The following is a 144,179-nucleotide window of genomic DNA, read 5'->3' as shown; positions in this document are numbered from 1 at the left end:
ACACTCAAATAAACAAATGAAAAGCTTTAGGGTTGTTTATTTTTGTATGTAACTGACATATCTACATAGTCTTCTAAGTGAAAATCTGAATTTGGAGAAGCAGAGGATATTCACTATATGGCATTACTATATGGACAGCTTAATACCACCTCTAGCCCACACCTGGCATTAGGTATGGTGCCAATACATTTCTGAATATCGGTTCCAGAACTCCTATCCTACTGGCAATACTTCTCTACAGGGACTAGACAAGCAGTGCGTGTGTGCGCATCTGCACATCTGTGTCAGCAATCGGTGAAACTTAAGGAGCTAAATGCATTTATTAGATGGGGTGTCCACAAACATTTGTCATCTGTTTGTCAGCAACAGTGAAATCAATAACTAAATGTGTATAAACTGTTGTTAGAGATAGTGTATTCCCAGTGTCTTGCAGTCCTTCCCCGAATCCCATCACATGGGAACGTGAACCCTTTGGAATTTGGTTTCCTGCATTAATTTGTCATAACATATGATCTGATCCTCATCCAAGTCAAGTGTATTGACAAAAACAAAACAAGCAATACAATTGCAGGTCTTTATTAAACAACATTAATTCAACATTCAAAGTGGTAGTGGAAAAAGCTTTCTGTAGCTATGGATCAGACCTGCATATCATTTAGGAGAAATTTTAGCCCATTCTTCCTGGCGGAAATGCCTTAGCTCCGTCAGGTTGCTTGGACGCCTCATATGTACAGCTCTCTTCAAGTTAATCCATAGCATTTCTATATGGTTGAAATCTGAGCTCTGACTTGGCCAATTTAAAATGCAGATTTTGTTTTTCATAAGCCATGCTGTTGTGGACTTGCTCCAGTGTTCTGGGTCATTGTCCTGTTGCATCACCCAACTTCAGAGTTTTAGCTGAAAAGCTGTGACACTCTCACATTATCCTGTAGAATGTTTTATACACTTGGGAATTCACCTTCCCCTCAATGATTATAAGCTGGCCAGGACCTGATGCAGCAAAGGAGGCCCAAATCATGATGTTTCCTCCACCATACTTTATAGATATTTTCATTGTGATGTGCAGTGTCTTTTTTTTCTTTCCATATAGTTCTTAGTTTCTTAGTTTCATCTGTCCACAAAACATTTTGCCAGTACCGTTGTGGGGTGTCAAAGCGCAAAGCGCAAACTTCAGGCGTGCAGCAATGTTCTTCTTAGTAAGCAGCGGCTTCCTTCATGGTTTCCTGTCATAGACACCCTGCTTGTTAAAGTTTTATGCTGTTGTGCTCTTGGGGTCATTTTGACTGGGTGCCCACTTTTTGGCAAAGTAGCCACAGTCCCAAATTGTCTCCATTTGTAGTTTGTTTGCCTTACTATAGACTGGTGAATTTCAAAAATTTTTGGAATCTTTCCAGCTTTATGAAAATCAAAAATGTTTTATTGTAGATCCTCTGAAAGCTCTTTTTGGCAAGGCATGGCTCATGTACCCGTATCTCTCTTGTGCAGAGCAAACTCAAGAAGTTTTAGTCATTTTTATAAGTCAAAGACAAGACTCCAGGTATGCTAATACCTGACTCCAATTAGCTTTTTTGAGATCATTAACTCAAGGGTTCACATACTTTATCCACTAGCACTATAAGGTTTTCATGGTTGTGACATAAATTATCATATTTTTTTTTTGCGTTGTAATTTCAAACACATTATATTTGTCCATATGCTTAACTTGGATGAGGATCAGATCACATTTTATGACAAATTAATGAAGAAAACCATAATTTTCCAAAAGGTTCACATACTTTTTCTTGCCACCTTTTTTTTTTTTTTTTTTGGTACAGCAAACACCAAACAGCCAGAAACATTGTGAATGACTGTGACAGCAAAAGTGCTAAAAGCCATTGGATTAGTTTGAATTACAAATGGAACTTTTGTGCGATTTGATATTTTATTTTAAAATGCAAATTGATGTTTTTTAAAGTTATATTGGTTCAATATAAAAACAAAACTGTGAGAAAATCTGTTTGCATAAATATTGAAGTCTCCAAGTTTGCACAAAGGAAAGATACTGCCCTAAGTAGGCACAGTAGGCTTACAGTTCATCTCATTCATCATTAAAAAGTTAATCTTTCCTGAATAAAGGACTTAATTCAAGTATCATGTATTACGGGAATCAGTATCATAGGAAAGCTGTAATATCTGAATATTTTAAAGAGTACTCTGAGGGAAATTAGAAGAGAGATGAAAATGTTGTGTATCCAAACATAAGCTTTTAGATATCCCGGTGAGAAAAAGGAAATGGAAGCCGCCTAGACAAGGCTGCCCCTCAAAACACAGCTTCATATCAAGAAAGACTTGTGGAGAAGCCATTACGGCCAATAATCACTTTGACATAGCCACAGAGTTCATTGTCTGAGATTGGACTGAAGGTGCAGGAACAATATCAAAAGCTCTGCAAACATCTGGCCTGTATGGGACGGTGGCTAAGAAGCCACTACTGAAGAAAAATCCATCAGAGCATGTCTGGAGTTGACCAGAAAGGATCAGAGTGACCCAGCTAAAATGTTGCCTATGGATGAAAAAAATTTAAAATTACCCCGAAACAGTGTGCAAAGCAGGTAGGAAAGAATATTTGTATCTTGTATCATTTGTAATCTACACAAATCTAATTATTATTTAAGAGGTTTGTACGGTTTTGTAAGGTACTGTTAATTCCTTGTTTATGTCATCCATTCCTACTTTGCAGGTGTAAAGCATAATGCTATGAAGGCATAATGCTATAATGAAAATTCAGTATAATTCCACAGAGGAAAACTCAAGTCCCTACATGAATAGGTTTGACTTCACAAGCCACAGCTTTAGATCAAAAATGATGCTTTGCCCTTTTGACCTGGGCCATAAACCAGGGCAGCGACATGAGCCTAACCCCGGAGTTGAGGCGCCTTTGGCAGCCTGAGTGACAAAACGTTTCACGATAAAGCCCTTTCCATTTCAGAGCTGGAGGAGCTGTCAGGACCCCGAGAAATATTCCACTCTGGATGAGGGTATCAGTGCAGGCGATCCCTGGCTTTTTTTAAAGCATGTTGCTGATACCTGCCCAAGCCTGGCCCTTCTATCTGCACGCACACACACAAAAACACACACACACACACACACAAAGATGTTTTATTTATGGCTTATGCTCGAGTCTTGGCGAGACAGACCCTTATCATTTAAATGAAGCCAAAATGTTTCCTCGCTTGTAATTTATTACATTATCACATGTTCTGTAATGCGCCCAGGCTGACTCAGCCCCGTCACGTGAAATATAACTGTCTGGAGGAGGAAGCCGCCAGTGCTCGGCTACTGATGCCGCCGAATCACCCTGGAGCCGGACCCTTCTCCTCAATGTCCGCCATTACACGGCGGAGGAGGCGGCTGACGAACAACCAATTTCCCCTTTATCACATTAGCGCAGCCATGAGAGAGAAACATTTGTTCTACTCAAGTACACTGAAGCTACAATTACCAATCTCACATATACATGTTTTATATCGGCCCTTCCCTTCTCCTGCGATGAGGGTGGCAACGATATATTAGGGCTAGCATGACAGTTTATTTAAGAAAAGAAAATTGTCTCAGTGGCGCGAGAGAAGGCGGAAATATATAAGGCAAAGTGTCAGTGCTTTTAATAAAGGTAATAACTCTTTGAAGGCTATGCTTTAAGCAAAAAGCATATCACAGATCTATTTTCCCCTCCCCTCCCTCCCTCACCGTGACCGAAAGGAACAGGAATCATTTTTGCTAACTAGCTTGTGAGGCTGGGCTTTGGCATCAGTTTTTTTTCTCTGCACGGTGCCATGTCTGTGACAAATGTCCTACTCTTATTAAAACAAGTGCTTTCATTATAATCCCCAAAGGTCCCTGGCCTATGAATCTGCCTCACACAGATTAGGCATATCCTAGGTTTTAAAGTGAGATGATGATGATGCTAAACGATGTACAAAATATTGTTTAGTTTAAGGTTTGTACATCTTTGGTTGAGTGGCAAGTTTTTTAAAGATTTAAAAAATCTTATAATTGTTTAATGATAACCACCGTTGGACTTTTGTACAGACAATGATAGCCTTACAAAAATCTCACAACCAGGATGAACTACAAAATATCTAAAGGATCAGAAAAACCCAAAACGCTAATACAAAACTATACATGAATAGCGACTAGTCCGGGCCATCATCCCACATATATAAAGAAAAATAAAAATGCCAAGTTAGTGTTTTTAATTTTCAGTTCTGATCCTTAGTTTTGTTGTAGCGGCACGCTATCTAGCATCTGCTAGGTATCATTATAATTCTCAGCTGCCACATTACGGAACTAACATTTTTTTCTAAAACGGTTAATTTGTGACTCTATTCCTGTGAACAAACCAAAAAAAGAGTTTTATTTGAACTAATGAGTGTGTGGTGACGTTACCAGCAAGTAACCAAAACCAAACCAAAACAAGAAGGTTGGTTAGCTGTTCATCTTCAAACCCTGAGTACACTTCCTCATAGATCAAGCTATTCTGAACACTAGTTTCAAATGGTAAGTAGTCTCACCACATTATATGAGCCAAAACATTATGTACACTCACAGATGAATTGAACGTATTCATTATCTCACAACAGTGGTGCATGTCAATGACTGGGATAAATATTAAACAGTCACTTTTCGTAGTCAGCGTTTCAGATGTCAGACAGCAAGACCTAAGCAATTTTTACAAAGTCATATAATTATTGGTGATTGGGCATCTCCAATATACAGGGGCTTGAGGGGTGCTCCCAGTCAGCAGCAGAATCTAACAACAATGGTCCAGGTTAGAAAAACCATGAACGAGTGACAAGATGTTTTGGCAACAAAAGCTATGCTATCTAACTGACAGAAAGGCTACTGTGACACAGATATTTGTAATAATGGTTACAGGATATATACTGCTGTGAATATGCTGTCACTGCTAACCACTGTCCACTTAGCAGCCATAATGAGAAAGTGAGCAATGGAAGTAGTTTACCAGGTTCAATGAGTCAGTTTTCTTTTAAAACACATTAGGGTACGTGTTTGCCATTTACCTGTGGGATGTGCAAGAATACTAAAGTACCAAGGAGGCTCCATCTCACTACTTACAGGATTTCAAGGACCTGCTGCTAATGCTTTTGTATCTAATACAAGAAAGAAAAACCTACAATGGCCAGTATCCTCTGAAAGTAGTGGAATGGCCATTTATTTTATATATGATATAAACTGAAGACATCTGAGTTTATTTACATTATTTAACAGTTCATCTCAAGAAAAAAAGCAACATGGAATAAGCAAGCAGCAATCAGTACAAATATAAGTTATTCACAATTAGTGTCCCTTAATATTTAATTTTGGTGAGGAATTATCAGTGTAGATACCTTCATCTCAATGCTTCATTCTAAGATACTGACTTATGAGACAGCATAGGCAGCAAGGCATCAAGGCAGAGCCTTCCATTTTGGACATCCAAGACTGAGAAACACTGGCTTAGAGTAATTAATCAATGAATAAAATAACCAATAGGTCAAATCACTTACTGAATAACCACTGACAATATAAGTAACAAAAGATTGCATTGTAATGTTTTACATTGAATTGCGATGAATTGCTGTCTATGTAGGAGTGCTGAAATGTACAGCAATGTTTCCAGCAACTGACTTACTGCCAACCAACTGCTCTTATTTATGTAGTGCGCTGAGAACTGCTTGTGTTCATATGACTTTGCTGTACACTTTACAGATTGCAGACACAGGGCCAGAGTGCCATGCTCAGCCCATCCATCTCCTGACAGGCCTTAGATTGAGGACAGTGCCTGACACACTGCACGCTTCATTTTGCCCATCCCTACACCACCACCCCCCTCTGTCCCACAACCAGCACCACCAGACGCCCCGTCTACATCTTTCACTAACAATAAACACATGCTAACCAGGTGAATGGCAGCACGACAGCTAAAACGAGACGACGTAATCAGCTCCGCACCGCATCTGCAAAAGCCCATGGCCCCCCGCAGCTACAACTGGTCATGCAAGTTGTCTGCCGCCGCCTTCAATCTGTCCGGTCAGTGCGGGCCGATTCCGGGACGCCTCGGACCCCACAGCCACATGCCCGTCTGTCACAGTTACTCACGCCCGGCCAGAGAGACGTAATACGCCTTGAAATTCCTCATATCAACTTATGGCCATTACCAGTTTCGCAGGGCCCCCCCCTCACCACTCAGCACTGCCCGCTCTGATTTATGTCCAGCTATCGCTGATTCCCGCTGACTTTAATCTGAAGAAAGACTCTTGAGAAAACTTGCCAAGAAACGCCTGTCCCTGGGTGGACATTTAATTCCGCCTGACATTGATGGGCTGAAACGCACAATAAATGCCCCTCCTGTACCGATTAAACAATGCTCCACACTTCATCACTGGTGTGGTAAAACAAGCTACTGCACTGCCTTGCTGTAATTGAAATATTTCAAACTCCTTAAAAAGGAAAACTATACCAACACTGATGTTGATAATGATGAACAAGGACTAGCAGGAGATAATATGAGTTCATACAAAACGGCCTTCCTATTCAGGGCTAGCCAGTGCAGGTGTCTGTGAACCAATATAACCAAATTAGAAGTTAGCCCTCCCCACTACTATTACACATAGGCAGCAGTAGGTTTTCTCAGGTGTCTAAAACAAAGCACGTACTAGCCTTCATCTTCCCAGCACAGGTATCGTTGCATGATAAGCAGAATCCAAGCTAGTGAAGTGGGAATGACGCAGTTGAAAAGGTAAAGTCTCTTTGTCAGTATGCAACCTGTGTTACACGGGGAGCTTGTATGGTTGCACTAGACTCAATCCTATGGAGAAAAAAAAAGGCAGTCAGTGAATTTTTTCTCTTGTGGAAATTTTACGCTCTAGCTTAAGCTGGAAAAGTTATTTAGCTTGATGTTGCTCACTCAAAGGACAAATAGGCAAACAACTCCGGAAGATGTCTAGAGAACGAGGTCCAGAAATTATCTGGATATGCCCTTTCACACACATCTTGCGCAACCAGAAATTTTTCATGTCACATACGATCTCACTACAGGAAAATGTTCCACATGGTTAAGACAATTGGTGGCGCCTGTGTAGCGCATGCAGAGAGCACTGGATGATGCAAAAAGTACCCTGTGGGAATAGCACAGGATCATAGGGTTTTGCGCCAGTAGCATAAAACATCATCCACATGCACCCTGTGAAATCACACTCACTGTGAGCATTCAGAGTCTCTTGATTCTAAATGCTCCTCCTATATGCCATGGTATTTAAAATACCATGAATACCGCCAAACCCTAGGTCTTCTGGGTAGTGTTACTGTGCGTGTCTATAAGGGGCTTTAGGGAAAAAAAAGTGGGTAATAGTTGGCCCTCCCAGTGACAGGCTAGGGTTTGGATCCCCCAGCAAAGCATCCTCCAAATGCTATCACCAACAAGACCCCTTGTAACATGATTCAAATGTAAGTCACTCTGAATAAGAGCATCAATCAAATCTCATTAATGTAAATCATTGACTCAAAACAAACGTATATTAGGAGCCAAACTGCCAGTCACTTCAGCTCAAGTAAATCTGGATAATGCATTTTTTATTCTTGTTTGTTTTAATAACCAAAACACATGCTTCCCAAGTCCTGTTAAACTTAGTACTCGGAACACTCTGCAGTACACACTAATTTGCTGTCAACTTTTCGGGGTGATTTATACAGGGCCCATGGCCTCTCAGCTCCAGGGGCCTGTCGAGAGAGTGCCGGGGAAAGGTGGGAGCTCTTTTTTTGCCTTCGTTCACCTTGCTTCACCTTCATGGTCGCTGCCAATCAGTCTCCATCACTCTGGGTGGCACGAACTGCTCGGAGAGGTCAGCTGACCCACCGCCGGAGCCGGACAAAGCAGGCCGACACTGGCGCCGATGATGTCTCCTCTGCTGGACAAGCAGTCTCCAACTTCACAAAAACTTTACTTACAGAACACTGAACGCTGGACTGGAGTTACTTTTTTTCTTTTGCTTTGGTATTCGTGTTTTGCATTGGGTTCAGTAGCAATATGTGATCAGCAACTTCTGACTAAATGTGTGCTGTAATTATCAGCAATAATTAAACTAAAGAAAGAAAAATAGCACTGTATCACAAACCCAGCCATTTCCTTTTTAATGCAGCCTGACAACAGGTAGTGTGGGGTTACTGTCTCCCTGGTTAGGTTTGCATTACTAAATGCTATTTCATTCTCTATGGCTGCATGAACAGACTGCTTCAAGGCCTTTCTAACACTGCATGCTCTTTTCTTTCCCCCACCGACTAGACTTGAGACAGAGCACAGCCAACACACCCCTCACGCTCCCCCACACTCTGTTCAGTGGTGCTCTGGCTAGAGGGGCCTGGGCCACAGGCTTGCTGGCCTACATTTCTCTGGGTGGGGGGAGAAGTTCACGCAGGGTGATGAGCCATGTGCACATTCGGGTTAAGAGCTCGAGACTCAGCAGCTCCTGGCCAAAACAAAAACGTCCCCTGAGAATGTGTGTCCGCCACAGTGCACGTTTGCCAGATCGAAATGCCGTGGCCGAGGCCTAGGCCCTGGTGGAAGCTCTAATTGTGCGTGAAAATGTTCATTAACTTGTCGAATTCTCCCCAAGTTCGGGCAGCCAAAGACAATGCAGCAACAGCTGCAGGAGAATTGCTCCATTGATACATTGTGAAAGAACCTTGCTCTTTTCTTCATAGGGATATGGACTGTGATGTCCCTTATGCATTTACTGAATTAGAACAAGCTATGCTAAGATTAGCTTGTAAGACAGTGGTTTGAAACCACATGAGGGAACCATTATTTAGTATGATTACTAAGGGCATATATTACAATATACATTGTTCCACACTGTATTTGAATGAATGTCAGTTGTTGAGCTCTGTCAATATGGTGTACATTAACAATCCAGTGGCCTACAGATAATTTTGCCAATTAATTCCATAATCAGATTTTAAATAAAGGACAAACACTGACCATTAGCTTTTTAACTATACCATCACAATTAAAATGCAATATTTTATTTAGGTATCATATACAAAAAGCCATTAAAGAATTTGTAGTCATTTTACATAGTCCCTCCACTTTCATAGACTTTCAAATGCTATTGGACAACTGCCTGATTCAATTGCGGTTTCATGGCCAGGTTTGATTTGTTCCCTCATTATTTTATGACCAATTAAGACGATTAAAAGGTCTTGATTCTGAATGTTATATGCCCAATAAGTAGCTGTGCATTGGGCTTTTTTTTTACGTCCAATTATTAAAATAATCCTTATATTTTTATGTGTTAGTGTTTGTCCAATTACTATTGAGCCTAAATAATTAATGTAATACTCTTGTTAAACACTTTGAATTAAAGCACAAAGACTACACTTTAATCTACACAACAACATGACTGATTTATTATCAATTCACTGTGGTGGTGTATTTTGGAATCAAATTTAAAAAGCATCTCACTATTCAAATACTTATGGCTTATAGTAAGTAAAAATATGTATCAACAATAATCATCATGCACTAATCACTGGCAATTTCAATAACAATATAATATTTCAATCCATTTCATAGATTTTAGTTTAATCTATTAATTCCGACAGCCCTACTTTGAACTGCCACAAGTCAGGTAACTCCAGCTTTCAGCGCTCAGCATTACAGCGTGTTTTTACATCGTAACCAAACCCATGGACTGAAAAGTGAGAGCAGACATAACAATGTCTGGCAAACGGATACAACAAAACGAACAAGGTGCTGGCTGGTGATGATGATGACTTTACTAGTACCTTATCAAGGAGCTCTGTTACATCAAAAGATCAAACGAGCCCTGACCTCTTACAGTGCTAGAACATTTCCGTGAGCAGGTTCCATTACAACAAGCTAGAGGCTGCCCTTGTGACACATATTGATATGATAATGCTGGTTTACCAACTCGGCCCTCCAGGGTCCGTCTATTCACAAAGCCTCCTCAGCATTTACACGCCATTTCTATACTTTCCTTTTCTTTTCAGGTGATGAGCGCTGCCACTGCTCGTCAACTAACTTGTCAAGTGATGAGAGCTAACTGACATACTGTTGAGGGCAATGGTGGGGGAGGGCAATTCCCAATTCCTATATGCTATACTTATTTCCCAGTGTAAAATCCCAAGCCATTCATGACTTGCTTGATCTCAATTACAGCCCACATCCACATAGGGCCTGATGGCCAACAATGAGCGATGCTCCAAAACAATTGGCAGGAGCCCACCGTCACTTTTCATTGTTGGCTGAAAGGGCCACATGAAAGGGATATCATTCTTCTTCTCTACTTGCTGTACTCCCGTTCTCATTATAATGACTAGGGACAAGCACCTGCAGATCAGCTCCTCAGTTCTTCCTCCTTCCCCGGAGCCCTTCTAAACACTATAATGTTATATTCCTTTTGAGCAGTTTCCCCCAAGCTCTCTGCTACGCCTTTGAGTTTCCTCAGACTACAGAGACTTTGAGAAGAACCTTCCAGGTAGACAGTGGCCTGACAGGCAGCTCAAGTATTTGGCTGCTTGATTTTCACCAAACCTGAACTGGTAGAGAAGAAGCATGACTATAAATCAAACCAAAACCAAAAGAACAGCTTGACACCAAAGAAGGGGGAATATATCGCTGTCCATTCCAGGAGGAAGTGATAAAAAGGTGCAAATATTACATTCAAGCCAAATGATTAGTAGAGCACTGTTTAATGAACTACAGTTACATAATAAACAAGGCCAATCAAACAGTAAAAGCCCAAAAATACCCTTTAAATATATATAAAATATTTCTCATATATGTTTCTCATCATAAGATGATTGTTATTAGGTCATTCAACTTATTTCTAGACATTATTTATTGCTTTTTAAGTTGATCTAAATTGTCTCATTCTGTGACAGATGATTTCACGTTTTGAGAAATAATAATTTGCCATAATAAAATGAATGATTCCCCCAAAAATAACACAGTAATAATAACTAGAACCTTTTACATATCATATTGAAACAAGCAAATACAAGTATCTACAATTAAGTTAATAAATAATTTAATAATATACAACAATTATCTCATTATGGGAAATATAAGGTATATATACTTCAAACACATTTATTGGCTATACAGTGTTTAAGAAATGTCTTGGCCTGGGGCTGTGACTGTTTAGTCTACGAACCAATTCCCTGTGTAACATAAGCCACCATATATGGTAATAGTCTAATTTCGTCTCCCTGTTGAAGTCTAGTTATGCTGCAGATGAAAGTCCAACTGGGCAGCCAAGATGGGTCTATGAGCTCAAGACACGGCTGTCACCAACAAGGAACTTATTACCTATGAATTGCGGGTAGGATCTCATTATCATAATAATGTTTTCTGTCCCAGAAGTCAACCTGCTATTCGTGATCGGAACGACTGCAATTTAAAGCCATGATAATCACTGCCATTGAAAGATAATACTCTCCACAGACAGACCTCTCTGTTCGCCTACAATACCAATGATGGCCCGAACTCTCCTCTCCCCTTTCTCTCGATTCATTTACCAACACAGAGATACTGCCAGTCATTTACAATGCCGAACAGCGCGAGGGCGCCAAGACTCATGGGCCTGGCGGTGTAAAGAAAGGCACTAGGCATGAAAAGGTTTCTGAAGCTGATAAAGAAGCTGTCGGGGAGCATATCAATCGTTTCTTCACTGTCAATGACCTGTATTTGCATCAGAATAACATCAACGGAAATTACCCTCACGCAAAAACAAAAACCGTTATCACGGGCCACGTGCTCCGACACATTTTAACATGACTGCTTGTACAGCACGTCCGTGGGCTTCTTTATGAAACGATCGGCTGGGCTGCAGTAATATGTATGCAGGAAAGGGTGTGGAAGAAGACAGCCCTTTCTCTCCCTCCCCTCTCTGCCCCCACAGCTGTGGGAAAGCAGATGTTTACCCTGTAATTAACGCCTTCCGTTCATGCATCTTGTCCGTGCCGGATATCTGTTGTGACACGGGTTCAGCGTGAACCTGCTGCAGGTTTTCCGACACAATATTAATATCAATATTTTCCACTGGCTAATTACCGGGAATATGGATGGACAAGGATTAGCGCCCGCTGCAGTCGCCTTGTAGATGAGGTCTGATCAAACAGATTAGACCGTTTGATAGCTTTTGGGCCTGTGTCGAAAGCGATTAATCACCCCTGTCGCAGACAGTGCGATACATTTCAGTATATGGTGGCTTGATCAAAAAGCTTCTAAATTCACTGTGTAAGTTTGGTGACCTCCTGGCACCACGCCAACTGAAAAAGTGTCAGGAACACACTTCTTACCTGCAGTGCCATGTGTGTCCACTGGCCTAGGCTGATATGCCCTGCAGTCCTCATGGATACAGAGAAGTTCTGGCCAGTCTGACTGCTGTAGTAGAACTGGATCTGGGTCTCTGAGATGGTCAGTAGAAGCACCAACCTGTCCAAGGCACTCTTCTCAAACATAGTCCTGTACAAGGGGAAATTAGCATTTAGCCAAATGAAGAAAAAAAAGGTTAAGACACCGATTCTAATACAGACACTGTGAATTCCTTGTTCTTAAAAACTTGATACAGTCCATGAAGGTTTTTAGCATTATTTAATGATGACATTTAAGATGATAAAAGCCTTTTTGTTTTCATTAAAAACATAGTTTCATTTTCTTCAGAGTCTTGGATGTCGGCTCTATTAGGTTTCCAAACATAACTGCTCAATTATTTTAGACCACACATTAGCTTAATTTATTATTTATAAGGACCTTTAATCTTTATATTTTTGTTATAATAAATAACAAAAATGAACAACCCACTTCTTGATCACTGACTTTTGATTCCGGAATTGTGTTGTCAATCTTTGTACATACGAATTCTATGTTATGTTGTTTATGTTAATTCATACATACACACCCCAGTAAGCCCACTTAATGCCCAGGTCAAATATCTGGTGTTTTGAAATTGCATATTTAATAGCCAGGTAGGCTCTATACCAGATAGCCCGAGATCCTCAAGGATGTCTGGTCACCAGAATCATTGAAGTTGAGTATCTCGCCAAGAGATACCCAAGCCATCCTCAAGCCTCAATGGTAAGTTGTGGTAGATAGAGAAATATATTTTGCTGGCTTTAAATGGAAATTCCTAAAAATGATGTTGTATGCACAATCCATACAGTGAATCAATCATACTGTTTTACAAACTAATGTCACAGAACAACACAATTTACATATGTTTGCCTATGCAGCCTAAAGCAGTCTCATCCATGTACACTGATGCTTTAAGTGAGAGTGTGGTAATGCTTTCTGAATAAGGAACAATGCAAGGCAGCCAACAGCAGCAGAGGTCATTTGTATACATCAGTCTTACACATTAACAAAAGCAGCCTGTTAAATTCCAAAAGACGAAGAGAAGAAAAAAGCCGGATTTTACCAGATGTAATTGGATCTGGTGCATTTGAATTCCAGTCTCTTTTTAAATGCTCTTTGTAAAATGACAGACGCCCCTCAAGAAGGAGGTCTAATACCACAGGAGTGACTGTGAATGAATTGAAACACTGTGTGTCAAGGCCTCAGTGTGTATTATTACACCCCTGAAATCCAGGGTGTACAGCCGGGGTCAAGAATCTTATCCACAAAGGACAGGTTTTCAGTTCAACCAAGCAGAAGCAGGCACCTAGGGCCTGTTTACACCTGGCACCTGGTTTTGTATCTGGATAGTATCTGGATCTACTCTGACTAGATTCTCTTCACACTTTATCATTAAAATGCATCTCCAGCGTGACCAGGTGAGATCTGACTTTAGCACACTCACACTAATACAGGTATACAAGCACAAGCACAAGCGCAAGCACACACACAGCAAGATAAAGAAGCTAAGATCCACAGTAATAATTACCTGTATTAACCTTTTTTTCCGACAGACATATTTCTGCTTGCCTGATGGAATTTGAACACAGAATTTATTTTACACTTGTAGTAAATGCGTATGAAATCCGTCCCTGACCACCTCAGAATGTAGTTTGAGTGATCCGATCGTTATCCCATCACAAGTCTTAGAGGTGTTTACATCTGCCGTCTCATGCAGACAAGTGAAATCTGAGTGTGATCCGATCACCAAAAACGCATGTTAATGCCAGGTGTAAACAGGCTCCTATTGTCACTAATCAGTAGTTTGCAGACTGAAACCAACTGATTACATAAGTAGAGTCAGATTGAAATGAAAACCTAAAGCCAGCCCTTTGTGGATAAGACTGGTGACCACTGGTATACAGTGTTATACAGATGAAGGCCACAGCTGAACCTCAGTGCTCGACATGAAAAGATGAGGCTTTGCATGTGGCATTAGTAAACAATCAATATGCCCTTGAAGGCCAGTGATGAAGATCCAGCCACACCGTTTTTACAGGGCTACGCCTCGACGTCTAAAACGGGCGCCACTCTGACATTTATGCACCTTGTATCAATACTTTCCATTTGCCACTTCTTGTTACTCGAAAACCTCCTCATCTACTGTCAAATGAAACCCCATTACTGCTATTTTATGGGGAAATGGGAACGTTTACGAACATAGGCCACCACATCCAATAAATCATAAAGCAACGTGTTTGCGTCCAAGTCAGAGCCAGCACCTAAGTCTCCCTCACCTTACCTACAAGCCACCCCTTCCTGCGTGCTCTACTTGCAATTAGGCCGAGCTCTTCTGTCAGGGAAATGTCTGTGTTTTAGTATTCAATAGACAAGTGCTCCCAAAGCAAGTCGGCATGTGCATATTTTTATGTCGTATTACAAAGGGCGGGGTGTGGAGGGGGGTATTAATTCACTAAGAGAAGAATTAATCAACACATAGACTCGTTGTCACAACCACCTCCGCCACTTCAGCTAGAGAATTCTGCGCTTTCTCTTGTGTCTGTTGAACCACCGTGACCACGCTGACTCAATTATTTATTTTTCCAATGCTGCACGCCAGTGGCTTGTCTCTCTTTTCATCCTCTACACTTGATATAAAATGCCGAACGGGTTGTTGTTGTTCTTTTGCGAGTCTCTCTCGCCCCGTCCTTTCATCCTATCACCCACTTTCAACTATATCATTTTCTGTGCCGTGGAAAAACAAAGTGGCCTTTGAGATGATGCTCTTTTTTTCCCCTCCCCTTTTGCCAGAGCTCAGGAAACACTGTGGCAATTTCATTTCATTGATCTAAAACTGGACACAGCTGGTCTTGTTTGGGGCAGAGTGGGAGAAAAAAAGGACAGGGAGCTTTTTTCCCCCTCAACATGACAAGACAGCGTATTACAAATTAATTTCAAACCAACTCCTCACGAAGTGACTTACAAGCACCAGCATGTGGTGCACGGTTTTGAGGTACACATATAAAGCAATATCATATAAAGTGAGGACAACCTAGTTGTTCTTTGTCAATACTTTTAGGTTCACATTCTTAAGGGACAGTCTGAATAACAGCTTCTCTGCTGGTGAGGCAAATGGCTCAGCTTGTGCATATCTGGCTCAGTACATACTCTCAGAACACATTGTCCTTTCGCATATTTTGGAAGGCCAGGATGAGAAAGTGATCTGCCTGATTAAGTAAGATATTAGCTCTCTAAGTGACAGCAAACACTTGCATGGAGTGTCTGATCTTCTTAAGGGAAAGTTCTGGCAGCGGAGCTACTTACATTACAGAGGCTTCCTCGAGTTTCAGCCAAACTGTTAGGGTAAATGAGCCTGCTGGGCCCAGGTTCGGAGTGGAGGGGGAAGCCAAGCAGCCGCTCTGGTTTCGAAACACGAAGCTGGTGGATCCAGCCTCTGCCCCTGGCCGAAGATCCTGGCTGTCGCCTGCCGGGCACCCATCCGGGTGGACAGCGAGCAGGTCAGTGTAGCGTGGTGTGGAGGAGCGGTACGGGCACTCCTGGACACAGAACTGCTGGGAACAGGTGAGGAAATCCTCCTCTGCTCGGCCAGCCTGGCAGAAGGCGCTGCGCTCCGGGACACCGCACATGGCCCCAGCTGGCACCACACTGACAGATTTGTAGGCCCCAATATTCTCCAGCCTGGGGAAAGAACCCTGAGGGGCCACAGAGCCAAGGGTGATGAAAAAGCCCAGGGTGTACAGTAATAACACAGTACCTTTGTGCCTGTGGAGCCAATACATCCTTGGCAGCGAAGAGGCCTCCTGATGTAGCGATGTTAAATAAGTAATGATGGTCATGCCGGAGGTGACATTTTTTCCTACTTTTTTTTTTTCTTTTTTCTATTTAAGCAGTCCAGCGCCTTGGGTAAGGCAGCACAGCTTAATGGCACGATGTCCAAGAGGAGGTCAAAGCCTTCACATGATAGCTAGGATTTGGGCCTGCTGTGGTCCACGGGAGAACTACAGGGGAAAAGGAAAAGAGAAATCAGATGTGAGGCATAACTTTTTCAAATATAAAATTCCAAAATCCTGCCCCTCGCTGTTAGGATTCCATCGGATGCAAGCAAATAATCACAGATGCCTGTGAATTGGAATTGCACTGAGCATGACCAGAATGAAGGGCTTCACTTGCGATGCTGCACAAGTGGCAAGACTAGAGTAGTGGCAAGACTAGGAGTTAAAGTTATTTATAGGGATACCTGGCAAATAATGTAACATATCAGTATCAACAGATAATTGGCAGATTTAAAGAAGTATCGCCATTGGATCTGAGTGGTATTCAATTCTGTATTTACTGTAGCTAGTTCAGGAGAGCAGAACAAATAGGTGATGCTGGGTTACTAAGACATCAAATTACATTTCTACATTAAATAAACATCGCTGCATTTATCAGCATTGTCAGATACTGTATGACCAAACATGTATATCAACTTCAGCCCAGAATTATACTGAAATAAAGAGGTAAATAAATAATACACATAAATACCTTAGCACCCACAATTAGTCCGTCAAGCTAAGAAGCTTCGCATGCGCAACAACGTCGTTCAGATTACGGTTCACACACACACACACACACACACACACACACAGCCACAGCCACGACCACCACACTCCACAGGTTGCCAGAAGTGTCTGTTAGGGTCCTTGCAACCTTTCTGAGGACAGATTTGCAGAATTGCAGGGCCGTAACAGAAACCCTGAGCCTCCGTCCACACGAAAATCTGGCTACGTGTTGCTGAGGTTGACAGGTCGTCTCTACGTCACGACGTAAAGATTACCGATGAAATCACTGATAAACACGAATTATTATTGTTAATATTTGCAATACCGTCAATACATCTTCGTGTTTTTAATCTTAATAGTGTATTTGTAGTGAAATAACAAACACAAATATCGGCTTCTTACCTTAGCTCTATTCAAGCACATGGCCCTTGAGAGGAAAGCAGATTATGGGAGTTTGCCATCTGCTCGGCGCTCGCGCTTCAGACACAGTAAGCAAAACTTAAGCAGAAACACAGTAAGAGAGAGAAAACACACAAGACAAGACACAAGAGCCTCTACTTGGATTCTGAAAAGTGGCAAAGACAACGCGTGTGTCTTAGCGGTTTACCTTCCACGGGTAAATCCAGCGCAGAGCGCCTGTTGCCATCTCTGACAGCGCCGCTGAAGCCCCATGTTGCTCTCGGCTCGCTTTAAGTGCCTCTTCTTTGGCTCGGGAACGCCGCTCTGCGTCGCTAAGCAACCAGCGGCTGGACCCAGTCCCGCATTCAGGTGTTGAACTCCGGGAGGGGAGAAGAGGACAAAGGATTAAAGGAGGAGGGGGAGGGGGGGGTTGAATGAATGCACAATACGAGTATATCCACTAGGACAGGAGTGTGAGACTCCTGGAGGGCCACTGCACCGCAGAGTTTAGTGATCTACCTCATTTAACTTACTGGACATCATCAGCAAATGACTGACCTTCCTGAGTTCAAATGGGTGTTAGAATCTGAGAGAAAGCGATCGTCTCAGTGGCAGTCCTGGACCTGATCTGACTCTCTCTGTATAGGACAAAACATGTAGTCTTCAACTCACTGACCACTTTATTAGACTGACCTACCTTGTACTTCCACTCACCTGACACTTTGACACTTCATGGCCACTTTATTGGAAATGCTTACCTGTTCTGCTTACTGACCACTTTATTAGAAACACCTACCTGTACTTCCTCTCGCTGACCACTTTTTTAGATAAACATACCTGTACTTCCTCTCGCTGACCACTTTATTAGAAACACCTACCTGTACTTCCTCTCGCTGACCACTTTAGTAGATAAACATACATGTACTTCCTCTCGCTGACCACTTTATTAGAGACACCTGCCTGTACTTCCTCTCGCTGACCACTTTATTAGATAAACATACCTGTACTTCTTCTCGCTGACCACTTTATTAGAAACACCTGCCTGTACTTCCTCTCGCTGACCACTTTATTAGAAACACCTACCTGTACTTCCTCTCGCTGACCACTTTATTAGATAAACATACCTGTACTTCCTCTCGCTGACCACTTTATTAGAAACACCTACCTGTACTTCCTCTCGCTGACCACTTTATTAGAAACATCTACCTGTACTTCCTCTCGCTGACCACTTTATTAGAAACATCTACCTGTACTTCCTCTCGCTGACCACTTTATTAGAAACACCTACCTGTACTTCCTCTCGCTGACCACTTTATTAGAAACATCTACCTGTACTTCCTCTCGCTGACCACTTTATTAGAAACATCTACCTGTACTTCCTCTCGCTGACCACTTTATTAGATAAACATACCTGTACTTCCTCTCGCTGACCACTTTATTAGAGACACCTGCCTGTACTTCCTTTCGCTGACCACTTTATTAGATAAACATACCTGTACTTCCTCTCGCTGACCACTTTATTAGAAACACCTACCTGTACTTCCTCTCGCTGACCACTTTATTAGATAAACATACCTGTACTTCCTCTCGCTGACCACTTTATTAGAAACACCTACCTGTACTTCCTCTCGCTGACCACTTTATTAGAAACACCTACCTGTACTTTCTCTCGCTGACCACTTTATTAGAAACATCTACCTGTACTTCCTCTCGCTGACCACTTTATTAGAAACACCTACCTGTACTTCCTCTCGCTGACCACTTTATTAGAAACACCTACCTGTACTTCCTCTCGCTGACCACTTTATTAGAAACATCTACCTGTACTTCCTCTCGCTGACCACTTTATTAGAAACACCTACCTGTACTTCCTCTCGCTGACCACTTTATTAGATAAACATACCTGTACTTCCTCTCGCTGACCACTTCATTAGATAAACATACCTGTACTTCCTCTCGCTGACCACTTTATTAGATAAACATACCTGTACTTCCTCTCGCTGACCACTTTATTAGAAACACCTACCTGTACTTCCTCTGGCTGACCACTTTATTAGATAAACATACCTGTACTTCCTCTCGCTGACCACTTTATTAGAAACACCTACCTGTACTTCCTTTCGCTGACCACTTTATTAGATAAACATACCTGTACTTCCTCTCGCTGACCACTTTATTAGATAAACATACCTGTACTTCCTCTCGCTGACCACTTTATTAGAAACACCTACCTGTACTTCCTCTCGCTGACCACTTTATTAGAAACACCTACCTGTACTTCCTCTCGCTGACCACTTTATTAGAAACACCTACCTGTACTTCCTCTGGCTGACCACTTTATTAGATAAACATACCTGTACTTCCTCTCGCTGACCACTTTATTAGAAACACCTACCTGTACTTCCTTTCGCTGACCACTTTATTAGATAAACATACCTGTACTTCCTCTGGCTGACCACTTTATTAGAAACACCTACCTGTACTTCCTCTCGCTGACCACTTTATTAGAAACACCTACCTGTACTTCCTCTGGCTGACCACTTTATTAGATAAACATACCTGTACTTCCTCTCGCTGACCACTTTATTAGAAACACCTACCTGTACTTCCTTTCGCTGACCACTTTATTAGATAAACATACCTGTACTTCCTCTGGCTGACCACTTTATTAGAAACACCTACCTGTACTTCCTCTCGCTGACCACTTTATTAGAAACACCTACCTGTACTTCCTCTCGCTGACCACTTTATTAGAAACACCTGCCTGTACTTCCTCTTTTACTGACCCCTTTATGAGAAAGAGTATGTTTTTTTTAGATAAAATGAATTAACAAATACATTTAGAAATTAAAGGTAAAGGTGCATGCATTTTTCACTGTACACTGTACAGAGAAATGTGTCCTCTGCATTTAACACATCTGTGGTAGTGAACACACACTCACACACTAGTGAGCTAGGGGCAGTGAGTACACACACACCCAGAGCGGTGGGCAGCCAACTCCAGCGCCCGGGGAGCAGAGAGGGTAAAGGGCCTTGCTCAAGGGCCCCACAGTGGCAGCTTACCACTCATGACATATCATATATTTTAATTCATGAATTTTATTATTTCATTATATATCAATTCTATGTTATACTGTGTATGCATTTTGGTGGGAGGAGATGTGGAAATGTAGCATTGGCAATAAATATTGATTAGATTACAGTAAACTATAAACAAACTTTTTGTAGGCTAAAGATCTAAATGCACATTGCCTAAAGAACCTGTAGCTAATAAAGGCAGGTTTTCAAAACTCTCTAAACTCTGTGTATTTGATGGGATAAACAGTTTGAAAACGCTCCATATTTTAAACATTTATTTTTTTTGTTTAAAACAAAGTCTGTAAACAAAATATGCAAACTACTATCAATGAACATGATAGGCATATTCATCAAAATACAGGAAAAAAATGGGGGTAAAAAAATAATATGTGTATCTTAATTGTTTTTTGGAGGTAAATGGACCTCTCCTGTTGTTGTTTTTTTGTCTATGTTCATTTTGAGTTGTAAACCTAAAACCTGCCATCTGGTATATTTATAATATTGGAAAAAAAATATATTATACAATGTTTAAAAAAAAACAGGAATTATTACCATGATACTTAAATACACACTAAAATGTATTTTTGTTTTTGTATTTCATTATTTTACTTAAAAAGTAAATAATGTAGCAACATTTTACTATTTTCACTAATTATTACTAATTACTATAAATGAAAGAGTCATTCCCATGCCGACCCCCTGAGGACAATGTTGCACATGTTCAGAAACAGAGACATTTCCAATATAGTTGGACTCCAATATAGTTAATACACTTAAGATGTATGTCCTGTTACTGTGGAAATGTACCGATTGTGTTGTAATGAGAATACAAGAAGAGGACCAAAAGCATGTTCAACCTGAACTATATAGGGTATTCATGTTACATTTTGTAGACTTGTGTACTATAACATATTAAGGTAATAATCAATACCTGCTAACTGGCTTATTCTCACCTAACCTGGGTCTTCTTCTGGCCAGTTGAGACCTTGCCCAGCCTCTGTCTGTGAGGCATACTGCTTGATTACAAACAAGTCACATACCTGCTATAGGCATTTAAGCTCACTTGATTTTAGTCCATATAGAAACAACAGTATGAAAATAGTCTGATGACCTACACATTTTAAATAAACAGTATGTGCAGGGTTAGACTGGTTTAAATGGGCTAGGAGGACTAAGCCCACCGTCTTTTCCAAAGAGACAAGTGTCCCCAAAATAAGGTTCCATTGTTGGCCCACCCATTGTCTTATTTGCAGTTAACAAATGACATAAATCTGATTACTATAGATCCACAAACTATCAAAAGACAGCTCAGAAGACAATATAGGAAGGCCTCGATCACTGTGGAGTTAGGTCTAGACTTCTCGCACTACATTGTGTAGTGTATTTTCAGCATGAGACTACTCCAAGAATATGCTAGTAAATGTCTGATACAAATGTTAAATGTCTGTGTTTAAGTGGAGTTGGCCAAATTAGTATTAAACCATGTGCAGGAAGCAGTGCTGGTCCTAGGCTTACCGGGGCCCTAAGCAAAAACCTGCCCCCCGCTCATTTAAACCACATTTACATCCTCCACCTTAGTAAAATTTACATTTCTCAAATACACACACCTTAATTCCCAGTACAATCATCTGCTGTAAATCATGTTAACCCAGTAGCGTTTTGTCATGATAACTTACTTAAATTACATTACTGATGGAAAATAGAACTTTTCTTCATTGTCTTGAGGGAATGTCATGTTGTCAGTGATATCATCTAATTAAAGCTTACAGAGAACCTCCTGATTAATGCTCATGATGGTAAGTCCACTGGGACACAGGCCTATTGCCTAGGCCCAGTGATGTATACTGTGTTTCTGACCAATGTTGATGACCTAATAATACCTGCAAGAGGAGGGCTGCCCCTTGGGGGGGCACACAGCTTCACACAGCTTCCATAGTTTGCATATAGGAAGATCCAGCGATGTTAGGAAGTCAATGTAAACTAACACTAAAGTTCTCCTCTAGAAAAGATTGCACGATGAATCTGTAGATGACTTCATTACTAATGTAATCGATAGTAACAGCTCTACAAATGATGGAATTCTAAAAATGATAAAATCCCTGTGATACAAAGGTACTTTATCTGTGGATCACATTTGAACAGCTGCTATTACTTTAGCGAACAAAGACAGTCTAACCACTTTTTAATTAAGTGCTCCTAATGACCTTAAGCAGCTTAGAGCACTAGCCTAATAATCAATAAACTACAGCACGCCCGACACCTCCGCAGCCGAACAGAGGCTTTCACTTGAAATGTGTCAGGGCCAGAGAAACTGCAGGCCTACTCCGCCTCTTTTCTACTGGTGTTAAAACACACACCAGCGCTGTTCATCTACTCCGGCAGATCAATACTGAGTGGGCTTATTTAGTGAGCCAGGTTCAGATGATGGAATATTTCTCAAGGCAGCAGTTTGATGTAGTAGTTTGAACTCCTTTCAATTCTGAAAAGGATTTACACAACACACAACTGTGAGTACATCACATATATCATATCATGAGATATCTCCTTCACTGATCTCTTTTTTCCCTCCAAATTTGCCATTATCTATACACTCAAGAAATATGATTGAATAGCGGATACGCCACTTATGCTACATTTGGCCACGTAGCATGTGTTCAGAATGACACAGCACATTTGTCACTCTTTTTCAAAGCACTTCCCAACATCCTGCCCACTTTATTAGCTTCCCTGCTTCCGCTGCTCTGAAGTAGACATCAGGTTTGGATTTTAGCAGTATTGATTTTCCTTAAGCCCTCTGTCTTGCAGCATCGGCTGCACTCAAATGCTGAGGGTGTCGAAAAGAAGACTGGTATTAGAATTAGCATTATCTTAGCTTTCGTCCGCTGAGATAGCATGCAAATGAGCCCCGCCGTTCCGCTCTCCTCTGCATTCCGGTTACTCTGGAGACGAACCCTGGCTGTTTAACCCAGCCGCGTGGACCAGACGCCTCTGCTAATTAATGAAGCTGGCCATCTACAAACAGAAATTTGATTCCTCCCCCCCTCCTAACTGCAAGCTTCATTATTTACAGCAATGTTAAACATGTAGCAGGTTTATGGACAAGCACCCCAACCAGTCAAATGAGTAAAATCAACTAACAATATTAGAGCCATACCAGGCCAGACGTGGACAGGAAGGGATGAAGTCATGTTGCCATGCCAATGTACATCTTATAAAGCTTTCAATCAGACATTTTCACTTGTTAAATACTTAACAGAAGCGGTCCCACATTTTTAGATAAAGATAGTGCCTCCACATTGCAAACATCTGTGGCAGTGAACACACATGCACACTGTTTACTAGGGGCAGTCAGCACACACACACGGGCAGCGTTGGGCAGCCACCTCAGCACCAAGGGAGCAACTAGGGGGTTGGGTGCCTTACTCAAGGTCACTTTAGCCGTGAATGTCAGGGGAGGAATAAGCACTGTTTCTTTGCTCCCACTGCTCCCACTGCTCCCACTTCGGGCTGGCCTGAAATGGCAACCCTCCGGTTCGAAGCCCACAGTTGGTAAAACTAATGTTATATATACTTGCTGTTCTGCTCTATTGATGTCCTTCACGATGAGATCTTGTCTACTTGCTTTATAGATCAGACAAAAACATCAGGAAAAATAACAAGGGTGGAATGTCTCAGTACCTAAGAACACAAACCAGGCCGCAGCATCCTAACCACAGCAGACACCAGTGTGAACCCAGTGTCCTCTTTTCTGAAAACCAAAATATCACTGTACCATAAAGTGTATTACCTGCAAAATAAAGGTTCACCTGGCTCCTAAAGTATGGACTCAAGGTTTCTTTGGGGGTCAGAATGTAAACAAGGGAAGTATCAGCACTTTTGCCCACAATATTCAACTAACAAAATATCCCAAGGAAAAAAAAAAAACTTGCTGTGTTAGGTTTGCCAGACTAACCGCTAAGCTTGACCTGAATATGATGTTTTATTATCACTAAATAACAACAGCATCACAACAGCAATTTGTGCCATACTTACAATTGTTTTTAAATGTCCTACTAACCGTACCGTTAAGGGCCACGTGGGGGCTGTTATGATGTAAATGTCTTGGCTAGAGTCCTTCTACGATCATCAAATCATCAAGTTAATGTCATGTGTTGGTGTTTATCTTTCCATGTGTGTAGAATGTACGCCAATGCGCACCAAAGCTCTTGGTCTATTGAGGGTTGTAGGGGTCAAGCATTCAAGCAGCACCAAGCTTTCTCTTGGTGTATGCCACACATGCAACTGCTTGAGTTGTGGAGAATATTGTGAAGGACGGCTGTGACCACATCTTTGTAGGCAAGTGTCTGTGGTCTCAACTGTGCTGTCATCTTTGTTATAAGGTGTTTAGGGGCTGCAACCCTACAATAATATCACTCTCTGTGCAGCTGTGGACAACAAATCGCACAAATGCATGAGCATCAACTTCAATTTGCAAATTTGCAAACCTGTTTACTGATGTCACCGTTCCTTTTGAAACAATGACCAGTTGAGAAGTCTTTGTGACCGAAGCTCCTGCCATCCATTACCCCATTAAGAACCCCCTTCTCAAAGCACTTAGATCTTCTCCTCCTGTCATCTTGATCCAAAATCGAGGTCAGCTGGGTCTGCTCAGCATTTTTATACTTGTCACAGAGCGCAGAAGGATGTTAAAATGCTTAACTGCAACATGTAGTTTCTCCACTTATTTGTTCAGGGTCTTTTTCCTTTCATCTGTCACATACCTGTATGACCTACATCTGATATTTTTATGTTTGTTTTTACAGAAGAATATAGTCTGCTTCAGTGTCTATAAACTGCTACTGAAAGGATAGTCCTAATAGCCCTGTCTTCAGCATTATTCCGCCGTGCAGCAGTGTGGACGGAGTCCCCAGGGTTACACTGAGAAATCCCTCCTCTGCTGAGGATACATACCATCATATTAACCTCCTGGACCTGCTGGAGAAAAAAACCTACGACAGTCCACCAGAGCTGTACAGATAGGCCTCAAGAATTTCAACGGCGGTCAGCATTTTACCAACCAACTGAAAGGTTATGATGTGGCTTCCCTAAATTTTTAAAAGCTCTTTTGCTCAATGCTCACAGTCCTTATAGTCCTGGAATCCACAGTATTGGTTACATTGTTGTTGTTGTTTTTAATAAATAAGCTTAACTTGAACAGGATTCCGACTTCTTTTTAGTCATTTCTATTGGTCCAATTGGCATAGCTTCATACAATGTGCTATTAAATGGAAAATTGTATTTACCATGACATGAGAGTTGATTACTGTGAACCATGTCAAAGACTTGTCTCCTAATGGTAGAGAAAATCTGGCATTGCCCAAAACAGGCTATGTTATAGTCTCTGATTATTTTTGGGCATAAATGGTGTTTTTGTTAGTCATAGTTAGTTTTCTGAGACTATGGTTCCCATGATTGTGCATCAGTAACACTGGTGATCTTGTAATTTATTGACAGACTCTTCTACATAACAGAAAATGGGTTGTTACGTGAACCAGGCCTTGTGACCGGGGAGGCCTGATCCAGGGAGAGTGGAGTCAAAAACAGGGAGTGAGGTAGCAAAAGCCAAGGAAGGGAGCAAGTATCCATTCTAAGCTAACGCTAACCTCAATCAATCAATCAATCAATCAAAATGATTTATATGGCACTTTTTACAACAAACGTTGTCACAAGGCAGCTTTACAGAGATCCGGGTCCAAGCCACTTTATAGCAAGCTAGTGGCAACAGTAGCAAGGAAAAACTCCCTCAGGTCGAGAGAAAGAAACCTTGAGAGGAACCAAGACTCAAAAGAGGAACCATTCCTCCTCTGTCTTCTGGTGTTGTTAAGCGATTGCTAAGTAATTGCTAGATGTATGCTACAATAAAGTGGTTGGTAGGTGGTTGCTATGACATCCCAGGCAGCTATTATTGACAATTTGTTTGCGAGGTGGCAGCTATGGTATCTCAGATGGTTGCTATGGGGTTGCTAAATGGTGGCTAGATGGTGATTGTTATAGCATTTTAGGCGTTTGACATGTTGTTCCTTAGTGGTTGCTATGCTTTGCAATGTGCAACCACACTGACTATTTTTGTGTTGTAGATCTCACAACCCCTGGATCATAGGTGAATTAGAAATTAGAGTTGGCAAGTTGGTCTACAATGAACAATTTGTGGTGGCAGAAAGGTGGAGCTGCCACCAGAGCCAAGTGCACAAGTGCTGGGCTCCTCCCCTAACAAGGGACAGCGTTGTGGAAATAGGAGTGGAGTGTCTGGCCTATGAGAGCGGGAGTTTGGATCAGCCCTTCTTCAGGCTGTCACACTTTATAAACCAAACGATGCACCAAAATATGAATTATGTTGTTCATATTTCAACAACTCAATCTCCATATCTGTGGAAATCCTCTTTAATGGGATTACAAAATTATTATTATTGTGTTTTTCAATTATACGGTTTTGATATTTCAGAAATAATGTTTTCCTAAGAGTGTGCAGATTTTTTTTTGTTATTATTATTTTCATCTAAACCGTGGGTGGTACTTTCTTTTAGATTACTGCAGGAGCTGCTGTTCCTCAAGCCTCAAGAATGAATAGAGTGGCTGTGCGGCCGCATCTTCTCTCAGATTGCCCCTCTCTCCGCCATGAGGTGGTCGGATATTGAGTTGTCAGATGTGACACTCCATAGGCCCTGCGCTGGCTCAGAGTTTCAGCAGAAGATCACTAGGAAGCAGACCACACAATGGGCTCTGGAGTGTACAGTCACCACACACACCCACACACATACGGAAAAAAATCCAGCAGCTCAGCTCGGTACACCACAGGGGGGAGAGATTTTTCAGCAGAGACCAATGCACACATATATCGCTCCGGTTTAGAGCCAAACAGAAACACAGAGCTAAGAACAGTGATAGATAGTGATAGATATAAGTATATTATATAAATGTAATGAGATTTTATAATTTTATAAAGATGTTTTGGACCATTTCTTTTGGTCCATTCATCTAAAAATAGATTACTGGTGTCTTCAAATGATGTAAAAACGTATACACTGAAAAAAAGAACGTCTAAAATGTTTATATGACAAGACAACACATAGTATGTTTACCAAAAAAAATGTCCAGAGCGGTTCAACTGTGTTATTTTTGAGTAACACATTATATGGGCAGAAATATTTAGACACCTGCTCATTCATTATCTCTTCCAAACTCAAGGGTATTAAAAAAGTTGGAGTCTCTGCTGTCCAAAGAAGGCTTTCTACTAGATTTTGAAGCATTGCTGTGAGGATTTGATTACATTCTGCGACAAGAACTTAAAGTCAGCTCTCATCACCCCATCTTATCCACCAATTCCCAAGCTCACCCTAAAAATATTGGATGGAGTGGATCTTCATTCTAGAGAAAACATTTCCACTGCACCACATTAAATGCTGGGTGGCTTTATACCCATCTAGCCCATGCCTGGCAATAGGTTTGGTGCCAGTAGCTATGTGTGTTATTTTTGCACATATGTGTCAGCAATGGGTACAATTTAAAGTAGCTGAATGCATTCATTAAAAGGGGTGTCCACAAACATTTGGACATATAGTGAACCTTTACTAAACTTGAAAACTTGCATTTTTACTCAGTTACCATTGGCTGGCAATTGTGACATTTTAAGGGCCAAAAAATATATATTTGTGAAAATTGTGGCTTGCCTACACAGGCAAGAGTGTGTATACACTGCCTTTGGGCTGGGACCACATCAATTATAATCTAGCTCACCGATTTAATTTAGAGTTCATGTTCTCAACCTCTTCTTACCAACTTCTTGATTGAGTTCAGGTAGTTTATGAAAATGAAATTACCATAAATTTGAGCCAAGACACTGATGCTGAATGCTAATCCAATGATTACCCCTGCTGAAAAAAACAGCATGGTCAGCTTAAACTCGTCAACATGGTTAAGCTAGTTGACCAGCTTAGATCTTGACAATCGTAGGTTATGTTTTGGTTTGCGTTTGGTGGTTTAGCTGGTCTACAAGCATGATCAACCTGACCAAGCTAGACAACCAGTATGATCATGATTGACCATCTGAAATGTGGCAATGTGACCATCGCTGGTTGACCAGCATGACCAAGCTGGTTAATTAGCATGACCAAAATCAAATGCAACTTACACTAAGCTGGTCAAGAGCTGGTTAACCAGCTAGCTTACCAGCAGAAGGTATATTTTTACCTGGATGACCAGCTTTTCAACCACCTTGACCATCATAGACCAACTTAGAAACCAGCTGGATTTTGTTCATCAGCAGGTACTGCAATGAACAAACTAACATTTATGCACCTGGTCACTGTTCTGAATGCAGAATCCCTGGACATTTCTCTCTGACAGAAGTCTATGTAGTGCTATCAGGTAGCCAGCCAGTCAGCAAAAGAATAAAACAAGCTGAAGGAGTGAAAAGAGAATCAGAATAGGGAGGTTAATTAAGGTTCTGGAAAAGACCTGACAACTAGAGATGTGTCCCCAAAGCAAACAAGAAAGTCTTCAGCACTTAACCTGGCCACCGCACAGCTTACTGTCAATGGATGCAATGTTAAGTTCTGGGCTGAGTCCAACCATTACTTATTTCACACAGCTTTAGCTGCTGTATTCCTGCCTTTGGTGAAAGGGTTCTGAAGTGCTACTAAGTCATGTCCACATGACATGCCAAAGTATTTGTAAAAGTGCACTAACTGAATTAATGGTTCATCGAATGTAGACTAAAGCGTTTTAAGTGCAAATAAACATGTAAGTGCGACCCTCTGATGCCTCCGCATAGCGAACAGCCATCTTATCCATTTCATCCTGCATGAAGGAGACGGTGCACCCGCCTTTTACATGGATGGCAATTAATCGCCTTCTAGGGATCTGGTTACATTTTAGCACTAAGTACTTTCAGAAATGGAAAGGGATTCTGCTGAGGAGAAGTCATTAGCTGCTTCTGAATGGCTGTGACATATAGAATGTTAACAGATGTGTAAAACAGCATGTGTTTCGGGGGGGGGGCTATCAGATTCAGTATGACTAAGACATGGATTTGGAAATTTTCTTCTGTTCAGATTCATTTGCACAGATTCTGTTACTTTTACATGAGAAATAATGGTGTGTACAGTCATATTGTACAATTGATATGAGCTATGTTTAAAATTCTGTGTATGATTTGCTTGAGTCCACATAAACATGAGATGTCGAGTATGCAGTGCACCCTGTTGCACTAGGAGGAATTATAAATAATGCTTCAGCAATGCTTGTGTTGGTTAAGCCTGTGCTCACTGCAGCCTCAGCTTTCTGTTCTTGACAGACAGAAGTGGAACCTGAAGTGGCCTTCTGCTGTTGTATCCGCCCATCTGCCTCTAGATTAGGTGTGTTCTGACATGCTGCCCTGCTCACCACAATTGTGCAGAGTAGTTATCAGAGTTAGCATAGTCTGTAACCAGTACCCAGCCTGGATACTCTCTTGTGGGCTCTTATCCACTCTAGAGAGTGTAAAAAGACTAAACCTAGTGAAGGTACAAATGAGCAAGACAATTTCTAATGCAGTCAAACCGTTCTGTCAGTTCATTTTCAAATGTAGGGGCTCAGAGTGGTCTAGCTCTGAGTGGACAACGGAGCTGCTGCTAGGACCTGAGGATCACTGGTTTGAATCACAGGTCATGCTGCCTGCCATGCCATCGGCAGCCGGAGCCCAAAAGGGCACAATTGATATGAAATTTGATAGAGTTCTAACAATTGGCTAAAATTGGGGGGATCCTTCATAACCCCTTTAAAATCACATAGACAAGTTTATACACATTATGCACAAGCAGATATGTACTATTACTGCTGTTTAATCTCCTAACCACTGTTTGTTGTGATTTGTTACTATAATGACGGCCCAAAGATTCTCTTCACAGGATTTAGCAAAATACAACAAAAAAAGGACAAGCACTTTTCTCCATGACTCATACTTGCAGAACAGTGTTTCCTTAAGCTCTACATTGCTCCAGTCCAACCAGTCCATGTTTCTTGCCCTACTTAATTTTCACAAAAGGCTGAGAAGAACAGAGAGGGCACCGTCGTTTGCCTGGCCCTTGCCTAACAGGGGCAGGCGAGGTCTCAGGAGAGGCCAGTCCGGAGTCGTCGTCTTTGCACGTTGTCAGGATTCGGGTCTACATACTTGCCTCTCTGACTCTACACGAACATATTTGGCCCCAGAAGTGTCTCCTTCAGTGGCAGGAGCGGCGCCGGGGGAGCAGCAGACCTGCGAAAGGCCATTACCACGACGCGGTCTGGGCCATCAGCAAGGCCGGGCCCAGGAGAGGCACCCCGCACTGACACTGAAGAATAAATTGGGTGGATTCGGTGACAAAACGCCATCAGGGCGAAACTGCACACATTAGCACTTCACAGATGATGGCGCACACATGCTTGTGGCACCGGTAGAACCTAAACCCCCATGGCATTGCTGGGACACACACCCGCACGTACGAGAAATACGGTAGTTTGGAATAGGACGCAGGCCTTGAGCAATTCACAAACGCACTGCATACTGCAGAGCATCTGGGAAGTAGAATTAATATGCCTTTGATTAGAACTAGAGCGACAGCTGGAGGCAATATAGTACAATCTGGACACTTAAAAAATGATTGTGTAGCACCTACCTTTATTTCAGTGACCAACAGCCACTAAAAGGCACTGACAAATAAGAGTCGGTAGATGTACTCACTCAGGCTTCTGGCAAAATCTCAAAAACTCAAAGGTGCCCTAAAATGTAATACTGTATTTACCTTGAAGAGGGGGTTCGCCCTGGCGCCGTACATACTAGAACCGCCACTGCATACAGAAGAGGGTCTACCATCCAGTGTGATACAGACCCCACCTGTAGGGCTCTCCAATGCTGCAGGTGTCTCCTCTGCAGCCTGCAGGGTGCAAGTAAACACTGAACACTAACACCGCTCATGAAACCATTTATTGGGATTGTTATACAGTACTATAGCTCTGATAGAAGTCGGGTTTAGAGCTAAAAGTTAGCTGAAAGTGAATCAGATTTCAAACAGAAGTGAATTTGCCACCCTTGGGTGTTGTACCTATGTCCAGGTAAGCTTATTTCAGGTGCTCTGGTTTCCAACCACCTCCCAAAAACACATGGTAGGCCAAAAAAGCTATACGATACTGCCCCTAGTTGTGAATTTATGTAACCCTGTGATGGACTGGTGGTTTGTCCAGAGGGTATTCCTGCCAATGTTTCTGGGTAGGCTCCAGAAGCTGGATAAGAAAATGAATTAATTAATAAAAAAACAATAAATGGTTTAAATAGTGTTATAATAGTGGAGATTCAGGAACATTATTTTTTACAGAGGCTGTGCTTAAAAGTAGTAAACACAGCCTCTGTAGTTAAAAATATATAAAACCCCATTTTTGGGGGGATTTCTGGAAATTTGGAAACCCTACATAGTCAGTACTCAGAGTCAGGTATCAAGCTGTAACCCATTCATCCTCTCACCTTTGCTACTGGCACACAGATCTACTGTAAAGCTTCACAGCTGGCGTGGCACTTCTATTAAGATTATGTTTGTGCAAGCAGTGCTGCACAGTAGAACAGTGCACCCCTCTCTTGACTCAGCTTAACTTTCAAGCAGGTTTCTTGGCAGTCATATGGGGGTTTAATATGCTTGTGTTAGCAGCAGACAACCAGTTCTCTTTCATGGTCTTTCATGATCTTCCTGATCTCCTCTCAAACCTTCACAGATCCCCTGAACTGCCATTTCTTAATAACAGCCGGCACCATAGAAACTGAACGCTAAAACGGCTTCATTATCGTCACATAGCCTCCCTTTACAGATGCATGTAGACAGTTGCTTAAAAGACCCAATGTTTAAGAGTGGCTTGTAACAAGGTTTGAAGACTTAAACCTTGGAATTTTTAATCAGCTAACAATTTCAATTGATGACATGGCCCAGGCCTGATTTGCTAATCAAGGTCTGTGAACCTTTTGCGACTGAGGTGCCCAAAATATGAAAAAAATGAATCCAATATAGTGAACATCTAGGAGTACCCATGAATCTGAATTTCTTATACTAGTTGGCTTAAATAATATCCCGATTAAGCAAATTTGCTTTGTATATCCCAGCCTATCTATTTAGCATCTCCGAAATTGTTCTCAGGGTAAAGCCCCCATCAGTGAAAGTGCATCGCTTCCACAGCCATGTAATGCATAAAAGAGGGGAAAGAGTTAAAGGAGCCATTAGGAATGCCATGGAGCACTTTCAGCGTCTCACAAGGTTAATGAGAACAGTCTTCAGCAGCTGAAATGCTCAAGTAGCTTTTATTGTATCATAATAATGAATCAATGGTATGAAGATAAAATAAAATAAATGAACTCCGAAGCCATGAGTAAAACGTATGTGCCGCAGCACAACTCATAAAAAGGCGGGGGGAAGCGTAGGCAGCCGTTGGGGCCTTCTTTCAGTGACGTCATTTTTCTTGAAAAATATTTGCCTGCAGGTCACTGCTCCCTCTTTTTAAAGGCCTTAAACGCTTTTGCCACAGAACATTAAATGTCTCCCAACGTTATAGGCTATGATACGTATTAGGAGGCAGATGATTTTTATAGAGCATGCAGTCTTTAGCGCTCCTCTACTCTCCACTCCACTCCGTGTGCTGCAGAATATCCGATGTACCCTAAAGAAATCCAATGCGCCTGGAACAGAGCGGCTGTCGTCGGTCATTTTGTGCTTCCCCTGTCAAAATCAGGGACGAGGGTTTCAGTAGATTTGCCGTTCGATTTGTGAATCTTGCCGGTGGCTTCTGTTTTCGTCCTCCCACCCTTCCTCCTCCCTCCACCTCCCAGCGCTGAGCGTGGAATATGACTGAGGCTGGATCTTAAATGGCTCCCTGCTCCCTCTGTAGTGCCCATAGGTAGGGCACTATGGGTCATGAAGGAATAGCTCCTTCGCCCAAATGACGCGCCGCATGTGGAAAAAAAATCCCATTTGGGATTCAGCCTAAGTAGTGAGCCTGAGTGGCTGTGTGTGAGCCGAGCCAGGCCATGTCGTTCTGTGTAGAGTGTTGTCTTACATCAATGTGTCTACTCGGCAGCCCGAGGGCTTAGCGGCTGATTACTTTCTGAGTGGACATGCCTCAAACGCTGCATCAAGTTGTCAGGAACTCTCTCCGCATCCGCCATTCCTCTTCCCCCTTTTCTGAGGAAATAATATTTGTAGCCATGGCAGGATGAAGTGTGGCTGTGCGAGGCAACCCGCCAAGAGAGGGCAAAAAGAGCTACACGCACAGGGAAAAAGGAGGGACGAGGGGCAGCAAGTATCTGTGATCATGTGATAAGCTAGCTACTCATCTTTCGCCTCGAAAGAGCACAGCTCAGAATGGCTCCCCTCATTTACTCCCTGTAAAATCTGTCAAATCAGCCAGGGCATCCAGGCGGCGGTTTGTAAGGTGGACAGCTGGGATCAGAAATTCAATTAGAATTTTTAACCAGTGTTTGTCTCGACTATCCCATTAAACCTCCTACGCCAACAGTTCAACGAAGGTGTGTTGTTGTTCTGTCGTCGGCCGAGGAAGATCAGGTCTAAGCTGGATTTCTGCATGCCGAGAATCAAAAGGAATGCCACAGAAAACTGGAGCTGTACACAACAGCAGTCACACGCCCACTTCAGTCCCTCTGACACACTTTTAGAGTTGGTTGTCGTTGACATCCTGGATCCCCTGGTGGTGGATCCCACCACTGATGCCAGAAACCACTTTCTCATGGACTATTTCACCAAATACCCAAAAGCATACGCGGTCCCAGTCCACTATGGCACTTTGGCAGAACGGCTGGTGGAGTTCTTCAGCAGTTTTGGTGAGCCAGAGGAGCTTCATAGCAAAGCAACCAGGGACGTAACTTTGAGTCAGCTGAGGTTCAGCAACCATTTGGGAATGTGTAAGAGGCATACTACCCTTCTCCACCCAGAGCTACGTCTTTATGGAAATGGGTCTTTTCAATCAGACACTCGTCACCTAGCTCACCATTGTCACCGTGCAACTGGGACCAACACCTGCCCTTGGTCCTCTTGGCATGCCAATCTACTGTACAGGAGTCTACCAGGTTCAAGCAAGCTCAGGACGCACATGGAGCCCGGAGGACGGAGGACCTACGCTACTGTCAATGTGCACCAGCTCACTAGCAGCTATTGAGCTCTTGTGATTATTGGCCACGTGGCCATTTGCCCACACATGAGGATTTATCAGACAGTAAGGGGGGGCTGCGTGAATTTCCCTCCTGTTGGCACGCAGTAGTTTGTTTTCTTTCAGTGACTTCAGACTTTCACCAGGACACAGGGATGGATTGTGTACTAAATATACATACACAATATGGACAAAAGTATTGGGACACCCATTTATACATGGTTTCTTCTGAAAGCAAGAGTAGGCTTTCGACTACGAGTTTGGAGCATTGCTGTGAGGATTTAATTGCATTCAGTGAGGTCAGGATGTTGGATGATCACCACCGCACCTCATCATCCCCAACTCATCCAAAAAGTTTTCCAGAGAATACAGTTCTACTGGTCCACAGCACAATGTCCAGCCCTGGCATTGGTGCCAATAGGTCAATTTCTGCTTATCTGCTCTAGAATCCAGAGAGAGCTCGGTGTGTGTGTGTGTGTGTGTGTGTGTGCATTTACACATCTGTGTCAGCAACAGGTGCAACTAAAGGTAGCTGAACGCATTCATTAGTAGAGGTGTCCACAAACATTTCGACATGTATAGTGTACATCTGTAAGCACTTTCTCTGATTAGGGAGCAACTCCAGAAATGGCCATAGATAAAAGTCAACGTGGTGTTGTGACCCTCCTTATGCTATCCAATGCAAAGAACAGCAGTGAGATTTTACCCTCAAGTAATGAATACGGGTTTGTCTCAGAAACCAAACCTGCTAAAGGCTTTGTAGATATCGACTCCAGTGCTTCATGGTTTTGACATTTTAAAAAACAGAATCACACCCCTCAGGAAAATGCTCAGAGATGCATTCAGGAGGTAGAAAAGTGAGAGAAGAAAGAGAAGGACACTGAAAGGAAAGGAAGGAAGGGAAGGTTGATGGCCACAGGTGCACGCCACAAAAGAAGAGCAGGCCGAAGTCAAAACTGGAAGCATGTTTTAATATTGCTCTACCATTATCCTGAAAGGCATAATTGGAGTTACACATCTGAACTGATCGTAGTTACAGAATCATAGGTCTCTCTTTTTGCATTGAACAATATATACAATGTAAAATAAATACATTTACACAAATGGACAGAATCGCTGGAGCACACTGTATGATACACATCACAAAAATATACAGTTAATTGTTTTACTGATGTGGAGCACATCTATAACTACAGACATGGTTCTCACTACAGGCTGTTTCAGCAACTCCTGGATTGAAATTTATATCATTATCTTATTGATCTTATAAGGTTTTTTTGTATGTTTTTTTTATTCTTCAATATATAGTTTCCTCTTTTTCCTTAACCTCTTCCTTTCCATCAGTGTTTTCTATATTTTTGCATTTTCTACTGCCGCGAAACCCCTTGACGCGATTTGGCAGACACCGACACAAGAATAAATGTAACCAACGCCCATAATGTCATTATATAATACAAAATAGCAGTTGTTTGTACATCTTCATATTATTGTGTTCCTAATATCCCTTAAATTGCAAAATAGTCCAATAAATACAGCATTTTGATCTAATTCAATCACAAAGTGCGACACCTGCTTGCCACACAGTCATATTGCTTTAAATAAGAAAATATGTTGGAAAAAAGTCGTCATCGTCGGTATGGCTAAATTACACTTCCACCTCTGCGCTCAGGGCACGAGTAGCACGTTTAAAAGATAGAGAGCAAAAGCCTTCTCCGAATGATCTAAGCTGCTCGTGGAGTATACTGTCCAAAATGACGTGGTATCAGTCACTAAAGATTGCTTGTTTTGTAAGAAAACCTTAGTAGTAGAAGAAGAAGAAAGAAAGAAAGAAAAAAAAAAGAACACTTCAGTATTGCAATGCACCTCGAAATTGAATGATGGAGATCAGGGGTTATGCGCCAGACTTCTCGAAGCAAGAGAGCTGATCTAGGATGAGCGAGCCGATCCTAGGTCAGCACACTCAGTGCATACAGGCCCAGGACTGCTTGCTGTAACATCTGTGTGACATTCCAAAACTGAAAGCTGAAGGTGGCCAGAGAGCTCAGCTTAAATCGCAGACTATGTTCCATCTGCCTGATGTTCAGTAGGGTTTTTTATTATTATTTAGTATTTTTTGTAATGGTGAAGACAACGTAATAGACAACAGGAGAAAAGAAATCACAAACAAAACAGCACCTTTCTGCCACGAGTCGTGTCATGTAAAAAAGGAAAAACTAACAAAAAGAAAACAAAAAAAAAAAGCCCAAAGAAAACGGAAGTGCCGACGTCCTATCAACAGCAAGAACCCTCCTGTATTTGACCGTCTGATGAGTTGCCATGAATAATGTTTTGAGTTACATTACACTAACCTCTCCAAAGCACAGTCTAATTATAGTTTTGTATAGCTAATGATAGATAGTACACGGTATTTATAGAACAAGACAGAAGGGAGGAAAAAAAAATAAATTAATAAAACCCCTGTCCCCATTCCACCCCCCAAAAAAGACTTTTTTTTCTTCATTTTTATTTAGCACACAAAGTTAAAGCGATAGTTTTGGAAACTGATCCTACACCAAAACATAAAAAGCCTTTTTTTTCCCTTTGCAGCCTCAAAGAGTAAAGATAATATTACAACGGAGTCGTTCAGCATGGAAGGCCTTATGTACAGCGTCTTATTAAAAAAAAAAATCTTAATAAATGAAAAAAAAAAACAAACAAAAACAAACACCAAAAAATCCACTACTGTTTCGAGATATTCAAAAGCGTTTTTAAAACCTAAGATATACAGTGTTAGTCTACACAAAAGTAGTTTGACAAAATGATCCCTTTTTTAATATGTTGTTCCTTTCTTTTAAATAACTGTTAATCACTTATACGCCAGTATAGATTACATTGATTGTGGATCTGTTGATCTAGCAGTAACTACAAAGTCTTTTTTGTTGTTGTTATTGTTGTTTTCAGTAAGTTATTTGAGAACCCATCATCCTTGTCTCCTGAGGATTCGTACATCCAGTAGTGTCTCTATTTTCTACCCTGTCTCTAAAAAACAAAACGAAACAAAACAAAAAAAAAAACAAGAAAAAAGTAAAGTGTACGGCACAGAAACTGGAACCACCACGAGAAGTACACAACAACATCATTGCATGGAACAGAGGGAAAGTGGGGGAGAAAAAAAAGAAAAAAAGAAAGGAAATGATTCAGAAACAAGCACAGCAGACATGAAACATCAAGAAGCTGAACTACCTTTTTTTTCATTTTTTTTTTTCATTTTGTTCCAATAAAATGTCTTAGTTAGGTTAGTTTTATAATCTGTTCATTTACAATATACAATGTTTAAGAATATTCAGAAAATACCCCATACTAATACTGACATATTTCAGATGAGTGCTGTGGAAAGCTTGCTTAGTTACTTAGCCTCTCTGCTAAAGAAGTGTCTTGGTTTGAGGGTTACATCCAGTATGGGCTCCTGTTCATCGTAGGAAAGTAGGGCTGCCATAAAACTACAGCTACAATGTTTCTCCATCCAGTAGTGGCGATGTCTTGCCTAAGTGCTAATTTGCTTCGCAAAGTTCGTATAACTGCTTCGATATGAAATAATGTCAATAAAAGTAAAGAGACTGGGGTTAATATAAATGCATATATCATTTGTTTAATGCTAATGTTTATGGTCCTTCTGGCCATCATTTCTGTCAACTATCATCTTTTATCAAGCACAGAAACGAAAGCTAAAGCTGCAGGAAGTTCAGTTTCCCAAACAAGACGGGCACTAAAAGAAATTGCATACATTTACACACCTCTGCTTTCAAAACGTCTATTGCTTGGAGAAGATAGCAGGATTTTGCTTGTATGACTCGGAACAGTTGCTGAAAGTGGTAAAGTTTGGTTTGGAAAAACAAACCAATCAGTCAGTAACATTTATGAACAAAACTCATCTCTGATGACCACACCACAGAGCCTATTTACACCCTTCATTGCAGTAAAAATACAGTGAAATAAAACACACAATAAAACAAGATCAATAAATAAATTAGTCTATTCCTTGTCCACCGCAGTGCCTCTGTGTTTTGTATTGCATGAGAGACTAAAGCTCAGGCTATTCCCTGAAAAGATTACGGATAAAATCATTAAAAGTGGCTATAAGTGTTCGGAAGACTTGAAAGAAAACAAGAAAAGGGAATCAAACCCCAGTGACTGCTTGTGGTGAAATTAATGTGAGGAGCAGCTTCTTCAAATATGAAAAAACAAACAAACCCAAACAAACAAAATAAACAAAACCAAAAATCAAATCTCTGTTTGGCTAACGCGTAGTCAGACTGCTCCGGCGAGGTCTGGTGGTAATACTACTGCACGTCGTTGCGTTGTGGCTGTTTGATAAAGAGGGGTTCTTCCTAGATTCCTCGAATAAGATGATAGCTGGACATGGGTTTAGGACAGTACAGTTTGCTGGCTTCCCACTCAGTGGAACTCCTTCCTTTGGCAGGGCTGATCTTTCTCGGCTCCAGGTTTTGTGAAAATCAACAAAATGTTTTTGATAGCTTTAAAAACTGCATCAGATTTTGAAGAAGTACAAGTCAAAAGCTGGTTCAAAGTCCCACTGCTAAATAGTGAAAGCAGTCTTTGTTTCCCCCTATTTAACATTTTTCCTCAATAACAACACTTTAATCTTTATGTATTTATCATCGTCAATAATTACGAGTACCGTAAAGGTTATGTTTCTTATCGTTATTTGATACTGTTTATTGACAAAAGGTTCACCGTCAGTAGCGGAGAATCAGTCATTGCCTGCCCAGTGAAACGGGTGGGGTCATCGACCCGCCCACTTTCCGAATGAGGGGTGGGGCCCAAGTAAAGGAACCCAGTTAGACCTTGGCCTCCAGCAGCTCCAGGAAGAGTTTGTGCATGGGCACCTTGCCGTCCTGTTTGATACTATAGAAGTGCTGCACTGCCTTGGTGGAGGTCTGCCGCAGCAGAGGCAGGGTCATGAGCAGTTTGCCGGCCCGGCGTGGGTCCTCCGCATGCTGGCTGCTCTCGTAGTCCTGCAGGGCCTCGTGCAGGACGTCCTGGAGCTTCTGCACTGCATCCACATCCTCTATGTGCATAGAGTCTGCAAAATAAACACATACGCGCACACTTGTTGTTAGCTGAAAGTGTTTTAAGATGGTGGTAGGTGAATGTGAACCAGAGACATCCCACTTTTCTCAGACACCATGAAAAACAGACACAAGCCTTTTTTTCTGCAGAATAAAAAAACTGCTAAATAAGGAAAAGAGAGTGACTCATTCTTTCTGCCAAGGCAGAGCTCATTCTCTGGTGATTAAATGCACACTTGAGTGTTAAACAGTGAAATTGTCCACGGTGCATGTTTACACGACTCTCCGTGGGCCTGATGAATGGCGTGCACAACGGGAACAACGTTTGGAGGCCAGCTGATACGGGCCCGCGCCTAAGTGAGAGGAAACAACGAGCCGCCTTTCAGGCGTCAATCCCTCCGCCTGACTGGCATTGTCTGGGAGAAATGTCAAACAGGGGCTATTTGCATATTCGCTTGTTAGCACTGCATGCACGTGTGCCGGAGCCCGACGCGTCTCTCAGAATGAAATTAGTCTCAGACAACTGGAGCCCGTCACCAAAAGAGCTCATCTGGTTTGTTCTCTACTGGATACTCAGTGCTCCAAACGTGGCACATTCTACTTTTCTACACATGCTCATGCTAAATAATGCTCTCATAGTCCCTGCATAAAATAACACAGGCTTTTGTATGGCCTGCCATAAACAACACCCCCCCCAAACCCTATGACTTGGCTTGTCATTCCTAGCTCAGTCTCCAGGGGCTACATGTCAGAATACACATAAGGTTTCGACCAATTGATTAAAATCTGTGCTTTGTTGAGAATCAATAAATACATGTTAAATAATAACTATAGGGTCAAGTATTGATAAGACCGAGATCACGTGTTGGAGACCCTGTGTGCTTCCCGTTAGCAGAGAGTGCTGTCGCTGGTCTGGGGGCTGTAAGGGCAAGCAGCCTGTCTACTTCAGATAATGGCTCAATATTCCAAGCTTTCAGTGTCTGGAGGCCCATTCCAGGCCCATCTAGAATTCAGACAGAGGGGTCTCGTCCATCAGTCACATGGGCTCCGGCCATCTAAAAAGTGACCCATGACGCGACCGACATCTCTGCCAGGAAAGTGCTTAACTGTACCTTTTCACAGAGCCTGTCACGCCGGCAGCACCATTAATCTAACCATCAGCGGCTTCGGTGGACAACTCACACTGTTCTGGGAAATATATATACATCATTGTCCGGGCTCGAGAAGTGAGGTCTTCTCACTTTACAAAAACAGTATTTGCTGTCAATGTATATTCTTAATAAGAGAGAAGTGTGCAGTTAATGTCATGGGAGTGGGCCATACTGTTAAAGCAAACAGAGTGTAATGCTGAAATAATGACAAATTTCACAATTTTATTTAGCAATATCTGGCTTGGGGCACGTCCTTTCCATGAACAGCTGATTACACATCAAAAAGGTTTGCTTTTGAAGGCTGCAAAAACTAAACAATAACTCTCCCAGTGCCCTTTCTCACAAAATGGCACACCTTTGAACTCTGGCATGATGCATGCCTCCCCAGGGAGAAGAGCTTCAAGAGGTGCTACAGAAGCAAAGCCTCAATAAACACAAGAGTGTGACACGAGAGAAAGACAGGGAGAGAGTGGGAAAGAGGCAGCAAGAAGGATTAGGGTGAAGCAAAAATTGAAAACACTGCTGTATCTGCATCTCAGTTTAAAAGTTAGGGCAACATCGCTTTAAGAGTTATGAGGGGAGAGAGCTTCAACGACCCACCCGGAGAGTGCACAACAATTGTGCTTTCTCTGACTCCGGGCACTGATGGCAATGCGGCATGGCAGTGCATAAGACTGCTGAGCCACTAGAAGCCCCTGGAAGAACTAATCGATCAGGCAAAGTCTAATGCATGTTGTGGGCTATCATGCACATTCATATAGCCACCAGGCAATAATGCATGGCTGGGCAACATGTCCACCCGTATATGTGCAGAGCAGGACAGGAAGAATTCAAGTCCATCTGAATAAATCTGCACATCACTCCAGCTGCTTCCGCCCGCTCCAAACAATCACCATCCCATCGGTCTCCTGGTGTGCAGGCATCGACAAGAGAGATGAACTGTTAATTACAAAATCAATTAAAAAAGAATTTCTCAAGAGCCACGTGCCCTCTCCCTCTCAGGGGCTCACTCTGGGGCAGGAGGGGCCCTAAGCGTCCAGCAAGGCGGGTCGGCATTCGCAAGCAGGCAGGAGCAATCTGCTTTTTCATTTTTCAGCATGGCCAGGCCCAGCCGGAGATTGATCGTCACATATAGCCTCAGAAAACAAACTGTCAATACCTTGAGCGCTGGAGAATTTGAACAAATAGCTGCCCTCCCATTCAAGCTGCTCACTGCGTCCCATTTAACAGATTTTATTGACAGTTTCCTTCTTGTAATTAAAGTGGGGTTGGGGGATAGGGGGAGGGGTTGCTGGTCAGTAACCAAGATAAAGTTCAAAGATGGGGTCAAAAGAATGGGAGCCCCCTCCAGCAGCCACATTAGTGTGCGTTATTGACAAGTAAATGCATAGTGATGGGCTTCTTGTTTAAGTGGTACGTGAACATGGACTTATGCTAATGATGCAGCCATTCCTTTGGAAACCTTGAACCCTTCCTCGAGCAAGTACTGGCTACCTGTAATGGTTTGTACAGAGTGAGTTCTTTTAGCCTGAGTGCGGCTGCAGTTAGATTCCTGAAAATTCCTGCATTTGAGGGATGCGCTGTGTGTTGTGGGAAGACTAATCAGTGGACATATTTCATTGATCAGTAGAATTAAACAGATTGTGGTGTCACGTTTGAAGCTGAGCGTTCAGATGTCATGGGTGAGACCTCACTTGCTGTGAAATCAATGCAGAGCCTGTGTGTGTGCCATGTGTTTTATCTAAATGTGCATCATCAACATCTTGAACATTTTGATGTGCAAGCATGCATTTCACAAATGACACACAAATCTATACATTTAGACAAGACACCTACCTGAATTTGCAAGCGCTATAGCTTTAAGAGTGACAAACTCCTCTTTCTCCAGCTTCATGCCCTTGTACTTCTTCACCAGCTGCAGGATAGCGTTGTTCAGATCCAGCAGACCGGCCAGCTTGGACTGGTCCTCGTCCATGATGTAGTCCTCTGCGTAGACCAGCTTATCCTCAAACGACAGTGACCGGTAGACCACACGCAGGATCAAGATCTCCATCCAGGCGCTCTGTAGGAGACTCATCTGGTCGGCCAGCGACAGCGTTGAGAAGCCTGCAAGGAACACAGAAGAGGCCTCAATGTTAAGTCCAACCTCCCATTTGTCTTTCAAACTGACAATGGAGGCCCTTAAGGTTGTGAGTAACTTGCTAGCCGAATCGGTCCGCGCCGAGAAGTTTGGGAGGTTTTGCAGTGGCTTGTTGAGAGTGGTGGTGAAGAGCATTGACATTCTGAAGCTGTGATGGGGAGGAGAAGTGCGGAGGGAGGGAAGAAGAGGGGAGGCACCCAGCACGAGGCTCGGCTCTCATCTCCTGCCGTGCGGCAGGCCAGGGGGCATCCTGCGGGAGGGAACTCCTTATCTCCCCAAACATGCAGCATGGATCAATTCTTCCCATCACACCAGCTGAAAGACTAATTGCTTGCCTCAAACTCCTTCTCCTTCCTTCTTGCCTCATCCGTATCTATCCTTCCTTCTCTCTTTTTCTCTCTACCCCCCCATCCTTTCCCCCTCAACCCTCTTCCATTCATTTCTTCTTTTTGGTTGTGCTTGAAAAAACCATAGGAGCAATAAGATATACAGTACGTACACCGAACCACTGAACGAGAACTTCAGTAGTCTTCATGATGAAACAGAAACATCTACACTGACAGCAGGAAGTCAACCCGGAGCATCATCACACTCCAGTGTCCACATGGATGGCAGACGACAGAGAGCAACAGCCCCAGCGCGACAGACTGGACAGCAGCGTGCCAGTTCTCCGCTCATGCCCGGGCCAGGCGATGAACAGACAACACAATACTGGTTGGCAACTGAGGCCCATCTGACGACTCCCTCGCTCTCTTGCGCGCTTCCGTCCTCTCAGTCTTAAGCACAACACTTTATGGGAGCAGATGAGGCATTGCTGCTAACAACGGCAAGAGCCCTAATCCGAGGGGCCTCTTAGGAAGGCATGGAGAGAGATGCTTTCCAACATCTGTTGAAAAGCGACAGCCTCGTACGAGAAAAGCGGCTGATACTGCTCATTTTCCCTCCTTTTTTTCTCGCTCTCTGATTCTGAGTTGATCGTGACTGGCAAGGAGCTCATTATGTACAGGTTTCAGGCTATTGTTTATAACAACCGCTAATTTATAATCCAAAACTGTTAACATCTCTGATCTCATTAGGAGCAGGCTGAGCAGTTGGTGCACTTCCTGGCCTGCTGGTGGGCGAGCACCCAGTGCCAGTTGGCAGGGTTGTCCAGCACTACTTAATAAAATCATCAAAAGGGATTAGTGAAGAATTTCTTAAGGGGGTCTTTAATGTCAGATACTGCAGCATTCTTGCAAAGGACTATAGGCCCCGATGAGAGCTGGCATGAGCTAAAAATACGTAACCTCTGATCCTTTTCTTCCTCTCTCTTTCACATACTGGAATCTTCAATTGTCAGAGAATGAAATGAACCACGATTTCAGGACGAAGCGGTAACTTCAGATGTCAATGACCGCACTAGGGGGGTATATTCCACTACGGAGATAGTGCTGGAGGGTGGCAGTGGTGGTAGTACTAGTAGTGGTGGTGGTGGTGGTGGTGGTTAGGGACACAAAGCCAGAGAGAAAGGCAGGGAGGGGGGAGCAGGGGGGTTGCGGAGAGGACAGCAGTGGCAGATGGACAGAGCCCATAGCCTGGAGCTCCCTGTGTGCCATTCCCCTAGCCCTCCCTCCCAGTCACTGCTGTTAGTAAATAATTAGATTTACACATTCCCCAATCTCCAACACATCTCCCCACAGAATAATTAAAAGCCGGATGATTAGTTTATTGAGTGGAAGGGGGAACTTCCCCCTCCCCCCCTCCCCCGACCCCACCTTTATTGAGGTCCATCAACGATTTTATCGGGGGGCCGGCCCCCGCTTTTACGGTTGTCATGCCAGCGCGGGCATCCAATTTTTCTTATCTCCCTGATTAATACAAATGCAGTTTCGGGACGCATTAATTAACAGATACAAATCTGCGTTCTCATGGCCGGATCGATAGTGCGAAGAAAAGAGGCATCAATGTGAATTTACTGCCAATGACGGAAGAGGTTTCTCTATTGACATTTACGGCGGGGGCAAACTTTTAAGTTGCGTCCGGGGTCCCTTTATTTCTTTCCCTCTGTCTGTCCTTTTTCATCTGTTATTTCATTTCACAAAAGAGGCACGTGCCAACTGTGATTGTGCCTCACCTTTGGAAATATGGGCTGTGTGGGGAAGATCACAAAGAGCTGAATTAAGCATCGCCACAGTCATCTTTGAAGCAGTAGACGTGTACAGCCTCTTCCTCAAAGAACTGAATGAAGCTCAGACTGTGAGAAACATTCCAAATCCTAATAAATCATTGTAACAATCAATACCATGATGTTTTTTTATTCTTTATTTATTTAGCCAAGTTCTAGTTTTTGCATTAACATATTTTGACTTTAAGTATCTTAAAAAGGGAAAGGGTGCCTTCTTTTTTAACTTCAGGTGAGATTATTTTTTATTTGCCAGGCGCAAGGCAGTCAGACTTATCCAGATGACACGAGGGCATTATCTGATCTGATCTCCAGCAGCCCCCTCTCGATTTAACTCTCTCAGCCTGCACCCCCCTCCCCCCAAACCCTGCACACACTGTAAAAAGGAGACTGTCGCCACTGGCATCTTGCCCCTCCACCCATCCTTTAGAAAAAAGATTCCCTCTGCAACAGAGGAGGGAGAAAAGGCTAAGCATTCAGAATATGTGAAGGGCAGACTGGTAGAAGGTATCTGATGGCTGAGCTCTTGTGAAATCGGTAGTGGCTTTTCAGAAGGAATAAGCGTCGGAGCTGTGTGTGTGCGTGGTGTGTTGCGGGCTGACAGAAAGAGGCTGCGGTGCAGCCAAGCGAAGTTAACCCCTACCGGGCAGGAGCGCTCGGCACCAGGCCTCACAGCGCCCACCGCCCGCCCGTCTGCCAAATCTCTTCTGACTGCACGTTCACACTGCTGAGAAGGCCTACCGGTACGTACACACACACACTTCTCTTCTTCCTCAGGGCAGCCTTCACCTCAGTCATGTTGCCCATCTCTACACAAACACACACATGCATCTCCTCTGTCTCACTCCCTGCAACACCCCTGCCTGCTTTTCTCCTGGTTAGCGGATGACTGAGCATGCAGTGATAGGCTCTATCATACGGGCCATGCCGCCTGTTTATTTGACGTCTCCCGCACTCATCCGGCGCTCCTGAGAAGCTTACTTGCTTTCGCACATTGTCAAAACGACGGCACCGTGACTAATTCACTTGCAAAAAATACTGCCAAAGTGATACAGTAATACTGCTGGGCCAACCTGCCAGAGTGGGTTAGCAACAGAGCTTGTGAGAAGCTCTGGGACGTGGAGAACAATTCAAGTAATTCCAATGATGCTTCTTCTGGATGATCTGGAGGAAAGAAACTATGCAGTGTGCAATTCTGTTTAAAATTTTGAGCAAGCTACTCCACCTGCAAACACAGGCCTGCAAAATGTGGACTTGTGTCTGTTATGCTAGGATTAACCCAATGGTAGTCCATAAAACCCTTCTAAAAATCTAAAGTCCAGTGCATTATGCTATTCACATAACAAAATAAAGTTATTGCCGCTTTGACATCAGCAGCCGGCGTCCAAGAGAGCACGACCAATTGGTCGTGCTCTCTCCGGGTGGGTAGAAGGTGCTTTCTCTCCTCATTGCTCACACAAGCGATGTTGGCCGGCACAGGCCTCTGTTAACTGGATGCTGGATAATAATCAGTATTAAACACATGTTAAAATTGTACGTATGCATATAGTAAAAATAAAATAATTTTACTGTAGTTTTAACCAGCAGCCTAGCATATCGCATCTTACCTAACCTTAACTGCGTGGCTGTGTTATCTATTAAAACAAAGATCAGACTGGTTTGGTATCGGATGATGCTCCACTACATGTACGGTATTGGATGTACTACATGTACTTGGAGTGCAAAAACACTGGATCGGGACATCATTCATCTGAAAGAAAATTCAGGCCTAGTGTATAAGCTTTAGTTTGAGCACAGTGGCAGGCAGGCCAAAGCTGTGATGTTTAGGCAGCGTGTGGTAGAGACTGGTAGAGAAGGCATCCTGTCGTGATCTATGACATCAGTCTCTTCTCACTACGTTCCTCCACTCAGAAGCCGTCCTGCCAGAATAAAGAACACTGCCTGCAGGACACACAAGCCACCTGACCCAATTAGAGTGGACCAGTCCACGAAAGTACGGGACAGCTGCTAATCTATGCTGGCCTGTTCTGATGGAATAAAGACTGCAGCACAGGGGCTTATAGGGGCTAAAGCAAAATTCAGAAGTCTAACAGCGGTTTGTAAACTTGTGCAAAAACTGCTCAGTTCAGACCACTTGGGATCCTGATAAGCAAACAAGAAAAGAGTTTTCTTCTCCATGCGTGTTAAGCGGATTAACCGGGAATAAAAGCATACTCATCAGTCGTATGATATATTAGTGTGCGCGAGAGTGTGTGCGTGCGTTCCCGAGCCAGTGAGACAGTGGGCCTCTCCTCGCGTCAGTTAAACTGGCTCGCTGTTAGCATAACCATACGCAATACGTCCTCAATTCAGTCAGTCACAGCAAATATTGGACTACTGAACACACGCGCAAAACAAAAACCAACATGAAAAGGCAAACAAATGTGCGAGAGAGCGAGAGAGTGCGCGCGCGCGTGTGTGTAAACAGTCTCTGAGGTCTTTAGTTTGAATGGAGGGGGACGTCGGGGAAGAGCCACACAAACATGCGCGTGCGCACACACACACAAAGCACAACAAAACCTCTCTGCTTTCATCACAGCAGCCTTTCATCTCTACAAAACAACAGCAGCCAGAGAGAGAGTGAGGTAGAGCGTGAGGCAGAGAGAGAGAGAGAGAGAGAGAGAGAGAGAGAGAGAGCTTCTCACTTTTCTCCACGAGAAAATACCTTAACACTGCCATAGCCAGTCCTCACCCATTCAGCAGCACCTAGGCAAATATTCACCTGTCAGTGTGAAGATGTGCTGAAGTAGAGCACTTGCTACAATTTCACACACTCACACACACACACACACACACACACACTGCAGCAATGCTAAACAGCTGCTGTGTTCCCCTGTACTTTCAATTGAATTAGAAGGAACTGACTGCTTTTCCCTTGGGTCTTTTATTCTTTCCTTTTTTTTCTTAAACAATAGAGTCTGTTTCTTCTGTCACATACGGTTTGTTGCCGCTCGGTCGCGTGCATGTTTCCACACTGACATTTCATAAGTGACGAGGTCAGAGTTGACATAAAACCTCACTGTTGCCTTACAAAAACATCAAGAAGAAAAAATAAAGGGCAGTTTTATTCAAACTGCTGCTGCTTCTTCGTAAATTCGCCCGAAGAAGTGCAGACGCCGTCGTATGACGTGCCGGGTATCTTGTTGCCAGTGCATTCCCTCTGCCTTGCAGGATTTGGACCTGCCCTGGGGAAAGGGGGATGCAGCCTAGTCGGCTAATCACAAAGTCGGCGCGAGGCCGCTTGATTCTAATGCACCTAATTAGCAATCGGCAGCCTCTTAATTGCATACATTAGGGCCGATTGGTGGTGAAGATTAATTCTAAATATACCCAGGCAGCTGGTTAAGATGCCACGGATTACTGTACGGACTGTACTTTTCCACTTAATTAGATATGAAAACGAAGCTGCCACAAGCCGGTGCTACGCCGTGGCAGGGCAGTGAGCGGCGAGGCTCCCCGGACTATAATAAAGTGACCGCATGAGAGACACACTCACAGATGGAGTGACATTAACAACTGTGCCGGGAAGCCATTTCAAACAATGAAATATCAATATTTACATTTTAATTACCCTGCTCTCCCTATCTCGCTCGATTACTTGCTCTCTCTCTCCCTCTCAAGTGGATTCTGAAGCCGGATTTGCCAGGGCCACTCTGTGGTGAGGATCGGAGGAAAAGGAGAAAAAAGTCGCGGAAAGGTCTGGGGGTGTTAGACCAAACAGAAGCTAGCTAACTTATTTTAAATGGGCTTAAAACAGAGTATCTCACAGTTCAGCCAATCAATCAAAGACCTTCTAAGACTGTTAAAATAATGATGACTATAGGGCTTAACAAACAGCTCACAAAAAAGATAACTTAAAGACCAATCATTTGCTGTGTTTAGTAAGCACTGCAATGGAAGATAAGATGGTGGTGAAATAAAACATTTTAGTACAGCGTATTGTATTGCATTAGTGTAGTGTACTGTTTGGAGTGAACTGTAGTGAAGTAAATAGGTAATATATATTATATTTTTAGATACTCTTCTAAATTATTCTGAACCTATGTTACACCCTTAATAAATACATCCGCAGACAGAGTACATCCAGTGGCATCAGACTGACACAAAAGGCTGTAAAGTCTGAAACCATTAACAGGGTAAACTGTTCCCTAAAATGGTCCTTTTTTGGGTAATTTTAGCACAGTACATGTTTGGGTTCATTTCAGAACTCTGTGAGACCTCAGTGTTCTTTCTCTGCTACTTTCTTAATCTGGATGACAAGCAGTACTACTAATATCTACCCCCCTCCTCACTCCTTCAGGGGGAATGACTTTTCCTTCACACTTGTTTCCCCCCACCTTTTCTCCTGCTGGTGTTGGTAAGAATGACAAGGGCTATTAAGATGTATTATTACACTGGGTATGGAGCTCTGGGCCCTCTCCACCATCAGCTTTTGATTTGCATCAACCCCATCTATGGGACGCCCTCTCTTTTAGGGCAGAGAGCACACAGTGGCTTCTGTGGGATGAGCATGAGATGAGCCATTACACAGATGTAGGCATATATTTAGGCATATATCTGAGGTATATATATATGTATATATATATATATATATATATATATATATATATATGTGTGTGTGTGTGTGTGGATTGCTAATGCACTGGTTACTAGAACCAACAGACCCAATAACATTATGTTCTAGAACTCAATTTACACACAATTTACCCCTTTTATTCTGCTGTATGAGTCATTAATACCTGCATGTTAATCAATTCAAAGCCCTTCTACTGTCACAGGTGCAAAAATGAGTACAAATTGTGGATGTTCATCCTCTTTTTGTGCAGATAAACATTAGATACACAATATAATCATTACCAGCGGAAAGGCGAAACTGGTCTCAGATCAGCTTCCAGGGAACATGAACTTATGCCTGGGAGAGAGAGCCCTCTAATGCCAGCAGGGGAAGCAGCAGAAAACATGTTCACTGATTCCTTTATTTCTCTTTATTAAATCCTATACTGATGGTGTGGAGAAATTAATGGTTGTCAGTGAAGACATAATTATCTCAGTAAAGACCTTTTGAAGGGGAAAAAAAGCAATTTCTCTCATAAATAGCAGAATAACTTACATAACTGGAGCTTGCCCCGGCACAGCATACCCTTGTCATGCTAATAGTTTCATATAAAAACAGAAAAATGTAGATCTTGCCTTTCTTAATTTCATAGTTAGACATCAGCAACCTCTCAAACTTGATTAGGGCAGGCAGACGGCAGCTCAGGAATGCCTGCGCTTATGTACCCAAACAAACAACAAACACTCATCTGTGAGCATCGTGCCTTTTAATAGCCCGCTGTCACAGAGTCTGACTTTAAAACATGCTCTTAACGCTTCCAAGACGAGACACTACCCTCCATTCCGCGGCAATGAGCACCTTTTAATTTCTGCAAAAGGCACGGCTGAAAATCTTAATTAATTGTTTCATACTGCTTCGGGGTCATTATGCAATGCAATAAAGGCCGTGTAATTATGAAATTTTACAGCCATTACCGAGGCTGATAGCTCGTATTTCATCATCAGGCAGGCCCGATGGCTTTCCAGGCGCACGATCACGCGTGATGGACTACGTGGAGATCCATCAGGGCCCAAACAATAAGCCGGCCGGGCCTGCTGTAATAGCTACCCACAGATGAAGCGACAGATAAAGATAAACTATAAATCCGACAGCATGGATGCTAACGCTGGGCTGCAAGGAGGTGGGGGCCACAGGAGCGCTTGTGTTTGTTGTGTACATGGGAGAGAGAGCGCTTCAGAGATACGCACGCAATTCACGAACAAAAAAATAAATAACATTTTTAAAAAAGCAAAGCGGATGTATGCGAGCGTGCAAATGTGGTTTGTGTGCAAGTGTGTGGGAAGAGTGGGAAACAATAGGATAGCTGCAGATTCAGTTCAACACACAGAAACACACACAAAAGAAAAAATTGAAATATAGCAAAGGAAGCTGCATCATGACATATTGCTACTTTGGGGGAGACAGAATAATAAAACAAAGAAATGCATGAAAGCATACATCATGATACACATAGGAGCCTATCTGAGGTGCAAAAGATGCAATGGGAAAAGAATGGGTAGAATATGCTGATGCAAGTTTGCTCGACAGAACGGCTTCGCAGCCTCAGAACTACAGAGGGCTTACTGTAGTGAGCGCTCTTTCTCTACCAGAGGGATTCCAACAAAAGAAGCAGAGAGAAAAAGAAAGAGAGGAGAGAGAGAGAGAGAGAGAGAAAGAGAGAGGGAGGGAGACAGACTGAATAAATGAAAAGAGGAAGACAGAATATTTTGGAGAGTAGCATATATTTGAATTTAAATTCAAATGTGAAAAATGATGGGAAAAAGAGGGCCGGTAAGATATAGACTATTTGATTCCTTGTGTGTGTGTGTGTGTGTGTGTGTGTGTGTACATGTAACGGAGACAGGAAAGAGAGCCTGAGAGAGAAATATGCAGACTATGCACACATAAAAGCTAATAATGAATAAACACAAAAGCCCAATACCAATATTACATTTGGAGTCTAAGGGCATTTTCTCAATTTTGGCATATCTTCCAAAATTCACCTTTAAAAGCATCCGCCTATATGATAATAGCCACATGTTTTAGTTCTAAATTGGAGTCAGACTTCGTATTTCTCACGAGAACATATCTTATCTCATGTGGAAGAATTGTTGTGATTCTTGCAATGGGTTTACCAGTCTTAGCTTTAAAAAAGTAGTGGAATGTATGAATACAAATAACGGAAGGAGGTAGAAGACTTAGAAGTTTCTGAGTGTCCATTAGTCAGTCACAAATCTGGCAATTACAGCAGTTAGACACGGCGAAAGAGGCACAGACGAGTATCTCGACCCGTCTTCATAGCCTCGTAACTCCGGATGTGAGTCATGTGTGATCAAAAGGACGGGCTCTTCATAGTCAGGAAATATTTGAGTCGGATTTAATTAATAGAAACATCAAAAAACACTGAACCGAATTTGACGTGCAAACGAGTTTGTAGACTGCAGAAGGTTGATTTAAATCAAGTGGACTGCTAGGTTGAACAAACCTATGTGATGGCTGGTGGTGGGGGGGGCATTGAGAGGAAATTCTAAAATAAACATTTGCACTTCTAACTAGCTAAACATCAACAAATGTTTATTATAATGTTAATAAATGATACCGCTGACGCTTTTGCACAGCACTCATATACAGAGCATGTGTAAATTTGGAGAAATGTATGCTTGTTACGAAGCAGTGGTGCCTTTGTCCGGAGAGTAGGTGCCAGGTTCTAAAATAGGTCCAATCATTTTATTCATAAGCAACACAGTGGGTCCTGTTCGCACATGGCCTGTCGCAGCGCCCAACCACATCGATAATAATTTACATCCCGATTAAGCACATCCTTCCTCCAACTCGCCGTGTCAGAAGAGGCCTGTTTAGCCCACTGTCTCTACTTGCATTCACACACACACACACACACACACACACATACACACATACATACACAAGGTTATAATTCCTCAGAGCCAGCCGACAGCTCAAATCCAATCCCATTTTCTTGCCTGCTTAGTGTCTGATGGAGAGGATACCCCCTCTGAACTGTTATTTTGGGGTGGGGTTGGGGGATGGGGGTGGAGCAGGGGAGACAGGCGAGGGCCATTTCGGGCCCTGTCGGTGAACTTTGCATGAACCACCAGAAAAATAATGTCATGTGATGACAAGCCTGTTCTACCTTCCAGTAAATTTGCTGTGGGAGATGGAGCCCGGGAGAGGTGGGGGAGCCGAGGACAAGTTGAAATGGAGTTTGGTTTTGCGTAATTACGTCCATCTATCTTTATATTCCAGCAGCATATCGCAAATTGAAAATACTAAAAAATTGACTGCTGGTCTGGATGGTTAATGATTGGCGGCAACGCGGCCGTGATTTATTGGTTACTTACCGATGTGACACATTTGCATCTTATTAGATGGAGATTACTAGGAGGCCCCCTCAGATTGCGGCATGATGCGGCCTCCTTTTTCGCAAACTGTCTTGATGGATTGATTTGATTTGCAAATGTAATCAAACTAATAAGAAGGAAAATACGAGCCATAATGCCTTGTTTTTTCAACTCGCAATCACAAAGGGCCGCCCCCTCTGCCGGGTGTGACGCAGAGCCGCTACGTACAACCGTGGAAGGTGTGGGGCAATGTGCTTCCTGTCAAATCTGTAGTCAGGCTGACAGGACCTGGTTAAGGCTGCACACTGGCGGACTTTACAAAACAAATGTGTCCTTTATGAAGAGAGACACGCAACGGGGTATACACGGGCATGCACAGCCTTGTGAGCTGTGATGTGAAAACAAGCACAGGTGCTTGCCCCGCGGATGGTAAACACGATACAGACATAACTTCTCTTAGTTCTGTTTTCTACACATGCAGATGGGCGGCGTGTGCTTGTTGACGGTCTACGGAATCATTATTCCCTCATGCTCTGTTTTGTTATCTGCAGGAAAAGGGAGACCTAAGACTTAAAAGTATCCACCTTAAACTGCAACGTCATGCAAAATTCTGTAATTTTATCCTTAAGAGTGTCTTGCTAGATTATGCATTGGGGAAATTATATAAAATAAAATAAAAACATAAATAACTGCATTCGTTTAATTTAATCAACTCTTGGGAGAATGAATACTCTCAGTACCTAGAGATGCTGTACTGGGTTTATTGCCATAGAGGGCATTGTTTCCAACTTTAACACTTGGATTGTTTTAAACTTTACACCATCAACATGGTAAGAAGGAGCTAAGCTGAGCCTAGATGAACCTCAGGATGATGACAATGATCCAATTAAGCTAAACATTTAATGGTTGCTTCATATGAAAATTGACTATTTCATATTTTCCTACTTCACACATGATAATCTGAGAAAGAAAAAATAGAATATAGTGCTTTTCTCAATACAACAGTACACTAGACTAAACCCAGGAGCGAATGAAAGATCATGTGGAATCATAATGAGAGTAATTCTCCCCACAGTATGTGTGTGTGTGTGTGTGTGTGTGAATGAGAGAGAGGCAGTCTTTCTCAATTTCCAGGTAATTAGTCTCTCCTCATCATCTGTGTTAAACAGCTGAGAGCGAGTGAGAGAGAGTATGAGAGAGAGAGTCATAAAGTGATTCAGAGAGAGATAGAGAGAGAGAGAGAGAGAATATGGAAGAACTAGAGGATGTTTTTGCCCTCAGATTAGCATTAAGGAGAAACAGAAATATAGCAAAATATCAAACCAGGGGCTAACAGAAGGGTCACATGATTGAGCACTATTGTCTGTGATTGTGGATTAAATATAAATGAAAAATGAAGTCATTTCAATACTGATTTGCTGCCCTGGATATCGAACAATCTAGAGATTGAAGACATCACCCGACAATGATGAGGAACAGCACAGTTAAAAAGTTACATCATCACTACATTTATGCTTTTACTGTATGTAACACACACACACACACACACGCTCTGCTGTATTTGCTTTGTTTCTCCAGCCGATTTCTCCGAGTGTCAGACGTAATTTAGTGTGTCTCACTTTGCTGAATGCACAGGGAGCGAAACCCCGGCTAAAAGTGAAAATTTGATTTGCTAAAAGGAGCTTAGGGCATCTATTAATCAATATTTGCAGAGTGTCAGGCTGGGGGCGGTGACAGACAAGCCCTCATTTGGAGATTGGTTGGAGAGGGGGTGGGGTGGGAGTACTGGAGTTAGTGCTTCTCGTATAGCAGAGGTGGAGGGGGGTATTAAAGAGGTTAAGGGTCCTCCAAAAAGTATATAACTGGGTAACAATGTCTGGATAGCACTCACCCCAATCAAGTTTTCCCAGGTTCACTGACCTAATGACACAATTAATGTATCTGGACGAATTGAAGCTGAGGGGCTGATAATATTAATAGGGTATGCACAGGAAGTGTGTTGACACTCATTCAGTACTTCAGGACACATGTTATGTCTTTGTGTTGCCTTTGACAAGCATTAACTGCTGGTGGACTGCGACTGGTGGAAAGTGTAATATTACAATTACAATCATTGTTAAAATGATTATTATTTTACAAAGTATATGGCAAATTTTCCCCTTTGAAGCTATTAACTTCTTAAACCCTGTACGTAAGCCTGCACAGCTCTTCACCCTCATAACTACAACTCTCTACGACTCACATAATTAACATTAGTTTTATAGACCCTAAAATCTAACCCTGTGGGACTCAGCAAAATGTGCTTAACTGTTACCAAACACATTAGTTCACATCAGTTTCTGCTTAAATAACAGGATTAATACCAGGATAATACATCTAGGGTACAAAAGGTTAAAGGAATAACCATCCATTAACTATATATTGGAATAGTAAAAAATCCCCATCCTCTCAGAGCTTTTGAGGTATTCCACTTGCCCAAAAAAACTCTTTTAATGAAGTTGATGTTAGCATTTTGTGTGTATGGCATGTAACCTTTACTTGTGAAAAACGTTTTATTTCACACACTACCTGATGGTTTAAAGCCTGAACAGATAGGATATTTTCTCATGCAGCATTACCCTTATGCATCTTCATAGCGGTGATCTGGTTGCTGGAGAGGACTCACTGCCTAAGCTTTCTACAAATCCCTCGCCTTTGCTGCTCTAACGCTCTGATTAAGACGTTCTTTGGAGGCCTCTGGTGCCCGAGAACGCTGAGGAATGAAATAAATAAATAAATGGAGCAAATAACAAAATAAAAACACAGGCCACACCGAGATCGGCTCTAGCCTCAGGGCAGGAGCTGGTGCTTCGTTTGCCAGATTTCTTTAATTCCTTTCGTCTGTATTGAGGCCCAGGGACTAAGCCTATATACAGGTCAGCCAATAATAATGACGCCTCAATCAAGAGCCGAGATGGGGTTGAGTGAGCACCTCTGAGCGTCCGCTCCCCCCTCCCTCCCCCTACACCCTGCCGTAACGAGGTTTCGGTGTGAATATTCTAATCCGACACGCGGCACAACAACGCGGCCGAGCAGTGAGCACGTAATCGTCTTTATTACAGCCTGTGAAAGCTAGCTGCAATATTTGACTTGGAGTCTCCTGACACTGACTGCCTCGGTCTCGGTCTCTCTCTCTCTTTCTCTCCCTCTCTCTCTCTCTCTCCTTCGCTCGCTCTCTTGTGAAGCTATTACAAATGCACTGGCCCCAACAATAGAGGGGAAAGAGGGAGAGTAGGCAGCAGGGAGAGATGGAGAGGGAGAGAGAGAGAGAGAGAAAGAGAGAGAAAAAGAAAGAGAGAGGGAGAGGAATGAAGTGGAGTGTGGCAGTACCTCAGTATCTACATAAAAGAGATTAGAGACGACAGGCTTCCATTTTACAGCTCAATCATATTGTGTTAGCACGCGCTTATCCGCGTGCCGGGGAAAATTGAAAGGGAAATAAAGGAAGAGAAAGTCCCCGAGATAGGGCCAAGAATAGGAGAAGCCTGAGCAATTTCAGCCACCATAAAGGCTCTCTAATAGTGGGCGCCCCGTCATGCTAAAAAGGCGCCTGCTAGTGCGCGCACTGTCCATTCTTGTAACCCGCACGTCAAGTCAAGTGCGACTGGCCCGCCATTGTGCGCCCCTCCGCTCCGATAAGACATGTCACAATTGCATGACAGCACGTTTTCATTTATTTTTTATTCCGCCCCGGCAAGAGGTGGAAAAGACTCTAATTCTATTTACAGATAAAAAAGGCATTTTCAATGGGGGCTTTCCAGCCCTGTTTCTCCTCCTTCTTTTTTGGAACGTTCACTGGCGTACCTCCCTCTGCGCAGAGACATGAGGCTTAAAATAAAATTAGCCAGTGAAACGTTTTTAATCTGGTGAATGAGATTCCTCAACCAAATCTGCATTGTGTGGGTTGAAGGCTGCGAGTCCCAGGATTTCTTGCTCCTTCATACTCCGTTAAAAGTTTATACCTAAATCCTAAGGAGCAGGTCTGCCGGGCCTAGGGAAAGCGTGGAAACGACAGAAGCAGGTTTTCCGGTACGGTTCACCACATCAAATGTTTCTGTGGCGTGTAAATGATAAGAGGACGGAGAGAGGAGCGCTTGGAGTGTGTGTGAAAGAGCTCGAGTCGTGGCATCTAAAACACAGACTGCTTCATTATCCAGCAGGCTGCCGCCACGGCAGCCCCCGTAATGCTGAGTGATGTTTAAATTAGTTTACAATTTGCCTGCTCCTAGCCTGGGACAGATCTTAAGCGAAGGCGCTCAGAAATGTCAGCCGCGCTCCTAACCGCCGTAACAAATCGTTGCCCGCACGCTGCACACACCTAATGACTTCAAATTAGCTCCCGCGCGAGGGCCTGACAGTTTGTTACGACGGTTAGCAACACAGCCGCTGCATCATGAGCGATAAATTGGTTCGGGGCTCTCTCGGGGAGAATGGAGGCCTTCATCAATTTGATTAAAAAAAAAAAATTACTGTACCAACAGCGAGTCAGAGAGTCAGGTGACAAAAACGACAGGCTCACACGCATTCTTAGATGAAGAGGACACAGATAGGGCAGGTTCAAAGGAAACTGTTCATTGAGCTGGTGTCCTTTCTGTCTGAGCATGCGTGGGTATGTGTGAACGAGTAAAAAAATTGTAGAGAGAGGGGGAAATAAAATGACAGAGAGAGAGAGAGAGAGAGAGAGAGAGAGAGAGAGAGAGAATACACAATGGAGAATGCGAGAGAGAAAGTTCTATAGAGGGTCACCAAGCTTTTCTCACGACTAGACCTGGATATAGGATCTCTTTCTTTTGGTAGAGAGGTTCTCATCAGGACGCGGAAACAGTGTGAAAGCGGGCTGCTGGAGATGAGAGTGGCGGGACGACCAGCTCGGGACACAGGGACTCCATCCTCCTCAAACACACCCCGAATTGCCTGCCGAGCTCTAATCATACAATCATCTCTCTTCCGCTGAGCAATCGCTCCCAACCCAATGTGGCTGCACAGAATGGAAACTATTTCCAGTGCCCAACAAACGTACGGGCAAAACACACACACACAAACTATGTAGTTTGACAGAGTCCTCGGTTTACATTCTAAATAGACTTAGGAGTTTGAGACTAGATTAGGACCAGACCCATATTGTCATATGCACTGTAAAAGACTGTAAAAGACTCTTAGCTAAATAAAATGTCTCCTACGTAACCATCAAAAGTCTGGAGTGAAGACAAATAATGTCACTATAGTGAGGTCTAACAAAAAATGACTTCTTTAAAAAGCCCAAAAGAAGAAGAGAGGGAGGGTTAGAAAGAAGAAAAGAGGGTATGAAAGAAGACAGAAAGAGAGAGAAAAAACCCTACTGTGTATGAAAGTGAGAAAATGAAGCCGTACAGAGGGACAGACAGAGAATAAGAGAGAGAGAGAGAGAGAGAGAGAGAGAGAGAGAGAGAGACACTGGCTTCTTCATCCCTGCAGTTTAGCTACGCCACGGTGACTTCTTGCTTATGGGTGAAATCACCTCCGGTCCTCAGGGCCAGCCTAGAGCAATCTGGCACTGAGCAGCAGACACAAAACCCCAGTCTCGCTTTTCGTGCCCGAGACGGCTTTAAGTCCATTATGTGCTCTGCGTGCCACTTTGGGCATGCCTGGTGCCAGCCCTACCAGCAGCAACACCACACATGGTAATGGGAACCAGAAAACACGCTCAAAACAAAGAAGGGGTCCAGCGTTTTTTTGTGTTGGACCCTAAATTGATGAGACTGCCAGGTGGTGGGTCATCTAAAAATAGCAAGAAATCCATCCTCAATTTCACACACGTGAAAATAATCTAAAACAGTGTATTGAAGACTTTGACAATTGACTGTTCATGGCCAACTGATGTTTTTGGTCAACTATCTCGACACACTACAGATGTGCATGTTAGGGTCCCCTGAAACACTGTTCTAACCAACCTGCACCACTTTTCACCTGTATTTTGTAACAATTTAACTGCCAACTGCTCACTAATCTGGGTGCCACCTCCTCTCGTTCTGACAGCTAGCCACCTCTGGGCAACACTCTTGTCAAAAGGCGGGGAGTGGAACGGAGCAGCAGCCTGCTCCGTGCAGTAGCATGGCTCGAGATTAAGCACAAAAAGAAGGCCTTTGTTAAGTAGATTAGTGGAAATTCCTCATTCTGCCTGCTGGAGATGTGCAGTAAAGCAGCAGAGAGAGGAGAGAGAGGAGAGAGCGAGTGTGTGAGAGACATGGGGGAGAAAGGAGAAGAGAGAAAGTGTGGGGAGGGGAGGGCCACTTCTCTCAATAATGGTCACTGGAGCCATTACTGTTCGTAGCTAATGTCGTCCTTTCAATCCTTTCAGCAGGTCTGCCGCTAAGGCGACCGGGCAGGAGAAAATGGCCCACGTCTGCTCCTTTAGATTTCTAGCCGTTCTGCACGGAGGAATTAGGCTAAAACTAAACAAATTGATCTCATTTCCTCTACGCTGTCACAGAGAGAGTGAGAGAGAGAGAGTGAGTGAAAAGTGCTGACCTCATGAGTGTGTCAGCGGTTGCTGGGGTGATAGTCTGTGATTGACAGGATGTAGCTTAGTTTAAAAAGCTGGACAGGCTTTATTCAGCTTGTGGGAAAGATCCATATGTGGTTTATATTATGATCATACCTACACATAAACGTTTATATAAAACATTTATGTGGCTAATCAAGATCCATAATATTTTTTTGATCTATATGACCTATATCATGGAAAAGTAAAAGTGCTAAAAAACACATGTACACATGTAGAGTTTAAACAATCCATGCATAAGAATTATGCTGTAGAAATCTTAAATTCCTTGTGTCCTACTTAGACAACAGCAATTTAGCACTGCCCATTTATGCTGAAGTTATAAAGAGCTTGAACTGCCTTTTTGAATGAGGTATAATACAGAACAGCCCATCAGAACATTTACATATATCATTCTTAAAAAGTCACAGTAACAAAAAGTGGTAAAAAAAAGGTTGGAAAATGGTCTACAGCCCTGTTTGGATGAGATTAGTGTTATGTGTGTATTTTTTGCGTGTTTTTTTTTGTTTTTTGTCATGTAAGGAAGCGCTGGAGAAGGCACTAGCACAGATACTTTGGTCCATTCGAGTGTGTGACAAACCCCAGGTGTTGTGCAGCGTACACTACTCAAATCCAGAATTTGAACCAAAAGACTCCTGATAGGTGCAACGCTTCTAGCAGCTTTACTTAAGTCAGTCGCTGTCCTCAAACGCAGACTGAAGACCCACCTTTTCCGAGAGTACTTGGGCGAATAATAGAGTGGTCACTTTACTGACTTGTGTTTAGTAGTGTCTAAACTTAGAGGTATCTTTGAATTGTTAGCCTATTCAAACTAGCTGAGTTTATTCTTGGGTAAATAGCAAAGCACTTTTGTAAGTCTCCTAAATGCCTTAAATGTAAATGTAAAACTAATCCCGGCTGATTAGGGCTTCAGACGTTGTAAGCGAACCCACTGGAATGCACCACTGCATAGTCCATATCGTTGGTTAATTCTGTGTGTGTGCGCATGTGTATGAATGTGGTCTGGCTGTTCTCTGGCCCTACCTGGGATGTGCTTAGCCCAGCCGATGTTGACCACAAGCTCGCGGTCTGCCAGGTCGCAGAGTGTGGTCAGAGCCTTGATGTCACTGTCCGGCACGGTGGGGTCCGGCATGGCATAGATCTTCTCGGGCTCAGCTACCAACAAGTGCGATACAATCTTGTTATCTGCAAGGCAGCCAAAGGGGACTGTATTTGAACACCGAGGAGAAAACACAGAAGAAAAGACAGAATGGGATTATACGAGCACGGCCACAAAGAACAGGCAGCGTTCATCAGCAAATAGTTCAGCAGATCAACACCAACTATTGACTTAGACTGTTCTTCCTCTAGGAGAGACTGGCAGAGTCGTTAAAACGCTGGCAGCTTTTCTTCTCTGAATGAATGCTCAACCTCATTCGCGTTGACACAAAATTGAACTACGAGCTGCTTTTTGCTGCAGGTGCTCATTCTTAAAAAAAAAACTCAAGAAAAGCATCTGCTCTCGTCTGAATTTGGCTAGCATGCTCTTTTCATTCTAAAGCAGAAATGACTGCGAGTTCTGAATTACACTCTCAGTGGAGCTGTGCTTGATGATTAATAAAGGATTTGTTATACTGGGCAAGGAGACATTCAGATAAGAAAAATAACATTTAAATCACATCACATCCGTGAATGAGGTTGGAAGAAGTAATTAGAGACAGTCTTACTATTAATTTGGTGTTTAATCATCTATAGCAATGCAATATGATAAGCAGACACAACCCAAATATAACACGTAGAAGCTGTGTGTGAGTGTGTCTGTGTGTGTCTGTGTGAAGACCAACATAAAAAAAAAATCTTGCGGCTTTAGTGTGAATAAGTATGTTTAAAACACAAACTCCACGGATCACTAAATTAAAAACAATTAACCACCTTTACAAGAGAAGAAAATGGGTAAAAGAGAGAGAGAGAGAAAGCAGCAGAGAAAAGGAGGGAGGAGGGGGGTTTGGAGGGGTGGTGTGCTGAATCAATCGACCCAGTCTCTCCACTCCTGGGGACAGAGGGAGAGAGAGAGAGAGTGCATGCAAGAGAGAGAGTGAGAGAGAGAGAAAAAGAGAAAGGCAGAGAGCGGGCTGTGCTATCTTTAGGTAAATCTTATTTAATGTTTCCCTAATTAGAATCAATGCAACCCAATTTCTAAACCCCCATGCCTTTGTTATGTGCAAATAATCGATCAGGAAGGCTGTGGCCACGCTCAGCCCTCAGCGCCCCCTCCCCACCCGTTTATAGAGGGGAGGGAAGTGTGAGGCCACGCAGCACACACAACACACAAACACACACATAGCCCGTGAGCAAGAGTGCTCGATACATACGCTCCAAAGCACTGCCAATGGTGGGGCGTTTCAAATATGTGACCCTGTTTCAAAAGTGCTAATGCTTACGTGCATCCAAAGCACTGTTGGTTATCACATGATAAATTGATGACTGATAACAGTGATGATCTATCCCACCTCCTCGACCACCGACTGGCACAATGCAACACAGGCCAGTATGGCTTTATCTACGCTACTGTCTCCTGTGGCAGGAAACCATAGCCCATCGGAAGCTCTCTGCCAGGCAAGGGTACAAGGATGGAAAAAAAAAGAAGAGAAACAGAAGAAAGAGAAATCACAGTAATGAAATTGGATGAGAACTGGACTGTGAGAATAAGCCTTGAAATAAGTTGGTCTGGATAGATGAAAATAAAGCTAACCCTGGCAGAGGGGATCAACAGGATTAGATGGAAGGTTATCCAGTGCCCTGTGTTTCTAATATGATTTCGGTGGCTGTAATAATTATGATTATTTCTGCCGCTATCATGCATAAAAGCATATTGTATTCTAGGAGAATATGCTAGCATTAAGTAAAAAGGCTTTAGGGCCAAATCTGTTAAGCGCTGCCGTGCTGTCTGTTTGCCGAGCAGTCAGACAGTGCGGAAGAGCCGGTATTGCGGGTTTGATGTCTTTGCCAGATTGGATTTAATCCGGATTAGGTCTCTCTCTCTCTCGCGCGCTCGCTCGCTCTCTCTCTCACACACACGCACACACATCCCTTGTCTATTGGCTCGGTTGCGTAGCACATCTGTAAGTGTGTGTCCCCTCTGCAATGAAAATGACTACAGTTAAGGGACACAGAGGCTACACTGGGTTGAAGCACACTAGTTCATTGTGTACTGAGTTTACAAAGATATGAAGAAGGTGTGAAATTAAAGAAAGAATAATGAAAAAAATATATGTGCAAATAAGAGTAGTGGAGGGTTCTCAATTTGGTACAAGAGGGAGAAAATAGACTTTTGCTCTTATAGTTAAATTCCTGTTGTTAGCATGGTCATGTCATTCAACATTAAGTGTAAGCTTACATGGCTTTTTGGGTGGTAGGGCCAGCTGTGGGTTCAGGTAAGGACTGTTCTCGGCGTCTATCCGGCGTTTGTATTTCTGTCTGCCGCCACGCACCCGGTCCAGCCGCACTCCTGAAAGACAAACAGAGGCAACATGAAAATCACACCAGCCTCAGCGCACGCGTGTGCCATTAACAAGCATGAGGTATGTAACTGAACACTTGACTGAAGAATGCCAACATTGCTAGCTATGGTGGTTGTTTAACACACATGCCGTCACAGTAACCTGTCCCCACTAGCGCTCATTCGTTGTTAACCATGTTAGTATTTTAGGTGCCGGCGCAGATCAACACACTGAAGTAGGGCTGTTCTGTCACTTTGCTTTTGGGGATGGAGGGGAACGAGGAACTGCAAGCAAGCAGTGGGCCTAACCAAACCGAGCAGCAGCTGTCAGTGGCCATTTCAGAGCTGCAGACAGGAGATGGTCAGCTGCTGACAGATAGGGCCATGGCCGCTCTCTCCACGTGATGCCCAGACACACACCTGCCCATCTCACGCTCACTGCCTGTGTGTCATTGTTGCTTTGTGTGTGAGTGACTGCTTGAAACCAAGTAAAAGCTGGGACAGGTTGTGAACTGTTGGACACTGTAGATTGTAGATCGGTAAACGCTGTTCTTCACATAATCATGTAAGAAGTGCATAAACAAATGCACTGATTATTTTTCTCTTAAAAAATGAATTTTTAAAAGCTTAAAAATGAGTTCATTTAAGTGGAAGCACATTCCTTCAGCATTTGAAGCATTAGAAGGTAGGGTATCATGCTCAAACTACTCAAATACTCAAGTACCCCACACAATTACAATTACCAATTACCCAAACCAGCGAGAGTTCAACTGTTTAGTGTCTGAATAAACATATTCAGCATTCTGGGGCCTTTTTTTAGTGAAGCCCAGTGAAAAACACCTCACGGCCCTGCCTGTAATGTGTTCTAATCTCTAGAAAAAGCTGCATCGTGTCTACATACTTTCTTAAGCCTCTTCCTTTCTCATAGTTTTCTTCTCATCATTCTAGTCAGCTGCCAATACCCCCCCTCATGCAAGTACAACGTGAGGGGCCAGTGAGCCACCGAGGTGCGACGGTTGCGAAAACACTCCAAATCCGCTCCACTTCCCCCTCACCAAACGGCTGATACGGCCGAGTGCAGCGCCTTAAAGACCTGTCCCCCGCTTTTAATTAATTGACATACAAAAGAGCCTTAATTTAATTATGCAAACCTCTCCGGGGGATAGGTGGTTTCCGTGGAAACCACTTAAAGGTGGCCCAGGAGCCGTTTCATGTAGCCGACAAGCAGGAGAGTGGAATTGGACAGGACTTCATGCTGGGCCAGTCCCAGGACCACGATTAAAATGCACATAGCTCTGGAATGCGGTTATATGTGAATTAGCTTGAAATGCATGTCTACATCTGAAAATTGAAATTTGCTTAGTGATAAATAACCTGTGATATCTGTGTGATATCTGCGTATTCAACTGCCGTGTCATAATCGGAGAGGGCTGATGTGTATTAATGCATTCTTCCAACCTTCCTCTATCCTGTTTTGGGTCATATTTTAATGAATGGACACTAATTACTGAATCACTGGGTGTGGGAAATTGCTCTATAGGACAGATCCTTCTTACAGTTTGTTCTCACCTTCTGTGGTGACAAGAGAGCATATGCATGCATGCACACTCACAAGCATGCGCAGAAGGACAAACTTACTGTACACAAGAATAGACAAAGGTCTTAAAAAGATGTCATGTCACCTTCACAGCAGCCTGATGCCAGCGTCCGAAATATGCACTGACACACAATGCTCAGATGCTGACAGCTTCTCATCTTAACATGGCTCTGCTGTAACCGGACCGGGCCTAGCTCCAGGGCTACGATCGAGGGGGGTGTGGAGGAAGGTTTATTGTGCTAATTCACTGCTACAGCGGCCCCCCACTTGTAATGGCATCACCTGGAGCTCGTGCAACATCTTACCTCCTCCCCGCCCCTTCCCTCTCCCCAACCCCCTCATCTGCCGCCTGGCTAATGCTGCCCAGATTTATGTGGCTTTTATGAGCCTGGTCAGGTTACTAACACTCAGGTCCAAGTTTACTGCAACACCCCACCACCCCTAACAGCTAGAGAGTAAACAGTGCAAAAACGCATCTTTGCAAAGCAAGAAACTGTCAACCCTCATTATGTATTTCTACAATATGGGGCATGAATGTAGTGTAATAATATCCAGTGTATGGGTGCTTGATGCAGGCTAGCTCTGGGAAGCTGCAAGAAGAAAGACATGGTTCATGTTTCCTTTATGTTGATTAGACCAGCTTGGGCAGTCCTTGGGTAGATTCAATCGTTTCTGCTTGGACTTAGAACAAGCTAAATTTTGATTGGTGCGTGCTTTGAGTGAAGAAATAAAATTTTCGCCTCATCTTGTCTCTGAAGTTATTTGAGTAGCAACTGCATTAGATATACACTCCCCTTCCCCAGATGAGAGGGCTAATTGCATAGCTAGGGCTCTGTTTCTTCGACCAGCCTTGTTGCCTGGAACTCAATGCTACCAAACAGGCGCCTCCTGCCCTTTGTAAACTCTGCAAACGGCACTCAAGAACGCTTGTTGTGACAATGCATCTGTCCAGTGGAGGGCCCACTATTGGCCTGTTACTATAAAGCACCAAGGCGCCATGCTGCACATGTTCCTCCATTGCTAGATTGGGTTTCACACACGTGTGTGGATGCAAAGGACTGCCGACAGTTTGTTTGACTGTGTATCTATGAGCTGGTATGAAGCGGTGTTGAAAAACAACATTGCTTCACAGCCTGCAAGCTGCCAAAGCGGTTCTGTGCCCACTATTCCAATAAAGATCGGACCCCTACAAATGTGAAGCACTGCATGTGGTTCAGCTCTGATCAATTTTCATTGAAACCAAAAGGAGGTCACAAAGTTCTGAGAACTATTATTGTACTATATATTGTATAGTACTGTATGTATCAGAACTGTAAGTATGTCTAAGCAGGGAAATCCTCATGCCATCTTCAAGCTGCATTTTCTTAATTACCAGATAAGAGAAAAGTGAAAAGTATTGGTAATTCCGTTCAACACCACTGGAAATCTACATCTAATCGAGGCACTCCACTGTTTTAATTAAGCTGACAGGCACACGTCTTGTTTAGAGCCGTGAATACAAGAATTGTATTTTTGCCTTGTTTTAAATGATCCACCTTTTTCTCCTTTTACTAGAACCCCACAGATGACCATAAAGCTCTTACGAGGCTTGTTTTGAATTTCATAGGTGGCGTGGAATCCTGTGAGCCGTCTGCAGCAGCTTTACAGGGAAGCATGTGTGAAGCAATCAAGCTACCAGCAAGTTGTGGCTCTTTAAAAAATTAATCAGTGAGACGTGGCTGGAGATCTCTGACGTCAGTGCCACTGGCAGGAAGCATATCAAGAGAAACAAGAAAAATAGAGAAAGGACATGAAGTTCCAGTAAGAAGGATGACTGTCAGAAGCTCACAAGGGGAAAAGGACCAAATCCTTATTCAAACAATTATTTAACAGTACATTTTTTTACTATGCTTTACTGGTATCATGGAAAAAGGTACAGGGTCTACAGAGGCTATCAATATAATGTGTTTCAATACACTGTGCTTTTGGCAGATTTTCAATGACCAGGCCTAATAAAACAATATCTGCTGTAGTTCATAGTTATAGTGGCCTCCTAACCATCCCTGAAATAGCATGTGGGCCTAAGGCTACGGAATAAATTAGTTGCTATCTGCTAAATTATTAGGTAATGGATATTTATGAGTGACAATAAAATAAGACGGAATTTTGCCGGCCAGCACGTTGATTAGGCTATTAGTAGGAGCAAGCCCCTCTCATTGTATTTTTGACAGCAACATGGCTTGGCATGGATCATGATACAGACACCAGGGCACTATATATTTGGCCTTAAATGATAAAACCCTTTCTTCAGTGAAAGAAATATTGGCTACTCATTATAGACTATTAGTTAACACTAGTCATAAATGCTCTAGGGTAGCTCTTCAGCAATGTAGGCTACCTAACAGCAAAATATTAACCATTCTAAGCTTTAGTTGAACCAAAAAATGATTTAAGTGACATGGAGCCAGTATCATTGTTTAGGTACTTAAATGTCTTCTCTCAAAATAACTGAATAACAGGCTTGTGAAAAACAGCACTGGAACAATTCCAGTCTTCCAAGTCTTTAAAGATTCTGAAGTTTCTGGATTATATCTGGAATCATGTTATGCTGTCTTAACATGCCAAAACTACTGCCAGTACTTAGCAGTCTACAGTAGGCACATCATCGTGATATCCAGACCTAGACGTGTTCAAAAATATCAGAATGGCGCCTTTGGCTGTAAATATGGAAGTCTTCAGCAGCTGACACTTCCACACTTGCGAACAGAAGTTTGTGCAACAAAGGTCAGCTGCTCTGTGATATGCCAAGCATATGCTCTTAAGTGTTGCTTTCTAACAGGTCCAATCATAAGTTATGACCTATGTGTAAAGCCAAGGCAGCTCAACAATCAAATAATGCCCAAACAGCCTTTTCCACTGGATGGATATTTCTTCTATGTAGACGGGAAAAAGAAAGAAAAAAAAGAGAAAAGAATTGTAGAGGTTAACTGGGGGCTAAAACGTACTTAGGTCAGGGAGGCTGAAAGCATGTACAGTGTGTGGGCTCACACTGAGCACAGAGGGGGGGGGCCCTGCGTCAGTTTAGTAGTGCATACATGCCTTCCATTACTATCTGGCTTAAAATAGCCACTGGTAAATTAGGATGTATTACTGCACTCCATCCTTCCTTCTATCTTTCCATCCATCTACATATCCATCCTTCCATCCAGGCAAGGTTGTAGCTGTGTGCTATTTGGAAACAAGCTGACATCCCACCTTCTCCTGCATGAGTACACCAGCATGGCCTATAAGCCTACATCCCATCCCACCCTACCCCCCTTCAAAGACAAACCCGTGCCTTCGGAAAGGATTTCAATCAAGCTAGGAGTTAAGCCTGCCAGATTACCGGTTCACTGTAAAAAGGAAACTGAACAGGAGGTTTCCAGGGAAGATGCCGTCAACTTCACATAGGTGTCCAAGAAAGGGTGAGGAAAAAAAAGAGGGGAGGAAATGGCAGTCCGAGGAGACATGGAGTACCTGCTATAAAGTTCAGTAGGTGTGTAATAGTAATACAGGCAATTAAAAGCCCACATTTTTAACAGTAGAAGAACACAACATAAAAAGTCCTGCTCATACTCTCCAGCAGTTCTGAAACAGAGCAAGAAAATCATCACACCATCATCCACAAGCTGCCACATTCAGCAGTTGTACTGCTCCACCTCTGTGTATGCCTTTATTAGTTCCAAACTGTGCCGTTCCGGCAGAGACGAAAACAAAGTGCATGGTGAGAGCCAAGGTTTTTGCGCTGTGTGGGGGACACCCCCATTCTGAGAGGAAGAGTAAAGTGCTGGCTGCAAAACCGCCAGTTTCCACATCAGATGCAAATTGGGCAGGAACAAATGAACATGGCCAAGCAACTGGACTGTTGGTTGCCAGATCCCCTGAGTCCTGCACGAATAAGTTATTAAATCTTCACCAGGAGAAAAGAGGAGAGTTCAGAAAATAGGAATGGAGAGACAGAGAGATAAAGGGACTGAGAGCGAAAGAGGGAGAGAGACAGGGAGGTGACATGGGGACCATAGGGACGGGTGCTAGAGACACTGTCTTCTCAATCTCCTAATCCAATGAGAATTTATTTGCATTGTTTCTGTAAATGCAGCCCACCAAGTCAGTTTTTTTTGTTTATTGCCACTAAATTCCCTACAGCTCACATAAGCCTAATAAAACCATTACTCCACAACTCTCCTATGATATATGTATGCAAAATAATTGCAATAACATAAATACAATGATATATTGAATTCATTTTTGGCGTTTAACAGCATCTAAGCAGAAAGCATAGCTCTATACACATCAGAACTCATTCTGGTAATTTTACTAGCAGTTATATCAGGCAACCAGCCATGCCCATAGCATAACAGTGCCTCCATCATGTTTGACAGATGACATGGTATGCTTTGGATCATGAAACCTTTCATTTCTTTTCCATCCTTCACTTGTATCAACACCCTTTTGGAGCATTTTTGGCTATGCTTTGCACACTCAAGGAAAGTCAACTTTAACAGAATTCAGAATTCCAGACCTTTTATCTTAGAATTTGTCATGACGTAATGAGGGAGCAGGTAACACCTGGCCATAAAACTGCTCATCAGTCAATCAGTCAAAATGCCGAAAACTTTTGTCACTCTCCAAATACTTACAGGCTTGGCTGTATATTCTTATCTGCTATAACATAATTACAGAGCAAGGCAAATATTGACTGCATTTGTCTTGCACGGCTCTGTGTGTTCAGATGTTCAACGCCGACCTGTTCAGAATTCCTGGCGGGGCCTCTAGCACTCTGAGTGGGCAGCTGCGAAAGCTAAATATCGGAACGCGGCGCTTTGAATTTGCGGACATCGGAGCCGGCTGCTTTGAATTTTGTGAGTGTGTTGTGAAAGATTTCCGCTCATGCTCGGCTCAACTCTCGGTGAGGATTTGCATCCTGTGAAAATGTGCTGACCACCGACGAGTAAACAGACGTGACCATCTTGACAAACAAGCCAGGTTTGGCGTGCGTGAGTGTGGATGTTTGTGGAGGGCGTTAGCCGTTTATTTCGATCACAGTAGATGAATTGGACAACACGTTTCAGCACACGACCGAAAGCATGCTTTGAAATCACTACTGCAGGATTCTCTAACACCAGTCGTACGACCCTATGTAAGACGTGCAGCTATTCATGCAATATTTCAACTGTGCTAAAGTAGACAGACAAGATGCCCAGAGCACAACGAATAACCTGCAAGCATGTGGCCCCTTCCGACTGTAAGCTGTGCTGCAGAAAGGCTGTGGAATGAGCACTCACTAGCAGCTGAACTGCAGGAGATCCTGAGCAGCTTTAACGAAAACACCTTGCACTGCTTTAGCTGGAGTTGATCCGACTAGTGGAACAATTCCAGCTGCACAAATGCACCTCCACAAACTGTGTGTCAGAAATGTAAAGACTGATAAAAAAGAGCTGAGCTAGGTATCTTCTCTCACTCGCTTGCTCGCTCGCTCTCTGTCCTTCTGGTTCTCTCTCAGTTTCTCCCTCACTAACTTAATACCTGAATGAGACCCTCCTTCACTCCACCACACCCTACACACACACACACACACACCTTAATAAAGAGTCATCTGAACAAGCTCATTTATTTTCCAGAAAATTAACTCACTTTCAGTCCTGATTAATGATTTTAATCTAAATGAATCAAATTAAAAATTGAAAATTATATTTCCAAAGCCTACAAAAAACGGAGGGGGTGGGGGGCACGAGCGTTGGGGGGGACAAGGAGAAAAGCGGCCATTCCCAGTTAACAAATGAGCCTTCAATATTAAAAGATGACCAGAAAGGGGGGGGGGGGTACTGATGAAATGTGTCCATGGTTCACACTGCTTCCTCACATGCAGGAGAGAATGATACAGCGGGGATGCACAGGGAAACACACTCATTCAAAGCTGCAGTGAATTACCAAGTTATCTTCTTTCCTTAATTATTATGTCAAGCTCGTAACCTGCTTAGTAACTTGAAATAGAGATACGAATATCCCCATCTACTTCATACACACAGACACACATCCTCACACGTACACACACACATCATAGTCTGAAAACAAAGATTATTTAAGAGACCTGGGAGCCAGCTTGCCAAATCTCCCCAATCTCCCCAATTGTGGCTTTCAGGGTTGAGCGAGGCGAGCAGGCCTGGACTGATCTTGACGCATTTCCTGAGAAATGGAATGGTATACAAACTCCAGTTCTGTCCGGCCTGTACCTCGCCGGGGCATCAATGGTGAGCTGTCAAACGCTCAGGCAACTTAATAGATGAAGTGATGAACGACAATCATTTCGAGTGCAGGAATATTGCTGAGAGCCGATTTCTGGATGTCGTTTGATCGGATCAACATTGGATTTCTCCCACTTCAAACAGCTGCAGAGTGCTCCTACTGGATACAAAAGGATCTGTGTTGAGCGGCAATCGACAGGTTCACGCTTTTGTTGCAAGGGCAAAACAAACACAAACAAAAATCAGATGAAGTGCAACACACACACATACACACAGGTCTTTTTGCAGTCCTTACTAGCTGGGCAGTGGCTTCCCTATTTCAGAACTATTATGAGACTATAACAATGTAACATGCAAGGACATTTTTTAATGAAGGGTCTGAATGCTTAATTTGGTAGCCCAATCAGAAGCGATTGCAGCCTAAAATTTTAAGGGGACCACCGAGCCACGATGGAGCAACAAGCGAATAATTGAAACGCTGGAATTCATAACTGGAAACATGCTGCTATCTTATGGTCTTCACCCACAACACACACACACACACACACACATATATACAAGCACAGCTGTGTCTGACTCTTCCAGCAGCCAAGCTGTCCTCACAGTCTGGACTATGGCAGTGGTTTTATGGTAATTGAAGCGGTTATACAAGGCGGCCGTGGACGGCTCCTTTCTTCCACTGTGCCTTCAAGAGGAATAAGCAGGTGTTATCTTCAGGCCGACAGAACCTCCCAATTGTTGACTCAATAATACAAGAGCTCTCTTATCGGGGCTCTGTGGTGACTGATTGGCGGGCCGATATGTTTAGACAATGCAGCGTATTCAAACTGCATTCACCCAGGGCCCTGTGCTTCACCTGAGAGAGAGGATAGAGTAGGGAAGGACTATGGGGGTCTTGATATGACTGCGCTTGTAATGTTTTGTAAGGGTACGGCAAACTGTGCATAGAACTGCCTCCTAACGATGCACACCTATGAGGCACAGAAAGGCTCAATAGCAAATCAGGAGCAGCAAAGAAGCTTGGAACTGAAGAGAAATATGCCTAAAAGTGTAAATGATGAAAGACGCATGCTATGGCTGTAAGACACTGACAAAATAGTAGTATTGCAAGGGCTGAATTTGCACATTTCAGCCTTTTGTAAAGGATAATACTACAATAACAAACAATGATATTCCATCCTGGGCAGTTTTAGCATTCTGATTGGACCACAGACACAACTGGTGAGGCGTTAAAAGCCACTGGGGGTGAAAGCATCTAGCAGTGGCCAGCCCCTAAAGGAGGCGATTGGGGTTGTGATTTGGCCTGGTGGTGGACTCGATGAGAGCAGATCAGCGAAGTGTGGGCTGTGGGCAGGTGGTCATCGGCCACCGTGGCTCCCCCAGCCATTCGATTAGAGGCGAGATGGAGTGCCTTCCCCCCCTCTAGACACACTTCCACATCAAACAGGGGCAAATGAGACGCCGTCGCTCCCGCAAAACGAGCCCACAATCCGTCAAAGTACAATGTAATTTCAGGGCTGATGCGACAACCGTCCTCTCTTTTCCTCTTTCGTTTTGCGCTGTTGCCTGCGTGGCGATTGTTTAAACTGGGAACCAAATCTATTTCAGTCTGTGCGTGTGTGTGTGTGTGTGTGTGTAGTGTGAATCTACACAAATGGTCTATCATGGCAAAGCTGTGCCATTAATATAATTAGCATTAGTGATAATCAGTTACTGTGACCTAATTTCCACAAGGCTAATGTTGTGCATAGCTTCAGTTTTTATTCCTCAAACACTCCACCAACCCCCCCCCCCCCACACACACACACACACACAGACACACACACACTCTCACTCACAAACACCTGCACACATGCTCTCCCTCGAGTCCCCTCCATGTAGGCTCTGATGCTAACCCATTAGTCGATGTGAACTACTTGTTCAAGTGCACACTTGAGAGGGAGAGTCATATTGACAAACATGAAATTCACAAGCCAAATCTTCAAACCCTTTTGGGCAAATGCAGTTCACTTTAAAAGGCTGTTATTTAAGGTAACTGTCAAGAGTGTTTGTGTGTGCATTTATATATGTGTGTGCCGGGTTATGTTATTACCGCGGCTGAGGGAGAGCTACTTAGTGAGCTGTATGTCTGCATTAACAAGGCCTCTCTCTGCCTCAACAATTCCTTGCCACTAAATGATCTAATTAAAGTCTCATCAGTCGTGTGTCTCAGGCCAAGCTCCTCCACTGCGCACACACACACACAAATGCATACACACTCACACACACACATACACCACTCTCCCTATCATGGCAACATATCCTCATATCCCCTGAGTGATAACATACAGAGGCTACTAACTAGTCATCCAGTGTATGTTGTGCATTTCAGTGAAGGGCATTTGAGGCAGAGGGCCTTAAAGTAGCAAAGTTTTACTAAGTTCTAGAACACGTGAACACAAGCATTCAACACGACTGCATTTCTAAAAAATTAAAATAAATAAATAAATATATATATATATATATATATAAATAAATGCTCCACAACCACCACTGACATGGCTCTTTTTGTGACCGGTCATAGTCTATCAAGAGCTGGGAGATTGCTATGGCCTGGGCCTTCAAACAGAAGGTCCAGTGCTGGCAGGCAGCTGAGTGACACTGGCTCTCCGTCTGATGAAGAGAGACTGCATTGGCAGGCCTTGGAGCAACAGAGCAGGAAGTGAGGGCGGGAGAGAAGGAGAAAGCAGCAGGATGGTGCTGGGGGGTGGGCCACTCTGGTTAATATAAAGCAGGGGGGAAGGCTAATGGGGTTGTGCTGAGGTGGGAGCAGTACACCTGCAGGCTGCTATAGGTCTGGCTACAGGAAGGGAAGTAGGTAATTGCAGTTTCTCCGTGCCCCATGTGTTTGCTGGACCTTTTAGACTATGCCATCGGTTCCTGCCTTTTTAGAGTGAGGGTGTCCAGAGTTATTGATTGCCAGTTGATCACACCAAACAAAGGTTTAGTGTAATCCAAAGGTATGGTCTGGATTACTTTTGCTAATGGCTTAATAATCACATGCGAAAAACATTTTGTTCTGTGGTTAAGAGGCTTCGAGAGCATGTTCCTGGCCATCATAGACCAACTGACCCAATGATAAAGTGCTAATACTAATAATGAGTGATTGTAGAAGGAGTTGCTTGGCAAAAAATCTCAAAATGCTCTCCTATGTTTGTTAAACTCACCTCAAGAAGAAATACAAGCTTCTTTACAACCTGACAAAAGAATTTACAGGGGAACAAATGAAGGGAACAAATTAGTCAGTCTCAATAATCAGGCTGCCATTAATATTGCATAGAGCACGGTCTAGGGGACAATTGCTTTGGTGGACAAGGAAATGTCTTGACAAATAGTCTTAGTGCCACTTAATTTATAGGTTCTGTACACTACTACTACTACTACTACTACTACTACTACTGTAAACCCACACAAGTGTGTGTGTGAGTGAGTTAAACACAAGTAATATGTGTGGTGCAGCAGAGTGACGAGGGTATGACCCACCAAAATCAGCCTTCTAATTCTTCCTCTAAAGAACCTCCACTTGTCAATCAGCTTCTAGACTCTAGCTGCCTCTGTGCGGGACTGACAGGTGTACTGGAGGTGCACTAACACCTGCGCGTGTGTGTGTGTGCGCGCGCTTGTGAGTGTATGTGATGCTTGTCATGGGTCAGCTACACACAACTGACAGGAGTTTGCGGTGGCAATTTAATGAAATATTGAATATTCTGATATAGAATATATAGCCTCTCTGTGTTTACCCCTTACACTTCACTCCTTACACAGTATCCTGTAGGTACAGCCTTTTGTTTTTAACCAACACAGAACAAATCATAATATCTCATTGTAAGAGGAGTTATGTTAGTTTACACCAGAAGTGGAACATGAGAAAATTAAAGAGATATCCCGCATCGGAGGCCGAGACAGCTGTGGGGATAAGGCTGATAGATGAACACACAGTATCAAATTAAACAGGTCGTTTCGTTACTATTTTTGGATGAGAAATTAGCAGGTGCCCAATGACGTGCATTATGGAGAAGCAACTCCGAATAGAAATGCATTTATAATGCTTTGTTTAATGTGCATGACCTATTTAACTGCAAATTACACAACTGCTTTTGTGCACACTGTCACTCGAACTGAATAGACTGAACAGTAGTTCTGTGGGTCATACAAAAAGATGTATGGAAGTGTACTGGTGTAGTTTTAGTTAATATAGCACGTTGAAGTTGCTGGGTTGGCGGTGCATGATAACGGAGGGGTGCAGTGTGTACGAGTTTTACATTATGACATATGCCAGATTTACAACCAAACAAAATGTGCTGTGGTGTTTAAAGTTGCTAGCTGGAGAGAGAGCTAGGACTGTAACCATTGTGGTGACAAATACTGAGTGTGCGGTGTGCGTGTCATCCTGACTGCTGGAATGCTCGGCTTCAGCGCTGTCTACTTGCCTGCCAGCCCCTGCCATTCCCAGATTGCTATTATCTAGCCTCTCAAAGCCAGCAGGTCCACACCGAGCCAAATTTAGCCCACACAGCCCCCCCTAGGGCCTCTAGTAGAGCCGCCTGCCACTCTAACCTCTTCCTCTGCCTTTCACGTTTGCCCTCTCCTCCTCAATCACTCCAGTCCTTACAAAGATTGATAGAGGGTGTGATGATATACACATCATGTGCCTACAGAGATTGTGACATGCATGTTTACGTGTGTGTGAGCGCGTGTGGGATAGGTGTTGCTTCTTCCTACGTGAAGATAGGCCAAACTGAAAGGCAAATGCTTTTTGAGTCATTCTGCACAGCAGAAGGCTGCGATCAGGTCACGGCGTGGCCGCCAGCACCGATCTGGATGTGGAGGAATAGGGACAAGGCTCTGGGTGCCAGCTGTGCATGTGGGTTGCCCACTGCCAAAAGCACCACCCTCGCCCCCCCTGCAACCAAATCAGCCCGGCCGGCTGGAAAAGTGCAGTCTGTGGGACCTAGCGTGGGCCCCCACTATGCAAAGAACCGGCGTCTGCAGGCAGCAGTGCAGAACTGGACATGCAGGAGAGCCCTGTCCGGCTGGCGCTTTCACGCCCAAGTGGAGCCCAGTAAGGAAATTGCTCACAAATTACCAAAACAAAGCAGAAGGAGGCAGCCACGTTGGGCTAGCATAGGCAAATCCAGGCTGCCCAGACACGGGCAGCATAGAGTGTCGGTTGGGACGCAGGTCACGTCTTGTTTGCGGACACTGCATCGGTACCGTTGCATTGTAATGACAGACAGGTGGGTGAGTGGCTGCACCACACCTGTGCAGCGGCAAACACCAATAGGGAGGCTTTAAAAGGTCAGTGGGTGGTGGACAAAGTTGTCACGTAAACATCCCCGCAGGGGGCATTCTTCAGGGCTACGGACGAGAGCTATCCAGGGCGTTAGTGCTGATGGATACACAGAAATCCTGGAAGTTATCCAGGATCTATTTGGGAGCCACTCAATCAGAAGCTGCCACAGTTGCTTTAGGAGCTTCTAGCAGGCTGGAGCTAGGATGCATTCACCACACTGCATGCATTTATTCTGGTCCTCCGGGACCACTTGGCAGGAGAGATAGCCCCCGACTATCTCTCTGACACTGTGCCACACTATCGTTTACTAAACTGTCACGACTGGTGTTTAGACGATCATGTTTTTTCCCTTAGTTGTTGAGAGCCAAGCAAGAAAAAGGCATATGTGAGAAAGAAAGGCCAGAGACGGTTTTCCAAACCACTTCTGCAAGTAAAGAGTAAAGGCACTTGTGTGTTTCTGGAGTGTGCTCAAGAGCATCGGGGACCATGGCATGGCTGTGCCAAGCCTTCTTTCAGGACAAAGTCTGCCTCAATTAAGAGCAAGAGTGTCAGAGAGGATAACCCAGTGCCTGGCTCGCTCTCTGTCCCTGGGGGTGGTGATGGGAGAGACCTCCAGCTGTCCCTCTAGCTGGTTCTAAAGGTTCAGGAGCGAGGAAAGTAGTAAACAGAGGGAGGGAATCTCCCAAAGTCAGCAGCCTGGGGAAATCTTCTCTTCCTGGCTCCGGTTCCCTCTTCTTCATGTTCCGCACAGGGACTTCCACCAATTCCCCTAGTAGCTTTATTCAAATGCCTAAAGAGGTCATTTAGTTGGGGATCGCACGCATCCAGGGACAAAAAGAGAGAAAGATGTTCTGTGGAAAGAGGGATTGGAAAATGATTGCAAAAGGAGGATGGGGAAGAAGGTATTTTAGTGCAGCTGAAGCTTCCGTTACCTCAGCTGAGATGCAATGGAGGAAACGCACGAAGCTGACCTTTCTCTTGCCGAAGAGAAAAAAAAAAGGTTCTCACCAATTAAGTAGGAGTTAATGCCCTAATTATGTGTGCCGTTTTAGGCAGTGCCAGAGGGGATCTCCGAAATAGCAAAAAGGGGGTTTGGGTTGGTGGGGGCATCTCCAGCTGTTTAAGCCCCATACTCAACCTGTGCACAGAACATGCTCTGGGTTTTAAAGAGGTCTGAGGGAAGGACCACCGCTTGCATTATTCTCCTGGATACATTTGGAAAACCAGGCTCTGCTGCACGGAAACAGTACAGAAAAATGTATGTGTTGGGATGCACATGGTGGTTAGTGTGGCGCCACACTACACCACTACTTGCCAGTGAGCAGTGAGCCATGTGGGAGACTGGGGTTCGATTCCCAGTCTGGGTGACTATGCTCCTAACACTACATTGGCCCTCCTCTGTAATACAAGTTGCCTTGTAAGTCACTCTGGATAAGAGCGTCAGCTAAATATCATAAATGTAAAAATAAATGTACATGGAAAAGAGCTTCTGGTCTTGTATGGCTCGACTATGGCAGCAGACCTTTGCTCCAGTCAATGTGGAGACAAAATCTTATCCTACAGTAAGTTCAGGATGCTGGTTCAGTGGGCAGTGCGGAAGGTGGATCTAGTGCCGCTCATTCTAGCTGGATAGAATAGATGGCAACTGCAACAGCTAAGGAATGGGGAATCGAAAGGTTTAGAGCAGTAACTGCAAAACAAACCGGCTGCATAAAAAATTGAGTTGCCAAAGCTGACATTTAGAAACAAAGGCAGGAGTGCTATCTAGAAATAAAGTAGGACAAACCCGAGTAAGGAAAGAGGAAGAGAGCGATAGAGAGGAAAAAAGAGAGAGCAAGAATGACTGCATAATGATATCACCCCCTAGAGAGCCCTCTTTAAGACAGAGGCTCTCTATTTCGGGGAAGCAGAGGTAAGGGAGCGTGCTGGGTGGAGGGTGGTCTCAGACGGGTCCTCTCCTTGGGCTCTAAATGAATGGCGGTGTTGCATAATCCAGCGAGCCTCGCTGCTGACAGCACAATGATTTATGCCCTCCGTCAGAGGGAGAGAAGAGCGCAAGAGTGAGACACAGGCAGTGGTGGAAGGGACAGGGTGCGTGAGCATGAGTGAAGAAGAGAGGGAGAGAGAGGGGGAGCTAACAAGAGAGGGGAAGAAGAGGAAGAAGGGGAGAGATTAGATGGTGAGATGGTCTGGGAACAAAAAACAGTGGCAGAAGAGGGGAGGAGGTGAGACAGATGCACTCCACGGGACTCCCTGACGAGGCCGAGACGGGTCCGTCTCCCTGTCTATTTCTCTCTAGCCTCACACGCTACTTCTCTCCGAAAGACACTTGGGATGACTTAAGTCTGACAGCTCGAAGTCATCACCATTAGAGCTAACCGCTTTGTACCACGGAGAGATGTAAAGTAATAAAAGGCAGAGGAGAAAAAAAAATTCTAAACAGTATCTTAATCTTGACCCGACTGACTGAGCTGTCTTTCTTCTGCCAAATCGCTGTCTGTGGTGTAAATCACGGTACTCAAGCCAGGTAAAGGAATGATGGAACAAATAAACAAATAGAAGAGGGGTTCTTTCCATCCGTCTGGGTGCGTCCAGTGTGATTTGAGACACTTTATAAGCTCCACTTTAGCAAGCTGAACCAGTTTCTAAGCATTTCAAGCTGTATAAGAAAACAACAGACCCCTTCATGAGGGAGCTTATTGAGATTTTCTGAATATACTAGAGCACATTATCCCAATCTTGGTCCTTGGGTATTCCCTCTCCTGTACATTTTGGAGTGTGCCTGCTGTAACACCCAAACACCAACTAATAACAGGTTTGCTAATTAGCTGATAAGGTCAGGTGTGTTAGAGCAGGAAATCTGCTCAAATGCAGGTACTCAAAGACCACTGAACTCGACCTAGTGTGCTAGAGTGCAGTAGGAATCCGGCATGTAGGTCTGGAGGGTGTGGAGGAGGCGGGCATGGCGGCATGCAAGCATTTTTGGCAGACTGGACCTTTGAAGAGGACTGCAAACAGCAAACACCCAGATTACTTGGTACATTGCAGCTCTCTTTTCCTTACTAACCGATCTGTGTGTATGTGTGAGAGGGAGAGACTCAGCCCTACTCATATGTAAAGGCAGGTCTGGCTGCTTTGCTTCCACAGCGGCTTGCCTCCCCAGAGAGATGGTCTAGCAGAGAGAGCCCGCGCTGTCAGAATCCCAAACCGAAGCCTTCGTTAGGACTGGTGCTTGCTATAACACCGCCAAATAATTGGAGTAGTCTAATTGCCTACTTCAGGAATTAGGTGGTACATATTCGGAAGGTGCATCCCATCACTGCCAGACTGAGCTTCTTTCTCTCTTTCTCTGTCCCTACTGGGAGTGTAGAGATGTGTACACATGCAACAGAGAGAAGAAATCGGATGGGGGGGGGGGTGTTGGAGGCCCAGGGAGAACGGGAGGTAATGTCTGTTTTATATCATGAAGAATGCAGTGTTTTACTATTCCCAGAGGAAGTGACAAATGAATGCTAGAAGGTTTCAAGAGAAACAGCGAGTGTGTTGTGGTAATGGGCGAGGCAGCTTGTATGTGGACCATGTGTGTAAGTAGCCAAAACTACATTATGTAGAGTAGTGTAGTGGCAGTTGCAAGGTGAGGAACATTATTCAGAAGGAGAGAGAAACAGCAAAAGGGAGAGAAAGATGTAGGAGACACATTAAGCTTTCTCTGGAGGAGCGCATCCATCTGTGGGTGCAGACATGAAGGATGAGTGTCCTGCATGATCATCATCATTGCCGCCATTCCTGCACACCTATTCCAGAGAGGGAACATTCTGCGCAGCCATACACACCTGGGAAGTGGTGCTGTGCTGTGCTCTGCTGTGCGGTGCAGTGCTTACAGATATAAGTGAAGCTTTAGTCTCTGTGACAATATGTGAATGTAAAGCATATATGTACCTAAGTGTGTGTGTGTGTGTGTGTGTGTGTGTGCGCGTGCACATTTCCACTTCAGAACGTACATTAAGCTAGTCGGTTGTGTGTGGGCTGCTCAGACGTGGCGTTCTCACCACTCTTCAACCAAGCCATAAGCAACACTAGTCTCTTCTCAGAACACATTGTCTGTGGTAGCTTAGCATTAGCATTTAGCAGGTTAGTGGTGACTCTTCGCAAAGCTCTCGGGCATGTCTCGGCCTGTCTGTACACCCGTGGATGTAATTTTACAGCTGGGTGACTGGAGGTAGCCGCGCGGCAGGTGGCTAGCCCCCAGGGTCAGACAGAGAAGTAGTCGGAGGCAGCAATTTCCTTGTAGCTAGAAAGTGTGTGGGTATGTGTGTGTCGGTGTGTGGGTGCTTGTGTGTAGTGCTTGGCGACTCGGCGAGCGTGTGTCGACCCTGAAGTGAGTTTGCAGCAGTAGTGTCTGTGTGCATATTTATGAGTTTGTGTGTGTGGATAAGTGTGTTTCAGTTCTTTCTCTACCTAGTAGAGCACAGGCTGGGTGATTTGGGGAGCCCTGTGGGATAGGGCCCGGTAAGAGAAGGGATTTCATCACAACAGTGTGTGTGTGTGTGTGTGCGCAAGAGGGATCCTGTTTGATCTGGATTACTGATCCTTTCCCCACCCCCATGTCTTTCCCTGGGGTGACAGGGCTAATTTCAGACACATCTTCCCCTACAGCAAGCTGCTGGCCATGGCTAAGGCCCCAACCTCCCCCACAACCATCCGACTCTCATCCCGCTATGGCCACTGACACGATGACTTACCCCACACCTCAGCACGGTTAGCCAGCCACAATTAGAGTCCGCTAGCAAACTTACAAGTTGCCAAGATGACAGCTCCAAGTTAAATCAGCTTCAGGGCTGCGAAATACCAGCTAACCATGCCTAACTACCATTAAAAGCAACAATTTTAGCTGGTTTATAGTGACAGTCAAATGTAAACAAGGGACAGAAAAAGGTACTACAACTAAAGTTTGTCGCTACAAAGGCAATACAAACTCTTTACACCAACAGCTACAAGGCTGAAACAGGCTTTTTGTGTCATCGTCTATTCCTTTCACTTGACGAGGTCGTGTTTTCGGGGGGAAAAGAACCAAAATACGAAAAATTGATGAATCAATTTTCCAAATGACCCTTATTCATATGTAGAGGGAGACCTCAGTATTAAATTCAAGCACTTTACAACAAATGGCCATGCCATAGGGTGCCATTTTGATATATGTGTGTATGGGTGGCTAGGAGCGAGAACAAAAGGCTGCTATTTGTCTGCGTGCTCATGGGGGAAGGTGCCATATCAAACATGCAGCTACATCCTTCAGAGCCTTCTGAAAACAGGCCCCTACGTATCAATTACCTACCTGTCACCAGCACCAGTCGCATAGGCAAATCGGCCTGTGCAGAGCAAGAGTAGAACTGAATGGGATTGCTGAGAGAGAGTGTGTGTGTGTGTGTGTGAGAGAGAGAGATTGAGAATGTGAAAGAGCGACATACAAAATCATCAAGTAAATAACCCTGAGCAATTAAATAGTATATACATTCATATATTCATGTATATATTATGTGTAACGTGTGTGTGTGTATATATATATATATATATATATATATATATGTGTGTGTGTATATACGGACAGTTTAAAATTCTGTACGCATGGAAAGAAATGCATGTACACAGGTCTAAGAAGCACACACACATACACACACACACACAAATGTGAACCTGTGGGGTGTTTCTGCCTGCTGTTACTCCCTAGCTGTGTTGTTTTGGTATATAATGTGAGCTGACCGTTAAGGTCTATGTGAGGCAAGCTTGCTGCAGGCCTGCTTGTGTGCATGTCTGTGTGAGTGTGTGTTGCTATATGTGTACATGTGTAGCTCTCTGAATAAGGAGCAGTCCACCTGATCATAACTTAAAGGGAAAGCATGTCTGCACGCACACACATACTCTTTCGCCTCGCCTGTGGCTCTGCACTGAGACTATGAGGTCTGTCAGCACCTCCACACACACCTGCACATTTCAAACAGGTCCTATGTTGTGAGTGACAGAAACAGAGCCTTCCCCTCACACTCTTTCTCATCTTCCTTCACTGCAAGCATGACGGAAATCCGTTCGGAAGCAGACAGAACACTCCGTGTCCAGTCCAATGAGGACGAGAGAAAGAACAAGAGGTAAAAGAGAGAAGTGGAGGAGTGGGATGCTTGTGGTTTCTGCCTTTCTGCTTGATATACATGCTGGAAAAATAAAGATGCCACAAAAGGTTTGTTGGAGCAATGACCTAAAAGAACTACTTTCGGTTTCCCTTTCAAAGGTTCCCTAAAGTAGTTCTACTAGGGCATGGGTTTCATTATTATTAAGAGGGCGTGGAGTGTGCAGTGCAAGGTATCAGCTGAGACTTTTTTAGCACATAGGTGAGAGACCTGCACAAACTCCCAATGTCAGAGCGTGTGTGTTTTCTGAGAAAGCACCGGCCAAGGCATTTCCACAGGAGACCGGCCGCTTCAGCATACCTGCTTGTCCGCTCGGTAGAGCTCTGAGAACATGCCTCGGAGGCTGGCTCTCTAAATAAGAAGCACGCTTGTTAGTTAAGAGTGGGCCGAAGGGGCTGAGGCCAAAGCTGCCATCCGGCTGACAAAGAGTGACCTGAGGGCACGGTGCTGGGAGGCTCTTCACTTTCAACCTTGACTCCTAGACCCGCTCCACTTTATTTTTTTGTTGTTTTTTATTTTCTCTATGGCTGTTTCTTCCCCGCTGAATAAATGGTTTTCTTACCTCTGAGCTCTGAAGAAAAACAAAGCTAAACTGTACTGTTTTTTTCCCAGTTCATTCACACACAACACACTCTTGCTCTCTCTCTCATAAGCTCTCTCCTCACCTTCTCGCATCATGCCGACGGTGAGACACTTCATGAAGCGGCAGGCTTGGCAGGACTTCCGTCGGCGCTTGGTGATCTCACATTCGTTGGTGGCGGGACAACTGTACTCAATGTTCCCTGTGGCCAGGCATGTAGAGAGAAAAGAAGAGGAGAGTGTTTAATGACCGTTTAAGACGGCCTAGAACCTACTGCAGAACACTCTCACAGTCTACTGCTGATGACTCCAACCCTGCTCCTGGAAGAGCTCACTATCTCACCAGCCCTAATCTAAAACACATGATCCAGTTAATCAAGGTCTTCAAGGTCAAATGAATTCTGCATTAGGTGCATTAGTTTAGAGTTCAGAATGAAGCTCTACAGGACGGTAGGTTTTCAGGAGCTAGGTTGGTGAAAATATCAGACAGCTAAAAAAGATTATAACAATGACTGTTAAAAGTTCTAACAAACATCCAAATCTACCTATATAAGACAGCTAAATATATAAGTACTGACTGGATGACCTTTAAACTAAGGTTCAAATATAAATACAATAAAAAACAGTGTTTATACTGATCAGATTATTTCCTCACATTATTTCTACTTGACAGAGACTGCAGGAATGGAAATGCCTTTGTATGTCAGTAAATGCAGCAAATGCAAAGTCAAGATTGAGTAAACCTGAGCCATAAATAGAGGTGCTGATAGTAACCAGGACCACAAACTGTCTATAAAGCAAATATAGCTGTTATATAACGGTCCAAAATGACCAATGAGTTTTATTTCAAATGGTTTTTAAAGGTAAAATAGTACTAAATTTGTCTTTGGCTACTACTTTGTTGCATTTTCTGCTTTGCAACAACTATCATTTCTCTGGACAAAGAAGTATTATACTCCTTCTGAAAAAACTACAACATTGTAGAGGGATGGACATGGCAACTGGACACGTTTGGACATGGCGGATTCCACTGGTCTGGATTTTGTGTGTTGTAATCCTTGTTGCTTTTGTGTTTTGCAAATAATTAGGGGACAACATAGAGTACATATCTGTACATATGTAGAACTGATAAAATGTGTGTTGCTAGAACCCCACAAAAAAAATCATCAGGCAGTATAGTGGCAATAATGTCACATAATGAAGTTCTGTAAGCATTTAGAGGTTTGATTTGGACGTTCCTATCCACCACCACTGTGAATCTCTAGAATGGTGCATTTCCAATCCAATCACCAATTTGTTTACATCTTTTGTACATCTACAAAACTTTTGGGGGGGGACTGCAATCCCCTTTGACAAAATCTGCACTTTCTTTACAGAGAGATTCTTTGTAATGGCAGTGCCTATAGCAGATACCTATGTTACACCCTGATTGTTGCAATCTCCTTCTCTCATACACACAAGCACACAGACACATTCACGTGCATGCGCACACACACTCACACAATTAACATGGGTCCCGTCTGGGACCTTCTCACTGATGAAATATTTCAGAGTTAATCAGACTTTGTAAACACTGATTTGTATTGACTTCTCTTCTGTGAACTGATGTTTCCTCATTAAAAAGCAGATTAGCAGTGCGAGCAGGGGGACTGAATGCTCAAGACTGCTAATTCAACAGGAAACAGTATTTAAAGTATGCATGTCCATTAGACTAAGGTCCAATACTCATTAGTCAGGTAATCACCAGGTCCCATTAGGGTCTTTGGATTTGGCAGATCATGTGTGTGTGTGTGTGTGTGTGTGTGTGTGGAGAGTGTGTGCGAAATGAAGATGCACGTTTAGGAGCTATGCAACTCACGGGGACAGATTAGTTGAGTTGTCTTAACTAGTAGGGAATGCTTAAAGTGGGGAAAAATCCTCACCAATATGGCGTGCAAGCCTCTTACTTTCCCTCTGCTGCTGAATGTCAATAGCCTAAGAGCTGTGCCCTGGATATCAACACTGCAGAGAGGGCTCCACTATGTGTGCCTGTGTGTGTGCGTGTATGTTTTGCGCATGCTGGCAGTCTATTAGTACAACATCCATTGTCTATCACTCTGGCCCTGCCGAACATGTTTGGAAAAGTGTCCTGGGCGCCTTGCCTTGTCTTCATACCACACGTCGCACTCCCATCACTCATCAATCTGAGTCAAACGCCAGTGGAGTTCATTACCGACTCATGTCCAAACCGTGGCCTTGGACTGACCTTAAGCCACCGTTTCTCCCAGGGATGTATGGGGAGAGGGAACTGAACTGAATGACGCCTTCATAAGCAGGAAGCGTCTCTACAGGCTGATATTCATGGTGGCCCATACGGTGGTCGCACATAGCACTGAGCAGCTCAATTGGGAAGTGATAGATGCAGGTTGTCAGGTGGCATTGGAGGGGTGCCACCTCTATACCAGCTGCCAGAGGCTCAGAGTGGCCACAGTGGCCATGCCATTGCCCCCCTCCCACCTCAAACCTAGCCTTAGCTCCTCACATCCCCCCCATTCCACCCCCATCCAAAACCAGTCAGCCTGGAAGTCAATAAACACCCAGCTGGATGAGGCAGGTTTGGAAATTACCAAGAGTTTCATTGGCTAATGGGATGAAACATACCAATATGTCAAATTCCCAGCATCGAAGGGTCTGGCTCATGCTTGAGCCAAACACAATATCTGACCCATTTGTTCATCCACTTATGTTTTTCATTGTGTTATGTTCTTAGAGGACTATTTATTCTGTTGTAAAGTATGGATATACTGTCCTTATCTAGCAGATATTTGCATTAAATTAGGGATGGTCTAAAAAAGGCCTATTTACATAAATACTGTGCATTCTACTGCTCTAACTATCATGCTTATTGAATTCTCCCCTCCCACCTAAGCCAAATATGTCAAACTCAGCTCTTACAGAACTACAGGCTTGCAGAGATTTTGCGCTTTCGACACTCTAGACTCATTAGGCTTTGCTAATTTACTGATGATTCTGAAGATACTGAAATGTTATGTAGAATGTTAAGAAGAAGTACAATATTAAACTGCAGTGCTGCTGCATTCAAAAACTGGACTCGGACACCCCTGTCCTAAGCCCTGGCCCTCAATCTAGGACCACCAATGGATCCAATTTTGTCTAACACATTCATCACTACGCAATTCTGCACTTGTGTGACTGAGGCAGGGTAAAAGCCAACCTTGAATGGTCCTCTTGAAGAAGGCCTTGCAGGCCTCACAGGAGGCCACACCATAGTGGTAGCCCGAGGCGATGTCGCCGCAAACCAGGCACAGGCGCTTGGGCATGGAGTTCAGCATGTACTCGCACTTGATCTGCGAGTCCTCGCCAATGGTGCTGGAGCAGTCCTCGTAGCGTTTGGCACCGGCACTGTTGGGGCCTAGCGCGCCGGCCGGCCCATACAGGGTGGGCGAGTCCAGGCCGTTCTGGTGGCCGTTCATGGCGGAACTGTAGCTGCCGCTGGCGTCCGAAGAACCGCCGGGGCTGTGGTGGTTTACGCTGTCCGTCAGTGAGGCAGGGCTGGAGGGTTCCGTTTTAATGTAGGAGGGGCAGTTGGACTCAATGTGGCGTTCTTTGCTGGACATTCTGCAAAGCAGCCTGCGTGAGACACAAAACAAACAGAAGAAGAAAAAAAAGAAAAAACAGCACACGTCATTATCTCAGCTGTCAGAAGGAAAAAGAAAGCGACAGACAATAACATGCAGTCTTTGTGTTCCTATCATGTTTTTGGGCCAGGCTACAAGGCATGCCATCTTGCTGTCACAGACAGACTGGCAGAGACAAACAAAGGCAGCGGAAGCCCCAGGCTCTGACACACAATGCTCAAGCAAACCTTCCAGCGTATCCCTCTCTCTCTGCCGCTCTCTTTCAAAACCTGGGAAAAGAGAGAGCACTCAGCAGCTAACATAAAGCCTACCAACTGTGAATTCAGAAACCCATTTTTCCCCAGTGTTAATGACTTCTCCGGGAGGAAACATAAGAGGAGAGGCGCGTAAAAAGCAAAGCGACGGGCTCCCCTGGGCCCCACTAAAGCGTCTGAGTGATTCTAAATCTACATGCCACTGAGGATAGGAGCTGGAGTGGTGACACCAGCACAAAAACGTTAGCATACCACAAGATGAATTATACAGACAAAAATGTAGCGGGGACAACTCAGCACTATGATTATTATAAGTATTGCCACGTTTCTGAGGAAGAAGAAACCCAATTCAAAGTGAAAATTAAGTTACATAATCGAGGCAGAATGGACTGCGTAAACCCTAACCTCTACTGCTGTTAAAAGAGCTGGGGTTCATTAAACGAATTCATTAAGTACAGAAATAGAAATAGAAATGACAATACATGTTCTATTGTGCAAAACTACTGCTTACGTATTACACATGCACTGTTAGCAGTATGATTTGTGCAAATAGTCGAAAGTTGTGGTTTTAGTAGCAGTACCATGAACCAGAGTACTACAGTATTAGAATTAGAGTATTATAAGCAATAGTATTAGAGCTGTAGCAGGGTAGCAGGTTAAGCTTAGTGAGAACTTCGAAAAAAGTTACAAAAGTATACAGGCCTGTTAAAAGTGATAACCCTTCTTACACACGTGTGCAAGGTCTAAATATGGGATCTCCAGGGATCCCAAATGTTTGTTTATGTGTCTTTATACACTGAACTATCATTGTACACTGATTCTCCACTATTCAGCTATATAAGCTCCTGATAGTAAATAAAGAGGTGGGGTACAGTGATCAAAATGCAGCTTGACAGATGATCTCCTGGTGTAGCCTGTAGAAATAGCTGGGCGCAAGGCTGCTGAGAGAAGAGGGACGCTGCCTGGAGCCCGCCGCCATCACTCATTCCGCAGTCAATATCAACTTGTTCTACATGAATGTAATCAGTGTGGAGCGGATCTGCAGCTTCATCATCCTCACCCACAGCCAGTCAACACAGAGTGTTACATGCATACACACACACATACGAGAGAGAAATGCACCTAGTGAAACAAGCAAAATTCACACAGTCTCACACACACACACACATACACACTTAAAAGCAGAGACCCTTAAAAGCTAACAAAAGAGCAGGCCATTCCATATCACAACCCCTCCCTCCCCCTTCCCCTCCATCCTCCACCGCTCAATACTGCCAAACCCATTTAGTGGAGCCCCCCTTCCTCTCCTGCCTTCAACCCTCACACAGGCACACAGTCCTAGGAGACTGGCCTATTAATGAGTGCTGTAATTAATAGATATCTCTCTTCTGTCTTAAAGGAGGCTGCAAGGCCTGGAAGAGTGGATTAGCAATCCCCCTCTGACAACTATCCAAAGGACCCGCAATCTGGATGGTTGAGGACCGTGGGTGGAGGTTTCAGGGACGACTCGGCTAGGCCTGGCTAATTTGGCAGCGGATGAAGATCTACTTTAACCACAATGCAGCTGTTTATTGCTGAAGATCTCTGTAGACTGTGGTTGTTGTGATTTCATTAACCCTGCATGACAGTACACACACACACACACACACACAAACCACAAGTGTATGTACAAGCTCGATCTCTGTCTATTTACACTTGGCTGCCTCTGTGTCAAAGTGCTTTAACCCGAGACATCAGCGATGGGACAATGCCGTTATATATAGACAAAAAAAGGAACTCACTGAAGATTTACATGGACGAGGCAAAGGAGCGGGTTTTAACACAGGAGACGAAGGAGGACAAATAAAACAGACAGGCTGCAGGACCACACAAAGGTCTTTTTAATTAAGGAAGCCCGCTTCTAAATGAGGGTTCTAAAAAGCCAGCCGGCTTGTAAAAGGTGGATTCTTCTAAGGCCTATAAAGTAGTGGGGGAGCGACAGACAGGCAGAGAGAGACAGAGAGAATGGGAGGGAGGGAGAGAGAGAGGGGGGGAACCAGCACTTTATCATTTAAACAGGTAAGTATAAATGACAAATCCACTTCTTAAACCACACTGAATCACAGGCTTATTATTCAGATTCATCTCAAAAAATATTATCTACAAACTACTGACATAATTACTCAGTAACTACTAAGAAAATATTAGGCAGACATTATGTAGATGTATGTACAGAGAGTGAGAAATTTAGATGCAGACTCGAATACAGGTTTGCAATGGGTTTTATGGGTTGAAAGATTAGAATTCTGAGGGCTCCAAGTGGTTTAACGGTCTAATGCACTAGAGAGATGCTGCTTTGCCATCAGCGGACAGAGTCTGAGACAGCACAACTGGCAGTGCTCTCTCTCCGGGTGGGCAGATGGCGCTCTCTCCCCTTAGCACTCTTAATGGATGCTAGATGGCACAGTCGTCTGTTAGTCGGTGCCGTGGAGCTGGGGACCCGACGCTCTACTCCGAGTGTGTCGGCTACCCAGCAATGGCAATGGTGATAAGAGCATTGCTAGTGCTAGGGTCAGTTACGATCGGGTGGGTTAAGTGGCAGCACCAAATTGGGAGAAAAAGGGTCAAAGGGACAAATTGAAAACAAAACTGATAAACAGGAAAACAACAGTTCAATGTACTGAGGCTGGTATGGTACAGCTTTTTGAACAAATTAATATAAGACACATTTTCAGCCACTTTTTGAACCGCTACCCTTTCAAAATAGTAGTATTAGTATAGTACTGCCATTACTGGTGTAAGACCTCTGGCCTGAATCTGCTGATTCAAGCCAGCTGGTAGGGTGCATAGCTTTGTGAGGCAATCGATTATGAAAAAGCTTCTCTTACATTTCTATCGATGCCCCCCACCCCCACATACACACACACACACACACACACAGGAGTACCGGTCTGCTTGGGATAACAGTCTCAGTCATTCTAGAACATTCCAGTAAAGTGTCCTTATGTAAGCCAGTTAAAAATGGGCAAAAACACACAAAAAAGCATGGCCCTGGCTCCAAATTTACACTGTAAACATGATCTCCCTCTCTTCTGTTTATGGCATCAGGGTCAAGCAGGTTTGGGTGGTTTGAAAGGTAAATGCTAATCCTGCAGAGCGATAGGAAGACTGTGTTTAGTTCAAGAGGGAATGACCAAAGGCAACATTTCCTATTTTAGAATACTTGTCTCTAACTTGGTCCAAAACTTCCCTCTCTCTGTCTCTCCCTGACTCTATTTCCTACACTGTCTCTCTCTTCCTCTCTCTCCTTCTCTCTCCATGCCACACACCCACCCTCCTTCCCGCTCTTTGAAATTCTATGACTCCATTAATCCGAGCTGGCAATATTCACAACTATCTATAAATTCAATTGTCAGACGACGGGATTTTTATTCTAGGCTGCACTTGAATCTAAAATTAGAGGCAGTAAAATTCACATTAGCTCTAAGAGAAATGGAATTCTAAAGACTATATTTTAGAAGAAAAGAAAGCCCTTTCTGCCAGAGAAGAGACTATTTGAGAGGTAATGATTTTATCTGTTTTTCAGCAATGCCTGGCGCCGGCTTCAATTCCGTGGTGTGCCATTAACAAAAGAAGTTTTTTTTTAATGGAGAAAAGCACTAAAATTTAGTTTAAGCTTATGAATGGAAATAATCATTGTCAAGTGGAGGGCACAAAAAAAGCCTGGCTATAGTACTGCAGGGAGACAAGGTTTTCTAAAAATGGATGAAAGTAATCAGCTGTTCTATATTGTTACGGCTTTATTGTTATCCAGCGTTAAAAAATGGTTGGCAGTTAAATTTGCTCTGTGTATTAAGCTACATCATCAAGTACTGGCGTATGAAACCATCAAGCGCTCACTGTAGATATAGAAAAAAATTTAAACGATCTGCTGAGCAGGGCTGCATGCAACACAAGTTGATGTGGCATGTGCTGGGAGTTTGAGTATGCTGGAAATGTAGGGCCTGTGCACTGCTGCAAATGTCACCTGCAATTATATTAGGTGTGAAGGAGGGAGAAAGGTAAAGGGGCACAGTTAGCCACTGGTGATATCACATAACGCTTGTTATAAGGACTGAACGATTCAGAGCAATTAATAAATTGCAATATTTCTGCACAATATTGCCAATGCGATTAACATTGTGACTATTGTTTATGAGCTAAACTTTAAACCTGTATTAATGTCTCACATTTCTATTAAATAGTCCGCTTTAAAACGCTACAAGCAAACCATACATAAGATAAATGACGCAAGATAAATGATCACAAAAGAGTAATATCAATAATAATGTGGCCTCGCCAGCTTTTTTCATACGGCGCAATGCTTTCGTACTCTTGAATTACGTTAGGAAATTGCGACTTACGTGGGGGTTCTTGGCTGGACCTTTCAGACATGCATGTTATGTCATGACATGTTTTTGATGCACGTCAGTTTTCCTGAAACTGGAAAAAACTCACACTCACACACATGCTGTTTTTCTTTGGTAGCAACTCGCTACTCGCTCGCTTGCCCAGGTGAAGAGCTCATCTGTGCCCTGACATCCAGTGTCAAGCTGCTTGTTAATTAATAGTTGTGCTTCTTTGTCAGGCTCAGTATACGCATGATTGGCGGCTTCTGATTTGTCATCAGTAGGAAGTTGACATGCTCATTTGTACTGGGTGTTTTTTTTTTCATTGTAAAACTTGCAGGCTGTTGGCTAATTCAAATTGCAGCTCCTGCCATTCAAATAGCGATTTTGTAAAAAAAAAAAAAAAAAAAGATTAATCTTTCATCCAATTTGTTATTTGTGAATATTAATAAATCAGTTTTATATTACTATTTATGATAAGAATAATAACAACAATAACAACAGCTGTCAATTTACTGTCAGTATCAAAAACAACATCTTAGAAAAACACCCCCTGGTACAAAGGACAAAAAGTACAGGGCTCCTGCTACCATCAAATATTAGCGGCCTCTATTTGCTCCGTCTTTTTCTTAAAGGTTAAATCTCAGAGGGGAATGGAGACCAAAGAGATTATTGTTTTCTTTTTGTTCCCCTGTCTCCTCTCTCTCTCTCCCTCTCTCTCACGCACTCTCGCTGAGGCGAGGCATAGCAAATCAACAGGAAAACAATTTTGGGAAACACAAGCCACTTGGCAATGACAAGGTGTCATTAGATTGTTTGACTGATTCAGTGCTTTGACAACTACAGAGCCCAAACGTGCAATCATTGCATTAAGGTGCAGCCACTGAGAGTCTCTCGCTCTCTCTCTCTCTCTCTCTCTCTCTCTCTCTCCCCTCCTTCCAACTCCCTCCATCAGAAGCGAGGCTGTCTGATTACAGGGAGATAAAGGCTACACTCTGACATAAGCCAACTCCTGGAAAACTGCCGGGGGGACACAGCAAGTGCCTTTTCATGACGCAGTGTGAGCTCATCCTATGCATGTGACCCAAATGCAAGACAGCTTTACGATCCTATAAACAAAATTATCGGACGCTGCAGGTGCAGTATCCGGTACCAGTTCTCTGCACGATGACAACTACGTGTTTTTTTCAGAGAAAAGCAAAACGCCCATATACATGCATGTGAGTGTTGTAGCCATAATGACTCATTAGAGTGCAATAAGAATTAAGTGTAGTAAAAAGAATGCGTATGCATTTAGGCAGAAGCATAGCGCCAAGGTGTCTGATTACTGTTATTTTAGCATCTGAAACACAGACACAGAAGCCCTGTTCCGTTTTCATCCGCCATGCAGGGGAGATCAATTGTTATAACATTACTGGGTTGGAAAGTAGTAATTCACTTCATTGTCGATGACTGGCTGCAAAATAACACCTCTGATTACATGCAATCAATGTGATAATGGCAAAACCACATTTGTACGACGGGGCGAACGCCCATAAAAGCGCATAGGCCCGAATGGGGAGGGCGTGGGGGGTTTGTGGAAGGAGACAAGCCGATGCTAGGCTGTGTAATAAATGTCTTTGGAAGCACAATGGCTCTTTGCAATGCACAAAAACGCACTATGGGAATGCATAGAGTATAAAAGCTTCTCTCAAATCTAACGGTAACGGTAAAGTTTTGTGGTTACTTATTTAATGGCTTTGTTCCTATAGAAATGTATGGAAGTGACTGTGTTCAATGGAGAGGTATGGGACGTAGTGGGTTTGGTGCAGAACCCAGTGTTCCCTCTCATCAGCACACACACACACACACACACACTGACAACACTACAGGGTTGGGATGATCCAAAGCCGATAAGGGCCTAGCCTGTGTGCATGTGTGTGTGTGTGTGTTCTGGCACCCTCACAGATGAAAATCTTGATGATTTAGGTCATTTTCCTGTGCAGGCTGATGAGATAAGTGTGCTGCTGAGATGTGTTAGCTTTATCAGGTGAGATGCCCCTCTCCACACACAGACCTGCACACACACACACATATATATATACACACACACACTTTTTCTGTCACTCTTTTCCTCTACCCAGTTCAAAAAGTTAAGGCCTAATTTTCTGAGTACTGCAGAATCCCAACACTGCCCTGAACCACTTGTTAGTGTTTAGCTTTTTGAAAAAATATTAAATTACTTAAAATACCATTAATCATTAAATTACCTCTAAAAATCAGCCCTGACAGCCCTCAAAAAAGTTCCTGACAAACAAGCTGTGCTACAAGCAATGTCAACTTTCAGCAGGTCAAACAGCAGAGAGCCAGAAAAGCAGGATGCAATTATTAGTTTGGAGGCCCGTCATATTAGCCGCTGTTATCGGCGAAGTTGGTGAGCAACTTCTCACTGACAGGACCCTGCAACACAGGCCTGAGCATCCGTAAATAAGCTCTGCCATTTTCCAACAGGTAATATGCCTAAAATCTCCTTCCTCTCTGCTTCCTCCCTGAGAAAAACCCTTCATCTATTTGAAGGCAACTCAACATGGGGCAGATAAGAGAGGATGAGCCATGGTCTCAATGAAATGAAATTGCACATAAATATAATAATAAAAAAGGGAGGGAACTGGGGAAAAAAAACTGGGGATTAAAAACACAATTTATTAAACAGATGGTTAAAGAGGATTTTATTCTAGGAAATATGACAAGCGTGTAAAAGAGGTGGGGGAAAAAAAAGGTGAGGGGCGGAGGGGGCAGCGGTTGTTTTCAGTGAGTGAAGCAGGGAAAGCCGTGTCTTTAACCAGATCAGAATCTTGAAATTGGCTGTCAAGGCGGGATTGTTGTGAGTTATAGCCGTCTATCACTCCCCCAGCCCCCGCGCCAACCCCCGCTTGGGTGAAGATGCACTGAGCTGTCCTCCCCTCCCCACCGCTCCACCCCTCTGCAAAGCATCTTAAATTTTCAACACCAACCACCATCTGTTACCAAATCTAATTCACATTCCGCCCATAATCGGGTTTACTTCTGTAATACCCATTCTGCCGCACTTCCTGCTCACGGAGCCTCGGCCTCAAGCCCGAGTGAAGATCCATCCCTGTCTGCCCCCCCTCCATCCCCTTCCACCCTTTCTTCATATGTTAACGGCACTTTTTCATTAAGGTATGCAGGAACTTTCACAATCTCAACACACAGAGGCAATCACTGATATGCCTGTATTAAACTCAATACTTGATGTTGGTGAGAGTTTATGTAGCTCAAATGGCATCTGTGGAAGCAAGGTCCACCAACAGACCAACTTTATCAAATATGCTGTACTGAACAGGAAAAACACTGCAACTGCTAGTTAACACAATCGAATACAAGCATTTATGTTTTAAAAAGTCATTATTTAAGCAATACGTATTTTAAACAACTTCATTATGATTACTATTATTATTGTTATTATGATAAAGAATAAGAATAATTACTATTTTTATTTATTTATTTTGATCTGGATGTTCAACAAGAATGTTGTACAGCATTGTTTATCTTCTGTATAGCAGCATGGCTAACACTAACACACACAGACACACACACACACACACAAATAGAACAGAACAGATTCACACAGCTGAACTGTCCATGCCCCCCCACGAGCACCCTGTAAAATTTCTATAGTGACCTTTTCTGTGAAATCGGCCGAACGGGTTCCTTTAACCAGCGGTCAGATTGAACTCTAAGGCCCACTGTTCGACACCTCAGACAGGTGGCCCCTCTCTGAGAGAGATCGCCAGCCGCCACTTCTGAAAGGGCTGCTTTTCATTATCAACATCAGCACCTAATAATCCCCCGCCACCATAAACTGCAATCTAATCTTCACCCCGATGCCGCGTCCAAAAGCTGTTCGCTCCCCCATCTGGGTTACTGCAATCCAGTTTATTACACAAGCTGCTAAATTTACAGTAACAAACGCTCCCCTGGCAAATCAACCCTGTTCCAACCATTTGATCATAGAAATAAAAGAACATCTCTGGAGAGAAATAAGCTAAAGTCACTTCATTCCAGCTGCCACACACATCTTGATAATAGGTTAAGAACACACAGACGTCATTTTGTTTTCCCCTCCTGCATCCAAAGGCCGACAGTCTGGCCTCTCTAACTCTCCTCAGTGTGAGTTATTAAGGGAAAGAGTGTGTGTGTGTTTTGGAGATACCAGGTTTTTGCATGGTGATTTTAACCCCATTTCAAAATGGTATAAATTGTGTCATTTATTGTGTGAATTAAATTTACTGTAATTTAAAACTCGTGATAAAGAAAAAAAAAGGGATGCTAAAGGACTCAATCTCCCAGAATCCTCCTCTGCCATCGCCACGGCACGGCAGGTAACCGTTCACATTTGACGCATATGTTTGACTTCACAGTATGCCACACCAAACAAAGACGTTCACGGTGGCAACCGTGTCCTCTGGTTCCCAGCATGCTCTGCTCTGCGCCCATGGCGTGACTGTCCAGCCGCTGGCAGCCCTGTCCGTCAAGCGACACAAGCCCCGGCCACGCCAGTAACGTGAGCCTGATTGGCTTAAAGCAGAGAAGCCTTTTGCATGCGAATGGAGTCTAATTGGTTTGACCCAGACTAACCCTCCCGAAATCCAATTGACGTAATACTCTTTGAGGCCTACAGTCAAAGCACAGTCACCCCCTTTTAAAAGGTTTTGCTTAAACCTTCAAAATATCCTGCCGGGATGCCAGTATGTGTGTGTGTGTGTGTATGTATGTATGTGTGTGTGTGTGTGGACATGGAACACAGTAGCAGAACTAGCAGGATACGCACTCGGGGGATTAGAGAGAAAACACCACTCCAAAAACATCCGCCGACGGTTTTAGCACTGCTGTATGAAGAGCAGAAATCTCAGGTCACGTCCGCAGGCCCAAGAAGGCTGTTCCCTGATCAGTACCATTTTTAAAAAACTATTAACAAAAAAACAAACATGAACCAGGCTGCAGATCTGACCACTGCAATGATGCTCCACGCTGAGATGCATCAAATTACCCCTGCTTAGAGGAAGATAAAACAGTGCACAAATAGGGCACATAAACAAAAAGATGCAGGCTATACGATACGAAATATGAAATGCAATATCTACTACAGTTCCGTCGAGTCCAAACCTGTCGGTTGCAGGGCGATAATTTATGCGGCGATACGATAAGTGACCTCAGAGAATTGCGCTGTGTTTTACGTATTTTTAAATCCTCAAGACATAAAATAGAATATGCACAAAAATACATCAATAAAAGCCTAATGAATGCAGTGCGTGTAGGGGCGCAAACCTTCTCCCTGACCCTGTTTTAATGGCCAAAGCAATAACCACAAGTATAATGTATGTGACCTCAAATTATAATAGTCAAACAAAACCATTTAAAAAAGAGAGAGAGAGAGCATGAGAGAGAGAGAGGAAGAGAGGGCAAGAAAAGAGAGAGAGACAGTGAGAGGGAAGACCCTTAACTGGTCACATCTGGCTGTATTTTATACGCAAATCAGCCTCCACTAAGTCAAGATAAAACTCAGTGACTCGTGATCGACGCAATGATCTTCATACATCTAAATTTATATGCTAATCGGAATCCTTCAAGCATTTAACACATTCCTCAGCAAAGCACTGCCAACCCCTGCACCCCCACACCCATAAACTTATCTCTTTTCCTCACCCTGCTATCTATCTCTATATCTCTCTATATCTCTCTCTATCTGTCTGGCGATATATCTATCTCTCTCTCTGTCTTTATATCTACCTATCCGTCTGTCTATCTATCTGTCTATCTATCTGTCTGACTATCTTTCTGTGTATCTGTCTATCTGAATATCTGTTTGACTATAACCCATTACCCATTCCTTTTTGTTTTATTTGCATGGCTGCTATTTATCTCCATCTGTCTGTCTATCTCTCTGTCTATGCATCTCTTTGTCTCTCTACCTGTTTCTATATCTATCTAGCTACCTGTCTTTCTGTCTGTCTGTCTGTGTCGGTCTATATATCTCTATTTATCTTTCTGTCCTTTATCTAGCTTGTAAACCACATTTTTTTGCATTTGCGTGACTTTCTGTAGAAGTAATCAGCTTCAGTGTGCTATGTGTGTGTGTGTGTGTATGTGTGTGTGTGAGAGAGGGAGATGTGGTGTCATGTGTGGAATGGCTAGTGCGGTGAAGGCCTCTCTCCACGCTGCACTGGACCAAAGCAGATGGACACCTACATGCAGCAGGTGAGACAGATGGCAAGTCTCTTTTCTCTCTCTCTCTCTCTCTCTCTCTCTCTCAGGCGCATCCACACAGTAGCTTAGCTTAGCACAAGCACCAAAGCAAAACCAACCTCTCAAAACCAACAATCTATTGCCAGCCCACACACCACACACACGCACAAAGTCAGAACACACACACACACAAACACGACACTGTACACACACGTCAAGCAGTTCACAGACACGCACCAACTGTTTGAAACATATGCAAAACAAACTGGCGAGCAACACTGCACCACAAAAACAAACAAACAAAAATGAAACAAACAAACAAACAAACAAACAAAAAGCATAGAAGTCAATTGATTTTGGCTTTTGATGATTTTATTTTTTCCTTCCTTACCTTTGGTTATATAGCGCATGCGCATCGCGCATGTGACTCGCCTCGACGTCGTAATGCTGTTGCATTCTCCACGCGCCGCATTTGGCGTACTTATCTTCGCTATTAACTTGGGCCTTTGATACATTCATTCTACAAAACAAAAGGGAAGAAGCAAGAGAAGGAATGAAAGAGACGAGGGTCAGAGAGATGCCGTGAGGAATTCTGACAAAAAAAAAAAAAGAAAGCTCCACTCAGCCATTCGCTACTGACAGACACTGACGTAGCCTGGCACACCGACACAGAAAACCCTAAAACCCTTCACTCTCTCTTTTTTAAAGCATTCTTTAACGAATCGGTTTTAACGACCTCTTTTTTCCCCCCTTCATTGATGTGCAGAGGCAGGGAAGCAGGTATCTTTTGTTAATGCCTGGCGTTAATTGAAAACCTCCTTGGCGTTTTAATGCAACGTTTGAAGGGGGGGGGGGGTGAAAGAGGAGCGCAGGGACAGCGGCACGCGTCCTGGGCCCCTGGACATCAGGGCCGGAGACCCTGTGGCTTTTACAGGCCTTCCTGACTGGAGAGGTTAGCAGTAGAGTGATGAATTGCTGTTAAGAAGTGAAGTACAGGAAAAAGCTTGGTGTATTCAAAAATGTGAAAATGAGAACGAGACAGAGAAGACGGGCAGTAGAGTCTGGGGAGTAAAGGGCACTTCTCGCATTTTTTAAAAATGTTCTTAACTATAAATGAAGGTTAATACGTTTATTTCAAATAATTTAGAGCATTTGTATTGGTCGGTTCATTCAGAGTTATTTGCACAGTGTACAGGCTGCTTTTAATCATCTTTAAATAAAGGAGAAAACTAAAAATGGATAAATGTGATAAAAAATAAATACTAACAATATAATCTTTATTTTAGTACTATGTCCTTAGTAATTCCTTCTGGAGTAACAGTACAAATTAGTCCAGTGTTAGAGAGTACAAGCATATGAAAAGAACAGGTTCACATTCATTTTATATATGTGAAATTAGATATATTATATGATGATCTGTGGAAAATATCAGAATTTAGATTTTGTACATGAATACTGAACTTTACATGGACAGTTTTGTACATTTCTAAGTTTGTGTGTCCATTTAAATTTAAAAAAGCCAAGGGACATCAAAGATGTTTAAGCAGTGGCCCAATCAGTCAAAGTCACAGGCCAATCTGTGGCACACTTATGAAAATTCAATGGTAATTGCCCAAGCTTTGCTGTAGACACAGTGAAATGTTTAGGCAAACTCAGGCAAACGAACTGGGGCTTAAGCGCCACTGCCTCTGTGCGTGCAAAATGAGCCGGCGCAGGGCGCGTCCCACAGTCACTGAGAAGACAGAGAGGGGGGGGATTAAAAAAAAAGAAGCAGCATCCCAGTGTATTCACTGCAGACTAGCTTCAAAAAGACAAGGGAAGAGATGGGGAAGGCTTCCTGGGTGGGGAGTGTGGAGAGACACGCCGAGTGAGCCTGCCACGCTCGCTCTCTCATTAAGCGAGGAGGCTCCCTAATTCTCCCTCTCGGTTCCGACTCAGCACACACGTTCAATGTCATTAGCCGGCGTGGGCCTTGCCTCACGCCACACTCCGAGTAATGAAACTAATCACTCAACTAATACTCGGCTCCAGCGTGTGTCGGAGAGAACACAAGCATGAAGCACTATCTGTCTTTCTCTCTGTCCTCTGTTCACTCCTTCTTTGTGAGAATCTTGCTTTCTAAAGGGGGGGGGGGGGGGGGGGTCAAGTCTCTGGATCTTGTGGGATAAAACTTAGTATAATACGTTTATTATAACACAGCCCAACATTAACTTCAGCCAATCAATCAGTCACATCTCAAAAGAAGTGAGGCAGCTGTGATATGATGGTGATAGTGATCAAAAAAGAACAGTAATCAGCAATTGTTTTTTACTGTGTTCGTTTTTTTCTGGCAACCCCCTCAAAAGACTGTGTGAAGAGTCTGTGAGCCACAAGTGAGAGATTGTGTGCATATGTATGTGTGATCAGTGTGTGTTTACCACACAAACACTGAGCGTATGATGTGTGTGTGTGTGTGTGAGAGTGTGTCTGAGCTTGGGATCGGAGCAGGGCTATGTTGGGGCTGGACAGGCAGTCAGGGCATATTGGGGAAAAGCAGCACACACGCACACACACACACGCGTAATGTGCTGCCGTTAGTCCTGGTCGAGTGAGCAGGGGAATCGATCTGCTCTGCAGACACGGCAACTTCCACAGACGCCCCGCGATGCCGCTGCACCTTTCAACTACCATTAATACACCTTTCAATGAATCCCAGTACATAAATAAATGTGGGCAAAAATGCTAAATAGACCACTGACGTAAATACGACCCTCTTTTTGTTTTTCAGGATAATTTAGGCCACAATGTTCCCTTTTATAAAGTTATTCGGCGTACCAGACAGGCCATGCTGTTTTTTTTTTTTTGACACATGGAAAAAATGACATCAAAAGCCAATAATTCCTTTAATGCCTTAAAAAAAATAAAGAGATTAACCATTTTAAAACTAAGCATTGAGTAAAGCTTATGCACTGAAATCCACAATTGATGCATCTGAAGGTAAATGAAATTAAAATATATTTGGAAAAAAAAGTTACTTTTCTGTTTGGATAGCAAAGAAGCAAGGAAATTCAAAACAAAAGAAGCATGCAGACATCAGACATGCACAAGCAGACATCCATATATATGCACACACCCAGACGCAGACACTGAAACCAATGCACACAGCTATACACACAGACACACACACACACACACAAGTCCTCTGGACCTTTTATAATGTGCAGAGCCTTTTTGTTGAGTTCCTGAGAAATGAAAGTTGGAATACGTTTGAAATCCCTCTATTAAATGCTCTTAGTAACAGTCTGGGTGTAATTAAAACTGTGTCAGCAGACAACAATTTCTGTGCACTGTGGTAATGAAGTCCCCCATTTGCACTGTATAGAGTTCTGTGAATGCTTCACGTTCCACACGGCGAATGCATCTTATCTGATCAGCTGGTGTGTCACACACACATGTGAGCCCCTTACCACAAGAACAGCTTCGGATTCAGCAACACGTCAGCAAATTTGACCGGTCGTTTAGATGCTTTCATTAAGAGACAGATACAGAAACAATATATATATATATATATATATATATATATATATATATATATATTAAAATAAATAAATAAAATCTAAAAAATATGTATATGAAATATGTTTTAGAAGTAATTATGATGGTTGAGGAACTAGTTGTACTATTTGTAATAGGTGATTGTTATTATTGTTGTTATTATTATATTATTATTTTTAAAAATAGCAATAATAATTCCTCTTGCCGGCAATTAACTTTAGTTAACTTCGGCTTTATAACACCTTCAAATATTTCTTTCAAATTTGACTGGTTAAATTCTACACACTAATGATAATTCGCAGAAATGCATTCATAATTAGGTTAACAGACAATTCATAAGTTAATAGGAAATAGGAAAGAGGGAAACGGAGAAAACAGTAATGGGCAACAGGGAGCTGAATAGAGAGCGTTGAACTGCTGGGATTCTACCTGAACCCATTTCACGCTCCTGTCAGAATGAGTGAGCGTAGCCTTTACTTGGACAAGGATTAACACACAGGACAATGAGCTGAATTAAGGCATGTGCGTGTGTGTGTGTGCTTGCATGTGTGTGTGTGCGCACTGCCTCAGCCGATGCTCAGCGACTCACTCATGTGTTGCTGTTCCATCTGTGAATGGTGGAGCTTTGACTGATTAGACAGGTACCATTCTCCCCAATGCAGAAAGCACCTAAAGCATGGAAAATGTCACCTCCTTCTCTCTGTAACTCTCTCTCTCTCCCACACTCTTTCCTAACAGGTCACACAACACAGCTACATACACACCCCGCTAATTACTCTCTACATCAGCCCTGTTTCTTAAAAATATGCATGCATATAAATTCCAAAATTGGCCAAAAATGTATTAATCCAAACACACACGCATCTTGAAGGCATTTAAACTAATGTACACTTTGTATGCCAAATTGAACACAAAATTCAAACATATTTCCACGCTAATCCTCATTAAGCCCCCCCCAACACCCTTCCCCTCACTTGCTATTGCAAAAACAGACACCTGAAACGTGCTTGACCAGGTAAAACGGCTAATTCCTCATTACGTCTAATCTGGCAGATTCTAATCACAAGCAGAGGCAGCGAAATGGTTGTGCGGGGCAGCGGCAGGGCCAGCGCTTTGCAGCTTTTCACGTCGGCAGGGGTCCTTGTTACTGTGTGATAGGGAGACTGGAGTTGGACCTCTGGGGGCTGAACGCTGATGAACGGGACGGGGCAAATTTAGCGGGGGGCTACGTTAGAGCGGGGGAGGAGGCTACAGCAGTGCGACAACGACGCAGATGGACTGTCAGCTTTAATAAAGAGGAGCGCGCACGGACGGGGCGGTCCCCAACCACGAGCCTCTCTGCAGGAATGTTCAATGTACTGTGTGTGTGTGCATGTGTGTGTTTGTGGGAAGGTTAGTGGTGATTGTGGTGGAGCAAACCATTGCACACAAATACACACTAATGCCCTGTATTCATACCCTTTCTCTCTCTGTCTCTCTCACACACACACATACACAGCCTCAAGCTTCAGCCCTTCACAGATCTAGCGTGTTACAGATGTGCCTTGATATGCTTGTGTGTCTGTGTGTGTGTGTGTGTCTGTGTGTGTATATATGCCTGCGTGTGCTGCACCCAGACCTGACCCGGAAACAGGTTCACATTATGTCATATCCCCCCTGCAGCCAGGTACATCCACTGCTGTCTGGAAACATTGCGGCACGTAAGCAGATTTATGCAAAAGCCTCCAATCAGAGCGGCTCGCATAATCTACGGAGGGTGTAGATGGGGATCATCCTAGTCCGAATTAACAGGAGCTAGAAATGCCGCTCAATATGTGTAAATAAATCATAATCGATTTAATCACAAATGAGTCATCTGCGAACTACAGAAAGTTGCACGGATGCGTACTGCACGCTAAACAGTAAAGGAGAACACCCAATTACATGCCTCACCTAAAATTAACAGTACATTTATTTCTCATTGCACAACCAGTGTGGCACAACCATGTCATATGTGGTCACTCGTTGTGTGTAGCTTCCTGTAGCTATTGGCTCACGGTACAGTGTGGCACACCTGCACTTACACACATAACGTCAGCGTCTGAAAAACTTGTATTATTATACACTGCAAGAACGTAGCTGCTATTGTTCACATTGCATGTGCATTTCATGATGAATGAGTGTTAGGCAACTATTTATTCTACAATAAGTGCAAAAGTATTATATATTTGATATAATACAGACTTTCTATATAAATTATTAATTTAAACAGTCTAATACAAGCACTCACTCTTACGTCTGATGTTAGAATTTTAGACATTAAAATATCGCACATCTGCAGGAGATAAAGAAAGTGCACGGCGTGTGAGGACGACTAGGATAGACATGGCATGGGCAGAATGGGGATGCAGAGCATGGGAAAGGTGGGTTCGGTGACTGTAATGAGAGTCCCGATACAACCTGCTGTCCCAATGCATGCAAGAGCAGGAAGAAGATTCAGTCCAAACGCGAGAACATTCAGAGCCGTCATTCTCCACTTAACACACGCATTCCCTTCCTCTCTTCCTCTCTTAGAGGAACATGCACGCACACGCACACACACACACACACACACGAACACACAAATGAAGTATGATAGGGGAAAGAGGTGAAATATTTCACTGTCAGCTGCCAGCCCACATGGCCATTCATTTCCCTTTCTCTGCTACAGGACAATGACAATTTCATCATTTAATACAAGAGCAGTGGAGGTTAGATTTATATAAAAAAAGAAAAAGAAATATAAAAATCTGCTCAAATTCAGGGGTTAAGATCCAGAGCATCTGAAAACCCGAAGCTCCAGAGGCTCCTCCGTAGCAGGAAGAAGTGCCCTTACACAAGTACGGATATTATTTTTAAAAATCCCATATGCATCCTATGACCAGCTGATCCATTCTGCTCCAACCAATAACAAGCTTGTAACAGAGCTGGAGAAGGAAACCTCCAAAACCTGCATCTGGTTCCGAGCATTGCCAGCACCCAGAGCCTGCCTCAGAGAACACTTAGAAGAACTAGTTTCACACACTTATCTGGTCCAACTGTATCCTCCTGCTTATGGACTGACCACAGTCTCTATTGACCTCCTGTAATTTAATCATCCCATGCCTCATGCTCCAAGGCACCTACTCTCTCCACTTCTTAAACGTATGGTGAAACAAAGTATATAGAGGCGGAAAAAAAGAGGGGGAAGATGAGGGATGAGAGATGAAAAACGAGAGGTTGAGCAGCAGAGAAACTGAGGGACAGGGGAAAGGGGAAACTGGTAGAAATTGCTAATTTCAGACTGAGCACTTTTAATGGCCCTGGTTTGAACCTTAGCCTGGGTTCTTGTTATACAAATAAAAGAGCTTGCCGGTCTGTTCAAACTAGAAGAAAAAACAAATTGTGATGGATTGAGCATAAATCACACAAATTGACAATCACATCATCAGCCTCTGTGCTATTTGCCCCCCCCCCTCCGGTTACAGCTGTGCATATGTGTGTGTGTGTGTGTGATTTCAAGCGGCCAGCACCTGCGTGTGACCATTTCGCGGCTCCTTCACGTGTGTGTGTGTGTGTGTGGGGTGGGAAAACTGTGTGCGCGCACTTGCAGAAGTCCAAGAGGCCACTTATTGCACCTTTCGAACAAAAGGCCAAAAAATATACCTCCCCTCTTTTCTTTACTACCCTCCCATTCCTTCTTTTCCCCTGAAAGACGTCCCGGCGGACGGAGGGGTGGTTGGGAGGGGGGTGGCATTCTGTCTCTTTTAACTCAAGTTAATTACCCTTGGAATGCCTCGGACCCCTTCAAACAAGAGGAAGTGGCAGAGCTCAGTCTTCTATGAGCCGAACGGCGTAAAGACAAAAGAGTGTCCAGACAGAAATCGACAACAGGCCACAGAGACAGACAGACAGGCAGGCGCGCACACACACACACACACACACACACACACACAAACACAACAAGGATGACACCTTTCACACAAGGGACTGCGAAAGACCCGAATCAGAGCTCAAAAGCAACAATGGCAGTAGCGCTTACACACACTCACACTCAAACACACACACATACGAAGGATTGAATGAGTAAATCAGTGGTGTGCATATTGATATCATTTGATAGATAAATTAAGTAAATGATTTTATAAGGAGATTAAAAGGAGATTTAATTTTACGCAATCTCCCTTTATGCCCTCTCTGGTCTCTGCCTCTGGGGCTTTTTATCCCCCCTCTCATATGGAATAAGAATAAGCGAGAGGAAAGGTGGAAGTAAGCTTAAAAATCATCCCATTTTCTTCCAAGGGCCACCGCTGGTCGGAGCGGTCTGAAAAATCCACGGCCAAGCGACAAAAGGTTGTACACGCTCGAGTGATCATGAAGACACCAGGTACAATTTAAATGATCTGAGCGACGAAGGGAGAACAGGGGTCCTTGATTGCCGCTTTTCTAGTGGAGGATGTCGGCTGATTTTTGTGCCGTGCTAAATTGGTCTGGACACAGATTTTTGCATGGAGAAACGGTGTTGCATCTCTAGTGTAATTAAATACAATGAAAACACAATTTCTCCTGCTCTGAAAGTGAGCAAAAACTGACAGTTAAATTTCTGATGTCAGTTGGTTTCATGTTTTTGTGGAATTGTAGAAAATAACATTTATGACAAGAAATATTTTAATAAAGAAATCGCTGGGTGTCTGTGTAGACATGCTATGATCACACAAACAGCTTAACAACTGTTTTTATGTTCCGTTTGTATTCGTGCGTGTGGTGTATTACCCTTAAATTTAAACTCAGAATTTTTAATGACATGAAACGCATGAGGAAGAATTTCAAGCATTTTTATAAAAGCCTGAAAATGTAAAGATCAGATCAGATTTTTTTGAAAATATATAAAATACTAAATGACCACATTTGTTTTGTGTGTTTGTTTTTTTTTGAGAAATAATATGAATAATTGTTTTAGCACACATAGCAAAAAAAATCTCAACCACAAATACACTCGCAGAAAAGAATTGAAAAGGAAGGGTGTGAAATCTGCTTTGGAAATATTGAGTCTTTCCCAAACCTCATTTGGAAGCGTGTGCGTAAATATTAAAACGAGCATGCAAATGAAATGTACATGCATGGCAGTAAGCGAGTGTAATTATGATAATAGCTTAACCGCCACTTGTTGTTATTGCCACCATTAATATACTAATTAGAATATTGCCAGTTAATTTGTATTAGAAGAAAAGATCAAACGGTGAGTAAGCACCAAATGAGGAAATTGGGGGAAAAAAAGAAGAAGAAGAAGCCAAGCTGTGGAAAAGCGATGTTCTTATCTTCGCATTTACTTTCATAAGCCCTAATCCAGACAGTCTAATGAGCATGCCGAAGGTAAAACGCAGCAAAGCTGTTCTAGTTGAGAGCTGGATCCCACAACTCACTCTCTATCTCTCTAAACCTCTCAGCCAAGGGTTCACTGATCTAACCAACCTTTACCTTAGCCGTGCATGATGTTACACTGTTCCAAATAGGCTTCATTTCTCCCTGCAGGCTCAAACCAGTCTCAAAAAGGGACATTTTTCAATCAAATTGAATCTCTGATCTGCACCCATGATTACTCTTCAGGTACTGCTTGCACCTTTATGGACAACATGTAAGGAGGGCGCATAGTTCGCCGGCTCGCATGCATGTGTCCCCTTCTGTCCCCTCGCTCTGTCTTAGGTTCTTGCGCTGGCTGCCCACACTGGCTTTCCTGGCTTGCAGTGTCTTATCAGCATTCAATTGTAGCCCAGGCCAGAGGTTAATAGTTTTGCTGTTTCCTTTATTAAGCCGGAACAATGTTAACTTGTCACGGCAGCTCGCTTGTCTTTTTTTTCTTCTTATGGGCTGAAACGAGGCATAAAACATCTGAATATAATCTGATAACAGTATCTACACCAGGTCTAGACTACGGTGTAATTTTTTCTGGTAAAAAAAAAATGCAAGGGCTGCAAATCCCCATACAAACACAACTGAATTAAAACCTTCATAAAATAACTCACTTACATAAAAAGAAAGAAAGGGAAAAAGACATGCATAAAGCCTGTATATGCAGGTTCCTATAAAGTTTAAAGGGCTCAGACATTTCTCAAAGCTGGAACAGCCAGCAACATAAGGATGGGAATTAGTACAATTGATTCACACCCAAAAAAAGTGCTAGAAAAATTTAGTTCAAGGAAGCAGAGCAATCCCTTCAGCTCGGACTGATTTATAGAGCACTTTATCAGGGTTTCCTCCAGCCGCTCTGACAGTGGAGAGAGAGCGAGACGGAGCTCAAGCGCAGGGCCACTTTCACCACCACCACCACCACCCCCACAATCTGTCCTGCACACTCTCTCACACACTCTCTCTCTCCCCCTCTCTCTGCCACTTTCTCTCGCATGCCGTCTTTAATGCCTCCGGTGGGCCACATGCTGAGCGGCCGGTCTGTGATTCGAGCTCTCCTGCTCTAGGACCACTTTCTTCGCTTCTCTCTATCTCTCTCTCTATTTCACACAACCGATCTCCCTTCATGCTTCTTCTGTACCCTATCTCGGACAGCGTCCTGCATGCCAATCAATTATTTCACTGACCATTTGTTGTTAATATAATAATAATAATTTTTGTCCTACTATTGCTGACTGGTGAAGTAGCATTGATTCAAAGTGCTGGACTCTCCTGAGCCTAAGCCTAAGGTACAGGTAAGACACACTCTCTCTATTGAAAGCGCTGCACAAGTGCACCTACAGCCGTGCACGAGCACTCACTCACTCGCTCTCCCACACACACACACACACTCACGGCACGGCTTTAGACACTACCTGGCAGTGGCCAGGGTGACAACAACCTTGACATGCTAGTGGTCAGCTCCTCAATGAAAAGAGACATGTACTGCAGGTACCGGGACAGGAACACATGCACACTGTTTACAAGACACACATAGGCACATGACTTGCGCAAGCACGATCTACAAACACACACACACACGCACACAAGTCAGGCAGACACAGGTAGAAGTAGAGAAATGAAGGGAAAAAAGGTAAAATTTACCTACTCTTGTTCAGAGTGTAACGAGAAACACTCGGGAAGCGAAAGTTCTACCGACTCCATTTGCGCGCTGCGACCATCATTTGAACAAGCCCTTCTATAAATCAAAGTTCTTTTTTTTCTCTCTGTCTCTCTGTCTCTGCCTCTCTCTCCTCCTCTCACTGTCCCGTCACTTGAGCGGTGCAATTAACAGAAAGCGTTCTCCCGGTGACAAGCCTATAGGCACAGCCAGTTGGGACCAAAAGCTCTTGCACTCTTCTAATCAAGGACTTAAAGCCACGATTGCTGCTCATTAATATGAAGCGAGGCTTTGCATATGCAGTCCCCCCGGCCCTTCCTGACGCCAGATTGGTGCCTTCGCAGCCAATTGGAGCCAGACAAGGTGCTGGGTGCGCGAGAGGAGAGAGCGAGCGGACGGTGAAGGGAGGGGACAAAGCGGGGAGAGCCAGTGAGAAAGTGGGGGGGAGGAGGGTGTGGGGGTAGATAGATTGATAGAGCAAGAAAGAGAGAGAGAAAGAAGGAGAGAGAGGGGGGTATAACGAGACAGCGCAGAGAGAGAGAGGGGGATTTAAAGAGGCAGTGCATGTCTCTCCTACAGCACTGCTTATCGGCTCACGCTGTCAAGCGCGGAGATAAAGCCGCTCACTTTGTTGATACAAAACATTGTAAATGAAGCTGTGTGCTGCTAGCAATGTGTTTGCTCTTTTCCCCCTCACCTCCCTCCGTAGCTTCTTCTGTCCTGCATGAGGAAGATCCCACACCCGTAGATCCACACGGCAAACTGTAAAAACAAGCACTTTCATTAAGCTCTGAACCGTGGCGTGTGCAAACGGATAGAGTAACTGACTTCTGTGTGTGTTTGTACAGGTTAACATGCATCTTGTTTCAAGCGGAGCAGATTGTAAAGGTTTGCCTTCACTCAGCTTGGCTATAAGATCTGTACTACAATACATTCCTTTACTGTACTATACTGTGCTGGTTTTCTGTACACGCAGCGAAAAGCAAAAAGTTCTCCATACTATATCATACAGGATTGGCTGAGGAAGAGAAGCTGGACCAACACTATGCTTGTATCATTCACAGACAAGGTGGGGTGGGGGGGTTGGTTGGAAGGGGGGCGTGGATCCGTGAGAAAAGATCAAAGACTCCCCTTTGTTTCAGTATGATTGGGCCACATTTGCGCGCCTCTCTCGGTTCCTGAGCATGTGTGTGTGTGTTTGCGTGTGCGCACGGGTGCATGTGTATGTGTGTGTGTGTGTCCCCACGCTCGCCGCATTTCCAGCAGCAGCGGGGAAGATATTGCTGGGCTCTCAGCGCAGCGCAATTCCCCACTGATAAGAAAATTCAGGAGCCGCAGCGGCCAGCTAACTATTGTGTCTGCCCCACCACGCTGCCGCCCAAATTGTCTCTGGCCGCCTTTTGTAATCCAAAAACTTGCTGCAGATTTGAGCCCCCATTTCTCACCAAGAATACACCTTCAAAACAGAACAGACCACACAGCAGTTAAACATGCATGACAAGCTGTAAGCGAAAGCCTTTAGACAAAGAAATGGCATCTTCAGAGCAGCCAAGGATGAGCCCAGGTCAATGTTTCTTCCCTTGCTCGTCCTCAAACCTAACTATACACCAAAGCAAACTATATGTCTGTGAGAGTGAGGTTGAAGTTTCACCTAAAAGCCAACGTAGTGATGAACTACAGACCATTAGCTACAGATGTTCACTAGATTATGCAATTCTTTGTAATCTGTGATGCATGTTGTAGTTGCTGACATAAGAGCAGACTTGCCTCCATACAGTCAGATCTCTTTTATGGCCTGCATCAGGGAATGGACTCTTGATAGATGCCCTGATTGCTGTATGCAAGGAACCAGTGGAATGGAATGGCAAACATGTAGCGTACTGAAAAAAGAAACTAGTTAAGTTTAGTTAAGTCAGTAGAAACTGAGTGAGAGGGTCTCTTTTAAGAACATTCTGCCACTGCTGAAGGACACGGCAAGTCTAACAAAGGGGTTTTTAACACCACACGTGCACACGTGAACTTCTCTTTAGAAAGTTACCGTAATGTATTCATGTGGCTGCTTTTAAACAATGTATACTCCTACTGAGCGTCACAAAAATAAGGCAGCTAATCAAAAAAAATACTAAAGCACAAATTCAAAGTCACATAGACAAAAAAAAAAGAGGCACAGCGTATTCAAACTATGTTTTTAATTACACTGTTTTAACACAGCACCGGAGAGAAGGAGCGAATTGCAAAGAAGCGGCATGTGCGTCCACGTGTGAAAGGCGAGAGTAGGGATACCTGCGATTTAAGAGATCTCTAGGGACTAGGAAGCAGTCCTCATATTAAGATGTGCGCGGATCAAATGGTAGGCGCCTGCACAAGCACAGAGAATGATCGGTTGGCGCTTTCAGAGCTCAGATGCTGCTAGAATGGCAGTGAGGAAAAAAAACAAGCACAATTTACAAAGCTCAGAAAGACTTAAAGGAATGCAATGTGTGCATACAGTATATACACACTACATACACTTCCGTGTACCTACTGGGGCTGAACAGAAAACACAAAAGTTTTATGGAGTTTCACTTAGTGATGTGACCAAAAACAGCCCTGCCACGAGTCAATAACTTTAGTACTACCAACAAAGATATCAAGACACCAGGACAATATTTCTCAGCACAACGACAGGCCTACCAGACCAGCCAACTCTTTGCACTACAATACGCTAAGCTAACCTACTCTTTTCCTTAGCATAAAGTCATGCAAGAAAAAAAGGCAGCCGAGAGACTGTTGAGGCAGGCTTCTTGCTACAGGCTGTCATTAATAGGCTTTAATCCCTGCAGCCTTGCTGAATACATTTGAACTTAAGTATGCACGGCCAGGCCGGGCTGATTGCCCCGGCTGTCGATACGTGTCAATAGCTGCCCCTCGTTTCCATTAGCAGTTTTCACACAGCTCTTTCCTCCATTGTTCCGTGGCTCGCTGCCGTGGGTGTTTTACATCCTCCGAGCCTCATCTCGCCTTGCCTCCAAAAGTGAGGCACGATCTCCCCGCAGAGATAGGCAGATATTCAATTCGAGAGCTGGCAGACAAAAGACTTGTGCTAACACTAGGAAAAAAGGCACAAAAAAAAAAAACACAACACAACTAACGCAACGGAAGTGTCGTTAGCTCGAGATGGCCTCTTTTGTTTGTTTGTGCGAGTGCGCATGTGTTTGTGTGCACACACGTGAGCTGGCAGCAAGAGCTTGTGCGTGGCTGTATTTGTGTGTGTGAAATGTTAAAGACAGTGATGACCCCTTTGGTCACCGGCTGTTGACACGCGGCTAAGAATTATCAGGGCTAGCTCGGCGGAGCATCAATCACAGCAGTCAATAGGGGAGGGCAAGTTCATGCGGGTCACATGTCAGCCGGCTTGGCCGCCGAGCATGCAGTCAATGCGGCCGCCGCTGGAGTTGTTTAAAATCAACTTGTCAAATTTGGGCCTCAATAAATTCAAGAGGCGGGCTGCTTTTTCCGAGCCTTTCCGATCAGCGCCGTTTACAGACATCTAGGACTGTTCTTCTGATACTGGAGTACAAAAATATTTATCATCAAAAATAATCCAGTCCAATCAAATGAGCTCTGACACTTTAACTACATACACAGTAAATACTTTTGAATCCTATAACAATGTGTAAAATCAGGTAATATTTCAGGGGTTCTAGTGAGAAATGCTACTGTCAACTGCTAAAGAGACAATGGTATATGAATAAGAAATAAACTACAGCACATTAATATAAGCACAAACTCTCACACATGGCCCCGGGGAGTTCTAGGATATGAACGCGGCAGAGGACTGATGTTTAGTAACACACTCCATGGGAAGCTGTGTGTATTTTCGGGTGTGTGTGGTCATGTGAGAGGTCTGCAGAGCTTGTGTATTGCTTCTCAGTGGGAATTCAGAGGCAGACTGGCAGCTCTGCGTTAGGACAGCCCTGCTCCATGCAGTTCAGCAGTGGACAACAGAGGGAGCTACTGGCTGTGATGTGGTCAGTGCTGTGTGTGCGTGTGTGCAATGTGTCCTCTATTGTTCTACCTGCCACACCAGTGTCATGGGCTGTATGTATAAACAAGGTATGTAATAATTTTTCAATTATTTTTTCAGTTTGAACATTACTAAGATATATGACTTTTTCATGTGCTTTCCATCTTGTCTTTTTCCTCTTCTGCACGAGAAACAGGGCTGGCCCTATCATCGTTTTTCATTTCCAAAGATTTTTTACATGTTTTAATTGCATAAATACATTCTCAACACTGCCTTTTTAATACGTTTTACACAGTGGGAAATTTAGCCTGATAAAATAGATCTTCTGAACTGCCTGTAGATGAGTTAGATCAATCAGAAGTAACCAAAAACCCATGTGTTGTGGATGTGACTACACAACCACAACTAGCTGGCAAGCTGGCACACACTGTTCAGTAATTTAGCCTGGAGCCAGGGCTCAAAAGTGATTGTGCTAACCTAGCCTTCTTCTTCTCAAAAGCAGGCCTGAATCACAGTAAATAGTTCAGTCCTAATCAGAAACACTGATATATCCAACACCTCCCACCACCCTACACACACACACACACACACACAAGAACTATACTGGCCAATCACCAGACACAAAAGGTCTTATTTCTTCACCACTGCCACTAACAGACCACTCACCTAGAAGAGTGGAAAACCAGCTCCGCGAAACCGCTGTTATGAAAGGAAAAATAAAGGGAGGTTACCGTGGGCCACAAAAGGGGCGAGTGGCTAAGTAATCTAATGGCCTATCAGCAGGTACAATTGTCACATGAAGGAAAGTGCCAATTTCAAAGCCCCCCTGCTTGGCTGGGTGATAACAGGCTAGCAGGGGCTCCAGGGACAGCGGAGAGCCCAGCGCGTGGCGTTTGCTAACCTCTCTTTGATACTGCCACTGCTGTTTCTTTTCTCTCCCTTCCTCGTTCCCGCTCCTTCTCCAGCAGAGTGACTTACAACTCTGGACATGGCGCAAGCCCCCCTGACTTTTGTGGCGAGAATACCTAGCGACTGCCCCAGCGCAAGCTGCTAAATAAAAACAGTCCTGAGCAATTAGCTTCCTCTCGCTAAGGCCCTAAAAATGTACACTGTGCATCATCGGCCTGGAGGAATCCACCAAGGCGTATGCAAAATGTCTATGATGTAAAATTGCATGAAAATACATTTGAGATGACACAATTCTAATTCTACAAAATGCTGCCAACTAGATTTAAATGCCAAAAAATGTCACTGCAGTGGAGCGCAGCATTTCATCAAAAACAGAAAGCACATGCTTCCACTATCTCTAGCCATATTAGACATACACACACACACATACACGAAGGAGCGCACATAGACGTGTGCACCCAGACTTAATTACCTGGCCCTGATATGCGATACACATTAGGGCATTAAAGCACCTTTTAGGCCAAGGTATTTGCAGATCACCGTGTCTGGAAGACCCTTCTAATCCTTATCTAGGGCTGCAATTAAGACTTCACAGCTCAGATATCTACAGCACACAACCTCCCGCCTGCCAGCGTTCTCCTGTAGTCCTGATGCCATCACGTTCGCCTTCAAACATGCGAGCAGGCCACTGCTGATATGTTTGCGTCATTCTGATCCAGTATTGCGTGGGACCTACGCAGTAAGCTGAAGTAAGCAGTTGTCCGTTTTTCCTGTGTAACACAAGCAAGATAAGGCTGGTTAAATATGTCAAGAAAATACTACAGCTTACGTCCAACTTTACGTAACATTCTCCTGCTATCTAAAACAACAAAAGCATTCGGCACATTTACTACCAAGAGCCACATGCTTAGTGACTGGATCCTGACAAACTGCTCATGCTAAATCCTGACCAAAAGGACGATTTGTGTCCTTTAAAACAGAATGAAGTGTTTAGTGGAACTAATTTCCTTGCAAACAGCACATACAAAATGAAAAAGTTGCTAGTTGAAGGTTGTTAAATATTCCTAGTGAAAGTGTCCCTCCTTGGCCAGTGCTCTGCAACCGCCGCCCCCCTCCCTCCCCCGGCCCTGCTCTGAATAGAGATCTGCTATCATTTCAGTATGGCCCCATTAACCACAACTTACACACATTAGCACAGAACGTAAGTGTGTTCCAAGGTTCTCCATTCACTATAGCATCTTCCCAATACCAGACAGCAGGCCATGCGCATTCAGCAGGCCTGTGTATTTTACTCTTTCTGGTGTGCATGCATGTGTGTGCATGTATCAAAAGACTAATTTAAAAAACTCTTTCATTTAGCAAGAAATCATGAGTCCTACATCTTCCACCATGCATCTGATAGCAGGAAATAAGTAGTACAACTACAGTACCTTCTACATCAGTTCCAAGAGAATGTGACACAGCAATCACCCACTTTCCGTTCCTGTCAGCTCTCTAGACACCCCCTCTCAGCTCCTCACTGCCCTTGCAGCTGCTCCTTAAAGCTCACAGGCTTTAGTGGCCCTCTCCCTCTCCGCCGTCCCACGGTCCCCCTGGCCTCTGCAGGACAAAGAGCTCCACTGGCTCTCCCCTCGTGTGAGAGGTGCTCGGCAGACGTCCTTCTCTGGGGAGAGGTCAGGAGGATTCACACCGACGATGGCTGGCTTAAAACTGGGAGAATAGAGACAGGTGTGCAGCCCTGCAGGACAACAGTGACCAAGGCATCACCGGACACTAATTAGAGGCAAGGTTAGCAGTCTGGAATATTTCACTTATTATAGAATACTACAGCAGCTGTGTTCAAAGCTTAGGCTCAAGGTAGGGGGTCTCCTGGTCTACCTACTAGGAGTGGAACAATATAGCAAAACCGATGCATAAACATTTCCACATTGTAGAGACGGGCAATGCCAGCAGCATTCAAAGGCAACTGGATTATCAATGATTGGTGACAATCAACTTAACTCATAGGAGAATGTTCAGTGTCATATGTTTGCACTACCTACCGAGAGGCCAGCTCTAGTCTCTTTTAGTAGTAGTACTAGTAGTAGTACAGCAGATGTTATTTATTTTAGTTGCTCAGGCTCCAAGTGGTTCAGCATACTATGGCACTGGTTTGAATAGAGGGTCATACTGCCTACCATCAGAAGCCAGAGCCTGAGAGAGCACAATTGGCCTTGCTCTCTCCGGGGTGGCTCTTTCTCTCTCCTCACATCACTTCAGTGTGATGCTGGCTGGCATGAGTGCCTGCTAGCCCATGCATCAGAGCTGGGTACTCAGCTCCTTCCTCCAAGCACATTGGTTGCCCAGTGTCGTTACATCGATGACAAATTAAAAAGTGTATGGTTGCACATATGTCGAAGGAGGCATGTGTCACGTGCCCTCACCCTTGCAGTGTTGTGAGCATTACATGTGATGGGGAAGAGTACTAATGAGTAAATAGCAAAATTGAAAAAACTATATTTGGGCATGTAAAAAAAAACGTTGACATCACTTTACATAGGGAGAATAGTGGCCTTTCATTCAAGTGCATAGCATTCAATCCTTGGCCCCTAACACCCTTAGAAGCTCACATGATCAGGCTTTGGAAGCTAATGAAAAAAATGCTTACAGGCTGATCTAATAGAGGAACACAGCGCAACAGAGTTGTACACATACAAAAGGGTGACAAATTAAAAGAAACACTGCAATGAACGTGCTACCATGCTTTAAGTCTTGTCAGTTGACCTCGATTTTGGATCAAGATCATAAAGCGCACATTCAATGAGTGGGATGTTCATTTTCATTAGTGTGCTACGTACGAAAAAAGAAAAGATTCTGGTTCCCCAGGTGACTGCGTCAGCAAGAACAGTCCATCCAGAACTAAACACAGGGATAATAAAGTAGGGCTGCAATAAATAAACCCCTCATTAGAAAAACAAATGCACATTTGAGAGTACAGTGGTGTAAAACCAAAGACACTGGTCTACAGAGATGTGGCAAACATCAGGTGAGTCATCCTTCACCATATTTGCCACAAAGTGGGCGAGTGCATGTGTACCAAGCAAAACAGGACACCGTACCAGTCAGATGCTTGGACACACCTGGGTAAAGGTGTGCTGATCAGCATTTTAAAACAAAAAATAATAATTCACCATATTTAGGATGTTGTGGATGAGTGACTAAGTAAATCAAAATTATAAGGCCATGTCAATGGGTATGTGTAAGGGTGAAAATATCTCTCAAACCACACCACTACAGTATGTTAATGTACATTAATACATGAACATTTAATAATTGAGTCAATAAAAGCCCAATAAAAAGCCTTAATAGCCTTCAAGACCAAATAATTCCCTTTCAGTTCAACTTATGACTTAGGTCTACTTGAAACCCACCAGCCACGGCATCTTAACTTTGAAGGATACCTGTGTGTTCACAATGTCTTTTTTGTTTTTTAACAAAAATATGCTCTGCTTTTGGATCAGATGGTTTTAAGATGATGATCTGGTACTGCAGATCAGTGTGCTTGACCATCAAAATGAGGGGATCTGGTAGATCTTTTTTGCTGTGCATTCAGTGAATGAACTGACATATTAAAAAATTATGTACATCATTGGCCCTAGTTTAACACCTATGGGACATTCTGGACAAAAGTGGTAGACAGTGCTCTCTACCCTCATCATCAAAACAGCAATTGTGGAAAAGTGGGTTTAAATTGTAATAAAACTCTATGTAACAACAACTACCCAAGTAAACATTGCTGTCAAATACAAATCCCACACATTAGCATTAGCAACTACCAGTGGCTTTTTTATAAGCATGGCCTGGTTAACAGATCGCAGTTGGCCAGCTGCACTCTGCTTATCTCCCAACCCCAATGAGCGCAATTCGCCTCAGAAACACTCACTATCAGCTGAGCTTCACCACAATCATAACTCCACATAAGCAGTACACTGGAGTTAAGCCACATCTATTAAACCCCCCCCCCAAAAAAAAAAATCCTGAGATTTATTACTTCATTAATTAATGTGAATTACAAAAACTGAAGCACCAAAACGAGTGCATAGTCGGCTTATCAACGGGACTGATGTCTATTGCTGAGGATTCTTTTGATGTAAAATGCAACTAGCGGGAACAACAAGAGTTTTAGCAAGCGACGATGATCAGTGTGCGTGTTATGGCCCTCTTCTCTCTCTCGGTTTCTCCCTAACTCTCTTGGTTTCTCCCTCTCTAATAAAAGTCCCCCCTTTATGAAAGTGGTAATTGACTTCTCAGAGAGAGCTGGTGGGCGTATTCAGTCCAGACTATACCCACATCTTCATACAGCTCCTCCAAAGCCAAGCTGCATGGGAGAAGAATCTTAATGAGGGCTCCTGGTCCCCCAGCAGGAACCTACTCACATACACACACGCGTGCGCACACACACACACACTGTGCAGTCACCCTCAATGCCACCGCACTTACGACCCGCTTGCACACCGACCCTTGTGCTAAACACGCTGACGGAGAAAAGGAGGGTGTTTGTGTGCTCCCCATCTCCACTCTTCCTCCAGAGCCTTGGGGACTTGTCTGCCCCTCTCAGCCGCCGGCGTCTTCAGTGGGCTCATGCTGCATGCGCGCACTTCGTCTGAAGCAGAGTGAGAGTGAGAGACAAGTAACCAAGCACCGGGAGAGATGTGCGACACAAAGCATGGAAACAGAGAGGAGCAGGAGAAGACAAAGGCAAGAGCACCGCATGTGGGGGGGAAAACGTGGGACTCTTTGTTAACTTTCTGCCTTTCTTTCTTTTTTCGAAATCAGCAAGTCATTTTAGTAATCCCACTACCCCATCCACTCTTTTCGGATAAAAGAAATCATTTAGAGCTTTAAAGACTTCTAATATGAAGAGGCATACCTGGTTTCCGCTCAAGCTTCATTCCTCGGTGGAAATGTTACGGATCCTTTTGCGTTACAGCAGCGCAGCAGAAAGCTAAAGAAGACCCTTAAAACCACAATAGCACATTTTACTTGGCTGTTCCAAACGTAAGCTGCAAGCTAAACAGTTATGTAAAGTAGGGGAAACTAGTAGGAACAGTGATTACAATATTATATATATTATATATATATAATATTAGAGAGAGAGGATAAGATTATGTGCGGAAAACTGTACAACTGAAAGGAGGCTCTAGTATGCTAGATTGGTGACAAATCTGGCGGGCAGTACAAGGAAGTGATGCAATCTGGTGAAGACATTCCAGGGAAACCTTTGCTGTGTGTGGGTGAGCATTATCCTGCTGAAATATGGCCTGCAATGAGAGGTGACACACGTGGCTGCAGGATGTCCTGCACATAGCGCTGAGTTGTTAGTGTCCCTCGTATCACTACTAGGGGTGACTGACCGTTGTATGAGCTGGCTGCCCAGATAATCACACCAGAAGTTGGGACAGTGTGTCGCTCCACAGCAGAGTCAGGATTGAAACGCTCACCACAAGGCCTATATACTCCAACCCAACAGTCGTCGGTTCCCAAACAGAATCTGGATTTGACAATAAAGACGACAGGTTTCTTGCCTGTCCGTTCAAGACACCTTTGCAACAAACAAAGGCGACGGTGAGCTTGGTCAGAACGTCGAAATTTGTCAAAACAACCATCCTGCTTCTCTCAATTCAATGATGCGCCTCCTCTGAAATCTGCCAAATGGGCAAAATGTCTTTGAAGGCATCATAGAGGCATGTCTATCAGTCAACAACCATTCACTAAGAAGTACACTACCCAAAAGTAGCCTTAAAGAGACTTTTTATATGATAGCGGGGGAAAACATTTACGCCCCCTTGTGGCAAGACCCATTGTCGAATCGACCACACCTGTAATCATTGACATATCTGTGCGAGACATGATCAATAAGTGTATTTTCGGTCAATAAGGGTATTCGTTGATTAAGTCTTGGGTCAACTGGTCAAAATAGTTCCCTTTTTGCATGGACTACAGTTACAACACTTGACAAGTTCTCCTCTTTTCTCTCACAAACAGCCCAGTCTTGGCTTTGTAGCAACTGTGTGTGTGTGTGTCCGGGGAGTCCACCAATCTTCCCACAGATAGAGGCACTGAAGTGTGACGGCTCGTTAAAGAAGAACAAAGCCCCTCACCCTTCTTTATCACTAATATACACCTGGAGAGCTGCTGTGCTTTATGATAAACACACACACACACACACACACACAGATACAGACACACACTCACACGCCAATGTGTCAGAGAATGTGTTTACACCTCTTCCCACAACTCACCAGAAGCTCATCCCTATTCCAGGGGCCACTGTAAACAGCCAAAGTCAATTTGCGTGCACCTCACTGTCGCTTTCCCTCTCTGCCAGTGTTTTTCTCCATGCAGTACTAAGCAGGAGCGCTTCTCTATGATCTGTTTACTTTTCTCCCAAGATAAACAAACCCGAACTGATCTCAACTGCAAAGCAACAAGGACATGTGTTATATTTAACGTGAAAAAAAAAGGAACGTACTACTAGTATGTGGTATCAAATCAGATGTACAGTGTCATGGGCTCTTGGTTATAAGGCCAACAGGCTGGGTGAGTAAATGTCAGGAGGGAATGGGATGACATTGTGGTCATCGCAGTTGTCTAAAGTTAGATGCCTCTGCAGTACAAAAGTCAGTGTGTATCCTGACCCCAGACTGAAGCGTCCACTGCCACACCCCCATAAAACACTCCAAAGATCCTGTTATGTCCCTTCACTTGAAACTAATACCACTCCTTCCCACCTCATCTGCACTCCCCCCACCCTTCTCTCTCCCTCTCTCTCTCTCCCTCTCCGATTTGATAACAAATATTCCCTCACCTAAATTAGAAATGTGAAGTAATTATACCACCGGCCCTCCTACGGGTTATTCATAGGAGTCGGCCGTTGTAAGGGAGCTTTCGTTATATAAATAGGTTACTTCAGAGGGTGACTTTAATTATGTTGGTTTCAAACAGAACATGAGTGCCCGATTCCAGTGGGATTCGGCGTCTCCAGCTCTTTGTTAACTGAGCACAAATGTATGCCAGCGAGGAGCATCAGCGCTGACTCTACACTCAATTTATTCAGCCACGGCGCTCCTACGCCGGTGAATAATTCCACTAATAATAAAGATCGCAAGAAACACAAAGATCTCCATTCAAGAGAAAAAGGCGAATAAGAGAAAGTATTTTGTGGTTTTCAAGGACAAATTTCTTCTTTTTTTTAAGAATTATATTGCTCTACGTAGACTGGGAGTTGGGTGAAGGTATATTTTGTGTTATTGTGTGCACAGTTCTGTACTGTTAACTGTTGTTGGTTAGATGGCTTTACTGATATAGTGGCAGGCACTTCAGGAAACATGACCTCCACCCAAAGCATCAGAACAGGCAGACCCTGGACAGAGCTTCACACTATTCTCACTAATTCATTCATTTGTAAAATTATACTATGGTAGTTAGCGTTCTGTGGACACCCCTTCTAATGTATGCATTTAGCTACTTTTCGACTCTCTGGAGCAGATAAACATGAACCTACTGGTACCATGCCTAGTGCCAGGCGTGGGCTGGAGGAGTCTAAAGCCCACCAGCACTGAGCTGTGGAGCAGCTATTTGCAATCAAATCCTTACAGCAATGCTCCAAACTCTAGAAGATAGCGTCCAAAATCTACCTCTACTAGTAGGTTGCCACTGTCACACTGTGATGACATAATATAAACAATCAGTTGTTTTGGGAATGGCTGAGTTAAGTTATCAGGGTTTCTTGCTGTTTCTAATATACAGACATAAGAGAGCTAGGTGACAAATACAACCACAATCACCATATGTGTTGGACAAAGATGGAATCTGACTTTTGCCTTCAATCGTGCAGCGAAGACTAGAGAACCCTGTCATCACTAGCCCAGTGCTTTGACCACTAGCCCAGTGCTCTGACCACTGCCAAAGCAAGATCTCTCGACCTACTAAAAAAAATAATAATAACATTTAATAAAAAGTAAAGTATAGTATATATACTTTAATATATAAATATAGTAAATATAGTAATATGACAGTTATGCCATATTGAGACTTGTTTTTCCTGTAACATACAATGGTGCTTCATGTTTGCTTGGTTGGAAACAAAATATGAACTTCATGAAATATGAAATATGGTCCTCATCGACATGTATCTAACGTTATAATTTGTCTCAGGTTATTCATCATAACTTTCCAATTAGTGTTCAAAGTATGTATCTGTGTAGGTAATTACTTACTTCTATGCATTATATTTAAGTGCTATTTTTTCAACTGCACACAGAATTAACCATAGATTAGAACAACTGTACAAAGAGAATGGTTCAATGAAGGTAAAGTAATGACATAAATATTTAACATTTTGCACTTATCAATAATATCAATTATCAACATAATACAAGCATTTGACATACTGTCAATTTCATCACTAGGAAAAACACGAACTACACATTTGCAAACTTTTAGGACTATTACTGCACAATCCTAACCAAGAGATGCTTAGAACAACAGAAGACATGTACACTTGCGGATACTGGTCTTTGTTCGAGCACCAGCACTGGAGCAAACCTGCATCCCCACGCTAGTATTTCATAATCATATAAAAACATAATCCGTCTGTTTGACTGTGAGGAAATTTATAGCTATCCATTGATTGCTTTTGCCGGACACGATAGCGGTAAATTCCAGGTCGTCTGGTAAATGCAGCCAGACAGAAGTATACAAGTAATTCTTTCATGGCTGCTGGTTGAAATCTAATTCCAATATGCTCCCACACTCTCCCCCCAAACCTGGAAAATGACAGCATTCACAAAGTGTGTGTGTGTGTGGGGGGGGGGGGGGGGGGGGTAATTAGGTATGGTGTTTTTGGACATTTTGTGTGATCTTTTAAGTTAATTAAAATGTTGGCCTAAATATATATAAATAGGTCATAGGAGCTAAAACATGAATCCATCTCATTTCACGGTTATGGAGAAGAAAGATTCTGTTGTTTACGAGCATCATTCCATGAGCACAACTCTATATTTCTTTATGGGCACATATTTAATTGTAGTAATCTTTCTTTAAAAAAAACAACAACTTTAATTCAGTTTAATAAGGATTTAAAACAATAAAGCTCATTTTTAACATGAAGACTTTCAGAAAAGCCATTCAGAAAACTGCATGTCATGGCACTGAGCTGTAGTGTCAGCACATGTGGGACAAGGCAGGTCCCTGATGCCAATGATAAATGATAGTTTCAATTAAAGAGCTACACAATAACGTGCTGTAAAGAGCAGAACGTAATCAGTGCCGATACAACGCACCTCTAATCTCAGGCAACGCTGACATGAGACATGACTGCATACACATCCAAACGAATGATGATGACAGATTTGCTTTTGATTGTATTAATTGACCATTTTTATGCATTTAACAAAAGCTAAGCTATTGTAAACACATCCCTTGTAAGAGCAGTTGAATAGATTAATGGGCCCAAAATGTGAGATATTTTTGCCAGATACCTGTGTGATATTTTTGCAAGGTGCGTCAAGGTTATTTTACAGACATCAATAAAGACATAAACAGAAATTCAAGAATAATAAGCTCTAATGACCTAAAACATTTAGTAAGATCAAATTCTGCTACATTGCACAACACAGCAGACTACTGGTTAAAGTTATATGATACATTCTTCTTAGTCCTCCTAAGAAGTTCCTACAAATGCTTTTGGAGCTCGTACGTTAGAAGTGATATCTGTCTCAAAGAGAACATGTGTGGTTTTGTTTGGACACAAGCATAAATAGCCTGGAAATAGTGTTGTTTACTTCTGTTTCTGTGGCCAAAAAGTGAGCAAGTAGTTTTAGATAGCAGGACTTGCACAAAAACACAAAAAGCAGACACTGACCATTAGGTGATCAGTTTTGCACCCAGTAAAAAGCACCCAGTAATCCATTTTGTTTCATTGTAGACTGCAGAATTCATGTGTTTTTGTTAAATAACTAAAATACAACCAGTTGTAAATACAGTTATTACAGTTTCGTTGTATATTGACACCTCAAATATTCAAGTAAACACAACTTGCTGTGCTGCCGTTAGCTTGTTAGCTATCTAGCTAGTGCTAGCTAGCTAGCTGGTACCAAGCAAACATTAACAACTTAGCTAGCTAGCACTAATGGCTAATACAGCTCTCACTTATTTTGAGAATTTGCTAGTTATCATTACACCAAAATAAAATGTTTAACTTTCAGGCTTTTATGCTATTGTTATTTATTTACCTTCACTGTGGAACTAGGTTTTAACTAGCACTAGGTTAGCTAGCTAGCTAGCTGGTACCAAGCAAACATTAACAACTTAGCTAGCTAGCACTAATGGCTAATACAGCTCTCACTTATTTTGAGAATTTGCTAGTTATCATTATACCAAAATAAAATGTTTAACCTTCAGGCTTTTATGCTATTGTTATTTATTTACCTTCACTGTGGAACTAGGTTTTAACTAGCACTAGGTTAGCTAGCTAGCTAGCTAGGCTGGCTGGCTAAGGTTAATGTTGGTAGCTAGCTAGCCTGTTTGTTTAAATCAGAGACATTTACACAAAATGAAACTATAACCAGTTCCTGTCAAGCTTATTGTTTTAGGGAATCTTATAGGATTGTTACAGAATAATATGCTTTAAGAGGTTTAGTAACAGCCAGAGGAGATTAAGTGCTTTGGCTGTAAGGGGTTCATACCTTCTAGTACAAACGGCCGTTGGTCTCGCACTGTGAACTGCAGCACTCTACTCAGCATCAGTTAGTCACCTTTGCTAGTTACACTGTATGTCCTAATGTTTGTGGACACCCCTTCTAATGAATGCATTCAACAACTTTATGCTGCACCCATTGCTGACACAGATGTGCAAATGCACAGCTTGTCTAGTCTCTGTAGATAGGTTCTAATAACCAATAGAATAGGAGTCTCTAGAGCAAATAACCATGACCTCTTGGTACCATGCCTAATGCCAGGGGTAGAACTGATTTGCAGATCATAGCCTTTAAAAAATGTATTCTTCTACATTTACATTTATGGCATTTAGCTGACGCTCTTATCCAGAGCGACTTACAGGGTTACTGGTATTACAGAGGTGGACAGTGTTAGGAGTCTGGCCCAAGGACTCTTATTGGTGTAGCGCAGCATAGTCACCCAGACCGGGAATTGAACCCCAGTCTCCCACATGGTGTGGTAGCTCAGTGGCAGGTAGTGGTGTTATCTGTCGCGCCACACCGACCACAATCTAAGATTGATCATGAGGACAGGGGGTTGTCTTATAATATAAAACAATAAAATATAATATTTAGTAGATTATGAATCAAAACAATATGTAAAATGCAAAATGTAATTTATTCATTATCATATAAATTAAGTTTTAAACCTATGATGTTTATAGAAAATTGTTCAAGTTTTTTCATCTGGCTTTCAACCAAATGCAAGACCACACCACAAATGTATGCATCAGCAGTATGTAATGCCAGGTGTAAACGGGGTACAATGCACCTCGATGTCACATTGCAATCCGATCACTTAAACCACATTCGGAGGTGGTCAGAGACGCATATGACCACAACATTCTTGTAGGGTGAACCAAACACCAAAAAATCTCAAGGCATCTCCGACAGAAAGGCACTGTCCCCGTTAACCTGAGTCAGCTGAGCAGGCTACAATAACTAAGTAATGGATAAAGCATATTTGTGGCTGGAGCACAAGTCAATGTAGGTGCCTCGTATTGACTGATAATAATTCATGTGCACCAATGCCCTTCCTCCAGTGGAAATGATGTCATCACAACACCTGTGAAGCATGTTAATGTCAGGTGTGGGCCTTAAATGTCTCAGGAATGGGTCATTTTCATCTGAACACACACAGGGATTAAAACAAGCATGGGATGTCGTTCCAATCTGTCCAGTTTCAGCACTTCTGTGTCTCCAGTTAACTCCAGTTAACAGTTAACAGTTCACATCATTAGATTTAGATGATACTAAGGATATTGTTAGATTAGGCAGATTTCTAAATGTGCCCTGGATGGCAAAATGCCTAACCCTAACCCTAACCCTGGCAGTAGAAGGCACTGAAGGCAGTAGAACAAATAAAATGCATCATAAAATCAATAAAATGCAGGACAGACCAGCATTTGTGCAGTAGGCTACAGTTAGGAAGGAGAAGCATATGTGCATGTAATGCCACAGAAATGGAGCTCTGTAAGTAAAGAGTGGCAACTGTTTATGAAAGGACTGTTATAACAGGGACAGCAAGAGTATTCCTGTGGAAAACAAGTTGCTAAAAGAATTTTTAAATGGATTGTGTAGGTTGTTTTGCTCAGTTTCCTTTACCCGTCATGTTGGACATTGGGCTGGAGCTTATTTCTAGACTTGGCAAGCCTGCCGTGCTATGTGCAACAAGGTTTTCTCCAGTCTCACTCATCATATCACGCCTGCACACTCTGCGTAAGCTTTATCGCTCTGAATTGCACTGCTAAAGTTTGCCTCTTCCTGCAAAAGGCCTTTGGGGTTGGGCTTTAATTATTAAATGCAAACTGCATTTTGTACTACACATAACGTGAGGGCAGATATGTACATACTTGGGTCAACTGGTGCAACACAGATGTGAATGATTGCAATAAAATATTAATGGGATATGCAAAGCAGCCGGGGAAATCACAGCACTCTTTAGCTGAGAGCGGCAGGCCAAAGAGGTGAACTGATAAATGAAGAACTGAAACAGCTCCAATGACTGGCTTGCTTTTTTTTTTGTCTGCTTCTCATCTGTTTGCACACAATACATGGATTTATAACTTGATCCAGGAACGTGATGGATTACACTAGTAGTTTAAAGCAAGGGGACCCAAGCTGGAGGGTTATCGTCATAGGCTTTCACATGCTGCCTGCGGGTGTTGAGTAGTCCTGAAAAGCACATACAGAGCAGGAGAACGAATGCTGAGTTCTGACCTTGTTAACTAATGTCCAGCACAGATCCCGTTACCGCTGCTGCCGTTCTCAGCTCTTTCAAATTAGAGAGGAGGGGGAGCTTCGCTTCATCACTTCAGAGCCTGGACTCTGTAAAAGCCTCAGCACAGAATAAGCATGAACTACTTTTACAAATCTAGCTCTCCAACAAAATGATTTTGCGTTTACTGCAAGCATTAGAACAGGAATGAAGTCACTTATGCTGCTGAATCAATTTTGGCCTAAATACCAAATGCTAACGAATTTCTCAAAGCTTCAGCACAATTAATAATCTTCTGTTTACCATCAACTGCACAAATGAAAATCTATCCATTGTTTGAGTGCAAAAGTGCCAAGCATATGTACTCATTCAGCCTGTTTAGGCCTGGGGTCAGGTCCTTGTCATCGCGCCCTCCCCTGGAGCGGACTCGAGCCGCGGCCTGCAGGCTCCCTTAAGGACTTTTGTTTCATTGCCGTTCTTGTGTCGATTCAGAGACTCGGTTCTGGTTCATTTACGTTCATGTGTGTTTGGTTCAGTTCGTTTGTGTTTCACCTTATGCTGGGGGTTCTTAAGGAGCCTCGACGTCTTGGTTCGACACAGAGAATCCTTAAGTACCCCCAGATCCCAGGTGAAACACATGAACATGAGCCGAGACACTGAATCGACACCATGAACCAAACATGAACACAAACGAGGCGGAAGTCCTTTCTTGGGCCTGTGGGCAGCGGCTCGGAATTGCCCCGGGGGAGGGCGTGATACTGAGGGGCTGACACCTAATTACATTACAATTACAATACATTAACATGTATTGTGTATCTGGAGAAAAGTGTCACCCAGATGAGATCAGATTTTATGTTCCAGTTCTCTCTCTCTCTCTCTCTCTCTTACGTTTTCTGCAATACTGCTCTCATCTACTGGTACTTTAGCACAAAAGAGAGAGCAAGGGTGATAGAGTAAGAGGGAAAGAGAAGCCAAGACCCACAATAATTATTTATGAACTATAATTATAAAGTTTTTTGGCATATTCAGACATATTTCCGCTTGTCTGATGGAATTCAATAACAGAAAACACTTTCTGTTTATACTTTAATGTGGGCGAGATCCGTGTCTGATCACCTCCAAATGTTGTTCGATGGATCTAATCGTAATCCGATCACAGTGCATCTTGATAATGTTTACACTTTCCTTTCATGCGGACAAGTGAAATCCGAACGTGATCCGATCGCCAAAACCGCATGTGGGTTCTGAGCGGTGCAGTAGACTAAGGCGCTGCCACTATGACCTGAGGGGAGCACTATGTATGTAACAATACATAGACAAATGTACTAGTTTTAGTAATAAAAAAAAAACAAAAAACCCGAAAATATATATTTTTTAAATACTGTAAAATAATTTTGGACTGTAAAACTTGCTCTAGTATTCCCCTCGGGAAGTGATTTGAATTTTCATTGTTTTATTTAGTTTGTTATATTGTTAAATGTGTTGCACTTTATTTATTTCACTTGAATTATTTAATCCCTTGTGGTTAAGATTTTATGTTTGATTGTAAAGCTGTTAACAGGTACTTTTTTCGTAATAGAATAGAATAGAATAACAGAATAGTGCATACTATGTGTAAGAAAAGACAATATTGCAATTGTAAAGGATTTGTTTAATATTTTAGAGAAGTTAGTTTAATTCCTAACACACTCACATTAGCATAATCTAAAAATTAGTAGTTCGATAATCGATTAATCGATTAATCGACTAATCGAAAAAGAAAAAAAAATGTTAGATTAATCAATAAAAATGAATCATTATGTGCAGCCCTACCTTTTATTGTTAAAAAAGTATGTGTGAACTGATGTATTAGTCTTGGTCCGTCTTAGAGCTCCCTCTCTCTATTAATAGGCTGCTAGTAGGCCTCCTGTCTGTCTGAGCAGTCTGTGTAGGCTAAGGTGCAATGCTGAACTCAAAGCTACAGACAGGCATGGGACCATGGGACCTTACTGCCACTTTTCATCTCCAGGCACATGACTTGAGTTAGTCAAGTTAGGCCTATCTGCTGCTGCCAGGAGCAACATTTGGTCCACTTTAGCGTGCCCTGGGCCTCCCGCCTTCTCTCCATTTTAGATAAAGCCACTTGGCGAGATTTTCCCTCCGAGATAGCGCACCCAAAGCCGCAACCTTACCGTCCGAGGAGCGCAGGACTGGCCAACAATAAGCAGATATAGATATGACCAAAAATATTTATACACACGCGCGTACGTCATGACTTGTTAGCTACTGGAAAAATCCACTGTCCATGGAACGGGAGTTTGAAGTGTGAGGTGTGATATGTCAAAGGGAGTAAATACCACAGAAATGTGCAAACAGCTGGTGTCCAAAAGCAGTGATAAGCAATATAGGGGACAGGTCATTTCTGTGGTTCTGATATAGGTAAATAGTCAGATTATTATCTTACTATGGTAAAAATAGTCGTAGGAGAAACTGTAAGAAGTAAGGTAGTTCTTCCTCCACTGTTGTTAACCTGACCTGCCTAGGCCTGAACAATAGAACATGTAGATAACATTTACCTTTATACTTCTGTAAAACATAGTGCTACTATGTTTTACTTGGACTAAATATTGTGTAAGGCAGGAAGACATCCAGTCATTTTTTTTGGGCAAAATGCTAATGTCTAATGACAACACGGCTACATGCAGTCAATAACTTGGCAACGTAACGCCATCACTACGCTGCCTTCTAAAACAACGTGAAGAGCAAGGCATCAAGTCAGCCTACCTCCACATTCAGACACAGCTGTGATATCCCATTGATATAAAAAAGAGACTCATTAATAAAAAAACATATTCTTTATCTTGACATACAGCAACAGCCTAACAATACGCATTTAGTAGCTAACCTATGATAGTCAAGGACATCCATTTATTGTCTAATATTAACAAGAGTTAGCCAGCTAGGGATGTAGCACTACAACATATTGTGCCGCATCACTGTACTGTAACTAGCATTTTCGCTTGTGGCTTCAGAATTAGATCACTGCAAAGCACAGTGTTTGTTACTACATTTGTAAAGCTGAATGTTCAAAGATGTTTTACAGTTTTGCTATAAGAAATATGTTGCACACCTGAATGTACAGTGCGGTTCGTAGCTAAGGTTAGTTGGCTAGTTAGCAAAATTTGAAAACCTGGAAAAAAATGTTTTACTAGGATTTTGTTTTGTCAGAACTAGCAGAACACTAGCAGTAACTAATAGTATGAGATAGTTGCACAGCATAGCAAGCACTGACACTTATTAGCCTAGCAGTCAGTTAGCATCTGTTCGTTTTGGCCTGTTTAAAAAATTCTGTGCAGAATTGTTGTATAAATGAATTTTTAAACCTTTATATTACCATTCATTTGTTTATCAATGTTTATCTAATTAAATGCATTGTTAGCTTCTTCCCTTAGTCATCAAGGAATTGGCAGCGAAGCCAGGAAACTTGTGTTGCTTTGAAAATTTTGGTGTCCTCGACTTCATTACCCGACTTCAAAGGATGTTCCTGTGGTGCCTCCGGGTGTGGTGCTCATTTTTTCCAATAAAGACAAGACCACTTGAAAGTGATATTAGTATTAGCTCAACAGACATCCCGGGGACCTCAGCATCTCGCCCTCAACATCGCTCCTGCACTTCCGCACAAAATCAGGTGCCCATGCAGCCACGGTTCGATGTAGGCCAGCGAAATCGTCGTTACAACAGTGGGAATCAAATTGCGCCCCAGCGTTTGGAGAGGGGGCTTTTTCTCCTGCCTGTGCGAAAGACGCTGTGTTAAGTGCGAGAGCCTGAGGAAAGATGAAGCACGGTGTCGTTCTTCTCCTTAAGTAGCTCTCTGGGGACGCTGGCTGTCTCTGAGGAGCCGGCAGGTACCTGGGCCCGCTGTCTTCACCACTACTACAAACGTGCCTGCAATCTTCACATCTTGCGCGATAACACGCTGGTTCCAACTAAATGCAGCCGTGCGCTCTTGCACTCACTCTCTCTCTCTCAAGGAAAAGATAAATACGTAGTGTCGGAATCACAAATATGAAACCCTATGGGGAATGCTTCCTAAAAATAGCAATTCCGTCGGCTGCCACAATGCATTATAAAGTCTTCATAAACTATTTAAACTGACAAATGAAAGAAGTGGTGTGGCTTAACTATAACTAAATGCATGTGACCTAACTGATGGTTATTTAAAAATGGAAGTGGAAATTGAATGAAACTGTTATGTCAGCAGTGCAATGAAGCCACAGTGCGATGGAAGCAGCGGCGATCGTGTTAGCGTCAAACTAATGCTGCTGTTTTCTCTTATGTTCCATCAATACCTCACTCAGGTGTAGTGGCTTGAGAAGAAGCGAGAAAAAAACAAGGAGGGAAAAGAACGAACTAACAAGACTTGCTGCCTTGAGCCACCGCTGTCTCTGACTGACACTCTCTTAAGTGAGTAAAGATTTGTTCTGCTAGGAGCGGCGGTTTAGAGCACAGGGGAGAATCATAATGCCTGTGTTAGAGAGTGTATGTGTGTGTGCGTGCATGTGTGAAAGAGAGATGGACTGAAAACAACAGCAAAATCGAATGTCACACAGATGCCAAACAACATATCGCAACATCATAATACATATAAAAAATGTATTTATGTTTGACCTGTCACACATGTCACCCTATTCATATGATTTTGTTTAGCATATAATCTGTAACTCTTTGCCAGTCACGTCTATGTCAATAAGCACCTCTCCATAAAGCCACTCGTTCAGAAGAGAATGAAAAAAGAAGGAAGCGAACAGGGGGAAAGAATCATTATGCAGGCCAAACACAAAGTGCACAAAGTCAGCTAACATATTCAGAACAGTCGCAATCAGTAAGCCCTCTGACACAATATGTAATCTTGAGGGAAAATCAATGACGTGTCCAAAACTATAATTGCTACTCCCAAACTGCCTCAGTAGCAATATGCTTCCGAAGGAACCTCCAACGCAGCAAAAAAAAAAAAAAAAAAAAAAGCCTCTTCACTGTTCTCTGAATTACAGAGCCTTTTAATGACCTGATCCGCAACAGAAAATGAGGGGCTAAAGACGATGCCCTTTAACCTACCAGGATCTTGTGAAACTGAGAATAGTGGAAAGGGAAAGGGGAGGAGGGAAAAAAAACAACAAAAAAAAACCCTCAACCAGCCAAGACAAACTTTTAGATTCCCCCTATTTTGCAGGAGTAGTAGTAATGTGCAGTATAATAATGTAGATTACTTTTTTTATTTACTTTTTTAATTATTATTTACCCGTTTTTTCTTATAAACATAAAAAAACTTAAGTAAATTCATATTTTAACAAGGAGTTCCAAATAATTTTTAATTCCACTAATAAATCAGATAAAGTCATTCAAATTAATTTAGTGTGAAATGGTGCACTAGTGAAAACATTATGGGTGGTGACAGGAAGAAGGGGCTTTACAAACTATATAAAGCAAAGTATGAAATTCCAGATTTTTTTTTACTAGTTATATGTAATAACTTTCTGCTAAGCTTTTAGAGGCATTAAAGCAGCATTATGCAACATTGTTACCTTATAATAGCAGCTTGAAAATCATGTTGATGCTCCACTGGCCTGTTAGAGGGAGAGTAGCAACTGATATTGTTGGTACTCCAGGCTCAGCATGCCAGAAACTTCAACATGTAACTCTGGAGAAGTAGGATGACGCTCGCGAGAACTGCACAATGCTGCATAACCTGAGTCATATTCATGTAAAATTCTGTAATATTACATACTAATGTATCGCCACACGCTCCTTTCACTTTAGATGCTGGTTCTGTATCTCTCAGCTTGGAAAATGTGGGTGAAAAGTGTTTCCTTTAGTGGTGTCTCAAAGCGCAAATTCCATTTCCCGACTGTCCAGGGAGCCGGGAGCAAAAAATACCAATTCTTGCATAATGCTGCTTTAAACTATTTAGACTTCCGATTTCTATTACCTCCACTGTATTCTGTCCAGTCCAACTTGTTCTCGAACCTCAGAACAATGTCATTTTACGGCACATATTGTGCAGTGCCTTCACTATACAGTATACGTTACATTTTTGCCTTTATTAACCATTAAAATTCTATAAATTCTACATTGTTTAACATGTAAACAACTTGTTCACAACCAGAGTGATTCTCTTTTATTTTAAGAGACGATACAATAACACTCAGGTAAGCTAATGTAGGCGTTCACATGCGGAACTAAATTACATCATCAGCTAAGGTCCAGATGGAGGAATGAATATGAAGCAATGCAAAGATGCCTTCGGGCCACTGCTACCTGAATAAGACGTGCCCTATATTTCTGTCCTTATGCATAGACAGGGTTTATGGGACGTAGCCCACATTGTGAAATTCAATCATTAGGACAGTCACAGTGCCTTGACTTCATATAAGAGCCCCCAGCCGATACTGACTTTACAGTCGTTGTGATACACTACTGCTCTGACGTGCGGTAAGAAATAGAGAAGGGGGGGGGAAATGACACTCGAAAAAATGTTTTAATGGGCCACCCTCCTCTAAAGCAACAGCAAAGACTAACCCTCTGCAATTAGTCTAATTAATGTGAAACAATGGAGCACACGGCCACTTATCAAATTGATTGTTCTCCCTACAGAAGGGGGGGAGCGAGGCAGGCTCGGCCTTGTAAAGGGCGACCAATTTCGGGAGATGATTGGAGTTGTCACGTTGCTGTGGGCCAATTACCTCCTGACTCCGGTCATGGGCGGCGGAAGAGATAATTAGCATGCGTTTAAGAGGGCCGCGTGCTAGACGTATTCTAATTAGCTGCGCCTCAACATAATACGACCAAGCGGGGTGGAGAGAGGGTTCACACAGTGGAGGAACTTTGGTTTGGTGGCCAGATGACCAAACATACAGCCCAAACACTGCAGTACCACCTACTCCCCATCACAACCCACCCACCCACCACATAATGATAAGGACTTTTTCCCTCTTATTTCTCAACTGAGGGGGAAAAAAACGCTCTTGCTGAGTCCCCTAAGCTCATCTCCAGCAGCTTAAGGGAGCCACTTTTCTCCGAGTCCTATAAACTGTCTCCCTCTCTTCTGTAGCTGCCGCAAATCCATCATTAATCCTTTCAATTAATTTATTCGAGCGGGCTTCTCCCAAGGTTTAGCCCCCGTGATTTAATATAGCACATTGTTGCCGCACCGGCACTGAAATTAGAGAACTGCAGCCTCTGCAGCATGAGGTGACGCACCCTCCTGCTTCGTTCGGGACCCCCTCTGTTTAAAAAAAAAAGAAAGAAAGAGAAAAGTGAAGGGAAGCAGGCCAGAGTTGGGGCATTTTTGTGTCTAGTTCAGGTTACTGAACCTGAAAAGAGGATTCTCCGGTGGGTCTACATCCGCGACATTCTCTTAATGACCGTTTTACATTTTTAATTAATTCCATTTGACACCATTGAGAATTTTCATACGTGGTAATTGCAGGAGGAAAGAGCTTGGGGGGGAGGCAGAGTGTGGACTAATGTATTTCTGCTCAGCTCAGACTGCTCCTGAGCCATCCCGCAAAAACACAGTTCAGTCTGAGCTGAAGCAGACACTAAATGACTAATGCTACTTTTGCTTGAAGCTAGTGGCTCGATGCGAAGACAAAAGAAGCCGCAGTCACATGCCTATCTTCCAAATCTCCATTAGCATTGACCGGCCCACCTCTTACCTTCCGATGACAGTAGTTCCTTTACGAAGATAGCATGAGTTCTGTCTGTCAAACTGATGAAGAGCTTTCATCTACAAGTAGGCCTCAACAGACCACGGCCGTATAACAACGCTGCGAAAGGAAATCTATCCCAGCCATAACCTCTAAACCAGAAGTTACTTGTCCTTCCAGCAATTTTTATTGTAGGTCTGATATGCAAGCTTCACGCTCATGAATATAAGCAGGGGAAAGCCCGGCAGGAAATCTCCGTCTTGCAGCTGAACTCGTTTCCGTCGCGTTGTAAATGAAGGCAATTATTCAGTTAAACTAATTACTATTCCAATTAACACAGCCTAAACGACGTTCTGACCTCATTATCATATCTTTAGCAACACGCACAGCAGTGTCAGAGAGAGAGGAGAGAAGAGACATGCATGTTTGAGTCGGTTTCATGATGTGACACAGCACCTCCACTAATTTAACATCATCAGCTAAACAAGTGCTAGCAACCATTTCACGCTAAACATCAAGCTCTAACTTTTATGCAATTGTCTGTTCTCCATGCCATAATAGCTGCTTCTATGATTATTTGAACAGTTTTCTTTTTATAATACAGAAAGCAAAGACAAAATGCAGAGTGAATGATGACATTTGCAATGCCGGCATCGCAGAAAGCTGTAAAATGCAACCCAGCCCTCTAATCAATTGCGTTTTTGTTTTTTTTGTGGGTGCTGTGAGTAAACTTGTGCCTGTATAAAATGTAATACCATGATAATAAATCCAACCTTTTTCTGTCATGATATGGTAACATTATGAGATAATATATTTTCTAGAACAAAAGTTGACTTATAAGTATGACATTGCTAGTGGTCAGGGTGTAAAACAAAAGGAAGGTCTGCCATCAAGCTTTGAATGAAAACTATGACTTAAACATATACACTGTTAGGCTCAGAGTAGCTCAGAGTTTTTTTTATTTTGTACTGCCACTTAGGCCTGGGGGTCCCGATCCATGCTGCTTTGCCACCAGCAGCCAGAGTCGGAGAGAGCACAAGTGGTTGTGCTCTCTATGGGAGGGTAGGTGATGTTGGCCAGCACAGGCGTCTGTTAGCTGGTAGAGTGTAGACAAGGTACGGAACCGATGCTTTCATTGCACAATGATAAATAAAAAAAAAATTGAGAATTTATACAGTATTAAAAAAACATAAAATCGCAATATTTCAATAGACTTGTTGTCTATTGAAATTGAATTGAAAAAAAGAATTGAAAAAGAATTGTCTTACACCCCTATTAAATGTTTCTGCATCTGGACCTCAGCCCTATTAGGGTGTTTGGCAGTAGATTCCAAGACTTTGGGATTGTGGCTTTTAAAATCAGCCTTTAGAGTAGTTGGGCCAGGTGTCTTAGACATAGTATATGACTTTCTATTATGATGTAAGTACAGTGCAGTGAGGTACAGTGCTGCCTTTATTGTTGAATTCACTATGATAGATGACTGAAGTGTAAACATACTGCTTTCCATATGCGTTCTTGCATAAAATGGTAGTTTGTGATGAAATTTTTTTTTATATTTTTTTGTGTTTCATTTATGTATCACAATAAATTAATTTGCAATTAAATCGAGTATATAATTTCAGACATGACTGATTATTTTCTTTTATTTTGGCATTCAAAGTTTATTTATGTCACATTATGAGAATTTACTGAGGAGTTTTCAATGTATTGTACATTATTATCATAATCACAGGAACTAACAAGTACAGTATACCAACTGACTTTAGTCTTTTCAGAACAGGGCTACCATCTGAGATATCCTTTGTTCTGCCCTGGGCCGAGTGTGTACAGTGGTTGGCGATGGAGCGGTGGAGAGATGCAGGGTGACAGGAAAGGCAGGAGAACGGTCTGCTCGGAAGGGCTGTGTAACGAGGCGCCTGGTGCGGGAAGCCCTGGGGAGCCTCCACTCTCCGAACCCTCCAGATTAGATGCCGCCACTCAAGCAGGACAGCAGGGAGAGGGAGGTCCCCCAAAACACGTCAAGCGTCATGTCAGTCCTGCTCCGCCTGTCTCACTCTTTCTCTCTCTCGCTACCACGTCTCTTACATCTAAACATCTCTTTATGTCAGAACAAATTGGCCAGGCCTCAGATCCCCCTCTGGCTGCTGAAAAGTCAACAGAGAATTAATATATGGGAAGGAGGGTGGAGAGGAGAAAGGAGTAGAGATGAAAGAGCAAGAAAAGAGAAGGAAGAAGAGGAAAAGGAAAAAAGGAAGAGAAGGGATTGGCTGGATTGGCTGGATGTTTGTACAACTTTATAAGAGACATGATGAAGAGATGAGGGTGTAGGATTTGTTAGCGTGTACTGCGGAAAACCTGTCGTCTTGTATTAGAGTTCTGGTGTAGCGAAGTGAACAGACGTGTGCTGTGGAAGACCAAGCAAAGTATGTAGTCAAACATCAAGTCTACATCAGAAAGGCCTTGGATCGTCTCTGTAAGCCAACTGTAGGTCACTTTACAAATTACAGAAGCAAAGCATATTCTGAGGGAGACTGGAACTGCAACTCTGACCTTACTTTCCCTTCACTCACTCTTTCTCTGAAAGCCATTAGGCTCCGGTTTCGCTCACCTTCCATAGGAAGACATCGTCCTTGAAGAATACATGGAGTTCTTAAGCAGGTGTACCCTTGCCAGTCAGGGGGCTTTAAAAAGGATCCAAATCAGTCTTTTGCTACACACATAGACACATGCACACACATACCATTTGCATCCCATTTCATCTCATTTCCAGTCCCATTATAGAGGCATATGGCTTTGCAATTCTCAACAAAATTAGCAATGAACTGCCTTAGACAGAAGTACCTCTTTCTAAGTAGCACTTAATGTGCATAAAACAATACTTCTGTAATAACAGTCTCTTTCTGGTTATGGTATTGCTGGGATACTGCTAGGTTGACACTGTGGACAGTATCAGAACACAAACTCAACTTGAGAATTCTAACTAGGGCTTAATCAAGCTTGTACAGATGTTTAGAAAATGTCTGATGCTGAATTTCTTGGAAGAAAGGTTTTTTTCTGAAGACTTTTCCTTGAAGGTCACATTTGTGCAGGTGTGGATGCACAGTAGAACAGTGCACCACTACTCCAGAGTCTGCTGAATCTTTATCAAGGTGTTTTGCAGTCAGCAGGGGGTTGTGCTTTGCCTTTCTAGCAATCCTGTGAGCAGTTTCTTTGGTCTTCCACATCTCCACTGATTCTGTTAACTGCTATTTATAATAGACAGAGGAAGCCTATAGTCTTCTCCTGCTTTGTGGGCATTTTTTTTAATTTATTCAATTGTATCAATATATGTTATATATTGATTGTTGGTATATGGTTTGAGGAGCTTTGTGAAGCATTGAAATTTGAATCACTTGGCCTTTCCCAACATTGAGTGTGAACAAGTCACAGCCCCAACAAGCTGATTAAGTAAGCTCAAATTTGCGGTGGGAGGGGTGTGCAGGGGTGCCGAAACAACATAGACCAAGTACATCTCTGGCTATGTACCGTTAAAGGGTTTCTGTTAGGGAATTACAGAAATATGCTCAGCTTTTGTCCTTCATCCCCACATGAGTCCACAACCAACCAATCTTCCTTATTATCTAATTAGCCACTAGTTAGCGCCACACACACACACACTCCAAAAGCTGTAGGAAGAATCCTTGACTTTTAAAGGAGATTAGTGTTAGCACAAACATGGCTGAAAGCCATTTCAAGCTACACATCCACCCAGTGACCCACATTTGAACCTGCTGTGCCTGCTAGTCCCTAGAAGCCACTGGCCAGCCACGTATGAGGCATACATTCACAATATATGCATATACAAGCAGGGGCTTCAGGTTATTTGTAGGCTTTTTTTCATCTGGACAAGGTTGGGGAAAGGGTGGTAGGGGGGGTTAAAAGACTTTCCTAATCATCTCAGAGATTACTAACACAGACAAAGGGTGAAGAGGATCTCCTTTCTCCTTTTTTTCCCCCCTAGGCAATGTGGATTTAAGGCCCGGTCCATGCCGTCTAATGCCGTCGACAGCGCAGCTAGCTCATCGGCATTCATTACTCTGAAACAGAGGCAAGCAGGCGGAAAAACCGGCTGCAAATTGGCTCCAGGTCTGAGGGAATGGCCGCGGCGGGGTGGGTAATCCGTGGCTCAAGTGGCACACCCGCGCACGTCTCCCTGCGACTCCGCGGCTAGCTCCGGAAACCGCCCGCTCTGCGCCACATCAATATATTTCATCTGGAGCACCGAGCAGCAAAGGGGAGATCAGCAGAATGGGGCGAAATAATAGAATATTCATCCCTCTAATCCATATTCAATTCTTCAGCATCTCCTCTCTTTCCCCTCCTCCGATTCGCCTCCCTCTCTTTTCCGCTGTCATGCATATGAGCTCGGGATGTATCTCTCATTCAAATGAGTTGCTCTCTCTATCTCTCTCTCTCCTCCCTCAGCCAGCGTTAAATACACATGTTGGGTTTCTGCCCCGCTTCACGGCCTTTGACAGAACGAGAGTTTTTTACCTGTGCTAAAAGAGAGAGAGAAAGAGAGAGAGACAGTCGGGCCTGGAAAGTCCAAATCTAGAGGCGAAGAAACAGGCATTGACTGAAGATGTGCGAGGAGCGGCCAAAAAGGTGCTTATCAACCTCCTGTCTGAGATAAAGAAGTCAGGCTGAATACCTGGCAGCTTAGACAGACAAGATCACACAAATTAGGATATCAGAACTAGATTCACTCTCGTAGTGAGTTCTCAGTCATGTGGTTAACAAGGGCCTGGGAATTGAGAGATATCTGTCTGTCAAACTCTGTACCGTAACAGTAGTGCAAACATTGGGGAAACTAAAGCAGTGTACCACTTAGAGCCATGCACTGCAGTGATTCACTGGAAAAAAAATCACTGTAGTGCATGGCCTCCAGTGGCTTATTGCTTTGGTAATATATCAATTAGCTACGATATGATGCATAAGTGTTTAATAAACAGATCATTTTTTTGTTATTAACAATCACAATTAACATTTCTCCCACTGCCTTACAGGTGTATCCAATATTGCTTACATGCACGCATCATTAGGGTTCAGCCTTTGAAGGTTTTTAAGGGCTTTTAAGGGTACTATCCTGAAAGCAAAGTCCCCCACAACAGCTTGCCTTTAACATCAGCAGGCTGCTGCCAGCCATTGCAGATGAAGCATGCATGCGAACCGGGGATCACCTGATCTATCTTTACATAACAATGGTGATACAGTGAGCATATATAACAAAATGTTGAAATTGAAAAGTTTGGACTTTTGACATTAAATGTTTGTAATTACAGAAAGAATAAAAAGTACCACTGGGTACCAGTACCGATTTCCATGTACCTGTACCAGTAATGGTAATGATACCCAACTCTATGTATACACTCTATGCATACACTGACATTTAGCATTTTTATGTGTTTATCCTGTCTTAAAGGAGAAAACCCTGAACAAATGATGAATGATTTTCCAATCCATGATACCTCATAGCTCATTCAGTAAAATTAAATCATAATTCAAAAGTTTTTGTGGGGTTGGGAAAAGCCGAATAATTCTAGAAAGAACACTATGGTTAATTGCAGCCAACTGGTTCCCAGCAGGGAGAACCCTTAACTGCCAATTCTGTTACGTCAGCTAACAGACGCCCACATTGACTAACATCATGCTGTGTGATGTGGGAAGATGGGCGCAATCCTATGTATGCTCTCTTGGACTCCTAGTCTGTGGGTTATACTGCTTCACTGGGCTTTATTACACTTTTTTAAAGGAACTGCTTCCCATAGACCATAGATGGATATCTGTTCTCGGGAGCTCGGGATTCAACTCACGGAAAACAGGTAACTTTTATGTAATGATGAGCTTGTGTGCTGCTGTATTTCTGTATCACCGCTGCACAAAACCTACCAAAACTTAAAATCAATATCTTTGCATTTTGTTATGTTTTGACTAAACAGCGCCGATATATAGGTGGTGTGTTGCTATACGTAAATGTAACATGACCTCTGACTTGCTCCATCATTTCATCAGTCCAATGACATCACCTGGCTGCTCACCCCACTCTCGCTTGGAGCGAGTCAGTGTCCCGACATGTTTTCCTTCATCTGCTTTCTTATTCTCCAAAGGTAACCGTCCCCCCCACAGTCTCCATCTATCTACTCGACTAACTATTCCTCCATCACCCTCAGATTACAGGATAAATGAACAAAGCCATTACTGCTGTGTGCCAACAGGGCCTGCAAGCGCGCCGCTGACAAATATGGATACATTTCAGGACCACTGAAGCCACCGAGGAATAATTTTGCAGATTTCATCAAGAGTTCTAATTATGTTCCTGTCAAGTCCAGAACGCTGCAATCCATAACTGGGGGAAGCAGTGGGGGACGAGCCGGCGTTTGGGGGGCGTAATTTATGCCCCGCGGAAAGCGGCCGGGGGGCGCGTCGGGCGTTTCGGCATGTGCAATGCCACCTGACTAACAAGAGGATTGAGGTAAGATGGAGCAAGGGCTTGATGGAAGTGATGAGACAAAGAGTGAGTAGTTGTGGAAGGACAGGATGTGTGTATGTGTGTGTATAGAGAGAGTGGTTTTATGTAAATGTGTACTCACGAAAAAAAGAAAGAAAGAAAAAAAAAAAGAAAAACCGCACATGCATTTCTGTGAACTAGTTTGTCAGACCCACATTTAAGTAGACCGACTCGTCTGTACACTGCCAATCAAAATTTTGGGGAGACCTCAGTGTACCTGAAATAAAGGTGCACCCCGTTTGATGTCTTTGGTCACATCCATTGTGTTATGTCATTCAAAAGTTTCTTGTTAACCCTTTGGAGTCTATAGGCATTTTCTCGATTTTTGCATATCTTTTCAAAGGCTTAGCTTGAAAAAAAAATGGAATGTATGAATTAAATGCCACACAAAACTATCCACCAATTACAGATGAGTAATTTATGCTGACAGACACACAAATCCACCATTTAGACAGGACGAGAGGCAAAAGACGAGTTTCTGAGTGCCCATTGGTCAGTTTCACACAAAACATAGACAGACGCATAAATCCACCAATTACATATGAGAAGCAGATGACAGACACACAAATCCACCAGTTAGACAGGGCAAGAGGCAGAGACCAGAATCTTGACTCGTTCTTACAGTCTCATAACTCTGCATGTGATTGACGTACAAGCTGGCAATCTGCAAAAAGGCTGGCAATAGTGGCAATAGGGTCATGGCCACCTAAGGCTCATGGTTGCTTAAAGGAAGGACAACTTCAGAGCTATTATGGAGACCATGACTCGACTGGTCTGATCTGCTGTGGTGGTGCAAGATCTAAGTTTATCTAAAGTTATGGCTGATCAGTGCATATAAGCTCCACAGACAAAAATAAATATTTACGGTAAGTGACTTCAAACTCCTGGAGGTGACATTGTGCTATAAATACCTGTGGGGTTTGTGATGGGACTTATAGATTGAGAAGAGGTGATACTGTGCAGTGAATGCCTCGTTCGATGTGTGGAAAATGGGTCACCAAGCATTGTATTTGGGCCTGCCAAAAGTGTGAAGGAAGTAGCTGAATTTGCAGATGTATTGAAGCTTACAGCCATACGGGTCTACCAGCAGTGGCAAAAATCCCAGGACAGGACAATCTTGAGCAGAAGTGAGTAAAGAAGGGTGCCACTCTGCCCCATATGTTTGTGATATTTAGTTCCCTGTTGAGTGTTCTTTCAGGAAACTGGTGGTGAAAGACCTGCATTGACTTCTAGACGCAATTCACAAGCCGTGAAACCTGCTGGCAGTCTCTGACCATCAGTTTCATCTTTCGGACACAATTCTGCCACTGCTGGTAGACCCATATGACTGTAGGCTCAGATAAACCTGCATATTCAGCTACTTTCTCCATACTGTTGCCTTTGGCACACCATAATGCAATTACTCCTTTTTGCCAATCATTAACATATCCTTTTCAACCCATTTTATTGATCATCCTCATCCAATGCCATCTCCAGGAGCCTGAAATTACTACCATGTTAAACATGCAAGGCTAGAATATCTTAGCGAGGTTGTTGCAAACCAAGAAAATATGTCCTTTTGTGCTTTGGCAAAGCTAGATCTTCCAAAAAACAACAAAAATGTTGACAAACACAGATTGTAGAGAAAGTCATGAGAATTGAAACACAACCTGAGGATATGGTTTGCTTAATGACACAAAGGCAACCAGTATGCCAATCTGTAGAGAATAAAGATATGGAAGGTGATGAGCAGAGAGAAAGAGAAATAAAGAAAATGGGAGGAAGAAAAGAGAGGACACTGAGAGGAGAGGAAGGGCACAGGTCTGGGCCTTCAGTTGCCCAGCTTCACCCTAATGAGATTTGTGTTGATTAATGGTGTCAATTAAATGGCAGAGAATGAAGAGGGAGTGGGCATTTTTGTGCCTTTGATGCGAATGCAGGGTGCTATTTTAAAGGGCTGGACCTCGTTGTGCAGGCAACTTACATATTGACCGTTTGCCTGAACTCCAAATTGAACCCCAGTGTGGTATGGGGAGAGCAGTATTGTTACCTACTACGCTACACCAACCTCCAAACATGTCAGGTTTAGACAACAATATAATGCATAGCTTAACAATAGTAGCACATATCTACATTATCCTAAATATGTACTTTGATTAACCCCCTTTCCTTCTTTAATCCCCTATGAATGACTGTGAGTTAATTAACATCTCTATTATGTAGGCTACATTTACTGGAAAGCTCACACACAGTGAGAGATGTAAATGAAACAGAGCTGCCTAACTATTCTTTAAAAACAATTTTTTTTTAAACAAAGCTAAGGAGAATCATAGCTGTGTGTCAGTGTCAGAAGGAGGAACAATATGTGTGTATTTGTGTGTTGGCCTGCACACTCCTGGCTCTCCTGGTGCTTGAAGACCCATCCATTTCTAGGCAGATGACATGTGCTGTGCCAGGGGACCCCATTAGAGGAAAGGGCCGGAGCAGCCCGTGTAACCCCTCCACTTCGCCCCCAAAAGGAGGAGTGGGGATTACAGCAGCACCCCACGATGGATGAGCCACCATTGAACCGGAGACTTCAGGCCCAGCCATAAATCTGAAAGCACCCCAACCTGTGTGGAGGGGATTGGAGGAGGGGCCAGGGGCCTCACACTTTTGCCACTTTGCTTGGCTTTCTGCCCTTCCTGTAAGTTCCAGCGACCCCCACGTCTCCTTGTTAAGATTTCTGAGTGGGTGGCCAGTCCTGCTTGTGTGCACGCACGCACGCACACACACACCCACACACCCACACACATTTATACCAATTACTAAATACACTGTATACTTTGCTATTCATTCTCAATGTTATACAACTGCCACAGTTACTGAATTCTTACATATAGTCAGGTCAATATTTAAACAGTGACAATTTTGTAATTCATGTAATTTTGTCTCTGTACACAAACATAATGGATCTGAAATGGAAAAATGCAAATAAAATGTAGACTTTAAGCCTTAATTCAAGGGGTTTAATAATTTTAACATTTAGTTTGTCTGAATCTGAGTAGAAGGTCTAGCCCTATGTTCCTGTTACCTCTATCAGCAGTAACATCGTCAAAAAGAACCAGTAATCCATTGGCAGCCATATAGTCATGTAAACTATTTAGGACTCCCCATGAAAATGTAATAATAATTAAGTTGTTAAACCAGCAACCAGTCTCTGTCATCAACTAGGAGAGTCTTTCCCACTTCTCCATGCAGAACCTTCAGCTGTGATATTCGAGGGGTTTCTTGCATGCACAACCCGTTTCAAGTCACCCCGGTTTGGGTTTTGACTTGGCCATTTCAGAACTCTCCATTTCTTTCTTTTAAGCCTTTACTTGGTGGATTTACTGGAATGTTTCGGGTCGTTGTCATGTTGCATGGTCCACCTCTGCTTTAGCTTGAGCTTTTGTACAGATGGTCTCAAGTGCTGTTTTTGGTTTGCACCAAACATGTCCTCTGTTACTTTGCCCAAATAATTTAAGTTTGGATTCATCTGTCCAAGTCCAATTGTCCAATTTCCAGAAGGTCTTTGTTTAGAAACTTGTTTGAAAACTTTAGTCTTTTAGTTGTCTGGTACTGATACGTGTAACGTAACGTGTTACGTGTAAAAAATATGCACAGTTCAACGTGTGAGGACTGCATCAGTATGCATCAGTGTGTGTCCTGCACCAAATATTGGAAATAGTGTTTCCAAACTTTTGAACTGCAATATATTATGATTGGGACAAAGCAGAGACATCTGTTCTTTCTAATATTCTAATCCTGAGGCCGAATGATGGGTTCGGATCATTTGTCACAACTT

General features: G+C 43.3%; 2 protein-coding genes across 3 annotated transcripts in view; both read right to left on the bottom strand.

The window, feature by feature from the left end:
* ush2a (Usher syndrome 2A (autosomal recessive, mild)) overlaps positions 1-16,251 on the bottom strand; it is a 303,135-nt gene extending 286,884 nt beyond the window's left edge. The window contains exons 1-2 of the mRNA XM_072689926.1: positions 15,719-16,251; positions 12,361-12,526 (exon numbers count right to left, since the gene is read on the bottom strand). Of these exons, the coding sequence (XP_072546027.1) occupies positions 12,361-12,526; positions 15,719-16,251 (699 nt within the window). The remainder of the gene's footprint in view (positions 1-12,360; positions 12,527-15,718) is intronic.
* A 19,428-nt stretch (positions 16,252-35,679) lies between these two features.
* Positions 35,680-109,008, bottom strand: esrrga (estrogen-related receptor gamma a). 2 transcript variants are annotated; one of them, XM_072689923.1, is made up of 8 exons: positions 108,950-109,008; positions 98,047-98,175; positions 86,365-86,780; positions 83,237-83,353; positions 63,096-63,206; positions 60,743-60,925; positions 42,683-42,952; positions 35,680-39,709 (listed from the first exon to the last, which is right to left on the bottom strand). In XM_072689923.1, exons 1-8 carry the CDS (start codon positions 108,976-108,978, stop codon positions 39,465-39,467), a joined length of 1,500 nt encoding a protein of 499 aa, XP_072546024.1. In that variant the 5' UTR covers positions 108,979-109,008; the 3' UTR covers positions 35,680-39,464. The 2 variants fall into 2 exon arrangements, with proteins under 2 accessions (XP_072546024.1, XP_072546023.1); XM_072689922.1 differs by lacking the exon at positions 108,950-109,008 and having other exon boundaries at positions 83,237-83,365; positions 98,047-98,146.
* Between the last annotated feature and the right edge of the window lie 35,171 nt (positions 109,009-144,179).

This window comes from Salminus brasiliensis, chromosome 10 (genome assembly GCF_030463535.1).
Source record: "Salminus brasiliensis chromosome 10, fSalBra1.hap2, whole genome shotgun sequence".
Taxonomy (NCBI): Eukaryota; Metazoa; Chordata; class Actinopteri; order Characiformes; family Bryconidae; genus Salminus; species Salminus brasiliensis.
The sequence above is the reverse complement of the archived record's forward strand: the minus strand, read 5'-3'. Positions and strand labels throughout refer to the sequence as shown.

What these genes read in the sequence shown, in the direction of transcription:
- esrrga (XM_072689923.1), bottom strand. Translation starts at nt 108,978, where the DNA reads ATGCAGGACAGAAGAAGCTACGGAGGGAG. An exon ending in CTTCAAGAGGACCATTCAAG is followed by an intron (nt 83,354 to 86,364) that starts GTTGGCTTTTAC and finishes GCCTGGCCACAG; the next exon opens with GGAACATTGAGTACAGTTGT. An exon ending in CGTCGGCATGATGCGAGAAG is followed by an intron (nt 63,207 to 83,236) that starts GTGAGGAGAGAG and finishes TTTGTCTTTCAG; the next exon opens with GAGTGCGGCTGGACCGGGTG.